Source organism: Strigops habroptila, chromosome 4, assembly GCF_004027225.2.
Source record: "Strigops habroptila isolate Jane chromosome 4, bStrHab1.2.pri, whole genome shotgun sequence".
Classification (NCBI taxonomy): domain Eukaryota; kingdom Metazoa; phylum Chordata; class Aves; order Psittaciformes; family Psittacidae; genus Strigops; species Strigops habroptila.
In genome coordinates, this window is record NC_046358.1 from 20613655 (window position 1) to 20745519 (window position 131865).

Consider the following 131865-nt stretch of genomic DNA (forward strand, 5'->3'; position numbering starts at 1 on the left):
TGGAAAAAAGGCTTCCAAAAGACACTCCACACCATGCTTAACTGGAGGTCAGCCTGTAACAGTTAATAAGTGAAAGGAAACCACCTGGAATGGTAATCACCTGCTGGGGACCAGCGGGCATCACTGGTAGGATGTTGTCTGGTCAAAGCAAGATGAGATGAAGGGACCACTGCCATGGAGATGGTGCTGATAACAGCATTTCCATTTGGTATACCAAGGGGTTTCGCAGAAGTTGCCACAACAATGGAGTGTTCCTTTGCAGGGGGAAAAAAAAAAAAGGAATTAAAACTAAATGGACAAGGAGAGATGCAGAAGTAACAGTGAGCCAAAACCCTGTGGTTTTTACATCTCCCTTAGTTTGGATGACCTTCAAGACCCAGGCTGGAGGATATGCCTAGATGGTCCATTTGACTGGTGTGACTGTAGGACTTTAGTTTCTGTAGCCAGCAGCATACACAAAGTGATGTGCTGCTGCTCATGTCTGCTTTTCATTCCACAGTCCAAAAGGATAAGTACTTATTTTCAGCCAAGTGAAGCAGAGATAGCTTCCAGTTCAAGTCCAGAGCTATCTTCAAACTACACATTTATAATGGGGATACTCACAGGCTCTCTGATGTGTCTTAGTGATGAATATGAGGGAGGATTTGTGACTACATGCATTTAGACCAGGCTTGTAAGAAGGCAGTGAAAGAAAAGGAAAGCAGAGGTCCTTTTAAGACCAGTTATGCTAAATAAACCCCTGGAATTTTGGGGTTTTATTTGGTTATTGGAAGTTACACCTGAACTCTCCCAGCTCTTCCAGCACTGCACATGATGCAGAATCACTATTGAGAAGACTGGCTCTGACGCAGAAACCGAAATCCAAACAATCTCTGTCTCCTAACTAGGAGATCAGATTGCCAATTTAACTTATGTCTGCAGGTAAGGTGGGCAAATGTAGGGAGATTTATATAAAGGAGAGGCTGGAAAGAAAGAAATTGCAAATTAAATGGTGTTTGAAGTGACAGGGAACTCTGGGGAAATAGGCAAAGCCTGAAGAGCTGCAAAAGGATAAAAAATGGTGAAGTTCTTTAGAGAGGCTGAAAAAAGTACATTTTATTTACTGGAAAAATAAGATGGGTAAAGGCTAAATCCCACAATCCCTTACTCATGCAAGGAATCCTGTTGACTTAAATACTTGTGCAAAAGTATTTCTGTGGGTAAAGGATTTGTTGGACTGCGTCCAAAGCCGGGTTAAGGTTGGTGTTTTCACAGAGACGGCAGTCTTCCGTGTGCCAGTCCAGGCAGCAAACGACAACCATGGGACACGTTTCACAGGTCGCACCGAGTAAATAAAATACCCCCCCTCCTTGCCTAAGTATGTGGCAGTTCGGGGCCGCGGGGGGCTAACAGGAAGGTGGCGCAGTGACCTGGGAGGCCGGGTCGGTGGTTACGGCTCTGCCGCGACTGAGCGCGGACCCTCTGCCGGAGGACGCCGCTGCCAGCACAAACTCGCACAAGTTGTTTTGGCGCCTGGCCTAGAACAACACGGGGCTGTTTTTTCCCTTTTGTACTCCATTCAGTTGCACTGGGACAATGTGAGATTTTTAATTTTATACGCAGGAGGAAGAAAGAATGCGACCTTTTTTCTTTATTTTTCTTGGTTTTTCTCTCTGTACTCATCCTTATGTGTGGTAGCGTTACAAAGCCAGCTCAGCAAATACTTTATTCTGGTGACAAGTTTTCGTGCAAAGGTTACAAGGGGCAGCTGTGAGTGACCAGGGCACCTGTAATAGTCACAGACAGAAGAGAAAACCCAGGATGTGCTGCTCCCACCTTTAACTTTCTGCAATTGGTTCTTTAGCTGAGGGCTGCCGCGTCCAACTAATGCAGAAAGAATTGGAGAGCAATGAGCAGAGCAGGAGAAGGGAGGTTTTAGGTGCTTAAATCCCAACAGACAAATGAGAGAAAAATCTCCCCCGTGCCCTTCTTTTGGCACCAATGACTCAGGGAGCCAAGACGTAAATCTTGCACTTGTCCAGGTGTGTCTGGATGGAGATGAGTGACTCTGGCCATGCACAACTCTTTCCACATCTTCAGTGCAGCCATCGGAGTGACATACCTGCCTGGCAGTACCAGGAAGGACTCCACTCTGCCTGCATAAGCACAGTCTGAGGAAGCTCGAGGAAGAATTGCTCATTGTCCTCATTCCCCTCCAGGACTTTGTAGAAGGTGCCGTGAACATGCACAGCCCCGGTGTCATTGAGGCTTAGCACTAGGCAGGTGCTCCCTGGATCAGGACCTAAATGGTTAATTTTCAAGTGGCTTCTTAGAGCAGATGTTCCCATGTGTATCCCCTCCTTCCCTCTTCTGACACATTTCCTACACAAACAGCAGATTGCATTGCTGCTGTCCTTTTGATCTGCGGGAGGGGGAGGAAAATCCCACACGAATGATATTAGTTCGCATTTCAGGCAGGCTGGTGACGGTGCATACGGGCATGTGCCTCCCTCCCACCTCTCCCTGCCCAGATGTCTTTTCTGGGACTTTCTTCTTCAGCCTCTGCCTACTTCTGCTTTTAAGGTTGCTTCCCTTAAAATCTGGAAGGAAAGAGGAGGCAAGGTTGGGCGAATTGTGGAAAAATTGCGACTGCAGAACACTGGTGTCTCTCTAAACACATGCAGAGGCTGGGGTACAGGCTGATCCGTCTGGTGCCATGCTGCTGGCATTCGCGTGGTGCCTTGTGTCTCTGTGCTCCTTGTGGCCACTGATGAATAAGCCACACTACCTGGGTGAGGCTTAAGATCTTACCAGAGAGGAGACTGTCTTTGAGCTTGTGCCTGAGACCATTCCCAATCCCAAACTTGCTGTCCAGGTTGGTGGGATGTTGACTTACATGCCTGCCTGGCCTCAGGGTGGTTGCAGAGGAATGGCTCTTGCAGCCTCGATGCAAGGCAACTTGGGGAGGGATGGCAGGAACATGCAGGATCAGATCAATACAGGGAGGTTAGTCCTTCCCTCTTTCTTCCAGGATAAGAACCAGGGACAGCAGATGAAATTGGCAAGATGGCAAGTTTGGGATGAATTAAAGGAGGTGATTTTGTATGGGATTGTAATTGAGGTGTGGATCTCCTTGGCGGAGCATCTTCAGTGCACCAATACTGCATGGGTTTGGAAGACTGTGAGAAAATTTAATGGTCGATAAATTCACCAAAAGCTGTTAAATTCAGTGCACTGGTTTTGGCTTAGAAAGTCACACAATATTGACAGCATGAAGAATATTCTGGGGAAGCATCACTGATTGCTCACCCTGATCTTACATCTATCCCTCTACATCACTGCTGTTTGTTGAAGAGAAGACACTAGACTAGGTGTACCTTTGGTCTGCCCCAGGATGGCCTTTTTTATATTACTATCTTGAGATAGGGCAGAAAGCTTGCTTTTGCTCTGCTGCTGCTGGCAGTTGCAGAAGTCCTCTAGACAAACGGTGGAGGTTATGGAGGTAGGTGTAGTGGCCACTGATTTTTCTAGCATCATCCTCTTAATTCCTTCCCATGACTTGACTGGCGTGAAAAAGGCAAATAGTTCTGCCTGAGCTCTTTCCTAGAAAGACTAGACATCATTGTTCAGGAAGACCCTTTGGGATGCTTAAAGCTGCTGGAGTCACCGGCCTTGCCACAGCAGACAGGTGGATGCACTGACATGGAGCAGGACACATGCATGAACTAGCCTAGCAGTGAGCTGGCTGCCACTGAGAAATCTAAACATAGCCAGTCGAGTTTGGGAAACTGGATCTTTTTCTTCATTTAATTTTGTCTCCTTTCCCTGCTTTAGCATCATCCACATTTCTAACCCCCAGCAGTAGGCTTATAGCATCAGGGTTCTCTCCTGTTGACTTTGGAGGCTTCTATAACAAACACCTGATTATTATGAAATAATGTTTCTTGAGGCAGGGGATGGGGAAGCTCAAACGTGACACTGTGACCAGCCAAAACAGCAATCCAGGGAGTGACTGGTTGAAATGCTCTAAATAACAAATTCTTTTAAACCAAAAACAATTCCAAAGAGACTCAGCATATTTGAAGATATTATTCATATAGGAGGAGAGTCAAATATCATTAAATAACTCACTAAGCCTGACTTGCTCACTGGCTTAGAGAGGACACACCAAGCTTTGCTCTCTATTTCACTTGGTTTCTTGAGCTTGTAACCAGAACCAGGCAGTTTGCAGCAGTCAGCCCACACGTTCAGTTCAGCTCCTTCTTCTGTAGTTAAAATTGCTCAAGAGTATGTAATGAAACCATCTCTGTGTGACTGCTCACCAGCATTTCCGCAGAGGCATAAAGTACTCGTAGATGCTGGGTGGGTTTGTGCGGCTGTGTGCACTGGGGAGGGTGCGCAGTGATGCGGGCTGGCACGGCAGTGCCAGCACCTCTGCTTTTGCAGCACCAGAACATCTGTCTCTGGTGCTGCTCTCAGAGTGATCTCAGCCCTTTGCACCAGTTGGGCAAAAACTATGTGCAGCAGCAACAGGCAGCAGTGGGGAAAGGAAAGAACAGGTTGTATTTCTTTCATGGCATTTCAAATGCAGCAGCTTTTCCAGTTGTGTTTGGGATATTTCTTAGATGGCAGTTTTCTGATATCCTTGGATTTCATTAATTTCTGGTGGTTAGTGTTTCCTCTTGGATCCAGGGGAGAAAAAAAACCTTCCCAGTTCTTTATTTCCATTTACATTTTCTCATTATTCCTCCACTGCAACCCATCAAGTGAGCTCTTGTTTCAAAAAGTATGGGTTAAAAAAGCTAGACTTTAGTGTACTTTAATTTTTCTGTAACTTTTCTGAAGTTGTTGAAATGATGAGAAGTTAGAGATTGAAAAGAAAAGTAGTTAGGAAAACGGGGACAAATGAATCCTCCCCGCTCCCCACCCTGGCATCTCCCCTACATCTTTCATTTTATTTTATTCAGCAATAACAATAGGAAACAGAATTATTTATCAAGTAATGAAATATCCTTTGTGAATGCTAAAAAAGGTGGGGTTTTTTAGTTTATTTCCGTTAAGTATTGGGCTTCATTGCTATGCATTCTCAGGGTATTCAAAAGGGGGGTTGTTTTTTGAGAGCACACATTTAGTTGAAAGGACACCAGAGTTGCCTGAAGCAAATTTGTTTCAAATTCAGATGAAATCAGGTGAGGGAGGGGGGAAAATGGGAAAAGTTAAAATTAAAAGCTTTGGAGAAAAGCAGGTTATGGTAGGCTCACTCCCAGCCATCAGGAATTCAGACTAAATAGGGGAGGCAAGGATTCACCTGGAAGTGTGAGAAGACCAGGGTCTCCATCAGACCATAATCTCTCTACGATATCAGTAGAAGCTGAAAACAACTTTGTGCCTTTCCCAAAGTTGCCAGCATCCCTCGTTCCCACCCCATCGTTCGCATGGTGCAAGCTCCCTATCCCAGCTGCTTTTACAGGTCCCACCAGGACCTTCACATCGGAAGACCACATGATGTCTTTCAGCATTTAAATAAATAATTTTATCAGTTTCATTGCCTTGTGTGTAATATATATTTATGAAGTGTGTGTCCATATGATTTCTACCACTGAGCTTCTAACCCTGTGGCAGCCCTAAGGCTTAGTAGACTTACATGCAGCAAGACTCAAATTCTTTAACATCAAATCATTCATTGCTCATTGTTGCCAATAATATAATCATATGCAGGGCTTAATCCTGTAAACATGCACAAGTAAAGTTACTTACATATCTTAAACTTTGGTGCATGCAGCCATTTGAATAAACTCCTCAGCCTGAAAGTGCATCTTTACGGTATTTAATGCGAAGGGTTTGAGCCAGCCTGGGGTCTTTGAGCTAAACATATAATAATTATTATAATGAGAGTATTAATGATTTGTTTGTGTGCTGTTCTTACATCTAGTGCCAAATATTATATAGAATGTGTATCTGGGAAGAATTTAGCCCTTTGTATTTTATATCTGTAATAATCCATGAGTGAGTTGCTGGATTCCATCTCATTTGTATATGCCATATTTTTTTCCAGAACATCTGTTTAAACCCACACTGGATAGCTGCCAGATTAGTGGAAAGGATGTGATATAAAGAAGACTTTTGTTTCCTCCGAGCAAGGAGAAAAAACAAGTTACAAGTTGGTGTATATTGCTGAGAAGAAGCAACTTTTTCTCTCTAGGAGCAGATGTCCTGTAGTGTTTGAAAATGAAATGTTTTTGTGTCTCGCAGGCAAAGGTTCTGCGCTTCAACAATATTGATTGTCAGTTAGTACAGGCTGTCAGTCTGCCGTGGTTAACCTACCAGTTGTTGGAGAGACAATCACGAGCAATTAAGAATCACATTTCGCAGTTTCAAATGCATCCATATTGCCACTTTATTCAAAATCCTTTTTTTCATGTTGGAAAGTACATTGGTGAGAGAGAAGTTTTCTTCTTTCCCCCTGCCAACCATATTTTCATTGCTGGCCAAATTAAGAGAGATATATATTGCTCATAAACTTGCTGCAGTTTCTTGATTAAAATCTTACATCCAGCACTCCTTTCAACATCAATCTATAATAATAAAGAGGGAGCACATTGCATTGCATGTCTTTGTGTCATGCCTTAGATGCAAAGCACCAGGGAAGCATCAGGGAAAGATTCAGCTGCAGAACGAACAGTAGTGCAATGAGAAAAGGACAGACCTTTGAGTTTTGAAACAGGGAAAAGAGTAGGAAGATTAAAACTAAGAAGAGCCAAAGGCTTAGCAGATGAAGGTACAATGGTGCTGGCTATGCAGCGGTTATGGGGTAGCAAAGTGCTGAAATCAACCCGTTATGCCAAGAAAAACAGCCCATGTGAGATGAAACACAGAGTGCTACACAATCCCCACATCAGCAGTGCCTGGAGAACTTGTGGCTCTTGTCACCCCTCTGCCAAGCATCTTTCAAGGCTTTGGTAACTGGAGGCCTTTTACAGGTAAATATCAGACACTGGGCCTGGGCACTCTCTTCCCATAACTCAATGTGTTACAAAGCCTGGTTGCCAGGCACTATGCACATTATGTTTGACAAACTATGTGCATACAGTCACCTTGGCTGGTGGTTTAGGTCCAGACATCTGGGAACCAGCTCAATCTTATAAGCCAATATGACTTAGAAGAACTTTAGGCAAAGACAAATCCTGCTTCCTTTTCCAGAACTCTTCCAAACCAAATCACTTCTTAAAAGCAACAAAAATCCATCAGTTCTTCCAAGAGACCACACCACTCACAGCCTCAAAGAGATTTCTGACCATCAGATGACTCTCTCCATGGGGTTTCCCAGCACCCCAAACTTCAGAAGCCCTTCTCATGCCTCAGCCACCCACCTCTCATGGACTCCATATGTGGTCTGGGTCCATAATGCCCAGGGGAACGGGATCAGAAGCAGCACTGGCAGGTTTCACTGGTGGGAATACGTCCCTTGCAGAACACACAAGGTTCTGCCTTACACACAGGAAAGGCAAGTAAATGTAAAGTCCTAAAGCAAAACTATATACATCATTCAGAGAGTGGCAAGACTTCTGGTAGAAAATGTCAGCACACACTTCACAATTGAGAGGCTCAGAAAAACAAGTTGTCTGTGAACCTGTCCATGCAAACGATTTCTTTCCCACCTCACACTCCCCTCCATCCCTTCATCATTACAAAAACCCCCAAATCCCGAGCAACATTCAAAACAGACCAAGCCAGCAATGGACCTGAGCTGAGTCCCACACTGCTGCCTTGTCATTGCAGCACTGAGGGCTTAATCAAGTGAAATTTTCATGATGCAGGATCTCAGCAGAAGTATTTCAGAAATGATCGCCAATTTGGGGCAGCAGTACTAACAAATAAAAGGTGCTGAAAATGGGGAATCACAAGAAAAAAGGGAAATTATGTAGCTGAATAATATTGAGAAATCATTTCCCACGCGCAAATGTACACAGGTTCTGATACCAAGGCTGGAATGAGTATAAAAGTGAAGAGTTTCACCTTTAGTAAGACTTTGTCAATTCAAAACTTAGATTAAAGGGGTTTCTGTGCAATAGCTCTCTTATTCATCTCTCCATATTCATCTCTCCTCTGTACAAAACACAAGTTTGTGGTTTCACAATCACATTTTCCCATTTTTAAAACATGTTTTCTTTTGCTTTGTGAGCAAGATACTGAAACTGCAAGAGAAACTATCTTGATAGAGGAAACAGAAATGGCTTTGTGTAGGACACGCGAACAACGGAACAAAGTAAACACCAACGAAAATAGGAAGGAGCGCTTTATTTTCTCTCTGATCTTTCATTTTTAGGGGATATGGAGAACTTCCAACATTTCAGGCAAATGGGATATTTGTAAACAACTAATGTAATGGAGAGTTTAGGTGTTAGCATGCAATGAAAAAATAGCTTATTCCTACTGACAGCGGGATACAAAGATTTCTTGTATTAAGGACTCTTCCTGAAACTAGCAAGAACGATGGACAAATATCTTTAAATGGACTGCAGATCTTTGCATCACACTCAGCAACTAAATGTTCTGTCTCTTTAATTCTTTTAGGATTAAACATTGAAGAAAACTAAACATTATTTTCCTCTCTCTCCTATGTTTGTCTTTGAATTAAGGAAAAGTTGTTTTATTGAGTGATTCAAGCTATAGAAAACATCAAATACTCTGAGCACCTTACTATGACTTGTGATCCCCAAAATCTTGATCCTGATACCAGAGATGAGAAACTTGGATCCATACATATTGAGAAAATAACTTGGATTTATGCTAATCCTGATCAAACTGTTGACATTAAGCAAAGATACTGGGGCGTAATTACATTTTACACTGATTTATGAAATATTCATGTAATAATAATGAATACATACATGCAATCATACAATATCATCATCATAAACTGTGGTCAAATACATATGATATTTGCAATGCTTATACCTTGCTCATATAAATAAATATTCATTAGAACTAAAACTAATTACTGCATGGTCGATGACAGCTGAGAATATTAAGCACTGCTACTGAATTACACCTTCAAAGGCAATTTTAAAATTACATTAATTTTCAAGTTGTGGTTCAGTTTATTTGTCCAGCTATGATAATATTTTTTCCAATGGAAAGAATAATGTTTATACTAATTGTCATGAGAATGTCTAAGCATTTTCTGTGACTAGTAATCAAATTAGGGAGCTATGAGTGTCTGTAAGTACAACAATGTTATTCTATTTTCATATTTAAAATTGGCCTTTCCCACAGCTCATTGAAGTTTATGTTCTAGCCACATGTCCCACAGATAAATAAACAGATGCTCTATATAAAGAGTTAGATCATATTTTGAATGAGTGAGGAACATATGTCATCATTAAGGGAGGCTTTGGTGCCAACGCTGGCATTAAGGTAGAGGAAAGAAAACAAGGAAGAACTTGAAATAGAGCAACATAATCCCAAGGAAGTTGTCAAAACCAGAAGAGAGGTTATTTGTGCTAGAGTTGGCAAGAAAATGTTGTTTGGCAGTTTTTGCTGAAAAACAAAAGAATAGCAAGAGAAAATTTTGATTTTTAATTAAAAAACATCCTCTGTTGTTGGTAGTTTTGGGCTGAAACCAGAAAATATGTTTTTTTACCTCAACACGCCAAGCCCCTAAGTTTTGTTTGAACAGAACTTTTTGTGAGGGATTTAAGGTGCCCAGTTTTCCAATGAAAACAATGACAAAACGAATAAAACTGAAAAATCCCAAGAATATTTCTCTCTGTTGTAAATCTGATTTTTTTTTCTCAGTAGGAAATTTTCATGCAAGTTTTTTTTTTTTTCACATGCCAGTGATGAAAGGAGAATATCCAGATATAGCTGATAATAGATCTTTACTGTCTGAATGCAACTAGATGACATTGTTTTTATTGTTACTGTTGTGTTTTGTGCTTCATAAATAGAGACTGGAAAGACAGTTCAGGCCCAAGAGATCATTGTAATCTAAATATAAGTCTAGAGGCTTTATTTATAAAATGTACAGAATCAGGGTTTTTTAATTGCATGCAGAAATATTGTTCACAGAAAAATACTGTGTTCAGAAAAAGAATTTTAGTTTCCAGGTTTGGGAAAAACTCATGATATAAGAAAAAAAAGAAAGAAGAAAAAAAAAAAGGAAAATTTATCTGCAATTTGATCATAGGAAATGAGCAGACGACTAGCATAGAAAACCTGGAAAAGACCAAAGAGGTCCTTGAAGTACCAGAAGAGGCAGGGGAGTGTGTGATGGGCAGAGGAGTGATCACTGATGCAATTAGAAGGTTTATGTAGGATATTGTTTCCAGGTGATGGTTGATTTCCTAATCACAAACTTCCTAAGATACATCTGAAGGTGCAGTGAATAATAATACACAAAGCACTGGAAGGATACAGCTGTTGTTACACTGATTTTGATCTCTAAATTACCTAGAAAAGGGTTTATTTCTGTGATGAAATCCACAAGAACAGGGGATACAAGGGTGGGAAGGGAGAGACTGTCTTGAGGAAAGGAAGATACCTGTTTCTCTGCTATCAGCGTAGCATGGTGGGATCAGGAAATTGGGGACCATGCTGGGGAGCCTCTGGCTGGTGGTGTGCAGGGGAGGAGGGATGTTCTGCGTCTGCACATCATGCACCACCTCCAGAGGAGGTTGCTGGATTCAGTGAGCTGCTTTTGGCTGCCGGTTGCATTGGCCGGTAGCAGTGTGTAAAGATTTGGCAGTACGCGGCCGGATCTGTGTGAGACTTGGCTGCCTGCACCATCTTTTTATGCACTTAATTTGAGAAATGAGTACATGACAGAAATTTCTGATGGTCTGACACAACAGAAAACATCCGGTGCTCCATAGGCTGAAAACCTCCTATAAAGCCCTAGATCCAGCTGTATTCCTATCTGAAGGAAACACCTACCTGGCACTCTGGATTTGGAAAAGAAACTTTACCAGGGAAGTTGTCGGAAGGTTTTTTTTGGAACAGGACCATTCCCACCACAAAGCTTTGGGCTATTTCTTGTCCACATTGTGCAACTGCCCTTCTGCCTAGGTCTTCAGCACTGCCTCCAAATGAGGCACCCACACCAACCAGCCCCTGCCAAGGGGTCCTGAACGTTTAGGAGTGAGGGAAAGGGGTAGCCTGGTCCAGAGTAGCCACTTAAATTGTCTTCTGCCAGTCGTTGGGACCATCACCACTTGCTCTGGGTCTCTTGGATGGGCAGGTCTTCTGAGGGTGACTGGAAGGAGAGCAGAGCTGTGGTTTGCCAAATGCAGTCGGTGGGCATTGGCAGCCGATCGGCAATCAGGTATGTTCCTACCTTGCTCCAGCTATTTCATTTATGTGACAGTTTGTGGGAAACATCTGGCACAGCAGCTGACTGACACATTTCCAGCTACAGAAAGCTGAGAAAAATCAAAGCAGCCACCAGGGATAACAAAACACGTTTTTATGCATCTTAAGCCTCACTCTCTTCTCTCAGCCACCAGACCTGAGCCAGGGGTAATTCAGCTAAAGTCAGTGAAGGACGGGCTAAAGATAGCATGAACTTTGGTTAAAATGTTCCTCTGATGATGCAGTCCATGAACCAGGCCATCCAGGTTCCCCTACTTTGCACCATCACTGATTTTATGTAGGACCTTGGACAAGTCATTTTTCTTTCCCTCATCTCAGTTCCTCTCTCTAAATGAGGGAACAAAACAGTGCTTTGGTCACACATTTCAATATCTGTCAGTGCAGTCTAGAAAAGTTAAACATAATTACAGCCATTCCGGCTCCATCGACGACTGTATGTAATTTTTGGTGATCATCCAGCAGCCAAAGGTAAAACAGGACCAGGAGCTGGAAGGTGAAATGTTTTCAGTTCAACCAGAATGTCTAAAGCATGTGTTTAAGGCAGATGATGAACCACTGCAACAGCTTACCAGTGACCATGGTGGATTCTCCACACAGAGTATTTATAGGCAGCCTAGGTAGTTTTCTGACATTAAAGATAGAGGTTCTAGAGCACTAGAAATGTGTTTTAACATTCAGCTTTCTTTCATCCAACAGCTGATGTCCTTGCTATTATAAATTGAAGATAATACTATTATGTGAGGGAAAACCAGGTCTCTTCAGGGCTCAGATGCACAATCCAATTACTACGAGTGAACAAGCTACCTCATGTCAGCTGAGATGTGGTAACTCTGCGGGTTCTTGCTCCTACAAGCAATAGCAATAGCTCTCTACAGCAACTATTTCAGATTTGCATTCTCCACCACAAGAAGTGTGGTTTCACTGCCTTTACAAAAGATGAAGTATGCACATGGTTATAGCAGTTGCCCCACTCAGTTGGGCTGACAAGCATTAGCTTGTCAAATGGCAGTAACTTGATCAAATGTCTGAGCACTAATATTGAAACTCCACTAAAAACGAGAAGACCTCTTTGGAGATGTGTTCATTCTTAGGACATTATAAATGTGGATGTGGTTTTACAAAGTTCAAACAGGTAGCCTCACATCTTCTGCCTTGGTCTACGTAAAGCTCTCCAGCTTCATAACCAGTTACTGCTGCTGCTACCCAAAGTTACTGCTTAAAATACCCTCTGCTGTTGGAATACACCAGAACACCCCTCCTCCCACATCCAACCCTCATACAGAACGATCTAAATGCAAAAGAAATGACAAAAAAAGTGGTTTTGGAAATAATTAGGTCAATTAGAATGTAACAAGGAAAGTGGTCTAGACATAGACGGCATTTAAATTAGCAACAAACTGCTCCATTTGGGTTCTTCAGTTCTATCAGCTATTTAATCATCAATTCATCTATGTGAATTCCTAGCAAATTAGAGAATTTGCTAATTTAATGTACCCTGAAGCTGGTGACTAAATTATGTATCAATGTCACTGATGCCTGCTCTGTCTAAAGCGTAAGAGAAACGGAACCAGGCTCTTCAGAGAGGGGTGTTGGTGTCATACGCTCTCCAGGGATCACACAAAATGCTTCATTTTAGAAAGGTTCGTAAGGTTAAAAAAGACACTTTGGTTCTGCATTAGCCAATCTGAATTTCGTTTAAACTTCTCTCGCTCAAACCTGAAGCCCATGTACAAAGCCGTCGATAAAACAGAGGAAACTGAAATAAATTTCATTCTCAACATGTCCTGTACTCCAGAGTGGTAGATGGCCCTTTTAAAGCCAAAGGCAATGAACAATAACCACTTCTGAAAGTGGTACAGTATAAGCAGATCTAAAAGTGGAGATGATATTGGAAACAATACAGTTCTCTTACATGATATGCTAAGAGCCTAATCCTATGGCTTGTATAGCACTTCTCCCAGGCCATACAAGATGCAGTCAGTCTCTCCTACTGGGGCTAACCCTTCCCTGGGTGAAACTGGCCCCTTCAGAAAGCCTGAGCAAGAGTTATCCATCACACGGGTCACTATTTGCAAGCAGCACATAAAAAAAATAAATGTATTCTGGCTTTATAATTGATGCCCTGCCAGAAGCCAAAGTGTCCTTCCTCCGGGGCTCAGATGTGATCCTCTCATGTTCTCCTTCAGGACTGACACAGTGAAGCTGAAATCAAGCTCTGAAGAAAACAAGTATATGGTCCGTCTCTGAAAGGGATCTTTGCAGAAAACATGGGTGGGGAGGGAATGGAATATGAGGAAGTTGGGTGGGGAACAAATCTTGAAGGAAAACAGAACTGGAATTTTTGAAAAGTCTGATTTTATGCTGCACAACCTGCATGTTTTGTCCTCTTTCCTGTTCACTTTCATTTTAGACTCAGCAATCTGAGGAAGCCCCTACTGTGTAGTTGGTAACAGATTGAAGATTCAATCTCAGGCCCTGCCTAGAGCAAAAAAGATGGTATTATTTGTCACACACAGTAGCTCTGCTTAAATATCCCCCAGAAAAGGGCATCCTCCTGTCTGATGGGACCAGGCTGACAGTCCTACAGATCCTTTCAGGTATGGTGGATGGAGCGGTACCTCTACAGGTAAGAGGCAGCATAGTTCCAGTGAGAGGTGCACTTTGACAGCACAATGTCATCTGCAGGGGTTTCCGAGAGATCTCTTGAAAACAGGCCTACAAAGAGTTCACATGCTTCTTGAGTGGTATTCAAATGCCTAGAGATATACGGATGGGTGCAGCTTTGGCAAGATTTTAAAAGCAAGATAAGGAGAAATGAATAATTAGGCATCTGACTGGAGCTGAAAATTCACATCTCTCCTCAGGATTGGTGAACTGCTTTGGCTAAAATAAGATGCAGTTTGAATCTTTGCCAGTTGCCTGTATTAAACCGAACCTTTTTTTTTTTTCCCTTAAGATCAGAGATTGCTTTGTTCAATGTTGGAGCATGTCAGAAATTCTTCTGTGATCCTTGGAAGTCTAAGTGAGGGGGGTGGAGAAGGAGTTACCATATTGCTGCCTTTGGCACCGGGTGCAACCAAGTGAATACTGCCTCCAGGTCTGGGTCTGTGTTTCAGCAGGGATTCTGATAAATTAAAGAGGCTGCACAGATGCAGGTACCCACCTCACTACCTCTCTGTGACTATTTTAGGCCATTTGGCTTGGTTAAATATAAACTCCAAAGAGAGGGTCCCTCTGCTCACCCTGGGGCTCTCTGCTTTCAGAGAGGTTTTGCCCATCAGCCCAGAACCTTGCACAGAGACCAACTTTCTTCCATAGCTACTTGCTGGCTTTAAAATGACTTGCTCCCTTCCTAGATGGGCCTGATAACAACTCAGAAGTGGCTCACCTGAGGCCCTGTGGGTTGTAAAAGGTTGCAGGCATCACCACTGCAGCCCAGACTAGAGCCAAGAGAGGGGTTACAAGAAAAACTCCCTTTGACTTCAGCCAAAAGTGAGATTATTTGGGCAATAAATGAATACAGCAAGTATACACTAATGTGGCCAGATCTGAAATGAAAATGAACACAATTTTAGCGTTCCTTTACAGTGCCTGATTGAAGAATTTGGTCACATGGCAGGAAAGAAGGTCACTAAAGAGAGCTCTTTTAACTGAATCTCATTTGTATTTTAAACTGGTCACATGCCTTTTCATTTGTGTCTTCTCTGATGTGAGCCTCCTCTTCCTTCATCTTTATTTACATTGATCTGTTTTCATATTTGGCTTTGAATTGCAAGCAGACTTTTCTCTGTTAGCCAGTTTGAAGGGGCAGCAGAGGCATCCCCACTTAACTCCCATTTGCCTTGTGCCCAAGAGAAGTAACTTTTCTTAATAAAAGAGCATTATGGCAATCACATCGGCATGACGCATTTTATGCTGACTGGTCAAGATCAATTCTAGAAACAAACAGTAGCACACGAGTGTTTCTACTCTTCCAGTTGTCTCTGCAATCAGGGACACATCAAATACATTCCACGTCACGTCATGGACCAGAACAAAAGGTTTGTATCTAAAACGGTGGGACTCAGCTAACATTATCAGAAGTGTTGCGTAGTGATGTTACTATAGCATAACACAGATTTCTATCAGAGAAACATATATCATGCTCAAAAGGATAGCAGCGTTTGTAAGAATATGCAGTACATAACAAAGAGAATTTCATCATACAGAGCAAGGAGATGTGTTGGCGGCTACAAAGCAATAGATTTAATTCATACCTGAGAATAATTTGATCTTCAGTTTTCCTCCACACTACTTACGACATCCAAACAGCTTGCACAAGCTATTGACGGGCAGAAATTGTCAGGGAGTTATGGCTTTTTAAGATCTGACTTTCTCAGCAGTTGCAAATACAAGAGCAGAATGCTGATTAGCAATAAGATGACATACACATAAAAAAAGGACCCCAAGAATATAATAATTCAAGGCTACTTAAAATGAAATGTGGTTTTGTAAACATTACGCAAATAATGATTTGGGGAATCTAAGCCCACAGCCAAAAGCCAGGCTAAATGCATTTCCAGGGAATGTGCAGTTAGTACCTCGGCCATGATAAGATCACAATGAGCATTTTCGACTATTGCTAACTATAAACAGAAATTTGAGCTGTGTGGGTCAATGTGGTGACTCAGCAATCAAAGTTACTTCATCCTGCTGCAGTCAGAGGACTGCAGTTTGGTTTCCAGCACCACGTTTAGGGTTTTCAGGGGAAAGAGGAGATGAGTCAGGGAATTAGAGCAACCTTGCATTACTTAACTAGTGCTTGTGCCTTGATCAATGGCACTGGGAAGGCTCTGCTGTAGGGAACCCCTGCAACAGTGTCGCAGTGTCCTCGCTGTTACAGAGCGCTGTGGAGGCTGCCAGTGCTGTCAGATGGAGGGGGGGGAATAGGGGAGAGAAGGAAAAAAAAATTACAGTCAGCAAATAATATGAGAATTTACTGTAGCATCATGTGGCAGATAATATTTACCTTATTGTGGATGAACTGATGCATACTGTGTCCTAGCTGTGATGCAGGTAAACCCAAAACTTTATATCCCATGGCTCAAAACCACTGCTGTTTTCAATCACTGGTAAACTGGAATGCACACAAAACCCACGACGTTCTTAGAGCAGGAGTGTCCCCTCACCAGTGTGCTGCAACATCAGGCAGGTAATTAACAAATGCCTGGATAAAATGAGAAAGGTTTTGTTTATCAATCAATATACTATTAATTAGCTCACATGTCAATTTTAATTGGAGTTATCTGTATTAATAGTGGTAATCGGTATAAATTCTATGGCATACCTGCAGGGATCTGTGCTTGCTCCTCGGCTTAACTTTTGGCAAGTATTCTAACCTAGAAAATATCTTCACAATTTCAGAGTACTATTTTTTTTTTGAGTGATAACTAGCTGTGTAACTGATGGCTATTTATTAATAGAACCTATACATGGAAAACCATCATCTAACAACTACATCTGAAATAAAAACAGAGTAACGGTGTTATGTTAGAAACTGTCTAGCTAAAGCTGTCATAAAAAAGCTCCAATGACATATAAAGGGGGTAACATTACTTGCAAATTATAATAATAGCTTTCCACATCTGTTCTCATGAAGAGGAAAAGCTGTGTGGCTGCTGGTATTTTATTTAAGGTTTGAATCCATCCATATTGCTTTACATTTTGTAAAAAAAATCTATGACTCTCTTCATTATACCTTTTCTTACTTTGTTAAAGGCAATGCTGTAGCTCAGGTTACTCTGGGGTTGTCATCATCCCAGGATCAGCTTGAGTCTCTTCTGGAACTGAATTGTCCCGGGTGTGCTTTCAATTTAAAAATGACTCTATGAGGACAATTATTAGGGCAATCACAGCTGCTTCTGTGCTATTGAACATGCTTGTTATTTTATCATTCATAGGATTGCCAGAGCTCCCTGGTACTGTGTGGTGTCCTGGCACCTCACAAGAGGCAACATCCGCCCCAAGGAACCTATAATCAAAAAACAGAGGAGGGGCTGGGGGAAGGGAATTAATCAATGATTGACTTTCTTTGCGTTAACTAAAGGAGTGCCTGAGGTATGGAGATTCAATGACTTGGCTAGGTTATTCAGAGAGTCTATAAAAGAATTGGGAATTGAAAGTAGCCCTCTTCCATCTAAATTCAGATATGTTGAGTCATCAGTCAATAACAAGACTGATTTCCATGGCAGTAGCGTTTGGAGGCTTTAATCAGGTTTCATGTCCTATTATACTGGGTACTGTGTAAATATAGAATAACAGATACTCTCTGCAGGCATGTCCTTAAACAGATCCCCACTGATTTCAGTGGAACATTACACGTCCAGAAGGATTCCCTGGGGTAGATCTGATTTTCTAAATAGGGATGAGATGCAGTAGCAGGAAGTAAAACCTGCAGGATTTATGGGGAACAGATTATAGGTAATGGGATCACAGGAGTACCTGTGTAAGGTATGCAGTATAGCAACTCTGTTGATCGCTTGTTTTATTTTGGAAGAGGATAAATGAACAAAGGAAATCATAAAATTTTTCAGTGGGAGTCTGGTACCTATATGCTTTGAAGTATCTGAGTACTGGTGTTTTACTGAATTGCAAAGTTTTCCTGCCCAAGAATAAATAAAAACCACTTAAAACAACTTCAGCAAAGCTCTTTTCCATTTTTCCACATAAATAGTCTTTAGCAAAGAGTTACCTCTTTGCTAACTTAAAAGGTGGGACAGTGAAAGGTAATTGGAAAATAAAGATGCTATAATGGGAAGAACCGTGAGCACATTTGGAGGACATCCGCTGAGATGTTATCAGTGGCAAAAAAGCCCTGCCCGTTCAGTGACATCATTTTCTACAACTGCCAGCCTGTCCTGGCAGGCTCAGGGGCTGCAGTGGGAACGCTGTGTGAGAGCCAGGCTGGATGCGGCAGAAAAATACAGTGGGACTGATTCCCCCCAGCTGGCAACAAGTATCCAGCTGAGGAGCAGCCACTTCTCCAGCCAAATTCAGATGATGACGCTGAGGACAGCGAGGACTGCAAGGCAGGTCAACAGGTTGATTTCTTTTACAGTTGCCTTCATTATTTTAATACTTAGCATGTACGTTAGACAAGCACCAAGAAGCTCCTGCAGAGACACTGCGTGGCACTGGACATGGACATGCCATTAGGTAGGTCCTGTCCCACACAGACCCATAGGGATGGTCATACCAGCTCTTGGTGAACCCAGCTTAATGTGTAAGCCATTCTGTTTAAGGCTGGGATGGCAGGCAATGCTTAATGACTCGAGGTCCAAGAAAACCGATGTTATGTGCTGAATATAGTGAGGTGCAGAATAGGGAGGGCAACTAAATAGGCATTTGATGTATCAGCACACATCTAGGGTTTTTTAGCCTGAATTTTGCAGTGTTTGTGGAAGTGCCTGATTTGTATTCCTAATACCTTCTAAAACTTCTTCTCCTAATATCTTCTTAACTTCTGGATACCATCAGCTCATGTGGCAGCAGTGTTTTCAATGCCTGAATCTACATTAGCATGTTTGAATCAGGAGTGTGCTTTTGAAGCCAATCTCCTTATCATACCAATTTACTGTGCTTTGGTTTGTATCATGGACCAGTCTGGGAGTACATAAACTGGTCTCCCTTCTAGTGAACCTAAAGCAGTGAAATCCTCCAGACGAGTTCACATGACCACTGGCCATGCAGTTATGGGACCCCACTACAACCTAGCCCAAATCACCCCCACTTCACTGAAACAACTTTGGTGCGGAGGTGGGGTCTTGAACACCAACTGAATTATCCCAGAAAACTGGTCCTCCAGGGGCACTATCGCTCACAAAGCCCGAGGGCATCTCAGCTTGTTGCCCACAGGAAACTTCAGGCTGGCGGGAGAGGAAGAGGGTTTGGGCTTGGAGAGGAGCCCTGCCCCTCAAAGCAGGACGGACATAACTTGCTCGGGCCACAGGATGCAGCCACAAATCTATCTGTAGGCACAGCTAACAAAACCAGCGTAGATGTAGCCAAAGGCTAGTAAAAGCACCTGACAGTTTTGTGCAATAAGGAGTCAGGCAGAAAAAGAGACCTCAGTGACTTCACTGAGTGCAAGTGGTAGCATGAGCTCAAGACTGATTAGACATTGAAGAATCACAAGAGAGAGACGCTCAAACAGCTACACTCCCCCCCTCATATATTATATATATATAAATTATTACCAGGGCTCTCCTTTCATACGACTGTTTCTTATATTATAAATAAAGCAGAAACTCCTCTCTCTTGTTGCTTCATGAGCCGTTGCTTTTTGGTTGGTGTCTGATCGGCATGACTGCAGAAATGAGGACACAGCAGGGCTCTGAAGTAAAGAGAACACCAAAGATACAAATTTATCTTTCCTCTCTTCTCCTGCTTTTATTCATGGTAGTGTCATCTCTTTTACCTATGAGGTGTGAATACAGATGAAGGCATCACTAAGTGCAATTTTATGGCTGCAATAGCCAGAGGGTTAGACCAGAATGGTGCTGAAGCAGTCACTTCTGCCCTTAAAAGTTCCCGAACTGTACAATTTTGAGGAGGTGATTCAAAGTTTCCTCAAACAGATCATTGGAATGTCAGTATTTTCAAGTATCTTCTCAGAACTAAGAACTCATGACATGTTACTTTATAAGCAAGGGGGAAAAGTAGCAGTTTGAAGCAGACTTCAGCGCCTTCAGATCAAAGACTGTGTCTTCTGATGTGCCTCTACAGCGCCTAACAATGCCTGGTCCAGACTGGGACTTGTGGTTATTACTGTAACAACAAAAGCAGCTGCGGTGGTGTATGGGACAGAACTGATATATTTGCTATTTTTGTACGTTCTATATCTAACTAGCGCATTTTCTATGCAAACCAATTTGGTTCCTGTCTATATACCAAATTCCCCATAGCATGTTTGCTGCCCCTTGTCATGGCTATCATTATTCCTGGTGAGGAGGACTGTACTGTTCCCACTTTAGTGTTTGTCAACAATATTCGAGACCAAGCTAGAGCAGCTTTTTGGCAGACTGTAAAATGTGCCTTCTTCCTCCCACCCCAGGTGGAGAAAGCACAAGCATGCTGCCATCCCAGGGCTGTCCAGCTTTAGCACCCTGGAGATCAGGAACAGAAGCTGGAAACCAAACCTAGGCCTCCTGTCTGACCTCTCCCAGGGCTTTTAGCCAGCTATTGGGAAGAGCTCCCAGAAATGCCCCAGCAAACAGACATCTTTCAGTTTGCTGCTTGTCATGTTACCAGATCAGTTAACACCTAGTCTTGTAGTACATTCATCGGAGAAGTACAAGTGAAATCATATATTTATTTATTCACAAGATGAATTTCTAAAAAGCAAAACTACAATGTTTCAGTATGATTGCATTTATTATTTTTTTCCAGATAGACTGCTATTGTTTTGCTATTGAGAAGTACACCTTCAAACACTGAGTATGTTCAATTTTAGAAGCATGGCTATGCTTATTATATTTGCTGCTGTGAAATGCACTTTTAATTTGTATTTTTATTGAGCTAGATTTTTGACTGAGGCCAAACCTGAGCTGTTTCTTTAAAAGCTGTTAATGCCTAGACTGAGATACTAGCTCTGTAATTCTAACAGGATGTCGTATAGTCTCTTCCTTTGAGTACAGCCCACCTTTTAAAAAGCGAGGAACAAACCCACTGTTGGGCCATGAAGGTGCTGTCATTACTTGCAGTCATGGATCAGAACTTGTTCTACTGGGGGTTAACTCAATAATTCCACTTCATCTTACTACACTAAAACTTCTTCCTACGCTTGACTGGCTAAAACCCATTTATATCCAAAGCTGAATAATTTCAATGTTTTAAAGTAACTTTTTAAAGTTACATTGAATTATATGTTATTTATATATGTGTTAAAAATGCTTGAGAATAGGAGTGCCTGCTCTTCTGGTGTCGTATCAATACACTGTCTGGCAATCAATGATTCTTTACCATTAACCACTACATTCAGTATTTTCAGGTAATATAATATGAAGGAACAGTTGATGCACTTTATCCTGAAGCACTTAATAAACTAGAGTCAACAGATGTGAAATTTGAGTAAGCGTTCAGGGAAATCTAGGGACTTCCCTAAAAATTAGGGTTTACAGACTATAATCCCATTGATGATAACTGAGTGATAAAACCCACATTGTTTGCATTTATAACAATTCTTGAGTAATTTCATTGTTCTCAAAGGAAAAAAAAAAAAAGAAGCTGCTTTTGTTCATTGTTGATACAAAGTCACTTTTGTTGTTGCAGACCAGGCACTTCCTACTTCACCTGAGTATTTTTATCCACAGTACTTTGCTGTGCTTGAGAGATAAGCCCTTACTCCAGACTGTGAATCGCACTTCCCCCTCAAATTCAGAGAATGTCGGATCCAGATAGGGATCCAAACCTTCTAGTTTGGGCCTGTCTTTCATCATGGTAAATCAGCAGTCAGAAATCTAAACAATCTGTTCATGTTGAAATTTTGGTTTTTTTTTTTTTTTTTAATTATACTTCCTTTCTAGCAAACAACAGAGGTTTATTTTCTTCTCTTCAGGACAGAAAACTGTTTACTCTATGACCTTATTTTTTCAACTGCTGCTTCATTTGTGGGGGGAAGTCCTAATGACCTTGCTCACCATGCAGCCTGGGAGCTTATCAATCAGGACAGGGTTTGGCAGGAAAGCAAGAAAACTCTCCTGCAATCAGATCTATTACCAGAGATCCCCCTGCCTGGACAGAAGTGTCTTACAGCCACTGAACACGCTCTTTATTGCTAGGTGTAACTGCAGTCTGAAGACTCTAAATTAGTTCATAAACGAATTTTCTTCTTGTTTTTGTTAAGTTCCATACACATCCTCTGAACTGCCTGCAGGCTGTGCACACTGGTGATTAATTTAAAATATATCTTTAATGCCTACCTACATTTTAGTCTATACTAAATATTCTGTACATAATGCATGGTAGGTCGAAATGTGATCACAAACCCAGATTTTTCCTTTCCATTACCTTTGTATCTTACAGGGTTCTCCCAGCCAGTTCATTCTGCTCCGATATCAACAGAAATCTTTCCACTGACTGCTGCAGATGAAGATCTAACCCTAAACTAGATAACTGGGCCTGTACCACAGGGTCTGCTTATTCCATTAAGTTGCCCAAATGGTACATTTTTAAAACTGTGCTGAAATATGCTCTAGTAAACCTTAAGGAGAACCATAAAAAGTACCACCCTGGTGTATCCCAGCTCTGCCAGGAGGAACTGGTCTGTTCCATGTCGGGAAAGGAGGTCTTGCTCTTTATTCCTCTGCCATGAAGAAAAGTGAAGCCCTTCCTCCTCTGTCTCCTGGCTCCTCTAGCTCACTGGTGTACCCAAAATCCAATGATCCATTTGATGCTCAGGAACCCTCTTGACATATACAATTAGACAGATCAAGTTGACAAAAATAGAAAAAGAAAGTGGATTTCACTGAATATGTACAATCATTCAAATTATGTGGTAGAAAAGCCTCTTATTAGATCAAATAGGTTTGCTACCAGTGCAAAGGCAGAGCCATATTCCCCAGCTTTACTGCTGTAAATGCATTTTATGTACCTTTGTGCTGTTAACAGTGCAAAGCTGCGGGAAGATGTGCTGTTTTCTAAATTCCAGCTAGCTTCTGATTGCAGAAATGCAATCATCAGTGATTGTATGTTTCTGAAGAAATCCAATTAATTCTTACAGCCCAGTTAGCGTTTATGGCACTGTCAATTAGAAATAAACAAAATCCCTTAATGACCAAAGACGGCAAATTTTGATACTGGAACTGCGGAGAAATAATGTATCTGGCAACATCGTTTTTCAGAGCAGAACAGCTCCTTAAATATAAGATTTTAAGATTTTAAGTATAAAATATTGCCATGCCGTAAGCAACAGTTCAAATAATGTGATGTTTTGACACATTCCTGTTGCAAGAGCAGGATGGCCTCAACCACTGCAAGGCAGTGGGAAAAGCAGCACCCAGACTCACCACCCGGGCCCCTCTGCCACCAAGAGTCCCTGGGGAATTGCTTAACCTTTCCACACCTCACAGCCCGCCTGCTGTGGAAAGGGATATTGAAATACCCTCCAAGGTACCGTGATGCCAAATTATTTAAACAATTGGTATTTCGCGGGTGCAAGGGAAAGCTCTGAGCACAGGGTAAGGGGACTGGCACCCGCGCTTTCGGGGAAGCTTGCTGGTGGCAGCCCAAGCACCCCCATGGGCCCAAGGGGCCTGGTCCTTCCCAGGGGCTGAAAGGCCAGGGCCTGCCCTGGCCTCTCCCCTGCGGAGAGGTCGGGCCCCTGCTTTTTGGGGTAAATTGTCCACGCTCCGGGCACCAGGCTCCTCACGCCGGCGGTTACCGTAAGGCCGGGTTAGGAGAGGCCGCCTCACTGCGCGGGGCACGGCGTCCCAAACGGCCGGGTCAAGGGCCGCGCCAGGCCCCGGGGGGTGACCCCGCCGCCGGGCCGCCCGGGGCCAGGCCGCGCGGGGGACCCGGAAACGCCGCCCTCAGGGCCTGGGGCCGGCCTGGTGGGTGGGCGGAGGGGGGCGGCGGGAGGGCCCAGCCGCCGGGCGCTGCCCCGTCGCGCTGAGGGGAGCTCCGACGGCGGCGAGGCGGGGCCGGTCGACGAGGCCCCGGCGGCGGATACCCCCCTCCCCGGGGAGCGGCACGGAGCGGGACGGCCCCTCGGCACGGCGGGAAGCGGCGTGGCGGCGGTAGGACCCGGCAGCCGCTCCCCGGAGGATGTGAGCGAGCGCCGCGGAGACGCGTGTGGGACGAGGCCGGCTGCGGGAGCTCGGCCCGGTGGCGCGGGGGGAGGCGGCGGCGGGGCTGCTGAGCGAGGCGAGGGCGGCCTCCCCCTCCCGGCCGGAGGCAGGGCGGCGACGGGGACGAGGCGGAGCGGCGGGGAAGGCAAGCCGGCAGCCGGAGCGGGCGTGTGAGCCCCATGGGCCGAGCGCCTGCGAGAGGGGGAGGAGGAGCCGCCCCGCCGCCCGCCGCCCGGGGATGGTGAGGAGGCGGCGGCTGCCGGGAGCCCAGTGAGGCCTTCGCTCGGCACCCGCCGGAGAGCCCGCCTCGCCAGCCTCCCCTTTCCCCCTGCTTGCTCGCTGGCTCGCTCCCCCCTTCCCTCCCCTTCCCCTGCCTCCCTCCCCGGCTCCCTTCCCCTGCCGCTGCCACCCTCCCATCACCTCCTCCCAGGCTCCAGCCATGTAAGTGACCCGCTCCCCCGGCTGGGAAGGGCTGGGGAAAGGAAGCGGAGGGGCCGGGGCCTGCTCCGCTCGGCCGCGCTGTGCCCGCCGCATTGTGCGGGACCGGGCGGGGAAGGGAAGGGGGCGGCCGCCCTCCGCCTTTCCCGGGCGGCGGTTGCGGGTTCGCCTAGGCCGCGGCGGCGGGTGGGGGGCTGCCCTGCCGCTCCACCCGGGTACGGCCGGGCTGCGGCGCCCCGGGGCTGGTGGAGGGGTGAGAGGGGTCGGGCTGCGGGCGGCCCCGGCCGGCGTCCTGCCGGCGGGCCCGGAGCGGGCAGGAAGCTGTTGGCTCCCCAGGATGCGGTGGATGAGAGGGCGGGGGGCTCTGGCGGCGGCCCTCGGGCCTGCCCCGGCCCCCTCGGAACCGCGGCCCTCCAGTGCCGGCGGGGGCTGGGGCTGCCCGGGACCTGCCCGAGCATCCCCCGGGAAAACGGGAGTGGCGGGGGGGTGGGAGGCATTTCTAAAATTGTGGCAAATACAGTAGCCAAGTGCCCCCCCCCCCCATTCCTACCCCTTCACCCGCCCCCATTTTCTCCCCTTGTCTTCTGTAGGCGCGTTATTCAGCCCAGCTCCGCTTTGCGGACCACTAAGTGTTTGCCGACGGGGGTGTGATTATCTCCGTGGGCATTTGGCGTGTGTAGTTGGCTGTGGGCGTTTGTGGACTTGATTTTGGTTTTTTTTGCAGTCGCGTTTTGCAGAGCTGTAGGGAGCTGTGTGCAGATGCCCCCCCGCCCCTCCAGGTGAAATCCCGCAGTTGCCGAAATGTTCTTTGAGAGTTGTAGGACTTTTGCTTCTGTTCCTCTGTAAAACGCATAATTATAATCAAGTATACGAACGTGCTGGGACTTCTTACATATTTTACTGACAGTACGCTACTGATGCTAATGCAGCTTGCACCTTATCAGTATCCCCCTGCCCCTCCTCCCGTCCCCCTGGGGGGAGTATTTTAACTGTTTTTCCTTTGTTTTCATACCACCTCTAACATATAAGAAGCAAATCTCTGATTTGCTCTTGTTTGTTTTATTTATACCACAGGAGGGATGTACATTTCAAAATACAGTTATAAAGGGGAGTTACTAACACTTAATTCGGAAGAATATTTGTTTACAGGTAAATAACTTTGACATACTGCAGGACTAGTAATTACTTTTATGTAGTAGTTAATTTCCTGATGACAGCCACAACATTTGTCTGAGTTAACAGATTTAAAGACACTGTGAAAGTACCTTTGATTTTTTAAATAGGAGGGTTTGTATTGTGTGCAAGGTTTATAGAACTGTTCTTTGGTGTGCAGCAGTGGTAAATCAAATTTAAGAATTGATCCAGTGTCAAGTAACTTGTAGCTCCAGCATTTACTAGCTGGCTTATAAAATGTCCTGTAAGTGATTACATTAAGAATTAAATAGGTTTGGGACTGACTTGATTTGTTTGGGGACAGAACAAAACTTCTCTTATAAAAACTTTAAAATGGAATTTGATTAAATGCATCTCAAATTGGTACAGATGTTCTTAGCCGCATGGTTCTTAAATTATGTAAGTGTAAACTATAAAAGGACTTGTTCTTGTTTGGGAACATAAAGAGGATTTTGTCTGGGCTCTGTCTTTGACAGAGAGGATGTAAGAAGTCTCTTTTCTGCCATCATTCAGTTTTGAAATAGGAAGCTTAGTTTGTCCTCCCAAACTGTAACTGTGGTTGCAGCTTGGACAGCTGCATCTGGTAACTCTGGTCCCTCACCTGAACAGTATTAACCTCCTGACTATTGATCAGCAAAGACATGAGAGCACAATCAAATTACAGTTTTAAAAACCCTAATTAGGCTACAGGTTGACAGAGAAGTGGATCTGGCGCTTCAGAGATTTTTGTTCTCCACTTGCCATTTTCTCTATAGCTTAGTATCAGAGAAGCCTTTCTGAATCTTGTGATAAGCCGCACTTGCTGCTGTGAAATACCAGTTTAGACATGGTGTCATTCGTCATAAAATATCTAGTAGCAAATACTAGTGGCCACACCTAACTTGTGGCCCACAGTGCATTTTTGTAAAGCAAACTAAGGTGCTGGAACAGCCTGGTCCTCCTAAGCTTTCTTGAAAGCTGTCTGCCCAGATTTGGTAATTGGGTCATGGTGCAAAGCTACCGAGGGCTTAGAGGGCCTTGAACATGTTGGAACCACTGCTGCTCCTGCAAAACACCCTTTGTAGCATGGAAGATGTACTTCACTGGTCGAAGCCTGGTGGGGACACCTATCTGTACTCTCCACTTGAAATGTTGGCTGGAGCCCAACGTTGTTTATCTGAGATGTTCAGGTGCAGTTGGCTGTCAGCTGTGAGTTTACGCTGGGATCTGGGATCAGCTGTGGGAAGAGAGCTTGGGTTGCTCATGATATCCCATGTAATGGGCCTGGGTGCACCCCCCATTCTTCAGTTCCTGTGTTTCTCATGACAGTGTCATAGGCCAAGGTAGGCACACATGGGCAGCTGGATCCTTTCTTGCCTGGTCTTCCTGCTGTGTGTTGTAAGAACGTGTAAGGACGTGTTGCACATTAGGGCTTAGGGTGTCCTGGGAGCATCAGGACTGTGCCACACCAGGGCAGTGGGCATCGGTAACTGATGATGTGGTGGGCCAAGTATTAATCCAGGAACATGTTTTGCTGTAACCTGCTTTCTGATCTGGGATAACTAGTACAGCCTGGACACAGTCTAACATGCCAGGTGAGGAAGTGGCAGGACTGAGGTTGGTGGGTCTCATCCTCCTTCAGTCTCTTGTTTCCTCTCCCTCACGAAGATGAGGTGATTACCACAGAGGTTCCAGAATCCTGTAAGGTTAGGTTTCAGCTTCAACATTATGGAAGAATCCTTTTCTTCCTGCTCTGCTTCAGGGTGTGAGTAGAAATGAATATAAATTTCATCTTGGAAAGAGGGCAACAAGGACAGATTCATCTCTTGATTTTTGTAGAGACGAAAGAAGGCGAGCATAATAAATGGAAGAGAACGAGAGAAGGAGCGTTAGTGCAACTCTCCCAAATATGGAAAAGATGATTCTGCTCCACCTTCTGTTGGGTGGTTGGTTTGACTGACTCCTTAAAGCAGGTTTTGCTGCTGCAGTGTGTAGGGAAGTGAGCTGTTATTTATGAAGAAGTTAATAACCTCTAAGGAATTAATATATGCATAAAACCAGCGGCACCGTGATAGGATGCTGATGTCATGCCATTTGTGATTTACTGCACTTCAGCTGTGTGAGGATACTTTGGTATTGAAAAAGGTATTACAGAAATGCATATTGAAAAATAAGCAAACAGAAGGCTAAGAGAAAGAAAGAGTTGCTTAGCTTTTGACAGTATTCAGTCCTATGCAGACACAGGCTGAAGCAGCCAGGTCATGCTTACCTCAGATGCCCTCTGTTCACTGGGAACCATTCCTAGATGGCCATAAATGAGGACTGTAATCATTCCTCCTTTTTTTTTTTTTTTCCCTTCTTCCCCTCTAAGGATTTTATGGAAAGGGAACTTTCTCTGGTTTACGCATCTTCGGTAGTACATTGACCTGGAGTTAACTTGCTCTTCTATTCCGAGAAATTACTCTTACTCGTTGCCACTGTCTTGAATAGAGTCTTTTACTAAAACATATATTAGGCACAGCTTGAATGTGTGCTTTAAAATATACCAGATACAACGGGTTTACTGCTATTGGAGCTGTGTCTGTGAACATCTTGTTAGACAATGAGAAGGGATCCCCTGTTCTTCACAGTGTGAGTTAAAAACAGCTGAAGTTCACCCTTATAAAATAAGTGCTCTGGCATAGCTGATTGAAGGACTGAGGTGGAGCCCATGCTGCAGGTTAGTGTTAGGGGATGTTTAGTGTTTTCCTGTTTCTTTGTGCTGTGGTACCCAATCTTCTGTGCATGGTTCCTTTATAATACCCCCTTCACCACCCGTCTTCCCTTGAAGGAGGTGGGCAGATAAAGACATACCCCTGATAGCAGGGCTGCAGTAGCAAGCAGGGAGTGTTTCTTGGGTAGAAGTTTTAGGCAAAAGGCAGTCCAAACTTTCTTGACACCACAGAGAGCAGAAAAAGTAGTTCCTCTTGATTTTGGATTTCTTTGTTGATCTGCTTTTTTGGGCTGTATTGTCATTCAAATTCAGATTATGAGATGACAGATTAGCCTATAGAGCAGGAGAATGCCAAGTGGTAACCTTGGCAAGCGTTAACCCAGAAACACCTGGAGTAAGTTAGCTGCAGATTACAGAATTTTCTGCCTTTGTGCTTTTTTCTGGTTTTAATAGTAGGATTGTCCTTTCTACAGACTAGTTTGGCTTGTAGCTTCCTTTTTTACTTGTGGTTATTGGGGATACTGATTTTTTTTTTTCTTCAATGCACCTGAATCGCTGAATTCAAGATGCATTTTGTTATGGCACGAGGTTAGAAGTGTTAACTTTCACACTTAGGTGTTGCATTTCCAGACCTTAAACTGTGATAATCTTAGGGGTTTTGTTCAACGCTTTGCAAATTGCTCGATGCTTAAACCAAGCCTCCAAACAAGGTCTAGTCTCCTTTCGACATTAACAAGTAAGTCTAGCTCACATGACTATTGTGCATGCGATTTTGAAGGGAGAATGAAAGCCTTGCATGTTCATCAGGTTCTATCCTAATTGCTGTGGAGCTAAAGGAGTTTGTTCCAAGTAACTCTGGTAGCTGTGGGTTATTGAGCTTTATTCTGCAGCCTATGGTGTTCTCGTATTTATTTACAAAATTAAGGAATCCTTACATGTCTCTTGTTCCAGTGTCGGTTTTCATGCGTTTTCCCTCCCCAGGCAAGCATCTTATCTGTTTCTTGGAGCTGATAATTATAACCAGTGAGATACATCAGATTAGTAACATAAAAAAAAAAACCCAAACCCACATCCCGAACACCTGGTTTCTGGGGAAAAAACCAGAAAATAAAGTGTTAATGGAAAATCTTGAGGAATACTGATAAAAAATGAAATTTTATAGGCAAAGTATGAGGGGAGTGACCTCCTTTCTCCGAGTCCATTTCTGCTGGCAGTGATGGAACTTGTTCAGATTTGACTTCCTTGCTTTGAAGGCTGCCCGTTTCGGAGCACTGGTGATATATGGTACAGAGCCCTCTGTCCCTGCTGTGGTTTCACTTCTAGGTTGGATTCATTTTGACCACCTGTTTCTTCCATCCAGGGTTGTGTCTTAGTGAGTTATGGGAAATCAGTTGATTTTTAATCTAGTATCTGATGGATGGCAATCACCTGCAAGCTCAGAGATAATCGATGCCTGCATGCCAGATGCATGCAGAGTCTATATATATTTGTTAGGTGGGAACGTGATGTCTTTCTGGTTGGAGAGAGACTCCAGTAAAAGTCGGGTCTTTGGTGGTGGGTTACAAATGCTGCTGGATTCTGTTTTATTAAACTTCTTGGTTATTGCTGGGAACTTGTCACCAATTACATTTTTTGATCACCCAAGTAATACCAAATTGGATTGCGGTATGGACACTTTAGAGAGCATGGAAGTCATTAAAGGGAAACAAACAGGAGATTTGTACTACAAGAAGAAAAATAATCAGATTCAATTTAGAAAAATAATAAAAGCTAATGCATTTGGGAAGAGATTACTTTCAATGAGGGAGAGGAGTGCAAATAATGTTTCCGTGGTAGTCAGCCATGAGCTAGACACGTTTTCAATAAGATACGGCAATTTTGAGCTATTTAGGTAGAAACTGCTTCTCTCAAAGCAGAGGGCTAAAGATCCTAAGTTGCATTTAGGTGTCTTTCATTGCAAGAAGACAGCAGCAAGCTGCAGGCATATTCAGGGATGAGCAATAGGAGAGGCAGGAGTTATAAATATCAAAGGTAGAGAAGACACTTTTTGGGGAATTTTGGAGATCTGAGGGGTATTAATAGGATGACGCTGAAGGTAGGAAAATCTGTAGCAGTGTCTTGGGAATATTTACTGTCAGAGTTTTATCCCCAACATGCACTGTGTGCTAGTTGATAGACTGCTACACATCAGGCTGTAGAGAAACCTTCTAGAAGAGGTTCTGGAAGTTGTTTTACCAGGAAATACTTAAGACTGGACTTTCTGAAATCTCAGAATTTTTATTGTTGTGGAGAGTGAGGTACTGTTAGAGAGGTGGATGTCTACTGAGCAAGGTCTTGCGTCCACCTCTGGTCCAGACAGTGTCTGGTGATGATGTAAGTCTGCCCACGATCAACCTGCTCAGTGAAGAAGCAGGACTTCAGCAAGCATGTATTGTGGCACCTCCACCTGCCAAGATACAAAATACAAAAATCTTTGAGAAGAGCTACAGCCCTTGTTTAGGATTTGTAATAATAATAATATGACTCCGCCACACCTTCCCAAACCAACAACCCAGCAAGGAAAGCTACTCCCTGTTGTATCCCTTACTGTACATATGTGACATGCTTAAAAATGATGGCAAACTCTTCTTTTGATCCTTTTTAGAAATAGCTGAGGAGGAGAAAAACAGAAAAGAAACCTCCGTCCCTTTTGTGGAGCCTTCTGCAGGAGTTCAGGAATTTCAACAGAGTGAACTTTTGGCATAAACTGGTTTTTCAAGAGACATTCCTGCCATTATGAATGAAGTAGCAATAGTGAAGGAAGGGTGGCTTCACAAACGAGGTAAGTGTCTCTTCCCTTCAGGACAGTAGATTGACTTTCTCTCACGTGGTCATCTGTCTTTTAGCAGCATATCTTGAAATAGTGTGTTGTTTTCCTTTTCACCCTAATGGTAAATGGCATATAAGGAGAGTGCGTGACTTGGTCTCAGATTTGAGAAAATGCACATAATAAGGGGTTTTCTTTGGGTGTTTACATGTTTGCGTGTTCACCGAAAACTGCGTCAACTGCTTTGAAAATGGTGATAAAGTTAGCAGCTGAAGGAGATGCTACTTAGAGTGTTAAAGGTTAAACTGCAGCAAATTATTTTGGTCTATATGTAGGTCTGTAGCTTTTCTTTCCGTGTTAGAACGTAGAATAGTCTTGAGGTGAATCTTCATTTGAACAGTGAAAAATATGCCTGTATTTTGCAAGCAATGCTGTGCTCTTGCAGACACTTGCTACAGAATGCGCTATTTTGTTTGTATTTGAACTGTTCTTGGTACCAGTGTCCTAGATGGGAAGAATAGCCATGAGGTGGTGCACGCTGTGCATTTCCGTTGTACCACTGATGACACTTGATTTTTATAAAAAGTCTTTATTCTTGGCTGGGTGGCAAAACTGAAGTAACATAGTCACAAGGTACCATTATGCTTTTTGCATTCTTAAATGTTTTATTCCCCAAACGGTGGGTTTGTTCTATTTCTGGGGGTAGAGTGGTGCTTGTTTCCGAGTACTACAGCATTGCTTCTATAAGCTACTTGACTTACCTGTTTCTTTGTATTCTGTGATTGTTACTTGGAAAGAGAGAGCAGTGTTAGGTACTTTCCATAATATCGTCATATTTTTGGATCAAGAACAGAATCTGTGTGTTCCAGCAGTAGGGAAGCTTGCATGGTTTTGCAGACTCAGGATTTTTCTAGAGGGTTTGCAGCAACTTGCCTGAAGGTGCAAAGGTGTATCATTTTTTGGAAGAAAATGGAAATACATTATCATCACTTTGGTAAAGGCTGATGGTTCCTCTGCAACAATAATAAATTTCTAAGAATTTAGAAAAGTTGACAATCTGTGTTTTAAAAAGGTGAAAACATTTCTAACAGCTGGATACACAGCTTAGTTTAGCAAACTGTCAAATCATCTGATGCTTGATGTAAAAATGTTTTGGTAAAGTTGTTTCTGTGGAGTGTTTGGGATTTTTTTGTGTGTATGTGGTTTTTTTGTTTGTTTTGTTGTTGTTGTTCTGGTTTATTTCAGTTAGAAATGCCTTTTCATTCATTATTTAAATAACTCATTTGATAATTCTGTTGTACCCAGTCTACCTTGTTCTGATAACGTATTTGAGAATTATGCTGTGTTTGGGTAAAACAGGAGAAAGAAACACAGAATTATGCTTCCTATTCCCATTAATGAATCTAGAAACTCTTCAAATGAGAGATACGTTTGAAAGATGTTTTTAGTTTTAAGTGATGTTTTAGGTTGAGGTTTTTTTTAACTGCCTGTTGTTACAATTCTTTCTGCACTTACCTGTAACTTTAAAAATAATTATTTTGTTATTTTGAGGAGCACTGTACAAAAATTTGGGGAAGAAACATCTCTTTTTAAAAGTATGAAAATGGAATTGTATTGTTAGGATGATTCAGGGGCAAACGTGTCTGAAACTTTAGAACAGTCGTGTTGTATTTCAAACTTGTCTGTATTTCCACTTGAGAATTGAATTTTCTTTCTTTCTAAGATTACGATAAAGCTACTTTCAAGTAAGAAGACCTCTGGAGGAGGTCTTAGTAAAAGATGCCCTGGTTTCCTGATCTGATTTTTCGTTTTTATTTTTTAAATAACCTCAGAGAAATAGATTATTACTTGTGATCGTTTGCTGATAATATTATGATGAGGTTATCTGCTGAACACATTTCATTTCAAAATGATACTCTGTATATTCTGCGTGTATGAAATGGCAAATTTGTGCCCAAGCGCCCAAGCTGTTAAATGTATCTTGTTGGTTTTTGGATGCTGGGTTTCCCAATCTTTTTAACCTGCTTCCCAGTGCCTTTTTGCTTTCCCAGTATGTGCGGTGATACCTGTTTCATTCCACTTCATTGACTATGCAACTAGTAATTTGGCATTGTACATGCAAAGAGTGTTTTAGAAAGCAGTGCTGTCTCTCCTCTTCTTGCCAGTGTGTGATCTCCGTTACTCTCTTGGTTTTTGTAGCTGTTTTGGGATCAGTTGACAAATTCAGGTTTTTTTGGCTGGGGGTGGATGTGGGGGGAAACTGATCCACTCGTGTGTGTGTTTTGTAAAGAATTTTTTGGGGTTTGGTTTTTTTGGTGTTTTTTTTTTGATCACCTTCATTTCTTGCCAGACCCTATCAGTTTGCCAGCTCTGCAAGATCAAGTGCTTCAACCACAGGATGTTTCCAAAACTGGTGTCTGATACTGAGCTGCTGAAGTTAAGGCATAAAGAGTAATTACTGCAGGGAGGGACTGCTGAAGGAGGATTTTAGACATAGGAAATGTATATTGCTTGTCTTTTGGATCATTTATAAAACTGAAGGTTGTACTCATGTGTTCTTTAAAGATCCTAGGGCTTTCCACATGCAAATATAAGTAGCAACTGGCCAAAATCCAGATTGGGCAACGATCTTCTCTGTAGCTAACGTTCCCCCATAGCTTTGGTTGGATATGGTGTCTCTCAGTTCACGTCATGAGCAGTTGAACAGAATGGCTGTGTGCAGTTAAACAGTTGCTACATCTCACCCCAGCAGTGGCTTAATTTTGGTGGTTTTAATGATTTGTGTATGTATAAATCAGGCTGCAAAGTGCTCTGGAGCCCTTCTGATGGCAGGTGTATATAAGCATAAAGCCGTCATTAGCAGGAGCAGGTGTTTTGGCCTGGCAGGGAACTAGCAGGGCTTTCTAGAATTGTGGGGTTGTTTTCTTCTGTCAGCATGCTTTACATTTCTGTTTTTGTTTCCAAGATTAAAAATACGAATGGAGAAATGAAATTAAACATTGCTGCCTGGACGAGAGCTCTTGGCAGTTCTGTAAGTCAGTCACTTAAAGGAAGCTCGACTTCCAGTAGCGCAGATGTTTGTGCAGGGGCCAGAGTCATCTCCGTGACATGTCTAACCTCAATCAGGCAGAAATAGAAGAATTAATGAATGAACTTCTTTTTTTCCCTTTTTTCCCCATTGGCAGTACTTGGTGCTGTTACTCTAATCACAGTGAGGCGATAGACTCTTGTGTGAAGACAGAAACAGTAGTTACAATACTATCCACTCTTTGCATAACTGCATGGCTGAAGAGGTCAACACACATGTAGAAAATGTGAAGAGACTCAGACTTGGTGTACTGCGTGTAGTCCCTGGTTGTGTTACATTGAAGGTTTGTTTAGTGGGAAAGGATGGGGGAAATGGGGTCGATGCAGAGGTGCTATAATTGTGATTGAATATGAAGGGAGAAGGAGAAGATGATCTGCCCAAATTGCTGCTTGTTGAGTACTGAGATTGTAGGTTTTCTGTCATGAGTATCCTTAGATTTGGTTGTGTGTGGTGGAACTTTTTGGATAAAAGAGGTCTGCCTGAGTGTATTTTATTTGCTTTACTGATCGATTTTAAAGATCTCAGTGGATTTCTTGCATCTTTCTTCTCTCGTCCCTGTTTATAAAGGTCCTTCTATTGTCTTCAGCCTTCATCCTGTTTTTTCTTTTTTTTTTTCCCAGTCTTTCTGCAAGGCTAACAAAGAGAGGGATTGTGCGTTTTGATACTCTGTCATCTCTGTCTTCCCTAGTATGTCCGGTTTTCTTATTAGGGCATCAACTCATATGCAAAAAGGAGTCTTTTGGAGGCAGGGAAGCGGGGGGGTGGGAAATGTACACTGACATTTAAAAAAGGAAATAGAAATCTCAATTTCTTACTCTGAGAACTCTGAAGCAATTATAAAGCAGCAGGAGAGACCCGTGTATTCATCCATTAATATTTAGCAGCAAATGTGGAGTTACTTTTTGCTTTTGTTTTTAAATGGTGTATAAACACTGCACAGTAATTTTAACCCTGCAAACCAGTGTCAATTTGTGTACTTCAGGTCACTATTTGACTGGTTGGGAGTTGGGCTTCCAAGCTGATTGAAATTAGTAGAGGTCGTTAAATGAGAAATTAGACAAAAGATACTCCAGTTAATGAAATACTACTTTTGTTGTTGTTGAAGAATTATTTCTGTATTGAAATGGAGTGATACAGACATCCTAATAAATAACCACTAGTCCATTGTGATTTGTTTTCCTATAGCTTCATTGCATAAAATTAATGCAGGATCCATATGTAAAATAGAAGCCAGGAATTAAATGCTGATTGTTGCTCTTTTAACTCACTCTAGCAGAATAGCACAGTGAACTTCAGCTCAGTTATTTTGAGGTTCATGCTTTCAGTATTCTGTTAGTATGAATCAAAACGGGATCTTATGAGGTATGACCAGTAGTAAACTCTTTTAAGCCAGTGGGTGTCTTGTGCTGCTGTGTTTCTTCACCTCTCTTTCTTCTCTCTTTTCCATTCTCACCATGTTCCCTACCTCTTTTTGTGCATGTGTTTTATTTTGGGGTGCTTTTTATTTTTTCTTTGGCTTCTGTCTGTCCCTGGGATGTAGTAGTGCACTTTCTTGACGACCTGTGTAGCCAGAACCTTCAAGGTTCAGTTTAGTCTGGATTTCATGGTATTGCAGGGGAGTTGATACAGAGGTTCCCAAGACACTCTGAAGATGCCAGCTATAGGGGGCATGGCTGTTCTAGAGGTAAAACTGGGCGGAAGAAGACAGGGTAAGAAGCAAGACGGGCTGAACGAAGAATGGAGTGGGAAAGTTTGTAACAGGGGGAAAGACGCTGTTGCTACTTCCAGAGCTGAAGCGTTGGGTATATAGGGAAATCTGTTGCTACTCTTATTGGAAACAAAAGATAAGCTGTGTCAGTTTGTGGTTTTTCTTGTGTCTCTTTTTCAACACAAGGGGCAATAGTTTTGCAATGCTAGCTCTTGGTTGCTTTCATTTTGCTTGCCCTGTTCTGGGAAAAGGAGATTGGGGAGGAACCAGGAAATAGTCGACCAATAAATCTGACCTTGGTGGTAGGCAAGATGCTAGAGACATTAAGAAAGGATGAGATCACAAAACATCTGGAGAAATATGAGCTGATAATGGCTAGTCAGCTTGACTTTTGGAGGGTAAATCTCATCTGATGCAATTATGTGTGGAGAGATCATAGGAAGCAGGCTGGATCCAGTGTACTGTAAAAAGTCGGCTTTGGATGACAGAGAAGTCAGATGCTGAGAATTACCTGCTACAGTGTAACTATACTGTACTGCATCTTTGAAAGAGCTAGCGTAGCCTAGAGATTGCTCATCTTCCTTCCACTGAGCAGACTACTTAAGTCTTTGACCATCTTTGTTCCTTTCCAGTGTCCTTTTAGAAAAGTCTTTATTCCAGAACATTTCTTTGTGTAGGAAAACCCATTCCTTAAGCCACAGCTTCACAGTTTTTGAAGGGTGAAGTCCAAATATTCTCTTTTTTTTCTTTTTTCTTATTTTTTTCAGTAAAAATGGCTCTCTAAAAATCTTTGTTCCAATATTTTCCCCACCTTTTTTGCAAAATACTTTCAGTTCTTTAGAGAAGTCAGACTGTGTTAGATGTTTTTCTCTGTGTTTGTAAACTGACTGTCTGGAACTTAAATGGAGTGACACCACGCACACTCTCGCTTTGAATGGCAAAGAGGAAGAGCTCAGATGTTGATGCCCACATTATTTATGTCAGTCCTGGAAGTTTACTTTCATATTCTGTTTTATTGTACATCAGAAGGGAAACAAACAAGGTCTCAATTTTATCTCTTAAAGTGGGGTAGAGTCATAAATTACTGTTACTTGTCGTTAAAAGAGATTTGAGAATGAGGGATTTAGGACGTTGCAAGCTCTGTTAAAGTGAGCCTTTGAATGCGTGATGCAGTGGATCATGCAAAAACTGCCTGCATTGGCTTTCATCCTCTTTTTCATAGTTCCTTCATTTTCGAGAAAGAAAAGGTAGGCCTCTGCAAAAAGTTGTCCACATGTGGGTTTTCTGTTGTTTCTCAGTAGGCATACTGAAAAGTCACCAGGTTTGGATTTAGGAAGAAAGAAGGACTAAATGAGTATGCTGGTTTGAGGTAAAGAGAGAGCAAGAGAGTAAAGCTGGCTCACTGCTCTTGCAGCAGTGGTTTTAGGCAGGGTGTTGTGCCATGCATTTTAAATCTGGCGCCTTGTCCTCACTTGAAAATGTCTTCCCCTGCAGCCCCTGTGTGGATGCCAGCAGCTTCCTTCCCTTCCAGCATTCCCTGCTTCTGCTCCCCCTGCTTAAGCACCATCAGCTGCACCCCTTGCCTGTGCCTGCAGCTTCACCTGCCTGAACTTGCTCTGTGTTAGCACTCCTAGCCCTAGACTTTATCATCTGAAAAAACCGGTGAGGACTTTGATGCTCTTAGAGCAGTACATGGTGACATGTAGTGTATCTCCTTTTATTCACTTTTTCTGTTTATGTTACTAATAATTCTCTTAAAAATTACAGTGGTGATTGGTCTCAGTCGCATTCAGGAACAAATCTTATTATGTATTGGAAAGAGGGATTTGCTTAACATTGAATGCTTAGTTTGAATGTGTTTTGAAAGACACAGTATTGTAAAAAAACAACTGTTAGCCTTGTGTTTTTCCCTCTTTTACATATTGAAGTAACTGATCTGCTAAGAAAAAAAAATTGAGTCAAATCTTATTTAAAAAGCCATCTCTCATGGGGGGAAGACAGAGGAGGGATTATTATTTTCAGATGTATTATGTTGTAGGTACAATGTGCCTCTTATAGGGGGAACAAAAACCAGGAAACTGTGAGGAAAGAGGAAGAAAAAGAATGGAGAAAGAATAGCACCATATTAGGTGTGAAGTAGTGTGCTGCTGTGAGAAATATTTACTGCAACTGAAAGGGGGAAATAATGAAGACCAACACTGGGTGCAGTTAGAACACATGTTGTGGAACTCTGGGATTATCCTCTCACCTCTTCAAGTTGAGCCAAAAATGTGAAAAAGATAGCTGATCAAACAGTATTGTGAAATTTGTCAATTTATTTGAAAGTGCATGGTCATATTTGAGGACAGTCGAGGTAAACAATCATCACAGACGACGGGCAAGTCAGTTACTGTTTTACTGAGTCTCCTGGGTGAGCTGGGAGAATGTGTTTTGAAGTGCAGTCCAAAGCCCAGGTCATTGGTGAACTGCGTGTAGAAATACACTGTGGAATCAGTGGTTCCGTGCATGACTACAGTGGTATTTCATGCCAATATTGAGACTGAGTGCAGCACCTGAATAATTTACAGGGCTGTCAAATCAGTCTCTTCTGCTTATCCTTTATTAATATGCTCTTAATGAAGACCACAGAACATATGTGTCAGAGAAGTGGGTTTTCTGATGGTTGTGGACCACAGCCTTTGTAGGAGATAACCTGTTTTGGGAGAAAGCTCTAGTCTTAGAATAGTTTGAGTTGGAAGGGATCTTTAAAAATAGTCTAGTCAACCCCCTTGCCCTGAGCAGGGACATCTTTCGCTAGACCAGGTTGCTCAAATCCCCGTCCAACCTAGCCTTGAATCCTTCTAGGGATGAGGCATCCACAACTTCTCCGGGCTACCTCTTCCACTGTTTCACCACCCTCATAGTAAAGAATTTCTTCTTTATATATGCGTAATGTAAATCCATTCTCTTACAGTTTAAAACCGTTACCTGTTGTTTTGTCACTATAGGCTCTGTTAAAAGGCCTCTCAGTCTTTGTTATAAGCCCCTGTTATATTTGCAAAGGCCACAATAAAGTCTCCCTGGAGCCTTCCCTTCTCCAGGCTGAACAGCCCCAGCTCTGTCAGCCTGTATTCCTAGGAAAGGTCTTCAAGACAAGTGTTACTATGCTGATATGAGAGTTGTACTCAAGAGGTTGACACTGGTGTTACTTGAGTGGACTTCAGGTGCTGATGGAGGTCAGGGCTGCTTACAGCAATCACTGCTAATTCTCAGATTTTAAGTGCAGCCTTTATGTTTGTGGTGGCTTTATAAATCAGTTTCCACCTGTAGAAGTCACGAGATTTTGAAAGTTTTGTCCCTTTTTCTTTGTGAAGCAGAGGAGCTTGCTAGTCCTGATGACATAGAGAAAAACTGGAAAACATCACCTTGCATGCCTTCTTCACGGTTTAGACTAAGGAGAAGAAAAAGGGCCATTTAATTACTTCTAATGAAAAATCTCAAAAATTAGAGGATTTAAAAAAATTGTCTGAAGTCTTAGCCTTAGCAAGATACCCTGCTATGTCTGCAATTGTGTCAAAGGATCTGCGGATCAAGGAGTGTGTCCTGATTACACTTCAGAAAGCAAGTGACAGGAAAGAATAACTTGCATTTTCTGCAAGAGGCTTGATGGGTCTAATGGCTAAAAGAAACATACAAATGAAACTATAATTGAACTGCTGCTTTATCCAGCAAACTCCAGTTAAACTAAATCTCAAGATTTAAGAGAAAAAATACTTAATTTTTTTGCCATGTGTTTCCATAGAGACTTTGTACATGCCATGTTACAGGTGCCAATGTAATGCCACCTTCTTCAGAATGATGTAGTTATGCTGGTGTGGGAAATACTTGTGCTTAAATAGGGTTTATGCCCTGAAATACAAAGGTACGCACTATTTTGTATATTCTTGCCATTATGCCTAAGTTGGTGGTTCACAGTTGGAGTGTCAGTAACAAGTTACACCCTTAAACACACCTGTTAAGCAGTTCAAAACCCACTGTCAGGCCTCTTCGTAGCTGCAAAGTACAAATACCACCATTTATTTGCTGGTTGCTTTTCAGGGCTTCTAGGCATGGATTGCCTGGACTGGTGTTTTTTTGTGTGTCATACATATCCCTGACCTTGTCTGTGGTCTGTAAAAAACCTTCTATAAATAGCAGTTGGTTAACTAAATGAAAGTGTTTTCTCTGTAATGCAGATTTTTTTGAGTTTTGTTGTCTGACTTTTTAACTTTTCATCATGGAGTCTCCTTTCTCTCCTGTCTTCTTTAAGTAGAAATGAAATTTGGGAACACCAAGAGAAAAGGTGGCATTTATTTCTTAATTCAAGACTTGACTTAAATGTGTAGTTATGTAGGTTTAGCTATATTATATGTTTATTATTCCACTGTAAGTTTATGCATGGAGCAGACTAGAATCCAGTTGTGATAATCTATGGTGATAATGCTGGTTGTGGGGCTTGGAAGTAGTTTTATAGGTGGAAATTGATTTCTTGACGTAGGGTATGAATCCTTTGCCACTATAAATTCAGTAATCGAGTCATTCTGATGTAAGTGTTCTTTGTGCTGCTCTGGCAGTGTCTTGAGAAGACCATTCTTTAGATTGGGAGGTTAAAAGCCACTAATCATGGCTTTTTCTTCAGTAATTATTTAAAAAAAGAAATCTTGCCTTTTTACATGGTTTGTAATAGAAAAATGGTTTTGCTGCTTTAATACTGCCTTTGGTGATGTGTTTCAGGCAGTGAAGGACTAGGATAGTATTTGACTTTTTCAACTTGGGATTTTCTTTGCATCAGAGATCATTGTAGTTCTAGGTCTACTTTTCTGGCAAAGGCACAAACTTTAGAAGGTATATAAGTGCTGCATCTCCTAGTGTGGAAGTCGACGTTGCCATGTTAATTGGATTATAGGAAAAGTATTTATTCTAAATAAGAATTAGAGCAAATTACTTTTTCATATGCAGAAAATCACTGCAAACTTGCCAGCAACAGCCTTCAGCTGACTTGCAGAGATACTGCCTATTGAACACTTGTGACAGCTTGTTTCTGTCGTTTTTGCTGAAGTTTAGCCTGTAAAGTCAAGATATCTTGATCTGAGAAATGGGGAGATAGTTAAATTACATCATCATGGAAGAATACCAGCATACTTAGCTTTAAAGCCATTCAAGACTACATTGGCACCCCTTTGTTATACAGTGTAGCTGAAAACGAACTGCAGCAATAATGAACCAATCCATCTAAATCACAGCAGCTGAACAACTGACTGTTCTATCTCAAAATGCAAATGCCTTGTGCAGAATGGATTTAATTGTAAATGTTTGCTTAGTAGGGAATATGAGCCTTTTAGTTTGCGACAATAATCATGAATACAAAGACCCACAGAATTTTAGGGTTTACATAGCTTGTCCCTGTTCTCATAACAATATTTCAAAGTCAGTTTTTAAAATGTACCATTTGGCTTTTTTCTAGCCAGTGAATAGAACTCTAAATGCCCAATCTCTAAGCGGTGTTTCGAAAACTGAAAGATAAATTTAGCTCTATGTATTTAGATCAGGCAGGATTTTCTGTTGTATTTCTTTCAAATCTATGTTAGGGCTTTTATATAGCTTTGGATAATAAAAGGAAAAAGTGCTGACTTTCGGAGCTTGGATTTGGTTTTGTAGTGCAGAAATGCCAAGTGTAACTTAGAATATTTTCTCTGAGGTTCTAGTAAGGTGCCTCTCAAACGATTAAAAGGTTACTGGTAGGACTTTCTTTTCTAGTCAAACAAACATTCCCCTTCCCTACACCCCCCATATTAAAATCTTCTTTCTTTGTTAAATTCTTGAAACATGGCTGCTGAATGCAAATCATGAGGATGAATCTCTGTCACTGATTTGAATGAATTAAAATAAAATAGCATTGCTATTTTGGGGGGAAAGGGAAAAGCTTACTGAGCTTCACTAATAAAGAGAGAAAGAAGAAATACCTCAGCCTCCAGGCTGTTCCTAGCTATCTTTCTGTGTAAAGACAGACAGATAAAACTTTGAAAAAACACACACACACAGAAAAAGCGTGCATGTTTATGCTTCTGTTGGCATTTTGTGTGTACTTTAATAGCCTTCACATGTGGATTAGTGCTGAAAAAAAGGCAGCTAAGTCCCCTGAAGAATAGGCCTTTGTGACACTGGAGAAGTTTACTGCGCCAAAGTTATGGTAAGAATTTGTAAATTTTGGCTGCTGAAGTGCTTCCTTCCCCTGCTATGTTTTTAATGTTAGAAACTTGTAAGTGTGCAATAGAGGGTGTTTTTTGGTTTGTTTGCTGGAGTGTTTTTTGTTTTTTGGTTTTTTCTAAATGACAATGCAAACATTCATTTCTCAAACTAAACCGCCCGTTCACATGACGCTGCTGGTTGTATATGAACACCCTGTTGATCTTGTGCTGCAGAAGTTTTTCTTGGACTTCCTGACTCATACAGAAATGCTCTGCTGCTCTTATTGGGGGTGTGCTGGGGATTTAGGCTGTATCTGCTCAGATTTAGTTTGCCAAATTGATGTCCCTGAAAGAAATGTTTTTACTTGGAACAGGGCCCTCAACGCTGGGATGTTTTTCTGTGTCTCTTTTTCTATCTGTGTTTAAAATATTTCATTCTGCTATCATGGGAGTGGGTTTTGGTTTGCCTGTATTCCTCAGATAAAGCTGAATCTGTTGGAGAGATGTTTAGTATTTCTTAGCTGCAGAATTGTCTTCCTCTTACGTATGATGTTGTTTCTTCACACATATCTCATGTTGAATGTTTTAGTTTGTGGGTAGGCAAATTAGCTTGGGATGAGAGAGCCCTGCAGAGCACAGAGGGCCTAGAGGATGCTGGTGGCTGCACTGCCAGGTGAGCCTTCCCAGCAGGCCGGGACGTGGCAACAAGCTGTACAACACATTTGACTTCATGGGGGTTTTCTGGAGTAACCAAGGCCAGAATTTGAGTCCAAGGCTAGACTGTCATGGTGACAAAATATTTAGAAAACATTTTCTTGCTTGAAACAAAAGCTTGGATTGTGCAACACAAAGTGCTGTCCCAGTGTAATAAATGATGTTGTGTATTTTTAAAGGATTTTGTGTGTTCCCTGACCATCAGCTCTTGCCAGATTTCGCATGTTCAGGTAAAATGAGGAATTTTTCCTCTGGACTGTTGCCTTTACAACCAAAGAGGGTTAATTTTCCCCCTTCACACACTGGGGTTACAACAATAGAGCAGCCAAATCTGGCCTCAAATTTTGAACAAAGTGGAAAGTCCCGTTGAAGACAGATGCAATGGAGCAGCTTCTTCTCTTCAGCCATGGTGGCTCAGCTGCATTAAGAGCAGTTGCTTAAAACTTACGCTTTGTCATTGGCATAGACTGATCTGATCCTGAGTGAGCTCTAGTCACTTGGTGATTGCTTTTATTGGGTTAGAATGTGCTGTTCTTGCTGCAGTAGGAATCTTTTGTATTGTAGGTGTTTCATCCTTCCATAATAACTGCTATAACATTTTTTTTAAATGCCTGATGTTTTGAGATGTCCCAGCATTACTGATATTTACCCTCTGACTTGAAAGGAAGCCATAGGTCTAAAGTGGCTGTAGCAGACCATTCTTTGAGCATAATATAAAATGATTTCAAGGTGAGTAAACCTGTGGCAGCTGAGTGAAGACTACTAGCCAGCCTTGTACAGTTCAGTTCAACATAACTGCACCATTTGGAGTTAATGCAGTTTTTTTTCCCCCACTCCAGTCTGTGTTTCCTGGGTAATATCAGTTGCAATTTTGGAGAAAAGCATGATTTTACATGTATACCTCCTTCTCTGCTTGGAGCAGGAGGTGGCCAGATTTCTGTCTGAATAGTGACTTGTCTTGGCTCTACAACAACTATAACCAGATCATCTGCAGAGACTGTATTTTTTGATCTTCAAAGAAGTTGATGTTTTCAAAGTTGCTGTAGTTGCTGGAGTATATTGTTATTCATGAAAATGGAAAACAAAAGCAAAGCATGGAGGAGGGGGAATATACTTTTCTAAGGTTTGCATCATTTTGCATCTTTGTATGCTTGGCATGTAACCATGTCCCATTCAGAGTGCTGCTCTGAACAGGGCAGAGCTCCTTCTTTGCTGCTGCTTTGTTGTTTCTCTAGTTGCATTGAGCTGCAAAACCAGCTGCTTTTGCTTTTCATACCTATTTTTACCATCTCTAATTTGCTATTAAGATGTTAACTTCTGCCTCCAGTTAGCCTAGCATGTTTCTATACCGCGACTACAACGTGGGGGCAAGCAGGCACTTCTGTGCTTTCTCTTGTGCTACCCTTTCACACTTGGGAAACGGTCCCTGTAAACAGCTGCAGTACTGCTTTATTATCCTCTTTAAAAGCTCTCGCTCCTTGTGTTGCTTATGAAAGGCCTTGATGAACTTGTAGTGCATGTGTACAGAGACCGCTGTTCACTGCGGTGCCCAGTATTGGTCCCCCTTTTTTTGTGTGTCTGTCTGTCTGGCTTTCTGTTATCCCTTTCCTGTGACAGTAAACTCTGCAGAACAGGGACCGTCTCACTGTTTTATTTGTACAGCAGGTGGCTCAGCTCCAGATGTGTATCTGAAGCTGCAGTGTACTGCAGTAATACAAATCATTATATTATAGAAAGCTGTATCTAATAAGGGAAAGAAAGAAAAAAGGTCAGATTTACTGTGATAAGTTTTTCACTTTTTTAAGGGTTGTTTTTTGGTGGGGTTTTTTGTGTTGTGGTTTTTTTTGGGTGGGTTTTTTTTTTTTCGTGATGGGTTTTTGTGTGTGTGTGTGTGTGTGTGTGTGTGTGTGTGTTAATCCTCTGACAGGTTACTGGCAGGAATGTGCAAAAATTGGGATATATGAAGTTTTCTTTCCATTTTCAGGAATTCTCCTCCCAATGGCCGGAGGAAAGCTTTCTTCTCAGCAGCTGCTCCAGGCTACTAGGAATGGGCTATTTCACAGCAGCTCTTGGTGTCTTGGAGAGGTTTGCTTACTCCTCCAACTAGACTGAGTGTACTTATGGCAAAACCTCATGTTTCTGGAGACTTTTCTCTTTTCAGGCACCATTTTAGAAGTGGAATGACACACAACAGGATGTGTGGTTGTAGATACATGTTCACGCTTCAGAGGCCGTGCATAGCTTTTTGACCATGTACAATCCTATGCTTTTTCTCTCATCTTTCATGTGGTGAAATAAAACATGGAGGAACACAGAATTCATTTTTCCTTTTTATGCATAGTACACACACGGAATGTTTATTGATATTCATCTTTCTGCTGACTCTCAGAATCCTCAAACCAGTTACTGGAGGCAAGGAGATTAAAATGAGGGCACATGGCCAAGCAGACTTGAGGTTTTGTTCCTCAAATTTGATTTGAAAGTTGCAGTTTGATAAAGTTGCATTCATTCTATTTTTTGCCGTTGGATTTTTATAGTTCTCCTGAATTACCTACATGTACTGTTAGTGTCAGGGTTTGTTTTGTAGAGTTTTGAATGGCCCTCCTTTGAGCAAACGATTAGACCACATCGTCTCTAATGGCTCCTTTCAGCATAAAGTATTCTGTGATTCTTGACCAGTTTGATATTGGGAGTCTCATGTAAAGCCCAGCCTGATTCTGAAGGAGAATAACCACCCCATTTGTAGGCGTGTTATTGTAGGTGTTCGGTTTTAGTTTTGATATTGCTTGTGATGGCTGTCAAACAGAAAATGAATACCAGTTCTTGTGTTGCCAACAGGCCTTTTCACTTTTCAGTGTTCGCTGATCTGTTCAAATACAGAATTTTGTATTTTTCAAGGGAAAGGTTCAAGACATAGAATAATATATCTTGCTAATTTACTACTTGTTGTTAGTGTTCCGGGTCTGTGCTTTGGAGCCAAAAGTTGCTTTTTTGCTTTAATTACTAGAATGTCTGGTTTACTGGGACTGCTGTATAGCTGTGATGCTGATGGGAGTTTTGCTTTCTTTTGGTTCGTTGGTTGGTTGGATGTTGTTGCTGTGAAGCTCACTGTCAGAAAGTAGAAATGTTTCTAACCTCGTCCCAGCCTTTCACTCTTTTGTAGTCTTGGTGTAAAAGAAGGGGAAGAAATCGGGGTAACAGGATGCATGGTGGGGCTAGCTCTGTTCTTTCCTGTCCTCTCTTAAGCAAGGCTTCAGTTACATCACTAATAATGGAAGTTAAATTAGGTGCTTTGATGGTCACCTGCAGCAGTAGCTCGTTGGCTGCAGTTCCCTGAGACTCTGATCATGGCAGAGGAGGTGGGCTTTAGGTTCACATTGTGTTGCTGGTGGCTGATGTTTACAGCATCAGCTTATAAAAGTAGAGGCCTAGGCCATAAGGTCCAGCTATCATCAGTGATGGACAGCATAGCCTACAAACAGCTGAGGTGACCTGGAAGCTGAGTGTGGGCTGAGCTGATGCCCTCTGCTAGCACCAACTTGCAAATTTCTTCCTTTGTCCCAATCAGTATAGTGACTGTGTCCTCCATCAAGGCCTGTTCGTGATGGTTTAATAGCGGGCTGTCATCCTTTGGCCATTGAGCAGTCACCTTTTGGAGTCAGACTCAATAAACCAGATGATCTGTAGGGTAATGGATCTCTGCTGTTTGTTGCAGGGTAATAGTCACCTCAAACAGTTGACATTAAATGCTGCTTTATGAATGCCCTTAAGTTGTAGGAGCTTATTTCACAACTGGTGCTCTGGATGGCTGCAACTGGAGTCCCAAAGGAGAGAGTAAATTTTGGACCTAATGTGCTATTTCACTTAGAAAAGAGAGCCTTTGAGGGCAGGGTTGAAGTTTGGCTCAGCCAGAAGTGGGAAACCTTGAGCAGCCTCCAGCCTCTGGAATTTGTTTTATCTGAGACAAGATTGTTGTGTGAAGTCTGGAGCCAAGGTCTCCAGAAGAAACTACATCAGACCTGTGTTTGAAATGGGATAGGTATAGTTCACAGAGTCACAGAATGGTTGGGGTTGGAAGTGACCCCTGGAGATCATCTAGTACACCCCCCCTGCTACAGCAGTTCCAAAGGTTGGGATTTTTTTTATTTCTTATTGCTTTATAACCTAAAATCTGTAGAACGGGGAGGTTCTTGAAGGATGCATGTCCAATACCAGCTTCCTATTAAAACTTTCACTAATTATTTTAAAATTGTACTTATGACCTGACATGGATTTTTTTTTTTTTTTTTTTAATTTTTATTTTTGTACTTCAAAAACTTGATATGTCTTCCTTCCTTTTCCGACAATACCAGGATAGTGCTGACTATTTTGGAAATTGTTTTCTTTGTTCAGATTTGGACTTCTGAATGCAAACAATGCTTGAATCTGATACTCGCTTCCATTTTGGCTGGGCTGGAAATGCTTTTAATAAAAGGCGTAGGCATTCCCCATTTCTTATTGCCCAGGGCATCAAATTGAAGGCAGAGCATCTAGGAGCTGAAGAAGTGGCTGGTGTATTAGAGTACCATCCTGGAACTGAGAATTGAAGCCAGTCCTCCCTTGCTCTGCCACAAACTTCCTCCTATGTGATCACCTCGGATAAGGTTATTTTTTATCTCTCTGTGCCCCAGTTCCCTATCTGTAAAATGGTGATAACAGCACTTCCCTACTTCACAGGGATGTTGTGAGGACAAATGCAGCTCAGGCTGTGGGGCTTTTGGAAACTTTGGTAACTGGGAGCACAGATGGAAGAAGGGAAATGTTCTGCATAAAAGCTTTCTGTTCTTCAAGCCCAGTGGTAGGTTACAGTGCTTATGTGAGCGTGGCTTCCACTGAAGTCATGGCTTGACTGGTGCTGCGTCTTTTCTCTGAATGTTTCCTTGCTCACTACTGTGTGCATACCAGCAAAGCACTTAATGTCCTTGCTAAATACTATTGTTTGCATCCTTGGCTGCAGGCTCTGAGAGCCCAAGAGCCTGGGTGAGACTTGCTGCTTGTGTGTTTGCCAGCGTGGGCTGCTCACAGTGACTGAATGGAGTATGTGCTTCTGGCAGCAGCCACCCAGTGCATTTCACAGCTCACTCAGACACTGGAAGGAGTTAAAAATATGTATGAATGGATTTTTACTTACGAAATTCAAACTACTACTCTGAGCAAGCCGTGGACTGCAGTCTGACCAGAAGCAAGCAATTGTCCTTGACATAAATGGTTAAATTTCATAGAAACCACATCCTTTGTGTTACTACTGACAACATAACATTCCTTAATGTTTGATTTCAAGTGGTGCTTTATTACCCAGCTGTACATGCAAACATACTTTCTTCAGAAGAATTTCTGTCCAAAGACACCACAGAAAAGCGCAAATCTCTTTCCGTTCTAATGTGGACTTCATAGTGCTTGTTTATATATAGTATAAGCAGGTAAGAGACAGGAAACCTATCTACTTAACATTTACATTGTCACATGTCCAAAGGGAAGGCTGTGGTGAGTTGAATATTTGTTCAGTCAAATCTCGCTCATGCAAATTGAAGTGTGTTTTGGGGAAACTTTTGAGCCAGGAGATAGGAGTGTACTTCGCTTATTGCTTGCTCCTTGAAACATGTGGCTCATGTCATCTTCCTTCTTCACCTGCTTTGATAAATTCTATATTTAGTTGACTCTGCCCATCCACTTGAACAAGACAAAAATAACTTCAGTGTAATCCATCCTCTCTGTCCTTTCCTCTCCACCCCTTCCCTCCCCTTTCCTGCTGCTGGGTTTAGGGCATTCAGTTGTTTGGGAAGTGGTGGATTTTTTTGTTTGTTTTGCTTTGTTTCCTTACAAGTGGGGTTGGGGGCAGGAGAAAACATTTATACCCTGCAATAAAATTGTTGTGAAGAGTATGCAAACTGGCAGAAACACTTCCTCGTCTCTTATAACATTTGCTGAGAGGTCAGAGTGTGTGCAGAGTGCGTGGAGGGAGGTGGAGCAGAGGGGTTGGGAAATGACTTGCATGTGGCATACATCTGTCTGACAAAAAGCCAGCCGTGCCAGGGGATAAATGGGCAAACAAATAGTGTTTCAGTTCTGAACTCGAAGGTTGAACCTAAAGTTTGCACAGGAGCAACTCTTCAGATAAGTTTCCGATGGACCTTGACTCCTGTTGTGCAAACATGTAGAAGCTAGCACAGAGGAGACTGTTCTCTAAATCCCTGCTCGGGAGAGGATCTGTGTTATAGGCTGTGCTTTATATGGCTTTTCCTGTGTCCAACAGAGGGCATCTATCTGTCTGTCTGTCTCTATCTAATCTATCTATGTCTATCATAGAATCATAGAATGGTTTGGGTCAGAAGGGACCTGAAAGATCATCTAATTCGAACACCCTTGCCACTAGCAGGGACACCTTCCACTAAACCAGGTTGCTCAAAGTTCCATCCAACCTGGTCTTGATACACTGTCACACAAATCAACACTGACCAAAACCCCCAGAAGTATTTAAGTGCCTAACCCCTTGACTTTAGCATGAATTAAAGACAAAATTAGTTCAGCACTTAATGCTAATCTAGCTGTGGATGCTGACTGGTTTTTATCTGCAAATTGGACACAGAATGTCCACTGAACTTACCAAAATGTTTGCTGCCTGTGTTATCTGAAATATTACTGTCTTCCACTATTGAGTTGATAGGGATTTGAGGGAAACTATTGTTTTGGTGAAACTGCTTTGAAATACAGCTTGCCAAGTTCTTGTATCTTGAGCTGAGTGTTGGGTATGTTGTTGTTCCTGACAGACACATTGCCTGGAGATGTAGAGGGAGTGTTTGTTCCCGCAAAAAAAAAAATCCACTTTTTGTAACTTCAGCCATTTTTAGGTTGTGTTAAAGGTGGTGATGAGCAGAAAGATTGGGAAAAAAACCCTTTATCGATTCCTAACAGAATTCAAGTTGGTTTTTATTATTTTGTTCATTCAATGTCTGCTTTTCAAAAGAAAGATTCCTCCCCGCCCCCCTTTATTTTTGCATTCATGGAATTACTGCAGGACAGCATGGAGAAAGAATTGGTTTTGAAAACTGGTCAGTAAACTGGTTTGAAAACTGGTCAGTTTAAAGAGTAAAATCCTCCTTCCTTCTTCCTCTTGCCTGTGTGCCATGAAAGCCCAAGCACCCGTGGCAGTGTCAATGGCAGTGCTGCCCCATTTTGACTCACAGCACCCTAGGTGACACAAGGGTGAAGGACATCTAATCGGATCATGTAGGGACTTCTGTGACATGAAGTGTGTTGGGCAGTACAATGGAACCACTAACCAAACCTGGCTTTCACTTAGGAGCCTAAATCCCAGTTTAAACCCTCAGGCCATGAATTTGCAACAGGACTAACTACTGGAGCCTCCCTTGCCACCTCACCTTTGTGGGGTGGCATCTGGTTGCCTTGGCCCCTGTGCTCCATGCTGCTGTTAAAGGAAAGGACACTAGTTTTTAGGAATGCTAATTCCTTACTTTACAAGCACAAATACATGCTCTGGGTGATTGAAAAGGGGTGGGCCCTAAATTGAGAGTGCGCTTCTTATGGTTCCAGGCATAGTCTGGGTTGCATGATGGCACTGGGCAGGCCAGCCCGCCTCGCAGGCATCTGCTTCTCTGCCTATTAAGTCAAGTCAATATTCCCAAAACTGTAATTTTCACTGTAATGATGGATTATGCTTGTCACAGTTTACAGCATTTTGTCTTGTGTGTTTAATAAAAGAAAACAGATTCTAATGCTTATTATTTCTGAAGTCCAATACGTCTGAACTAAAGCTCAGAGTATGCAAGACAAACTATGCTTTAATTTTACAATTGTCTGATGGGACTTTGCGATTTATTTGTTGTTACTTCCTTAATGATGTTGCAGTCAGAGGCACTGTTTTGCTAAATGTTGTGTAAAAAGTAAATTGTAGCACAGCAGATGTTGGTATTTGGATGGATGTCGGTGCAATGGGGGGACAGCAACAGTCATCTCTGTCAGCTGTCTTCAGGCTCGGCAGGCCTGCTGCGTGGTTACTTTGGTGTGTAAAAACAGCTCGTTTTGCAACTGGGAAGTTTGGCATTACATTTGGCACTGAGCCATGTAACTGGGTTAACACAAGTGTTTATCCAGCGATTTTCTCAAAATTGGTAACTTGGAGAAAATGTTTATTAAACTTCAGTACAAAGGAAGGGGGAAATACAACTGGATCCCTTCTTTTTGAAAGGCATTGATGTTTGTAATGCTAAACCCCAGGGGATTTTTTCATTCCTTTTATTTCCCCCACTCTGTCTGTGTTTTGCTGTTTCATCATCAACGTTTTTGCAGCTTACTGTTTACAGTTTCCTTTTTTAAGGATTAAAACAGGGAAGCATACCTGATGAAATGGAAAGTATATAGAGTGCCATAACTACCTTTCTCTCCATCCTATGTGCTGTCACAAAGTAGGATCAAAGAATTGAGGACTGCAAATGAAGCTATTTAATTACCTCCACCCCCTGTTCAGTAGAAATTCCAACTGCAGCATGGAACAGGAGCCCTGATCCGCAGAGCAGTTGATTTTTGTATGATAAATTCCTGTAAATTTTATCTTTGCGTTAAGTACAAGAATCCTTGCAGGCCATCACGAATTTGTCATAGAACTCCTGTCAATATTGGACATATATCTTTATGGAAAAAGTAATTTAGGCTGCATTTTCAGTAAGGAGGGGCAGGAGAAAGCAGTAGTTTTACAAAGCAACAGCAGCAATTTCAATTGAATTTTATACCTGAAATTTGGAACCTGTTGATTTAAGGTTCATTGAGAAACTTTATCATAATGGAGACATTATTGGATTAATTTTGGATTAATTTTTCTAATTATTTTAATCTTGTATTGCTCCTATGATTAAATAACTATCTTCATTGCTTAAAAAGGCTCCCATTCCTCTTGGAAAAGGGAAGATGATTAAAATAAGAAATTTGGATTCTCTGATGAGGGAAAGAAAAGTATGTAGAAAAACGTATTCTCAAACCAGTGATAGTGACCTGGTAGCAGACTCGTGCTTAGTTAATTTTGTAGTCGAACTGCAATTTTATCACCAAGTACAATATCAGGACAGTAATTTTCATGTGGGTCCTTTCTCTTTCTGCCTCTCTCAGCAGAGGGTGTTGCTGGTACCTCCTGATTTCTGTACCCAAGTGTGGGTTCATTTAGAAAACAGTAATTTGCAAGAAGGTCTGCCCACTACAAAGATTCATTTAGTGTACTGTGGATAAATGAAAATTGCAGACTGCTTTTTGGAAATGTTTTTGTCTCTTACCTTGGTACTGAAACTGATGTTAAAATGGTTTTCACCCACTAGGGAGGGGGAGGAGGAAATAAATGCATGAAAGCATTAATTTGGGAATAAACTAAGGTTTATAGCTTTCACTGACCAGAGGGTGGGCTGAGTCTTTGTGACCAGCCTGAGTTTTGGAAGATTTCCCTGTGAGCTTTGGCTCTGCCTGTGAAGGAGCAAGGTCAGTGCAGAGATGCTGTGTGCTCATGGCCAGGCTCTGTGTTGGCTGTGTTTAATGTACGTATGTGCGTGTGTATCTACAGGATGTAGCTTTGCTATTTAAAGTTGCTAGGATTGGCCATGTTTCAAGAACAAGGTCCTGAATGGGGGGCAATATTCGCCCCATGGGCTGGGCACAACTTGCCCTTCCAGCTGCTCATGTTTCTGCTGGGATAGGACCTGGACCATGACTGGTGATGGCCACAGCTGGTGTGGCCTGGGGTGGGAGTCAGACTCCCACTTCTCCCTGCCCTACCTGTGCTTTCAGCCGCCCAGCGCCTTCCCCTCTGCCCAGCAGAGACCCAGCACCAGGGTCACCCCTTTGTCAACACTGTCCTCTCTGATGCAGCAGACTCCAGCCAAAAGTGTGGTGGGTTCATCTTGGTTCATGTCTGCCACACTCTTCCCCCTGCGCGAGGTGCCTCTATGCTCCCCCCTTTCTCCTGCTGCTCCCCTCCTGCCTTGCTGGCAGCAGCAGCAGGGTTTTCAGGGTGGCCTTGCTCGGCTTGACCCCTGGGGCAGCAGAGGAGCCCCTAGCAGCTGCTGCCTGAGCTGATAGTATCACATCAGGGACCAGTGCAAGAAAATGCTGTAACTAAAGTACGCGCTAAGCATTGAACGACAAAGCAGGGTGTGCATGCAGGGTTTTCTGTACGTGTGCGTGTACCTTCCTTTGCAGAAGTCCCTGAGGCATGAACATGGCCCCAGATGACCTTCCTCAGGAACGTTACCCCAAGTGACCTGTAGGTCGGTTTCTCTCTCTCTCTCTCACTCATATCAACAAAGCAAAACAAAAAAACCTTGTATATATGAGTTAGAAGCTTTATTTACGGCTTTCTGGTGTTCTTATGCTTAAAGTGTGGGAATATAACTCTCGTGGACAGCTGCTGTAGTTGTTGCAAGTTCTCCTACAAACCTGAAGCATAGCTGTAACCTGGCTAGGCAAGTGATGTGTTTTGGTTTTTGTTTTGTTTCTGTTCTTTGAGGACATGCAATTCAAGAGTGGGAAGATGAACTACAGAGAGTGGACTGTGCTCAGTTATAGGACGGGACTTTCAGGATTCAGGTGGTAGAGGGGATGTGCATGGTGAGGAGCAGTCACGTGGTGTGCTGTGCTTGGAAGATCAGGTGCAGAGGAAAGCTGGGGCCCTGACCTCTAAAAATGCAGTGAGGCAAGTGCGAGGTTTGCACACAGGAACTGGTGTGAGTTTAGGACTGGCTGGAGGTGGGGAGTGGTCTTTGTTTTTCCCCTGGGAATGGGATCAGTTGTAAAAGAGGAGATTGGAATTTTTGCCATGTCTTCCCAAAACAACAGTACAGGTCACTGCAGGCTAGAAAGCGTTATTCAAACTCCTGTCTTCCTGTGCCCATCTGTTTTGTGCTTTTGTGTGGTATATACCTTTCATTTTTGATGCCTTTACAAAGAAAAAAATATAGCTTTAACATTCCGAGATTGTTGCAATGTGAAAATTAATTCATGGTAACAGTGTCAAAGTAGGTCAGTCTTTATTCAGGTGGCTCTTTATTTCACTCCTGCTTGTGAAAGAAACAGCTTTTTCATGTGACTGACTGGAATGCGTTTCTCCTGGAGCTTTGAGCTGTTAGGGAGAGGTATAGCTTACTATAATAGATGACTTTGGCATTCAAAAAATAATAGTCACTATTACATGTATGTGTTTTTAGTAGTGCATACATATGTTCCAATATTACAGGGCTAAATTGTGGTACCACTGAAATCCAGCTTGGTTATACTGAGACTGAAGATTTTTGCTGGTTCTAAAGTGACAGAGGTGTGTCCAGCTGAGTCTGTGTCCCTGTTGAGGCAGCATCATGGATTGTGCTTGGCTTTACAGTGATGACACACATCAGTCCAAGGCACAAAAATCCCTGGCAAGGTTTCTTACACCTGCGTTGCTTGGCTGAGCTTAGCACCAGAGCTGCGGTGGTTGTGTGCTCTCACGTTAGCCAGTAGTGAAGTTGCTTTAATAAATTCTCAGTATGCAATTAAATTACTTTTCAAAATTCCTCTGAACTGAGGCAGGCACTCCTGTTATCTGGAGGCGACTTTCCTTGCTGAGTTTGGGGTAGTGACTCAGTGAAAGTTATCTGTGGAATACTAAATTTGGAGGCGTAACCAGGAGGTTGCCATGATAACAAATATTAGAACTTGCTTTCTGGGAAGTGCTTGTAATTTTTCCATTGATTGCCATTAAATGGCTCAAGATAAATGAAACTTACTAGAAGTAATATGGTTTCCATGTACTTCTCCAGGGGCTTGCAGACTTGTTAGTGATGAAATGAAGAAGGGAAATCCAAATTAGCCCCAGCCATATAAATAGCACACCCTTTTTTATGTTGCTTCTTATTTTTACCATTGAAATATTTGCTTAACTTGGCTTTTATGCATCTTTCTATGAAATATTTACCCAGTAACTGTTTGTATAAACATGTTTAAAATTACGCATTGATTTTTTTTTTTTTTTCTTGGCACTGTTAAGAAATTTCCTGATGCACAGCATGACCACACAATTACTGGTAGAGATTTTATTGTAAGTGGCCTAAAACAACTCTGTATTTATGTTGAAAATTAGGACTCAGACCCAGAAGCTGAAGGATAACAATACAATGTGTTAATTTCTTACCCTCCATAAATTGTTCTGCAGCTTAGTTTTTACAAATAGAGCTGCTTTTTTTTTTCCCTGTTTCAAACTGTTTCTAAAGTTGGTCCATATCATCTGTTTTGGAGAAGCTGCTGTTTCCATAAATCTCCCCTGATGTCCCTTAGCCTTTTTTTTTCACCATTTCTTTACAATTCCCTGAGGTTTTGATTCGCTTTGTGAATGACACAATGATCTAGTAATGGGAGCCTAGAACAGCGAGCCAGGGACTCGCTGTGGATGTTTTCTGCACGGCTGCCTCCTGCTTTTTTCCTCCCTTGCTCTTGCTTTCCTGTGTGCATCCACCCCCCAAGTTACCAGCTCACCTCTCAGCTTCACCAGCTTTGGGATTTTAATGGGGAGCCTCTGCTGAGTACTTTCCAGATTTAATGTTCGCAAAGCAAATAAATGCATCATAAAAATCACTCTTGCCTGAGTCTTTGGCTCTCCTAATCTTTTTTTAATGGGGCAGAGTGGGGGAAGGAACTAAAATCAATTTTTAATCAATTAATGATGCTTTTCCTGAATATCTTCTATGTGTCGGCGGCCCTAGAAATACAAACTAAAACTGTGCTTTCAGGCTTATTTTGTTTAATCTCTGGAAGAGCTGTGGTTTGTGTGCATTTCATTGCTTTGTCCCCTCTTACACTATCTGTCAGTCTCTAGACAGGATTTACTGAAGAACAAAACTGGGTATGTGATATTCAAATAAGGCATGTGTCCAGATAAACACAAGAGTCACAACTAAGGATGCTTATGCTAAGAGGTAAAATAATTATATCAGCTTTTAGATAATGTCTAGAAAAGCCCTTCGTTCTTCTAATACACCAGGGTGTGGTGTGTTTGGTGTTTTTGGTTTGGATTGTTGTTTTGTGTTTTTGTCTCTTTGTATTTTTAGTAGAGATCATAAAATCTTTTGAGGATTAAGTCAAACCCTTTATATAAATACATGCAATGTATTTAAGAGCTGGATTTGCAGAACTACTGATTGTATTAACATCAGATTGAGCTCGAGGAATAGTTATGGGTACCTCCCTCCTCTAAGGGAAGATATTTAAGAAGTTTCAGAGGCTTACTAGCTTCAGTGCCTTGTTAGCTGCTTGTCCTATTTTCCAAAGGTAAAAATTACTTAGGGAGAAATAATTGTTCAAGCGTGCTTAATTCAGTTCAGTGAATCTGACACCTCTGTCATTTTTATTTATTTATAAAAATGGGGGAGAGTTGGGCACCTATCAAAAGCAAAAGATATGCGATGGAAATTTCTGTTACAGGAACTTTTTATTTTGTTAAAATGCTGTAGCTGCTTCCGAGAATCCTACAGAAAAGATTTCCCTAATTGTGTTGGACACCTCATGGTAGTTTTAAGTCCTTTTGCTCCCACCTTGAGGTAGTGGAGATGCAATTCACTCTGAAATTGTTTTCAGTGTAGCTGAAGAAATCACTTCATACTTTCCTGTAATTTATGTAGCTATCCTTAAAACTGCTGTTTTTTTAATGAAACTTCATTTACATCTTCTCCCACTGGAGACAGCTGTAGGTTAGTACTAGCCTGACTAAGCTGTGCCAAAGGTAGGAGTAAGGAGTTTTTTACATGCTGATTAATTCTCTTTTGCTCCTTTGGGAATATCTGGTATTGCTTAAATTGATTGCTGTAAGCAATATGGCAACATTTTTGACCTTCTAAGCTGAAATTCAGCAGAAAAAAAAAAGGGGGAAAATGGAAAAGGAAAAACCTCTGAGTTTTACATAACCATACAGTTGAAGTACAGTGATAAGAAGTACAGGGGTGTCATCTTCTGTAGTGGTGGTGTTCGCTGGTGTTCTCAAACCCTTTGACAGAGATGGAATTGGGGAATGTGGTATTTGTCCGTCTCCTGCATGGAGGACATATTGGGTGAGAATCTGTTTTTCTTTCTCTGTAATCTGACTTCTCATCTCTCCCATGGCTTAGCTTTGCAAATCAGAGCACCCATTCCTTGCCTTTCTTAGGTGTTCCCCATCTGCACTGTTGTGTAACTGAAGACAGAGGTAGCTTCCAATACAACTATTTTTCTACACAGCGCACCCATAGAGCTAAGCCAAGGCTGTTTGTTGCTTTCTGAAGTTAATTTACAGATGTGGGGTGCCAGGTGACCAGGAGTAGTCCTCGTGGGGCTCTCTTTGTTGCTCGAAGGCCAGGCTGCTCAGCCATCCCCCTTCACTCCCCTCTTCCCTCCCTCCCATATTCCCCCAAGATATGATAATGAAGCAGGTGCCCTGTATGGCAGCTTTCTGTGAGCGTGAGAAACGACAGTAGGTTTAGAAAGCCGGAGCTGAGCCGGAGGAGGAGGAGGCATTTCTTCTTAACCTGTTGGCAGTCACGTCAGTCACAGCCATGTGGGCTGCCGGCACACTGCACGACCTTCCAGCTGCCCGACTGAAAATAAAGCGGGGAGCGGATTTGCGGTGCCCCGAATTATCCCGCTGCAGCCATGGGACCCCACGTTAGAGGAGCCAGGCTGCGAGCTGCGGAGCCCTGGCCTGGCGCAGGCGGGCGGCGGGCTGACCTCCTGCCCTGCCGGGGAGCGCGCCAGCGGCAGCCCTGGCCGCCTCATTGACATTCAGGGCACAGGCGGTGCCTCCGCAGCTGTACGCTGGAGGTGGCGGCTGAGGAGGCATCCAGAGAGGGGCCCAAAAAAATCATCAAAGAAACGGCCCCCCTTCGCTGCGCCTCTCAATAGGCAGACAAACCAGAGATCCTCTCAGTGAGCGTGTTGGGAAAGACATTAGCATAACCTCCTTTCCCCCCCCCCCTTCTTTCTTTTTCTTTTCCTTTCCCCAAAACCTGGCACTGTGCTTAAATATCTTGTTTTGACAGTTTGTTGAGGGAAGGGAAGAGCGGTGCACCAGCCTGGTGGGTGTCTGTGCAGCTATTTTGAAAAACAACATATTTGAACTGAGTTTTCAGTTGGGTCACCCTAGACTTAATTTTTTGGTGTCAAGTCATTAAGATCCAGAATTAGCTCACTGTGTTTGGAAAGGGCTTGCTTCCGAGTGCTTTAGTAATGCAAAGGCAAGTTTTCAAGCCCTGCTTTCTGTTTCCAAATCTGTTTTGATTTCAGCAGGTTTTGAAGCGAGCGGACGCTTACCCTATTTACTCAAGCAGCACAAACTAGCTGTAAATCTGTCCCGCTCTTCAGCGCACATGAGATGGCAGCTCCTGAAAGCTTCACGTCTTTAAGGAAGCTGGCATCTGGCTTGCCAAAACCTTATTAGGCCAACAGGATGCAGACCACTTCTCATAGCCATTGAAGTCTCAGAAATGAGTCACTCTGCCTTTAACTGGTGGCGCATTAGCGCTGCGATTGGCATAACTTTCGTGTTTCCCTCAGACGGTTCAGGGCAGTACAATCAAGGAATGTCGTACATCTTTGGAGTGTGTGGGAACATAGGGAAAGCTTGCATAACTCAAAAGCTCTAATATTTTGAGTGTTATCCTTAATTGTAATTAATGGTGCTACTTGGATGCTCAGAGCAGAAAGTTTAATGCGTTATTTATCCATAGATTTGTGGTAGTCCCTTGAGTACATTTCATATAGCTGAGACCTTGTTTTCTGTTGGTTCTCCTGGGCTTGTTCTGGTTACTTTGGGGCATAAGGAAGTTAATAGTTGGTCCAGCGCTTTTGGAAATATCAAGGGTATCACTGGGTGCTGAGTTAGTTAACCTAATGACTTTTTATTTTCAAACCATTGGTATGTATGAGATGATTAAAAAAAAAAAAAAAAAGAGGCTTCTTAAATATAGTCTGTTCTGAATTAAAGGGTGTGGTGTTGGCTTTGAATGAGCTTGATGCAGCAACAAGCATGCAGCAGTTGGTAAATAAAGATGGATTTTCTTTTGTTCTGCTGGTGCTTGCTGCTCATTATTCTCCACTTACCCCGTGAGCTTCCCAGGGAGTGGCAGCTGTTTCTGATGTTAGACACTCTATCAGTGGTAGACAGCTCCAGATTCGGTGAGATACTGTTGTGGGGAGGAGAGGAAAATAACCTAACCCTGCATTATTGTAAATCCTCAGTAGAATTAACTTTTCATGAACCAGAAGAGTTTTGTGTTTAACTTTTTCTGAAATATTCAGGCGTAAGCATGCTTTGCTGTATGTGTTACTGTGAAAAAGCTTTTCTGGCATGAGATGGATTTACATTCTAAGTGTGTGTTAAGTGTTTTAATGTGCAGTGTGTGGGGGCAGACACAAGGCAATAAAGGGAAATTGGTCTATAACAATCTTCATGTATATTTCCAGATATATACAGTTTGGGAATCTTTGCAATTTGGAAATTGCTTGGAGTAAACAGAATGGTACATAAAGATTTTAAATAATAAAGCTAGCAAGCTACAGAGGAGTCTATTTGGTTCCAGGATTTTATATGTAGGATTTATAACCCATGCTTTTGCTTTCCTGTCTCTGCAGTGTTAGCATTCTGTTACCGAAAACAAAGAAGGCTCTGCCAGGGCATTACACAAGCAATGAATCACAGAGGAAAAAATGTTTTGCTTTGTAAATTGTTCATTTTTCCATGGTGGATCATTATTATTATTTTTTTGAGTGTTGTCTGATAGCATTTGCTACACATGCTTGCATTTACTGTATTCGGTACAACTCTTCTAGTGTGACTATGTAACTACGAGTATTGGTGACTTCAAGTAACTTCTTGTGATTCTTAAAAACAAAACCATGACAGGAACAAAAAACACAAGGCAAAAATTGAAACAGCTCAGTTCACTCTTCAGACATGGCAGCTTAGTGCATATATCAGAGGAAGGAAAAGGTGTTAATGTTTTTCAGTCAGCTTTGTCTAAGCGGTTCCACAGAACTATTTTTTCTGTGTTGACCAACTCCTTTTCTGCCTAAAATACTCAGACTTGCTGTCATGATCAATGTGGTCCTTCTCACAGGTTGTAGGAAATTTATAGTGTTTTGGCTAATCATAAAAATGTAAACTTGTTTCTGAAGAATACATACTTTGTACATTTTCTTGATGACTGCGTTGGTCAATTTGTGTTTCAGAACTTCTGTACAGGAACAATAGTTTGCTCAGGCGTTACTGTAAAATTGTACTTACGGATGATCTGATCGAGAAGTCGCACACCAGGCAGTGTGTTAACCATTGTGCTACAAGATGCAGAAGTACAACCTCAGTGTGTTATATAATAAAATTTATACCTTGGATACTTCAGTGTGCCTCATGCTGTCCTTGGCAAGAGCAATAATCAATCGTATGTGTGCTTGCCATATTACAGGTTTCATTAAGCTCCAGACATGTGGAAAAAGAAGTTTAAAATCATGTTACTTATTTGCAAATTAAAAGGTGGATCAGGAACCAGAACCAGCTACAGCAATAGCTAAGGGAAGATCCAAGTAGAATGGTCCTTGCAAAATGCCTGGCAGTAATGAAATCCTTGATTTTTTCATAGAGAAAGAGTGCAGGAAGAGTGAGTGTGGAGGAGGATGCTATGTATGTATGTGTGGAATATACCATTTTAAAGACTCTGTGATTAATCCTGTGAGATGATGTGGTTTTAACAGAAAAACAGATTGGTGGAATAAAGCTGTAAGAGAGTATAAGAGCCAAACATAAGCATCTAATCTAAGAGGAAGAGTCTCTTGTGACAGTACAGTGTAATCTTGTGCAAAATTATGCATACTTACTGAAAATAACCAGATAATAATTTCAGAATCTGCAAAAAAATGTATGTCTTTGTAAATACTGAGGAGGAAGATGTGTAGTGTAGATTAGGGAGTAAGGGAAATGGAAACTGTCTTGCCCCTCTTATTTTTCATCACATCCAATCTGGATTTAGTCCTAAATGCAGGTATGATAAGGGGCATGTGATGGTTCCTAGGTCTTCCTGGGTCTGCTTTAAGCAAGAGAAAAGAGTACTGACAAGTCAGGTACGTAACTGTCCCAAAATCATGACAGTCCAGGCAGCTGCCTCCCTGACCTGCTTATCTGGAAGACCTCTCGTCAGGAGCTAGGCTGAGCATGCCATGTATCTTCTTGTCCCTGTAGTCGTATCAGTGGTGTAATAGTAATGAGAGTGGAGTAATCTCACTGATATGGGCTCAGTTGGACTGATAATTTAAGTGTGAAAGGCTTCATAATCTCCTCCTGATCCCAGAAAGTTTTCAGCTTTTAATTAAGGTCAGAATTAAAAAGATGATGAAAACAAAACCTTTTACACTTACTGCCTAGCTTATAAATGTTAAACCATGACAGCTATAGGTGAGAAGTTCTGAAATTCCTGAAGCAATGATGACATTCGTGTAAACCCCTTATAGGTTAGTATAACACAGCTGTAACAGATGTCTCTAAAAGAAAGACTGAGGTTTGTGCTCATTCCTTTTCCACTCTTCCTTGCCCTGCACCCTGTTTCATCAGTGCAAATGGATGTTTTCTGCAGACATGGCAGCTGGAAGGGTGGCTCTGTGTGACTCTCTCCACCGATTCAGTAACTCTGTTTGTTGCTTTAGATGAGAAAATTAAAAGCCTAACAAGGGCTAAGCAGGTGAAAGCAGCAGCTAGGGGTGCATGTGCCCCTGGCCGTGCGGCGTTGGTGTTAGGATTGCTTGTGGTTCTGTGTATAGAAGAAGAAATGGCACAGCTGCTGCCCAAAGCAGGTTGAAACTGCACCGCAGAAGGAGAGGGAGGTCTGTGGGGAGAGGAAGGAGGCAAAGCAGCTGCAGGGGAGTTGCTGGGGCAGGGTGCACATTGCCTGGAGAGAAATTACCGGCAGAGGAGAGCCAAGCGGCAGGAAAAAAAGGTGTGAGCACAGCCTGGGAGAACAGGAGAGCAGCAGAAGGTTGCTGGAGCCAATAAATCTGGAGAACCTTTTCTTCTTGCTGTTCCCGCTGGTTGTTTGGAGAGCTCACTAGCACATGAAACCGTGGGCACTGGGTACCAGCCACTGCAGGGGCAGCATCACAGGATGTGCAAGTCTGCTCCTGCTGCAGCAGACCAGAAGGAAGCTTTTCTCCTAGTCTGCTCCCTCATCCTCTGTCTGGTGTTGAACAGACAAGTGAGAAACGATATGGAGGGAGGAGGGTATAGCAGCTGCCCAGCTGTGGGTGCTTTGTAGTGACCGCTGCTTTATTTAACAGTTTTAAATCAGTTGTTGGGTGAGCAGTGTTGGAAATGGGTGGCTGGTACCCCGGTTTGAGTAGCACCTCAAGTGAGGCTTTTGCAATTCAGCCAAATAGGAACCATTACTGCAGGACCTTGTAGGATCTAGAAGGCCAGCTTGACACCATGTAAAGCTGTTAGAGGTTCTGGAGAGACTGCTGGGGAAAATGACAACATGGACAGTGAGCAAAGGGGGAAACTGAAGCATGTTGACAAAGTCCCTCAGAAGAGCCACAGGTAGAACCCCTGTCTTCCTTCCCTAAAGCTCAGCTGAGTAACTCAGTAAATAATTGAGGGTTTGATCAACTCTGTTGTTTTTATTCTATTGCTGGACATTTGAATGTGGCTGTATCACAGTCATGTGACTGTCACCTGTGCAGGTTACTCAGATGAATAGTAGCATGGTGTGAGCAAGGGATGTTTTTTTTCTGACAAAGAAAGGTGGAATATCTTTCACAATGGATGCTTGTTTTCTTCACTGTGGTGGCTATATATCATCCAGTGTTTTCCCTTTCATATTGTGATATATCATCTCGTGTTTCATGCTTGAGATGTCATGAGAGGAGTGAGTGATGTTATGTAACATAAGCAGAGAATTATCTTCTTGTGGTCTAAAAGTGACTGTTGGTTTGATAAAGCAGTTGACTAATTAGTAAATTACCCATTGTTGTTTAAAATACTTGCGCTGCAAAATGTAAATGAAAAAAATTTCTCCACTTGTCAGTATGAAAAATGACAATAGCAAAAATAATACATAGGACATCTGCTCTGATTTTTTTAAAATTTAAAATGCATTTAAGGCAGATGTTGCAGAATTTGAATGGAAATCGGAGTCGATGGAAGAACAAAACATAGCTGTTTACCTTTTATGAAGTCCCATTTTCATGGTTAACATCTGACTCAGTGCCTGTATTTTTCCACTGTTTGTATCAGAATGAACTGAGTGTTCTTAAAACTGCTGCTACGTCAGGATGAGATATAGTTTCAATATTAAAAAACCCCCAAGTATTGGCGAGTCAGTATTTTGGCGTGTTTTCTGATGTTCTCTCCCTTTGCCCATCCTTTCTTTCCAGGAGAATACATAAAAACATGGAGGCCGCGGTACTTTCTTCTAAAGAACGATGGCACGTTCATTGGCTACAAGGAGCGACCGCAGGATGTTGACCAGCGGGAATCACCTTTAAATAACTTCTCAGTAGCTCGTAAGTGTTTTTACCTGCTCTCTCTTGTCCAGTTTGGGGAATGATGTCGTCTTTTAGTCATAGCACTGGTAAGCTGCATCAGTAACATCAGAATCTGCCCAGACTGATGTACCTAAACACTCAATGTGTTTATTTGAGATGATAACCCATCCCTGTGTTTCTCACGAATGACTATGATGTGGAGGTCTTTCTACTTACTTACTGTTTCTGGTTATAGAATAAAATGGGTTTATTTGTTAGTATTTTGTATGTCTGTTATTCAGCAAGTTGCTTTAAAGTGAAAATTCACCCAGGTGCGTGTCTTGGTACTTGGCAGGTAGGCACAGCCAAAGTGTTTCAGCTTCTGTTCTGCAACCAGATCTGGATTCTAGTGGCATTGGCATAGGTCAAAGTTATTTGATTGTTAGCATAAGAGAATGCAGAGCAAGTACTGTTTTTAATGAAACGCACTCCGTTTTTCTGAATTTTGAACACAAACCAGTATTTCTTCTATTAGAGCCAACAAAATGGTTTGGAAATAATAACATCTCCTAACCTCTGCACTCTGTCCCATGCAAACATTTCCGACTTTGCTCAGGTGCTGCAGCACAGGATGTGATAGAACACTCTGAAGAGAATTTCCTTTTCTTCCTCATGTTTTTAACCTTTCGCTGTATACTTCCAGCTTTTATTTTTCTCCTCTTCTTAATCTTTCCTGTCTCATGATCTGCCTGTGTCTCGTTCCGCCACTTAAAAATAGATCATTGTGGCACCTGTTATTAACAATGATCTGTTCTGTGTTCCTGGTGACTAGTGGAAGTGAACCTATGCAGAGAGAAGGGTAGGGACTATCCCTCTTCATTACAGGGTAGCTTGAAATACTTGGGGTTCATCTTTGTAGTTGAACTTAAGGCAGACAGATTTATTTTGGAATACCCTGGGTCTGGAAGAGGGCTGGGCAGCACTAGGAATTAATGCAAATGTTCATTTTTTTCCACTGGTAGCAACATATACGAGTTCTGACTGATGATGGGAATAAATAATGGACGTGCTGTTGCCTGGTTCCTCTGTGCAGAATGCCAAGAGTGCTTTGGAGTTTTTGTCTCATTTTAGAGAGAGAATTGTCATAGTGTTTTCATTTCAGTAATGACACAGTGCTTTCCTCTTTAGAATGGTATCTCCTTACAGATCAAGAACATAAAGAAAAGCAGCAGAAAGCCATTAATTCATAAATTAATTCAGTACTTGGTCTGTAGCCAGAGGCTTTTAACAAATGCACTTTTTGCAGGACACTTCCATCCTGTTGCAGCTAACTGCGTTACTTAAGATAATTATTTACTGCAGCTCTGTGCTTAGGAGTAAAAAAGAAAAGATGCATCCTTTGCCTTTTCTTTGTCCAAGTTGCCTTCAGAATGGGTTAACTTAAGTTGGTTTTCACAACAGGAATATGGTGTGCTTTTTTTGGCAGATTGAGCCCGAGTTTGTTACCATGGTGTCAGAGCATTGTCGAAAAAGACTCACACATGCTTTTAGAGTAAGGTGTAGCCCCTGTAAGCGGGATGGCAGGGAGGCTGCTGAGTGGAAGGATGTTCCTACCAGTGGATCTTGACTGGTGAACCGGTGTCAGGTTGGGAAACTGGGGGGAGCTCCTTGCTAGAAGTCATTATTGTGGTTTTGGGCTCACAGGAGCAGCTGTTGCCCCACCAGGATTTAATTTCTCATGTAGGCACTGGCATGCAGTGCTGCCAGCACCTGATGTGCAGTTTCCTTCTGGGTACCCTCCACACTTGAATCATTTGGATGTGTTTTGCACCACAAGTTTTCCCTTTGAACTTGCTTGCCTGGTACTTTCATTTAGGTTAACTTGTCGAGTTAGCATGAGTGAACTCAAGCTGCTTCTGGAGGAAGGCTCAGGGCAGAACGCAGCCTTGTGCTGCAGAGGCAGCCTGTAGAAGCCTCCTGCCAGTGAAAGGTGGGGAGAATTCAGCTTAAATGTTTTGTGAAAATGAATCCTTCCCCCCTCCCCCCAAGATCATGAGAGCCCTGGCTTTTTTGTTAATTAGTGAACTAGATTTTTTTTTTTTTCCCCTTCTCTTTTTTAATGAGATGGCAGGCTGTCTCTGTCAGTCTGTTCTTTGGAAGTGGTCCCATGTTTTTGATTAAAATCCTTACCCTGTTCTGTTGTAAAATAATGTAGGCTTTTTCATCTTTGAATGTAAAAGTGTTTTTTCCCATGACTAGGGGACTCTTCTTACTTGTAGTGTAAAATTCATATTAGGTGATTTTTTTGTCAACCCATGAGAAGTAGGAAATAGTCAATTCAGGCGAAAACAGTGAAGAAGAAAACATCTAATCATCCTCTGTCTTTTTCCGTAACAGGTATGAAAACAGTATTAGTAGTAAGTAGAGTGTGCGTTCCATGTGATTCCTAATCTCTTCTTTCTCCTGTACTAGACTTTTCCTTTCATTCAGTGAGGGTTTTGATCATACATCTTTGAAAACTTGTGTCTAGGCACTCCATGGGTAAAGAGAGGCTTGCCTTTTTTTCTAAGTACCTTTTTCTCCACATAATTTTCAATTTAAAATAGCCATATATCTGTAATTTAGTGGTATGTTTAAGGAGTTTATTTTCCCTGGAAGTTACCTATTGGTGATCTATTAAAATAAAAACCAAACAACAAAACAAAACCAAACACCCCTCCCCCCCAAACAAAACCCAACCAACCCAAACAAAACTCCCACCAAAGCAAAACTTAGGAAAGGTTGAGCCTGAGCATTTAACTGTGATTTCTGAGTCATATTTGTGTTCGTATTCTGTAGTTCACCACTCGTAAGATGGTACAAGGAATAAAAAGACCTGTACCTAAATAGTTTGCTCCAGAGACCCTGCAGATAAATAACCAATGGAGCCTGTGTTGTAAATCTGTGAGATAAGTAGCCTTCACACTGATTTTAATCTCGGATTATCATGTATGTCTGCCTATTAGGTTATAAGCCTTTAAAACCATATAGCTGAGAAGAGCAGTATATTGTGAAAAACCACATGGAGAGAGAGGCTGTGCTTGTTAGAAAGAAGGGATTATTTCTCCTGACTGTCAAAAAGGAGGGTGAACTGTGGTGGTTTTGTCATACAGCTGAAAACATAATTGCTCAACAATATGAGTGCTCCTTCTGGGACAGGACTGCGTGTCTGCAGTCAAGCGTTTATCAGAGGGCATGGGATGGACAGATCAGCGGACAGATTTTTTTGTCTGCTATTACTAGGGGCCATTTTAGTCCAGGTCTGTAGCTCGGGGCTCCCAGCTCCTTGCTTTTGCCAAGTTTGAGGGTGAATCTGTATGGCAGTGCCAGCAGAAAAGGAGCATTTCAACATAATATTCCTGTTTGCCTTTCCAAAGTTTTGTTTATTCATCATTCCTCTTGCCTGATTTACCTTCCCCCATCCTCTTCCATAAAGAAACCAAAGCAGGAATGGGAAAGATTCTTCCTTGACATTACTGTTTTAAGTGTGATGTCATTATGTAGGGAGCAGAGTTTGACACTTTCATCGAAAGTAATCTGACTTTTAGCTTAAATGCTGGGGAAGCAAATATTGTGACATTTTAGAAAGTCACTGGGATAATACTAAGTGTCTTTCAAATACAAAATGGTAATTTACATGTGAATGCCTTGGTGTCTATTCCTGTTAGGTACAATTTCTCTGTCCTACTTACTTTAAAAGACCAAATGCCAGGGAAGAATCAAGAGGTTCTTTAGAGCAGTTTAAATCATTTTTAACAGGCTGCTGTTTATAGTGCTTACTTTGTTGCAAATGTGGAATACTTACGTTGGCCTGTTTGACAGGAAAAACTGTCTTCAAAGCGGATAGTCGACTCTCAGCCCATATTTGAAATGTGAATGTTTTTATAACAGAACCCCCAAACATGCCGTGAATCAGAGTTAGCGTTATACAACATCTGTATCTGTGCTGTAGTGGTGCATTGTTGAGGTACATGATATACGGCAAGTTGGTGCTTCTCTAGCTTGCCAACTACAGTAAAGAGCACAGAGTTGTTTTTAAAAGTAAGAAAAAATTTACGGCTTCATTTTTTCATTGATAAAATCCATGTGATTATCGTACATGGGGAGAACAAAGTGGTAGCTTCAAACTTTCTGAAACCTATGTGGTGCAGCACTTTGGTAAAGCCATTTAAAAATAAAGCCGTCTGTATTTCTTGATATGTGCTGTTATGATTGAGCAGGGTAATTAGACAGCATATTGTTCACTAAACAAAACACTTCTATGTGACATACTTGAATTATAGTGGTTATTAACTGACAAATCTCTATTATTCATCTTGCTGTATGCCTTAAAGATTGCTGGATCAGCAAGCTTAACAAATATCAATGGACAGTGCTGATTTAGGGGAAAAGTGGTGATGTTTAATTGGTCCCCTTCTATGACAGAAAATGCCTTGTGTGGTTTATTATGCTGAAATTAAATGGTTAAAGTTTAGAGTTCATGGCTAGTTTAAATATCTGTACTGCTACTTAATCTGAGGCACTGAGTCTGAATCTAAAGTCTGTTTTAAAAAGGTAAGCAAAACCTCTCAGTTTGTTTCTTCATAATGTTGCACTTGTGGATAAGTATAGGAGAACAGGTCTGGATTAGCACGAGGTATAGAAATAGCCTGATTTTCTTCTTTGAGTCGTCAGCCAAATTCAGTATCTGTTAGGGCTGCATTGTGCAGGGTCATAGGTAACAACCCCAGCCTTAATCTAATCATGTTAAGCAGACAAAAATGGGAGACATAACAAAGAAATAACAACAAAACCAGAAGAGCAGCTAAGTTAAGGTGGGTGATCTCGGAGCAGGAATGAGATCTTTTGAGCTGAATTTATTTATCAGTACCGGGGTTACCGGGCTGCACCAGCTCTAGTGCATTTGCATTGGGTTTTCATTGCCATTCTGTGAAAGAGGATGGAGGTGGCTGGAAGGCTAAATACGGCCTCCAGAGCCGTACTCTGCAAGCACTGCTGCGTCGCTGTGTGGAAGTTCTTTAATCTCAGTGAATGAAGGAATGCTGTTCATCACACTAAAACCTTTTCATGACTCATTAATAAACTTTCTCTTATCTAATAGCAGTGCTTTAGTAGGATGCAGTATAACTTCAGTGTGCTATTAAAGAAAAATTAAATTTTCTTGTCATGAAAAATGCAAAGTTACTCATTGAAAAGCTTATAATTCCAGTAGCAAATGAGGCATGAAATATATTGCCAAAAATATGGTGCCCAAAACCACTGCCAGTAAATATTTTATCTTGGTGCTAATTAAGAGCTTGAATTTAAAACTGAGCTTTCTAAATTTCCACAATAATAAAATTAACCTAACGATACCGGTGTAGCCTTAGTAACATGCACTGTTATTCTGGCCAGATTCTGTGCTCAACTTGCACGTTGCTGATGGTGGAAGATGTTCATAGCTCTAGCAGTATGCAGAAATTTCTTGTCTTTATAGTGCCTTTTTACTTACTTGGAAGTTGATATAGAACCTGAAGACCAAATAATATAGCAAGCTTGTGGTTTCATTAACTGCAAGAAATGTTTAATGTAAGAAAAGAAACCCCCGTCTCTTCTTTCCCCCTGCTCACTTGGTTTCTTAATTTGACTTCACTTTAACAGGAGCTGTTTAATTAGCATTAGAATTTCTATTAATATAAATCTGAAAAATGTGAAGTTTTGGCTTCTGTTATTATTTCATTGATTTTCTTTTGTTTTTCAGATCCTCTCCTTTAGTTTAGCTAGTGTACCCTTAATCAGGTGCACTTTCAGGCCCAAATTTGAAGGATAAACACTCATAACATCCAGTGAAGCTTAAAATAGTAGGTGTTATTAAAAACCAAGGAAACAAACAAAAAAACCTGACAAAATTAATGCTCAGCTCTCGAGACAGCATTTTTATGAAGGAAGTGGTGGTTTTGCATGTAACCTTACTCCTGTAGCCTTTTTAGGTTGTGCTTATATACTGGCAATGAGGGACGCTGTTAGCTGCATGTCCATACAGCATCTGACTGCAGCAGCTGTCCTGACAACAGCATTTTGAACAGGGTCTTTTCTGGGGGTGCCTCTGCAGTTTGATGTTCCCTCTAGTGTTTGAGGACTGGAAATGCTGAGTCTTAGTTTTTATCACGTTGCTGCAAAATAGCCAAACACTCTCTCTAGCAACTCCTTGAAAGCCAAGGACAGGGGGTTATGCTGGGGAAGTCAAAGGGAGGGAATGTGCAGGCTTCGCTTTAGTTTCAGTGGATGTAACTGCTGTATTACAGCATGACTTTGTCCATGCGCTCTGCTCTGGATGACCTTCAGAGCACAGGATCTGAGTGTGATCAGCTTCTGTGTCACGCCATCACTTTTCTACTTACTTCTATGGATAGACCAAATGCAGAGCCTTTCTAAGCAGAATTTGATTTTGTTGCTGCTTAGATGACTATCTCCCAAGCTATTTATTGGTTTCATCAACACAGTAAATTGTCTCAAGCCTCCTAAAGAAGTACTTACAGAGATTTCTGTGGCTGATTAATCGCAACAGTTTGCTAGATAAGAATAAAGACAAATGATTATTTAAACCTGCTTATGTACCATGACTCTTTCTTCCTTGATTGTGGTAGAGTGCCAGCTGATGAAGACAGAACGACCTAAACCAAACACATTTATCATTAGATGCCTCCAGTGGACCACAGTAATTGAAAGAACATTTCATGTGGAGACTCCAGAGGAGCGGTATGTTTCATTCATATTTAATACATAAACTATTTGCAAAAGCAGATGCAAGTGTTCAGCATTAATAGCAAGTCCTTTCCTGAAGCTCTTATTTATCAGATGATGTACGTCTAAACTGAAAATCGACAAATAATTTTTGAGCGCCTCAGTTTTAGTGTGTTCCCGTAGAAAAGGTACCTCAAAGGGGATTTGATAGAGTAGATTTTGAGTAGTATTTGTAAATGAAGTGTTGCTAGGTTGGGTATCCAAAATGGACGGGTGCAGGTGTGTACCAGCACATAGGTAGTTATTTCTGGAAACCTAAGGCTCATTTCTCACTGGAAATGTTGTGGTATGCGAAATGCAGGGTTTCTGACCTGAAAGTTTCTGGAAGGATGAGCACAAGTGAAATAGAGATTCAGGCAAAGTTGTGCTGTATCAAAATACTGACCTTTTAAAGTCTTTAGGCACCTTGTTTTTAAAGGAAAAAAGTTAGTTGTATCACTGCTGATTTCCAATGTTTTATGCAAATTAGATAATAAAGGTGATAGTTATCTGCTGCAGGTGCAGATTTCTGTTTCGGCTGTTAGGAAGCAAAGCTGAGAGCATGCATCCTGTGCTCTCATCATTGGAGAGTTGATCTCTTACCTCCTGAGAGAACAGTTTTCCAGCACAGCTATTCTACAACTACACAGTATTTAAATATTTACTTGCTCTTCAGGAACTGAACTTAAATTATTCCAGTACCATTGCCCTAAGGGAAGAGGTATTTTAAAGCCCTTGTCCTCCCTAGATATGACACTGGCACATGTTTATTTTTAGGACCAGAAAATTCTACCTAATATTCTTTGCTTTTTTTTCTTTTGTAGCCTTTGCATGCATTGATTTAAGTAAGGTTCCTGTTTATTGCTGTTGATTCTATTACAGTGATCAGAAGAAGGTGAACTCAAATTAAAAGCAAAGAAAAAGAAACTGGTCCTTGTTTCTTTTAGTAGCTTTGTGGTCAGTGACCCTAAAGGGAGTGAATAACAGTTTCCAGTTGGGGGAAGATTGTATTTCAGTTTTGTTTTGTTCCCTCCTGGCCAATTAAGTCAGCTTTGTGACACTTCAGGGCTCGGAGTGTTAGTCACCTCTGTTCTGTATGCCTGAAACATAAAAGCAGAGGGTGAAATTCTGGTCTCCCAGAAATCAAAGATACTTACTTCAGGAAGGGAGAGATCTCAACAAGTCAATAACAAATCTTAAAAGAGATGTGAAGGTAGATATTCTTTTAGCTTTCTCTGTGCCTTGAAAAACATCCTTTGGTTTTTGAGAGAGATGGAGAGATAAAAATACAGAAGAGAAAGGTTTTTGTAATCTGAATATGACAAATGACTAGTAAATAAAGGAATGTGTGATGGTGAATGAAGTAGTCTGTGGTGGGAGGATAGGGAGAATGTTCAGAATGTTTAGCATTACCTTACTGCCCCAGATAGGGCTGCATAGTGCATGTTCAGACAAAATCCAAAATAAAAAATGCACAGAACAGGAAAGACCTAATGTGTAATTGGTGCAGTTTTTATTAGAATCTTGTGTTGGGTATTATTTCCCATGGAGTTCGCTTCCTCTGGGGAATGATCTGCCCCTTCTATCCATCAGAAAGTGAAATTCACATGCTCAGATATGATTCTTTTTTTATTTTATTTTTATTTCTAATAATTTCATGGACTCTGAAAAATTTGACATTGATAAGGATAGTGTGGCTTCATTACAGATAGTGCATAGAGTTGTTTAGCATCGGCTACTCCTGTTCTTGCCATAGTAGCAAAGTCTTTTACCTGGGCGTCCTTGAGAGAAGAGTTTAGCCAGTGTCCGGAAAATATCAACTAAAACACTATGTCCCATTCCCTACAGATACAAAAGATAGTAAAATGTGGTAAATTCATACAGTCCGCTGAACGTGTCTTCAGACCCTGTATGCTTTAAAGCCCGTCCCAAAACCCTGTGAGTCCTTACGAGTTGTTTGCTTTATGTTCAATAAATTTGCAGTGAAATGAAGTGAAGGCCCAGAACTTTCACTTCAGTAGTTTCCAAAGCTGGGAAATTTCCCAAAGGACACTGGAGTGGAAGTGGTCTCCATGGGAGTCGAAGGAGTCAGTATCAGAGCACCCATTGCTGAAACAGCTGTGAAAACTTTATCATAACCAAGACTTGTGCCGAAGATAAAATGTCGCTGCTTTTGCTGACATTCTGCTAAAATATACATGGGAATTGCTGTAATTCTGTCATCATCTTTATAACAGAGGAATAACCTAAGTATCCTGAGCTTTAATGCCTTCTCCTAGAACACCCTTTGCCATTAAAATTCAAGATATGTGTTACGAAGAGGAGGCATAGTGCCCCCAGCAGTTTGATATATGTGTTTCAGTGCACCATAGGAATGGCAAAGCTGTGTTGAATTGTTTTGTGCTGCATGGGAGCCTTTTGCTTTTTGGTTTTGGCAAGTCTGGTTTTGTTATGTAAATCTCTGTATCACCAGGTCGTATCTTGAGCTGCTCACTGAATGCCTATTAGAAATTCTGTTGTCTGAAAAACCTTATATTGTATCCAGACTGGGAGGACTTCAGTTGTCTCTTGTTTCTGGTATGATTAATAAAGATGTATGTTAAAAGTGCTCTTAAAAATGCATTTTTTACAGTGCTTGCAAATGCACATAATTCATTGTATGTTGCATTGATTCATCAGAGAGCATTAGTTGCTCTGTATTCCTTGGTGACCCTTGCCGTGGCAGATGGTAATCTGAAGTCACAAGTAATGAATGTCTTTGCTTATATTTTGCCAGGGAAGAATGGACAAAAGCCATCCAAACAGTAGCAGATAGCCTCAAGAAACAAGAGGAAGAGATGATGGATTTTAGATCTGGCTCTCCCAGTGATAATTCCGGTGCTGAAGAAATGGAAGTTTCTATGACAAAGCCAAAACACAAAGTGGTAAGTCAGCATAAGTATTTTTTACATCTTCTGGAGTGTAGGCAAGAAATAGCCATTAAGACACATTGTTCCCATAAAAGTGACATGGTTGGTTGTAGATGCAGCTTCTGGAGGAAACAATTGTCTGAGCTGAGGTACCAGGCAAAGCCTGTCTGGGTCCCCTGGAGTTCTGAGTTCAGACGTTCTTGCTGGATGGCTTTCAAGGCCAGCTCAGGTCTAGATCCGGTTTGCCTATTTTCCTGTGGTACAGAGCCTGAATTCATAGCTCCTGTGGGACAGTGTGACTGTGAAAACTCTTTGCAGACTGGTGTAAAGATATTCCTGTGGATTTACAGGATTTAGGGTGATCCAGTGGATTTAATTGCCCTGGATTAAGGGTTTAGGCTAACTCCCAGACAGCTGCTGCAGCATCTGTCCATGGTGTTCCTAGAGCTCAGGTCTTTGCATCAGGCACAGCATTATCTGAATGCACAGGGCTATCTCAGCAATGGCCTTCCATGAAAGGAATATGTGCCAGAGGAGAGCTTTACCTTGTGGAGCCCTTTTAGGTATCTGTCTTACAGAATCATAGAATGGTTAGGGTTGGAAAGAACCTTAAGATCATCTAGTTCCAACCCCCCTGCCATGGGCAGAGATGCTTCACACTAGACCATGTCACCTGAGGCTCTGTCCAGCCTGCCCTTGAACGCTGCCAGGAATGGAGCATTTATCATTTCTTTGGGCAACCTGTTCCAGTGCCTCACCACTTTAACAGTAAAGAACTTCTTTATATCTGACCCGAAGTTCCCCTGTTTAAGTTTAAACCCATTACCCGTTGTCCTGTCACTACAGTCCCTGATGAAGAGTCCCTCTGGCATCCAAGACCAAGGGATGTCTTCAACCTCCTTTCACTTCTTTCTACTTCACTGTGGTCTCCCATTTGGGTTTCCATTTTCCAAAGTGTTCCCTCCTGTAAGAAAGAGTTGCAATCCATAGGCATAGCGAATGCTGTCTGTGTCATGACTAAGTATGTGTGTCACCCTTTTGTCATGTCAGGGGTCTTAGACTGATGTGGGTGGCTACTTACATGTCACTCTGAATTGCAACTGCCATGGGCCTTCTGTGATGTTGAGTGAACAGATACAGCTCTTGCTGAGCAGCTCTTCATAGAAATGCAAGAGCCACCTTGTTGGTCAAATACATGCATTCTTCTGAGATGGTGACTGTCCCTCTGGGCACGTTAGTGAGGATAACCAAAATTATTACTGGGGTCCTGGCATAAACTAGGCAGTGATTAGCAGAAAGTCTCCTCAGTCAGCTGTTGGGAAGAATATGGAGGAAGTTTGCTGTGTAGGGCAGCTTAAAACCTTTCTCCAGTTGAGGCTGCAGTAGCCTTTAGCTGTATGTTGGCACTGGTCGTTGATATGACAATACAGAGACTATTCTTGGCCTGCAACAGATTATGATTTTCTCCAACATCTTTCCTATGAATAAGAGCAAATGGCTAATCTGTGATGTAGTAATTAGAATGGTAGTTCTTTTGTCTGTGAGTTCTGGTGCTGCTCAATGAAGCACAAGAAAGCTGGTCACCTAGAGAGATGGGGAACATCAGAAAAAAGGTATGGGTTTAATCCCTGGAATGAGAGCAATATGTGCCTTCTAGTGAATGTTTGCACTGACAAAGTGGTCAAAATGTCAGTGGAGTAGTAATAATATGTTGAGTGGTATTTACGCAGTTGAGTGTTGAGTCATGTGAAAAAGAGTGTTCTGTTAATTGAAAATTTATGGCTTTCCCTAAACAGTTTGATAGATTATCTTTGGGAGTGCACTGGTATTCATTTGTATGGAAGAATCATTGCAGCTCGTGAATTCTACCAAGCAAAAGGATTAAAAAAACCTACATATGCAACATATACAATGCATTCTCATGTGAATGAGAAATTCTAGTCTGAGAATAATATACTTATTAGCTCACATAATTCAGTTCTTGTTTATCTGTATCATTAACAGACCATGAATGAGTTTGAATACCTTAAACTACTGGGAAAAGGCACTTTTGGAAAGGTCATTTTAGTTAAAGAAAAAGCAACTGGACGGTATTATGCTATGAAAATTCTGAAGAAGGAAGTTATTGTAGCAAAGGTGAGTAGATGGGAAACTTGGGAATGTGGTTCACCATTGATACAGCCTTTGGGAAATTCATACCAAGGATTCTCTGAGTGCTTGTAAATAATTGCTCTGTTAGTGTTTGAAATGGACCCGTGGTCTGGGGAATCACTTTGCTGATTTCCTTCTGCTTGTGTTTCAGGATGAAGTAGCGCACACGCTGACAGAAAACCGTGTTTTACAGAACTCGCGGCATCCATTCTTAACAGTAAGCGTTTCTCCCTCTGCTGAGTGTATCTTGACATCATGACAGCCAAGACTTCCCTTATTTTTTGTTACTTACATAATACTTCCGAGATCTGTGTTTTCTGAGTGGCTTTGTATTTTTGTACCCTTCCATTTTTTGGAGACACATGTTAAAATGCTTTTTTAAGTCTTCTGATTCTTGCAGAGCAGGTCCTCACTACCTCTTGAAGACAGCGTTTCGGGGTGTGGTTTGACTTTATGGCTCACCCACTTAATGGCTTGCTATTTCTGAGAGAAGTAGCTGTTTTCCTTGTCCTCCAGATGTTTGGTCTTCTCTTTGTAGCAGAGATCAGGGTGACCGTGATCTTGTGACAAACAAGTTTGGGAAGATATACTTGGGGGGAAACCCTTTAATTCTGCCTGCCTTTGTTTTTTTAAGCTCTCAGAAGCAGTTCACTGTGGAATCAGAGCACTGGTAATGCCAGCCAAAGGACAGTGGTGGAGCATGCGGGATGGGACAGGAAAGACCAGGACTGTGCTCTATCTGCTTTTCTTTTGGATTGGCGTAGCTGTAAAATCAAACCATACTCTCAGTTTAAAGCTTCAATGCCAGCAGTCTCTCTGGGTTGAGTTCAGATACCTACATACCACCTCAACATTTTGTTTCTAGTATTTATTACAAGTTGGCTGTGAATTGTTTCCAACCGCTTAAGCCCTCTAAGAGACCTGTGTGTGATCCCGGTTGTTTCCTTTGTCCAGGTACACAAGGGCCTAGCTGGAGTTCAGACCTTTTAAGCGGGGCCTCTGGAAGTAAATATTGGCTGCATTGGGTATAATCAGTAAATGTTTGTTGACATGTCTAAAACCAGGTCCTCCCTTCCTCTGTGAAAATATGACTGGTTTAAAAATGCTACCCTTAGTAATGAAGAAAATGACATCACGTATGGTATTTTCTTCTTAATGCTTTCATAAACCCAAATATCCAAACCAAGAGCTGTCTTGAGAAGTCAGCCACGAGACTGGGTTTATGAGCAAAAAACTTAAGACTCTGGCAAACAAGTTGATGTTCCTCTAGCCACAGGAATACACGTGACACTACTGTGCAAAGGCACCTTGTGATGCTCCATCACACCCTTCGTCCAGACTGTTTTTGTAAATTGCTCACAAACTGATACTGACAGCATTGCTCAACCCTCTGGCAGGCTGTCAACTGGGAACAGTTACAGGCAGCAGGGCAGAGACCAGGGGGCTGATGAGTGTAAATTCATCTGTGTTTCCTATCAGAGGGCTTGTAGCCAGTGCAGTAAAACCTTGTGCTCTGGGGTTTGTTTGTGGCCTCTTGTCTCTGAGATGAAACTGTGGGAGCTTGTGGCCTGGGAAGGAAACTTCAGAGCCACTATTGGTACTTCTGTATCACTGTTAATGGGCCAGGATTTAGTTTCACAGGATTATAGGTGTTACTGACAGTTTCTGCCAGGGATTGTTTTAATGTTTGATTAAATTTATTTAATGAAATAAGTTGGCAGTGGATCGGTCCTCAGCTGCAACAGGGAAGTGTAAATATTATATAAGATCCAAGGACAAAAAAAAAATCCACTAAAATAGGAATGTCATGTCTGTGTTTCTGAAAATCTATTAAAAATGCTTTTCTAACTATCAGTGTGATCTGTCTTCTAAGTTTTGGTTTAAATCTGTTTTAGGCTTTAAAGTATTCCTTCCAGACACATGATCGCTTGTGTTTTGTCATGGAGTATGCTAATGGAGGGGAGGTAAGGGAAATCTAATAATGTTTAATACTTTAGGACTTTCCTGTACTACTACTAATTCTGCTTGATGTTATTTAGCTAAGGTGCATGTTTGCAATGCTAATTAACCCAAGTTGTCCCAGTTAGACAGAGCTGTTTGCAGCTTTAACTAATATTAAGACTCTTAATTTTCTTAACTCCATTTTCAGAGAATAAAAGTTTTGGGTGTAGGTTCATATTTTACATGACAGCAGCATATTGTAATCTGACGTGTAGTAATTCAAGAATACAAGGTTGCTTTCTGGATGCTCTTCAGACAAGTATTAACACTTTTTAATGAATATTGTGAGTATGTGTTACTTTGGAGGGAGAACTAGAAAAAGAAAACTACTGTTAGTCAAGAAGAAAAGGTTGGAATATTAACATGTCAGTGAATCATGCATTGAGCTGTAGTTTTAGTATGTAATTGTACCTCAATCAAAATGAGGTTTTATAATGTTCTGTACATACAAGAGTGTGCAGCACACAAACTGGTTATCAGTGTGCATCTGTGAATGTGAGATACAATTGTCTAATCATTTAATTTGATGCTTTTTAACACATTGGGGCACACAGTTGGGTGCTGGGTGAAGGTGGGAAGGGGTTTTCTCTTTGGTAATATCACATTCCAAGCAGGATGGCCTGCAAAGTGCAAGACGTAATTCAGAAACATTTTCAATCTAACAGTAACAAGTTACTGTTCTTGTAGTTGTTTTTCCATCTGTCAAGAGAGCGTGTCTTTTCTGAAGACCGGGCTCGGTTTTATGGAGCTGAGATTGTTTCAGCACTGGATTACCTGCATTCAGAGAAGAATGTGGTTTATAGAGATTTGAAGGTATGTAGAAAAACAATTCTGTAGGCTTTTTGAGTTTGGGCTTTTTGTTTGTTAGTCAAAAAGCAAATAAGCCTGAGCTATAAGAAAGCCTTTCCTGATTGAACTTTAACATAACAGTTATTGCAGCTGTTGGACTTGACTTTGCAGGATGCCTAAACACTTTAATGTTAGGTTGTATAATGCATTTACCAGGACCCTGGCAGCATTTCAGAGAATACAGAGGGGTACTGAGCTACTTGGGTTGCATTTACATTTGCCTGCTTATGTTCTAAGGGAAACCTTGCTGGCTCTTCTGCGTGGTGGAACATAATCCTAGGCTTTTCATGCCAGGTCTTACCAGATAGATGCAAATTCATACTGCATGTATGTTGCGCTTCCTTGCATTGTGCTGCGCAGCACTACCTTTGTAGTACCTGCTTGCAGTTAGAAAATTGGATAAACCTCAAGTTGTTTATTTGTTTGGTGAGCACAGAAGGGGAAAAACAAACCAACCCCCCAAAACCTAACCAAACAAGAAATCTCAGGGCAGGCAAACTTGGGAAAATGAGGAAAATGAAACAATAGCTTGGTTACTAGGTTTTTGTTAGTTTTTTGTTTCCTGAGAAGTATTTTCAGGCGAGGTTGAGGGGATACTGGTAGTTCATTTAGGAGCAATCTGAAGTGAAGCTTGCTGTAGAATGTTTTCAGGCTATGTCGAAGTCTTTTTGGGATTCCTGCTGGGATTTTGTCTCCCATATCACCATGACTCCTTCGAAAGTGTGTTTTACTTCATACACAGTGGAAACTTTATTCTGAAATCCAGACGGCTTTTTCAAAAAATTAGTGGTGCAGGCTAGGATAAATACCACGACCATGTGCTGAGTAAATCTATAAAGTGATTCTCATGTAAAAGGTTTCTTTGGGAGTGGTTCCTTAGCCTTGCATTTGATTTTTGTTTCATTTGCTATCCATTTACTATGCTTTAAATATTTCCCAAAATCACTTAGAGTACAAGCAGGGATGAAGTTGTGTGAGGCACAATACTTAATACATGTTTAAAAGAGGTGATGTTCTGTGGGGATAATATTGTAGAAGCATAAATACAATGTGTACATTCTATATTCTTTCTGTATATATAATCAGTTATCCAAAGACTGCAAATTAGTTACCTAACGTTCCATAAAGAACTAAGGAAAGCGATATAAATGCATATTTACATCATACGTGCTTTGGCAGCCACTATGGTTCTCACCTCAGTGAGAACGAGGTTGAAAACTGATCTGCAGAAATTCATTTCTTTCATGGAGTTGCTCAGGAGCAGTGTATGTTCTATGTAATGATGTCTTTCATTTGGATTGTCTTCTCAGTTGGAAAATCTTATGCTGGATAAAGATGGACACATAAAAATAACAGACTTTGGACTATGTAAAGAAGGCATCAAGGATGGAGCAACGATGAAGACTTTCTGTGGCACTCCAGAGTATCTTGCACCAGAGGTAGGTTTACGTTGGCTGTTGTACTAAATTATCTTCTTAAATGCCATCCATGATAGCAGTAGCGGTACAGAATAATTTCTGTACCATAATGTGTTCAGACAGTAACTACTGTTATATAAGAACACATACTGAGAATCTTTCATTCATCATGTTCTGGGACAGATATGTTTAGCATAACGATATGTGATAATTTTCAGGCAGAGTAGTATCTTCCTTCCGCTTTAGAGAATATTTCCAATTTACTGTAACAGTGCTTGCTTCTTGTGTCAGAAATCTAACTAAAAAAACCCAACCAAACCCTTTTAAATCACTTCTAATGCCACATCAACAGGACTTCACTTAAGAAGTAAAACTATTGTCCAGTTCTTTTACTCTTTGAGGACAGCATAAGGCAACATGTTTTCAGAACAGGACACACCAAGTTTTTCTGCAGCATTTAGCATGGTACGCAATGGAAGTGCGGGCTGTTTTGTGACTGTAAGAGCATGAGGTATTTCTGAGTCTTAATTTGAACTTTTCGGTTTCAGAGGAAAGAAGTCCAAGCAAGGGATCTCAGTTCCCAAACCACATGTTTTGGGGATTTTTTTTGTACAATTTTTTTTTTAAGTGTGAAACACAAATGTGTGTTTGCAACTTTCATCCTGGAAATGCTCTTCCTGGGAGCTGTGCAACACAGGTGGGGGTATAGCTGTGAGTTAGTTACGAGCAGATCAAAGGGGAAGTTATATGATAGAGGATATATGTATACGTGGTATTTTTCAGGCGGACTCTGGTTTTCTCTGCCCACGCTCTGAGCTGTCTGGAAGCAGACTCACTGCATTAGCAGGGCACAGAGCCTGAGCGAACCTCGTGTGCCTCACAGGAAGGGCTGGTTGCCTCGAAGGGGTGCTTTGCTACCCGTTGCATTAAGACTTCCATCCAGCTTGGAGCACAGGCAGAAGAGGGTCTTGGGCTGCTGGCAGACTGTTGGCACAGCCAGGATGTAGCCTTTCTCTGAGGTGGGAGACTTGGGCGCGTAAACCTTTCTTTAGTGAACTGTGCAGAAGTACAAAGTATGGAAAGCTAAAGTGGAGGAGGAGGAACATTTCTACTGAAAGCTGATGCCTTTGCTGATCTCCACTTGCATAGCGATGGCAGCGTACTCTTGGTTTTTGTTTGGTTTTGTTTGTTCTTTTCTTCTTAACTGCCAGCTGCTTTCAAGGGCTTCCAGTCTCTTTGTAATAATGAAGAATGTGGGCACCTGTCAAAGTAGCTTGCAGCAAGGAGGTGGAGCCAGTCTCATGACAGCTGCCAGCTCTCCATGGATCGCCAGAAGTCTTCAGTGAATCTAAATTGGGGTCCATGCACCACAATTTGAGATTTACTGATGCAGGGAGTAATTATCAGCACGACAGAGTGTTTATTATTCATAAACATGGCTTTTATTTTAGCTTCCTTCTTAGAAACAGTTGCTGAACTTCAGTTTTTCATTAAGGATTTTATGAGGAGACTAAAAATATTTATTGTTTTGGTTTTGTTTCTTCCTAACTTGGAATGTGGGGTTTCCCTATGCAGGCGTTTTGTTGTCCTCTCTGTTATATTATTTGCTATTATTTTTCTTTTTAATAAAAAGTTGGCGCAGCCAAAACCCTGAAGGACAAATCCTTTTGAGTAACCTAGTTCTCTCCCTTACTTGCAAATCCCATCTGTGAGTTGGAGTGTTAAACTCTGGAGGCTTTTGTCATCTGGCCGATAGCATGCAAAAAATCTGGAAATTGTGTGTGAGCGATATTCCGTGCATTTAGGGTCACACATCCTTAAAAGCAGGGTCTCGATTCTTCTTGTCTGCATATGTAACTCGACTCTGGTTTAGCAGCGTGTCTGTACAGTTGTTACTTCATTGGTTTTAGGTTCGTACTGGAATCTCGTGCATGGATGACAGTGACTGAACCATGTCAACTTTGATGTGTCAGATGCATCAATGGCTGTGATGTTTACAGCTGTTCTTCCTTCTCTTTCAAATTCCATCTCGCAGCAGTCTAGAGCTGCTTGTTAGGAAATGGTGATCCTTTAAGTGAAATGACCTTGTTACTTTACTGCTCCCCAGCTATCCTGTGTGTGATAAATCATGAATGAGTGCGATACCTGTTTTGTTACGGTATGTTTTTTCATACTAACGCTATTGCTGTGTTTTGTGCAATCACCAATATGAGTGTACGCTCATTGTGATAAAGAGATTTGAAGAAATATGCATTTTACATCCGGTTTAGGATTAACAGAGGTGAAGGCAAAAGTTGTAGTTAGTAATCTGGATTATAATTCAAAGTATTAATGCTCTTCCTGGAGTAACATTCAAAGTATTTGCTGCATTTGAAAAGCACCTGTAGCATTTATTACACACACAGCAAAGGCCTTTGTGGTTTTCATTCTCTTTCAATCTCTCCTATTGCATCTCTTGCAGCAGTTTAAAAAATAAAACCCAAAATTGGAGGCCCGTGACTGTTTTATTTTCAGAATCCCAAGCGTAGGGGAGTGTGAACAGGAAGCGCTCATTGAACGGGGTGACTCAGAGAGCCGTAACTGCATTGTCACACAATGTCTCCTGTGAGCTGCAGGGCTGCGATGCCTCGGGAAGGACGGGGCTGGCTCCTGGAATCCTGTCCGGCCGGCAGCTGTGTCAGCCGTATACATATACGGGGCAGCTGCACAGCCAGCTGTCGTTTGGTGTGAATCATACGGCAGGGGATGCTGTAAATAGACCAATGTGGGGTAATCTAATACCTGGCAGCCTTTTGATTTTAGTGCAGGCCCTTTCCCTCGTTCAGATAATTAAGGGGAATAATTAGCGAATAGAGAGAGACAGTGCAAACAATTGTTACATGGAGTGTCTTGATGCCTCTTTTTTGTGTGCAAAACACCTTTAGCAAGGTTTTTAAGAGGTTCTAATCATGCTTTTATTAAACTTGCGTCAACTTCATTTGGCTCTTTCACCCTTTTCATTTTGAGTGTAAAGTATTCTGAATCATAGCAGTGTAAAGCTCATGCAGACATCATGCAACAAGAAAACCAGATGGTGGTGCAGTCAAGATTTGTGCTCTTTACAAGAGTAAGCAGTTCAGTGCAGACCCATGAAAAGAGTAAAGATGACAACTAAAACCTGAGGTCTGGAATCTGAGACTGTTGGTGTCAGCTACAGACAACTGCACAGGAGACACGAAGTCTAGAGAAGTGCTCGTAACATCCACTCCATAACCCACAAAACACTCCCCATTCCCTTCAGCAACCTGCAGTGCAGAAGATCGGAAAGGCGCTGTGACAGGGCTTCTCCTGAGCAAGCAGGGGAGAGGTGGAGGGCACTGCTGGGGTCCTGGGTCCCTGCACCAGCTGCGGCTTTGTTAGGTTTAAGTGCCAAGGGAAAAATGAAATGGGCTGGACTTCTGCTGCTGTGAGACGTGGAGAAGTCCACCCCAGTGACAGTTCTTGGGTTTGCAGCCCTCTAAGCAGAGGCAGGAGTGTTAGAGCTAGTAAGCAAGTATCTTTGGAGGGGAGTAAAGGGAAGGAGGAGAAACATTTCCAGACAATTTGACTGCTGTTTTATGTCCTTACAGCCAGTCAAATGTTAGGAGTGGTGTTCTGGCTCTTATTGTTTAATGTAGATTCATCATTCAGTATTTGCATGAGGTCTTTCAGTATGTGCAGAGCCACCCTTTGGGGGGTGCAGGTTGATATGAAGATGATGGGGATGTTTGGTTTGTTGCTTGTGAAGTAACAGGTTGACGGTCTTCTCTCTTCTCCCTGCATTGGCTTCTTGGTGGGTTGGGGTTTTTCTAAAATGCTGGATCCCATTTGGAACAGTTTGTAACGAATAAGTGAGAATTTAACAGCTGGCTCTGTAAGGTGAGAACAGTTCTCAGGCTTTGGGGCTTTCGAAGGTTGTACTTATCATGACCATAATGTGAGGGAGGGTGGGAGGAAGAAGAGAAGGAAGCTGCCATAATGTACCCGCTGCCGCCTTTTTCCCCTTCTGCTCACCTAGTGCAGTGAACATGGATGCCAGTTCATGTCAAATGGATCTTCTGCAAATACTCCGCTGGTAGATTTGGCTGTGACATGAAAAGATGAACTTGCTGGGGTAAATTTTCCCTCTCAAGTTCTGTCTTCATGCCTGATTTGAGAATGTCTTCTAAAGCCTTTTCCTTACATTTCTGCAGGTGCTGGAAGATAATGACTATGGTCGTGCAGTGGACTGGTGGGGTTTAGGAGTTGTGATGTATGAAATGATGTGTGGCCGGCTCCCTTTCTACAATCAGGACCACGAAAAGCTCTTTGAACTCATCCTTATGGAGGAGATTAGATTTCCACGCACTTTGTCACCTGAAGCAAAATCTCTTTTGTCAGGTTTGCTGAAGAAAGATCCTAAGCAAAGGTGAGACTGTTGCTTAAAAAAATTTCTCCTAAAGGCTTCACAAAGAAGTTAATAATTGTGTTTTGGAGAGGCATGTCTGTGAAGGGGAACTATCTTCAAGACAGGTGACTTAAAAGTGACTGGTTTTGTGCTGCTGTAGGAAATGCCCATATTTTCATGATTGAAAACCCGTTGAAAATGGTACTGCACAAAGAGCTGTTGCATGCACGCGTGCTTTGGTTTTTTTCTTTATTTAAAGTTGAAGAAGGTATTTCTACAAAAATTCTAGTTTTGTTTCTAACCCATTCAAAGTAATCATCTACCAAGATGCAGCAAGTGGACCTACTCATTTCTGGTTCAACTTTTGACATGAGCTGACCCCACAAATAGTGACATGAAGCAGCTTTGATCAGAAGGCTAAATTCAGAATGTGGGGGCTGCCATTAATTCAAAACTATAGCCTGGGATAAAGCAAATTAACCCTGCCTTTGGTTATAATGAATCCAACGGCTCCTGTGGATCGTAAGCTGCTCTACATTGAATGCATTCACCTTCTGTCCTAATTGAGGCTGCTGTCTGTTTTCTGAGGTTCTGTTTAAATCTGTGCTACTGATTTAGCATCCTGCTTTGGACAGTAGGTGGTGGTATCTGAACCATGTTTGTGGTGGAGTTTGTACCATGCTTAATTTACTTATCCTATTTCCCCCTGTTCTTTTTTTGTTTGTTGTGGGTTTTTTTCCCCTGCTATGCTGTATTATTTGAAAAGTAACCCTTGATTTAAAAACAGAAAAAAACCCCAACAAAACAAAAACCCCATGCCCTTAATGGCTAAATAGAACAAGATCCAAAAAGGATGTTGACCTTCACACAAAGATAAACATCAGTTTAAAAACCTGCCATCCTGTCAACCCAGACTTTTTTAAAACAAATAATGTTGTGACACTGCCCATGATCTCCTGTCCTGAAACTTCCACTGTAGATGGGCCCCAAATAGGAAATCTTTCATGTGAGGAGCAAGCAGAGTATTCCGGTGTGCTTTCTGATGTTTGTTTAGTCTGTGTGTGTGTGTGTGTGCGTGTACATAGTAGGAAAATGTTTTTTGCTAATACATGTATACTTGTAGCAGGGATTTGTCATCACTGTAGGCTATTTCCATCACTGCTTTTGATGGAAAACCCTGTGGAGAGATCTTGTAATGCAAATCCACAATTTGTGCTACCGGAGGACTCAACTTGGCGGTGACATGGGGAACCAGGAACAGCTGTAGTCAGGAACGTGGCCAGCCTTGTACTAGGTGGCAACAGCTGCACAGCCCTCCTGAACCCGGCTCCTGCAAAGGGACCTCCAGGAGAAGGTGGTGTAATTGATTAGCAGCCCCCGCCAGGCACTGTGCTCTGCGAGCGAGTGTGGCTGCAGCCCCTGCCAAGAGGATTCTAGCCCAGGAAAGCACTGGGTTAAGTACAGTTGTGACCCTTCTGTAGCTTATTCAGGTGGGACCTTTCAATCACTAGAAACACAAGCAGCATCTGCTGTAATTTGTTCTTAAAGGAGCATCTCTGATGAACCAAAATGCAATTTGTTTACAAACAAAGAACGCCCACTTGTTTCTAATTACAAGGTTTTCCTAATGCCAATAATTACTCCACAATATGCTCACTTTATATAAATAGCCACTTCTTCACATGTATCTTCTTCAGGCTTGGAACCTGCAATGCTCTGATCTGTTGGACAGATGATTTTTCATGCTGCTGATAGAAATAACTGTAGACTAGATAAGCCTGAACACATGCCTGCAGCTTGCTAATTACACTGGTGCTTCCCAAGCTTTTTGGATCATGGACCATTCTTAAATACTGTTGTTCACCAAGCACTCTTCACCCAACTTTATAACAGAAGTTATGATTGTGCAAAACTCTTCATGGCGTTTCAGGCAGTACAAGGAACTGAGCTGGGAGCGCAAGGGATAGAAGTCCCAAGTCCTGGCCTTGTAGTTTCACATTCTTTTTACTGTGTGGTCTGTGTGCTGGGGTGGGTGCCTGGCGTACTTGGTAGTTGTCTCATAGGGAGTTCATGGAGCCATATTGAAAAAACCCCAGCCAGATAGCTACAAAAACCCATTGAATGAAAAGTTAAATAATGTGCGATAGTCTGGTTGACATTAGACCGCTGATGATGCTTTGGGGAACCACTGTGTAGTTCAACAGAAATCCCCTCCTCCACAAAGCTCGGTAGTGGACAGAAGTTGGTGTCATTGTAATGTTGTCTGTGGCAGAATTGGCAGCATTTAGTAACTGCTGATGAACTTCAGAGTGGGACAGGGGAAACAGTGAAAACCATGAGAAGAATGAAACTGGGAGATGTCCTTTCGTGTAAAATCCTCAAAAGCCCAACAACAACAAAAGGTTGATATAATGAAGCTCAGTGATGAGGATATTTTAAATTAAATATCAAGGAGCTAGGAAATTGTGACCTGCATCAGTGAATTAATTACATATTGTACCTAAGCTGGATATATAGAAGCAGTGTTAGCACTCTGCCTTCAGTAATGCCACTTCAGTCTCAAACTCACAGGCATATGGGGAAAATGTGAAGAACAGTAAATTGCATTCTGCTTTTAATCATGGCTGTTTCCTAAATTTGGTCGTATAAAATCCATTTTGTAAGAGAAAAGGAATTTTGAAGTTTCTTTTGGGATTGATAAAAGTTTATTAATATTGTAATGTGAGCCCTAATTTCCGTAAGGAAAAAATCTATTCTGTAAATATTTCCTGTTCATGTGACCTAAAATTCTCCTTTGTTGCTTTGTGCCCTGTATCAAGTGGAAGGAGGCAGTCGGCATTTTTTCACACATAAACCAGCAAATCTTTTAACTTTTCTTATTCTTTTACTTTGGCTGCAGATGCTCAGGAGTATCAGGGTCAGTCAAGCCTTTACTTGTATGAAAACCAAACTCCTTGGTTTTTTAACTTGCGAAAGGAGGTGATTTGTACAGTGTATGTCTGTTTGTGGTACTCTGCTATGGGAAGGGTAGATGGCTTGAGCAAACTGCTCAGATGAGTACAGTGCATGTGCAAATCTGTAAACAACAGAAATCTGTCACTTAAAAGTATGACAGTCTCTTCAGATTTAGCCCACAGTCAGTGTCTCTATTGTGGCTCCTAATACAGTGAAGCACAAGCTTATGAATGGGATTATTTGGCAGGGCAGAGAGAAGGTGGTGCTGCCCACTTTCCTGCACTGGGGCCTGGCTGTCCTTGCTGTAAAAGCTTTTTAACTGTAAAACTAGGAGTTTATGAGTTTCTTAAAGAGCTGGGAATGGACCTGGGAGCCGAGAACTGTTAACTTTTACATGGAGAAGTAGAGAAACAATATTGTTTTCCCATGATCCGCTAATTGCAATCTTCTGGCCTGTGACAGCAACACTTCCCGTGCTCGATGTGTGTTTATGTGCTATATTTATATTATAATATATATATAAAAATACAGAAATTTTTTAAAACATTTGCACATGATCTCTGTGGATTCGTAGCTGATTGCCCTTTGTTTGTGGAGCACAGACATCTGTCTTTAAATGATTAAAGGAAATGGAATAGACAGTTTCATAAAAATGGAAAAGTTAAATGAATAACCGGAGTTGTTTGGCAGGTATTTTCTAAGGAGATCAATTTAGACAGAAGTTTGGGCTTTGAGGATTTTCTTGGTTCTGTTGTTTCTGTTTGGGGTTTCTTTTATTTGCTTTTGGCCTCCAGGTTTTTTGTTATATTTCCTTGTATGCTGTAAATCTCAGTAGCTTTTTCTTTTTAAGTCCTATTTATACTGGTTTTGATTCTATCTGTAAACTTAAATGCACAGAATTTAACTTTATTGTACAAAAATCTTTTCAAGACTTTTATTCCTGCTGTATTTTTCTTCAGCACGTCCTTAGGAAGGCAAACCCGTTGCTCTTTCAGCTTTCAGTGGTGCTAAACTGTGATTTTTGCATTAGGTGCTGATTTAATTTTGTTCTCTTTGAGAGGATCCTTTCATAATTCTGAAAGGAAAGTGTGTATGTTGGAATAAGTCCATATCCAAAATACAAGGTTTCTATCGTTTCCCTGCTCACTTTGAATGGATTTGTTTAATAGTATAGATTTTTAAAAGGTGAGTAAAACATCTGGAGTTTTTCTTGCCATTTCCCTGAGTACGTGTTCGCCCTTCATGGAACAAAGGCTCATATTAGCTAAAATATTCTCCAAAACACTCATACGTGGCTGCAGCCAGCCAGCCTTCCTGCATGCTTCTGCAAAACACGAGTCAGGTGGTTCTTAGCTTGTAGTCACTCCTGAACTTCTGTGCAGAAGTGCAGTCTGTTGGGATTTGTGGATAAAGAGGGTCGACTCCTTCCTCTTCTTCACTGGCCATCACCATCTGCACTGGGGAAGCAACAAGGAGCCTGGTAGGGATTTGGCAAAGCCTGTAGACCTGTGGGGAACCAGCCGAGATGATTACTCACAGAGTTTGTCTCTGTTCCCGGGCTGCCCTGGATTTTGTTTCTGTTCCAGGCTGCTCTTTAGCTGCACAATGTGCTGCCAGGCAGATGGGAGAGCCGTTGTCTAATTTGGTTTGGCCTGTGGGTCTCTAGGGTCAACTTAGGCTTGGTCTTAGAGCTTACCTGGAGAAGGAAAGTGTCACCCAACACTTTGCTACTGTAAGACTGGGGACCTATTCCCTGTACCGCTGCACATTTAATGAAGGAATGTGAAGGAGCAGACCCCTTAAGTTGCTATGCAAGCATGGGCTCTGAACTGCCAAGCACCTCCGCTGCTTGGTCTCTGGTATAGCTGTGGCCTCTGTCAGCTTGTGTTTGCTGAAGATGGTGCTTGGGCATGCACCAGTGGTGCTCTGGCATGCACCAGGATCCATTCCCAGACACCAGTTTGGACAAAGTGTCACCGAATTTGACTCCTCTGCACTAAACGATTGTCCAGCATTGTCTCAGTAGGATTGTGCCTTCAAGTTACATCTCAGAGCATGCAGTGGAGTCTCAGGCTGTAAAAATACCACTTCAATGGGCTTTAGCACAGCCATCACATTATCTTTGATATTTTGAATCAAACCCCACCCTCTATTCCCAAATAACCATGTGTTAGGGCAGCAGGGTTACCACATGTGGCCTGAAGGAGATTCAGGGCCAGCTGTTGTGCAGCATGGGTGAGGTCTGACCAGGCAGCTTGGCTTCAGCTCCAAAGAACTGTCCTTGGCTCTTTTCTCTGTAGCAGTATAGCTCTAGCTTTGGTTACACAGAACTATTGTTCCAAGCTCTTAAAATAGGGGTAATATCTCAGTTTGCCAATGACACCAAGAAGTGGGGAACAGGCAGATACTAGAGGTCAGTCTGGATGGACATGGTGGCACCTCTTGTACTTAAAATCCTGAGTGTCTGCTTAACCTTGTTACCTGAAGTAAGTCTCCTGCTGATTATTCAGTATGTGTGTTGTTTTCTCAGTGCATGCCTTTGCTTGCAGATGTGGTTCAATCTTCTAGAGAACATTTTAACCTCCACAGCAAAATTTAAGTATCTGTTAGCTCAAGACTGCAACTAAACTGATTGCATCTATAAGCTGTGTGGACAGTTTTATTTTGGAATGAAGGTGCTTTATCTTGATATACCTTAAGTCAATAAAACACCCTTTGTGCTTTCGTGAAGCCAGGGAGGAGGAAAGATTTGCATACAACACGATATTATCACTGCAGTTGTCAACTGTTTAATGGAAATTTAAATCAGGTTGCATAAATCAGTTTGTCTTAAAAATCCTTGCCTCTCTTACACTTCAAAATCAAATTCAGTTTTATTGCTGGCATCGCTCTGCTCTAGAAAATTGTGAGAGGTTGTCACTTGTTAATTTAGAAAGAGAGAAGGGTGTGTGGCTCAGACCTTTTATTTGCAGGATCTGCTGTGCTCCCTAGGACAGCATCTTTCCTGAAGGGCAGGTCTTTGGAATTGTGGGGTTTTGGCTTGGGTTTGGGTTTTTTTTTCCCCTTTGTTTAAGGGAGACAGCATGTTTTCAGGTCTTTTAGTGGAACTGTGTTGAAGCCTAAAATAGGCTCTCCTGCAGCCCTTGCACACAAAACAAATATGAAGCAAAGGCTCCCAAATCTATTATATAAACTCAGAATTTCTTCGCTAGTGTTTAATAAAAACTGTATGACGAAAAATAACTGTACTCAAACATCTAATTACTTATTTTGCCCCAAACAGGTTAGGTGGCGGTCCTGATGATGCCAAGGAGATTATGCAGCACAAATTCTTTGCTGGCATTGTTTGGCAAGATGTATATGAGAAAAAGGTACCTTTACAACTGCTCTCCCAAAGTGAATTGTAGCTGTGGTTATACTGAATGTTTCAAATCTTGTAGCCCCCTGTAAGATACACAGAAGCCCTCCACGGAAGAGGTTTGCAGTTGTTTTTAGCAAGGCTAAATTGTTTCATGTTTCTTAAAATACTGTAGTCAGATTGCTTCTGAACCAAAGATTTTTTTTCCACAATGAGAGGCGTATCTCAATGAGATCCTCGTTTCTGTGACTGAAGAATTGCTTCCAATCAAAATTGCTTCCAAACTTAGACAGTATATAAGCTTTTAAAATGGCTTTTCCTGTGAATTCCTGTTGTCATTCCTTGCCATCAACTGACGTATCCCTTGTGAGCCCAGGAGCTAATTGTTCCTGAGAATCTGAAGGAAAACTTCTTGGAAGCAGTAGTGAGAGATGGGCTGTTTGTTCCCCTTTGCATTTTTCCTGTCTTCAGTGATGAAATTAGACTGAATAGGCAAGTGCAGAGCAGTGTGGGCTTTTACATAAATCCAGGGGTCATTTGTTTTCCAACCCCCCCTGCCATGGGCAGGGACACCTTCCACTAGACCAGGTTGCTCAAAGCCTCGTCCAACCTGGCTTTGAACACTGCCAGGGATGGGGCAGCCACAGCTTCTCTGGGCACCTAGTTCCAGCGTCTCAGCACCCTCACAATAAAGAACATCTTCCCAATATGTGATCTAAATCTACCCTATTTCAGTTTAAAGCTGTTCCCCCTTGCCCTGTCCCTACATGCCTTCATAAAAAGTCCCTCTCCAGCTTTCTTGTCAGCCCCCTTAGGTATGGAAAGGCTGTTACAAAGTCTTTCCAGAGCTTTCTCTTCTCCAGGCTGAACAACCCCAGCTCTCTCAGCCTGTCTCCATAGGAGAGGTGCTCCAGCCCTCTGATCATCTTCATGGCCCTCCTCTGGACTCATTCCGGCTGTTGTCCTCTCCCATTTGATTCTCATCAGCCACATTTTCCATAACGTTTATGTGAAATGCAGCTAACTAAAACGTGGGTCTGGCGATTCAAGGCTCCCATCTACTGGCGCCACATGATCTCACTCAATCCAAGCCTTTCCCGATTTCATTCCTTCCCCCTGCAGCCCCTCGTGATACAAGATCTCTAAATACAGTTTAGTTCTCCCTCCAGTTGGTGGAAGCAGGTAAGAAACTTAGCAAAACCAGAGTTTTAATTCTTTGGATTACTAATACAGTGATCTATTAGCAATGTTCATATTCTTAAGAAAACAGAGTGTAACACCCCTGGTTCCTGTATGGTAGTGGGAGAACTGTCCAGTGCCTGTATATGGCGAAGAGTGCTCTGTTTCCTTCTCTTCTTTCACTTCCTCACAGATTTGTTGACTAAAAGGAACTGAAAAATCATAAAATAAGTTTTTGTGCCTTGAAAGTGTAGATGGAATTTAGACCTGTCCTTTCAAAGCACCCTTTGAGAGAGAGCTGCGTGCAGTCATGAGGGCAGGAGGGACTTGCAAGGACTTTATTCAGTGTAACCCAAAAAGTAAATCTGAATTACTGTTCTAAACAGAAAGGTATCCCCATTTTCACCCAGCTGACAAGCTGAGTATTTGGGGGTTTGCTATTTTTTTTCAGTTTAAGGTAAAAAGTTGATAATGGCTCAAATATCTTTAAGTGAAGTTATTTGCTCTTTGATGGTAGTGCTGGTTACCTGAATGGAGGAGAAATCACACAGGCTGGAAGCAATTTATTTAGTCATAGAACTGAGAAAGCCTTCATACATTGTCCCGCAGCAGTACTGACTGAAATTGTTGTGGAAACTACCAGGAAGCTCCAAATGTTACATATTTTGGAGAAAGCAGTGTGCTGAGGCTCCTTCTGACCTTGGCATATCTGATGAGGCCAGATTCTGGGTTTGCTCCTATCCTGTTAGCATGGACGTCTGAAATAGGCATGCTGTGCAAATGAAGAGATTCCAAAAAGCCGGTGAGTAATTGCTGCCTATGTTCTGTGTGGTCCAAAGAGGATCTTGCAGCATTTACCTGAAACGCAGTCTCAAGGATAAAGGCTTAATTTTGTCAGCTGCCTAGAGATACGTGTGTGTGCTAAGCTCGGTTACCCACTGTCTCCAGCTAATGGTGAATAAGTTTATGAATGTAGGCTTGGGGTAATGGGGAGAACGCTTACTTTGTAATTAAGCTTTTTGGAAACATAACTTTGCTTTGAATTATAAGGAGTTTTGAATAACTGGGGTTGTCCCAAGAATTTAAAATATTCATTAGACTCTCCTGGAAGAGGGTTATTTGTCTCTGGTACAAAGAAAGGTGCAATTTACAGTATTTTGCCCACCCACAAGTGAAACGTACACAATGAGATTTTAATCACATGTCTCTTTTTCTGGCTTTTTTGTCTCTTAAACCAACATAAGCCTGCGGGTATCATGCTGGTCTGCAGCAGTGGGAGGCTACAGGTGGCACCTCTCCGCTAGTTGAACTGCAGAGCTATTGCAGTGACAGCTTTTCGGTAAAGCAACATCTTTGCTTGGTAAAGACAGCGTTAGAGCTTTCTACGGCTTCCCCTCTGTTTCTGGCTTAATGTTCTGAATTTGACAGCTAGGGGTAAAAAAAATTGTCTTGTGGGTGCATCATAATCTGTCTGAAATTGCTTTTAACAGATACTAAAATAAAAAGGAAAATGATACAGGCAGGCTAGCCCATTACACGTGTTCTGACATAGGATTGCTGCTCTGAGTTGTTCTGATATGTGCGGTTCAGGTGTGTGCTGCAGTGCCCAAGTCCTAAATCACTCTGTGCTGTGCACAGCAAGCCAGAGCAAGCGGGAGCACTGCGATTGCCAGAACCACCATTAGCTTAGAAGGACAGACAGAACTTCACACATGTGTGCACACACAACTAGTCAAAAACAAACCAGGCTTTGCTTCAAGGAGTAGGCGGAAAACAGCTGTAAGGAGAAAGATAATAGAGTTGAAATGTGAAATAAGGAATGCTCATCCTCAACAGGGTTTTTACATATAATATGTTTGTGTGACTTGATTGAGAATAGTGCTGTTACCATTACATTGTAAAGCATTCCCTCTTCAATAGCTTCAGGAGGACTTTCAAGTCTTAGAGTAACTAGTGATTTTGGGATATCCTCTTTCCTGTTCCATTTTAAAATCAGGGCATTAAGACAACTTCTGAGGACCTGTGGCTGTTTGACAGGAACATTTGCCAGGCTCCTTTAAGCCATTCTTGGGCACAGGGGATCATTAGTAATTGGGGGGGAAGACTATATACTATACTTGTGTTTTGTTATAATAAACACAATTTTTATGTACCTTAATTTTTAAAGATTGATTTTAAACAGCAAATGTTGCTTCATATTTGGAAATGCTACTATATGTGTAGATTACGTTTCTTAAAGTTTTTACATGGAAAATGAAGGAGCTTCATTGCATTGTTGTGTGTGAGACAGGACAATACTCTGTTAGGTGCTCTCAAAACTAGTCAGAAAGATGATCCTGGCGATAGAGAGCTCGAAGTTAGTGCTTTTCTTATTTACCAACTTGCCAAGCAAATGATTCTTCAGCTCTAAGCAGGAGGAAAGGTTGGGGTGGGGAAGAAATGTTTTGTACATTCAAGATCTGCTGGTGTTTTCCAGGTAGTGATTTCTGTCAGGGTCGTTATTATTTCTGTAGGAGCAGAAGTGCAAGTCTTGGGGTCACTGCTTACTTCCAGTTCGAGCAATTTACCACTTGCCTAGATAAACCTTTCCCTGCAGTTCCAGATTGGAAGCTGTATACTTCCTCAATCACGCTTCTAAATTGTTGCTTGGTGTGGCTCTATGCTATTAAAAGATGGCCATGCTTAACCCCAGTGGTGGGCGAACTGAAGCCCAGTGCTGAGAGCTATTTACATGTCCTCTGTGGGAGGGCGAAGAACAGTGTTTACATTCTGTTTCTAGCGCACCGTGCAGCAGGGAGGTGAGCGAGGTCTGAATCCCAGCTCCGTTGCCCTCCAAAATTGTACGTGTTCCAACCCTGTGCATCTGTATGCAGCCAGCTCCACCACCCGCTTCCCAGGCGCGCTCCTCCTCCAGCCCCAGTCAAGCAGCTCCACTCCATCTGGAGTTCCTCTTGCCAGAGCTTGCCTAGGTACACATGGATGATTTCTAGCCTGTCTGCCCAAGCGAGTGTCAAGAATAAAAACCAAACAGTGCGACTCGTGGTGTAACTGGAGGAGGATGTTCATTGCTAAGTATGCTTGTTTTTTTGTAAGCACTCCAGTTTTTCTAAGTTCAGAGTGGGTATCAAACTGCTTTTGGGGACCAGGAGTATAAAAGCTTAATGTCACTGCTGCCTTGTCCTCAATTCCCCTGGGTTGGTCAGACCTACAGCACAGTTGCAGTCAGAGCTGCATGGGCACAGTAATGCTGTAGCTGAGATTTTTTTTTGTGACCGTTACAACCTTTGTGGTGACATGCAAGTCCAGCTGATCAATTTGCTATCACTAAGCATCTTTCTTGCTCTTTACATCCTTCTTGAGCATAAATCTGTCTAGATGAAGTTGATAATTTCTGTGTAATTAGGTGGAACCAGTATATAATACTAAACATTTGTACGGATGTTATTTACTAGGTGAAGAAATGTTAGTGTTCTAGGCTTTTCTTTGTGCAACTAGAGACAAAATGCCTCAAATGCTCCATAAGCAGAAAGTGCACGTTTTTTTTTACTGTGTATGGTTCCTTCTTTATGAACTGCTGCTTTTAAAACTTATTTCAGGAATGTAGGAAAAGGCACTGTAGCTTGTAACTCTCTTTTCAAATTCTGCCTGTTTCAAACTACTGCAGGAACCTGTAAACGGACAGTATGTTTTTAATTCTTTTCACAGCTTGTACCTCCATTTAAGCCACAAGTTACATCTGAAACAGATACAAGATACTTTGATGAAGAATTTACAGCACAAATGATAACAATCACTCCTCCTGACCAAGGTAAAGTTTTCCCAAATGTTTCCCACTGCATTCTCTAGACCACCAGAAATAATATGCTGTAACGTTACCTTAATGTTATTCTTCAGACCGTGTGAAAAAGCATCAGTTTAAACTTGCTGGTTTCCCATATGTGTATCTGACCGAGAGTTGGTAAACTGATGTGAAACTTTCCACGTCTTTTCAGTTTGGGAAATGAAAATCCTGTTTTAGAAGACAGTGACATTATTTGTACTGCTGTCTTTTCCAAATCTGCACATTCCCATTGGGAAATAATTGTGTTCATGAGTTTTGCATGTGTACATCTGCACATGAACTGTGTCTACGCAAGCAGTCTATTGGGTATGGACTAATGTCCATATTCAGTCAAAGAACACTTTATTTTCATGGCAGCTGAGCATGTTTCATGCTCTGAAATAGCAATTGCTGGAAATTCAGATCACTGAGTACGGATTTAAGTAATGCAGCTCCTAGCAATTTTAAATGGACATCCAAATAACTGTTTATGTACAACAGTCAGGATCTTCTGTGATGCCCCCCATTCACTGGGGTGAGATTTAAGACTTCCTGTTTGTTTGTCCTTTCAAGTTGTGGAAGAAAAAGATAGTGCCGTTTTCTGAAATAACTTTACCATGCATTATCTTACTGTTCGTTTCCTTAAAATAGAGAAGGTAGCAATGTTGTCTCCTGTTCTCTTCATTTTCAGATGACAGCATGGATTGTGTAGATAACGAGAGAAGACCTCATTTTCCTCAGTTCTCCTATTCAGCCAGTGGAACCGCTTAATGTTTTGCAATGTTTTCCCATTCAGAAACAAAACAGACTGCATTTTGGGGACCTTACTTCAATGGACACTAGAGAACTTTCTATATTATCCGAATTACAAACTGTGTTTGTATTACGATTTAGATGAATTTGTAGGAAGCCTCACAGATTCTGTATTTAAAACAATTCTTTGATGCATTTTTTGAGAAGGAAAACAAATCCATTCTTAAAGTATTATGTCAAGGCTTTTATGCTGAATGACTATAGGTTTTTAAGAATATACACCAAAACTGTTTACTTTAGAAATGATTAAGGTATTCAACATATCAGCAACTCTGACCAGAAAATCCCCTTACTTTATTTATTTCATACAGTTCATTATCTAAATATAGAATCTGCACTCTGAACAATTAGATTTATATAGGAAGATATAAGACTTTAGTAGCTAGTGCAATAATATAAGCAACAAAGTGAACAAACTCTGGAGGGTTAAGGTTCAAACTCATTTTGGACAGCAGTGAAATGTCATCCAACTCCAGAAAACCAACTTTAGGAACAGCATTAATGGCCTCAGTGAGGTAAATCAAAAAGCAAGAGTTATTTTTGTTATAACATCTGCTACAAGACATTACATATCAAACTGAATCCAGTGGAATTGCCACGTAGTACAGCTGAGTATTCCATTCTAGACACTGCGCTTATTCCATTTGCATAGTGTTTAGGAATACTGTGTAGGATTGGCTTCTCAGAGCCTTGAAAACACTTGATTTACCAACGTAATATGAAATGCAACAACGCAAAATCACCCCCTTTCACCACTGTATAAAAATGCCACCCAGGTCTCAGTGAGAAATCATCTTAACAAGTGAGTCAGCCAGACAAAAGGACATTTTGGCACTGAAGTAATGACTTGTTGCCGCCTTTTTTTTTTTTTTTAATGAAAAGATATATGAATATATATAAACACTTAATGATTTTTTGCATCATGCCAGATCATTTCTTCTTTCTTGAGTGTGCATTAAAGGTATCAGCCAACAGTTCATGGTGCCTTCTCACTCTTGAAGATTCACTTTAACAGTGTTTCCCATGTATAAGAAAAAAACTAGGTTGAAACTTCATATGTGTTTGAATAATAATGGTGTTCAAAAAGTGACTTTTTTTTTGTTTGTTTTTCATTTTTAATCTTAGTGGAAAATTCCCCACACCCTATTTTTGTTGTATCATGTTTCTTTATAATTTTCATAAAAGCAGTCTTACTCTGTCTCTGCTGCAAATGAATTTATTCCATTGTAGGTTGCGTTCTCTTAAATTGCCTTTTCTTTTTCATTCTCTTGCCTGTATAAAAATGATGACATGTACTGCAGTTAACTAGCATTTAATTTTTTTTACCTGAAAGGGAGTATGTTATGAAACCCCTCGCTTCCCCTTTCTGTCAAAAACTGCTGTGTTTGCACAGAGAGCCCATCACCTTGACTCTTTTTTTTTTTAACAACATTCAACTCTAGTGTTTTTACTCATGATATGAAAGTTTCCCTCCAAATAATTAAATAAAAATTGCTTTAACAAGTTAGGTTCTTATTTCTTGTGGTAGGAGCCTTCTGAATCTGTAGAGATGCAAGAACTGCTCCAGTTTCTCGAATTTGATGTGCCTATCACTGAGGGATTTAGGCTTTTCTGCCCCTCCTCAGTTGTTTCATCTCTGTGCTGATCATTATGCAAAGATAATTTTGGAAAATGTTTGTTAAAAGAAATACAGCCTGTACCAGAAATAGTTTGGTCTTGAGGTGAATGAGGACAGGCCTCATTTTGCTGCCCCCCGATACCAGTGAGATTGTGTTACTGAGGCCCTTATCTTCAAAGGTATTTCTATTCCAGTCACTTGGGCCAATGTACAATATATAATACTGTGCTTCCTTTCTAGGGACTAATATTAATTGATTCTAGGAGGTAGTTATACAAGGCTGGAATGTCCTTTTTCAAACAAGAATACAGAGAAGAATAAAAGAGCGCCCAAGAACAACTGCAGTGTGCTTCAAACTAAGCACAGACATTGCAACAGTAGTAAGCCATTAAACATCCAAAACATTTTTTTTGTTCCAAGGAATACGCTGTAATTCCCAGTACAATTTACTGCACATTTATGCAAGGAGGGAAGGTGAAAGAAGGGATCTGTGTCTCTGTATGATGTTGGACAGCCTGTCCCATTCTGCAAGTCTGACTTCCTAACTGCGCTCCTTCATTTGCTTCCAAGCCTTCGTCTGAGTTTCCAGCCAGCCCAGGGACGAAGTCCAAAGAGCTCTTCTTCAGGTCTACAAGCCCTGACAAGTTCTGAACTAAGACACTTCATGCATCCAAATATAGGCAACACGAATGAGCAAAGGTTACTGTAACCTGCTCCAGGAAAATCTGGTCTTTCAAATGCAGGAACAGACATGGATCGGATTGTTCTGTTGAGACTGATTATGTCTCACAACAGTATTTGTCTGCCAGTTGTTGCTAATGGATTTTTAATTCCCATATACAAAATGGAACTTCACGAAAAAAAAGAAGCAGCTGTCAAAAAGTCTGGGAATCTTAGTATTGTTAGTATTGTTAGCAAGAGAGAGCTGTGAGGGCACACCTGAATGCAGGGTCTTCACATCTTCTGGATATTTTCCCCCATTTTGCCTGTGATTGTTCAAAAGGCTCTGCCTGTCATCTGTAATTGAATGATTACTGGTGTTACAGCTGCCTACCTGCAGACATAAAACTTGTTTAAATTTAGATTTGGCACAGAAAATGTTATCCCAGAAGTCAGTGACCTGGGTGGTGTTCATTTCAGATTGTTTTCTGTACCATATATGCAGAGGCTGCTTAAATCTTGCATGCTTCTTCAGCTCCTTTATTTGAAAACCCAGAACCTTTCTAACTATCTGTAGAGCCAAAACCTCCTCATTCTTTCTTTTGGCACTGAAAAATGTCATCTTGCTCTGGCATTTGAACGTTGCAGCAAAGATGGTGCGGCCCAAGTGTAGAACACTGGTAGTACACGTATGTTACAGCCCAGGAACTTGGTTGTAAACTTGGGTTGAGAGAAAAATTGGGAAAAAAAAAAGCCACCTTTGCAAGAGCAAGTAAGTACAAGGAGTTCTCTGTGTGCCTCTGACTGCAGTCAGAAGATGAGGTCAGCTGAGCATTGGTTGAAACAGGCATACACTGCTGCTTGTGCTGTGTGAGGTTAAGAGACAGTGGCAGAAGGCAGGTAATTCTGCAAAGTCCATTTTACATTCTGTTACTAAAACATCTAATACAATCCCATTAGGATATGGCAGACTGTTCTCCCTACCATGGATTATAGCATTCCTAACTCTGCACAAACTGTGACCTCTCACCCCCCACAATAAAATAAACGGCTCTTTCTTCATTTTTCCCTCTATGCCATCGCCCCTCAGGCAGGTGACCTCCATGTGCTCTCCAGCTGCTGTACTGCTCTCATGCAGGCCTCAAGAATCTTGGCTGCTATTTGTATTTTTTCCCAGTTTTCCTCTGAGAAACAAATTACGGTAGTTTCTGGAGGTTTGAGGGCAAAATCTTTCTGTGATTGTTTGATTTAGATGATCTTTGCTTTAAGTGAGGTGACTTTTTGTCTGCTACTTTGGATTGCTTACGTGCATTTAAATGCTTAGTACAAGAGCACTGTATTCTTCATACTCCTACATGTTTGTGGGGTTTTTTTTAGAGCACATATGCTAAGTCAGACTTTTATATCCAGAAAAAGGATTTAGGATAGTGGCGCCCAACTGGAGGTCACAACCAGTAGTGGGAATGCAAACTCCAAGGAGATGGAGCTGCAGAAGAGAAGCCCACACACGTAAAGTGCCTGTGGGAGTTGCATGGGTTTCTGCCTGAGAAGTTTGGGAAATGATAATTTAGGAGGAAGGTTTGATTTATTTTGCTGTATCTAAAAGCTTCAAAGGTGAAAATGCATTCGGAGAAATGGGTGAATGTAAAAGGATCTTGTTTCTTCGCTGTTGCAAATAAGTGTTTGTTGTCCACGTTAGCTCAATTTTTTTAATAACAGGGAGGTTAATTGCTACTAGAAGTAAAATGAGAAGAACACACAGTGCCTATAGCAAACGGGAGCTTATTATCCCCGATGCAGCTGAGTGTACAGACGTTTGGTAGCTGTCTAATGGAACATATGTTGCATTCTAATCAGGTGATGACTAGTTGCTCTGTGTCTGAAATAATTTTAAACAAAACCATTTTGTTACAGTAGTCCCTGTGTGCCACTTTTTTCCCCTTTTTTTCTTTTTCAATAATTGCAATTTTTGTAACTGCTGGTTGCCATCCTGGCTTGTGGGTATGGTGGGTTCTTTCTTGAGGACCAGATCAAGGACTCTGTATGTGAAAACACTACATCCCTCTCTGGTTTTTCTGTGAGTTTATAGCCTGGATCTCAGTTTCTCCTTCACTGAAGCACTGCTTATGTGGTTGTCTGCCTGTTACTGCTCACTACCTGTTTCTCTAAAGATGGACTTTATGAATGTCTTCCCATGTTTGGTGTAACCCCCATCTATGCTAAGATTCCATTTTTATGAATTTTTCCATACTGTTTCTTCAGTCATATACCATAACTACTTGTATTTTGCATCTTTGTCAGGTCTTTATTTCAAGAAGATAATGACAACACAGACAGCGGCTGCTGTGTCTTCTGAATTCTGGGGGTCTCTCAAATTCTGTATATTTTGAAAATAACACATAAACTTTCACCCTACAGAAGATGCTATAATTGTTTTGAGTACAAGAATGAAAGCTCTTCGCAGAAACAGGAGCCACAAAATTCCTACCCTCAATGTCGTGATCTTTAGTTATTCATAAACTCTACCATATCTATTTCCTTGCATTATTGTGTTCTTACAGTACTGATGCTGTTAGCCAGAGAACTGTTGTGTAATACTGAGAAAACTTCTATTGGAACAAAAAATAGTGATTGTGATCTACAGCAGTGCCTGGGAAATCATTGAAATTGGATTAAAATGATGATAAAATACATGCTGTAAACATTATATTGTTTGGGGAAAAAGCAAGCCCACTAATACTGTTCTTCCTTCATCTTATTGAAGTAGAGTGATTGGAACATCTTGGACTCCTTGGGGGAAGTCTTGCTGACCATGCTTGAAGCAGGGGCGCAGGGCTAAACAGTTTCCAGAAACCCTGCAAACCTCAACTCATCTCTGAGTCTACTTAATGATTTAGGTCCTGGACTTGAGAGCACGAGCTTTAGTGAAGGACATTCTTCATGGGGGGTTTCCCAGTCATCTCTGGTATGTATCTGTACTTCCAGACTGACATAGCCTGTCTACTACTTCCATACAATCTATGTGACTCAGCACCAACCTTGCTTTGAGATGCTTCCAGTAGTATAAATCCTGAGGTTTTTTTCTTCTTTTCTTTTATGTCATTGGCCCTGGTCATCCCAAGTTTACTGCACTTGCTGTTGTAAGCAAAGTATGTATCTTTGTTGAATTTGTACATGTTTTATTGCATAGGATTTTTTAAGTCATTTTCTCCAGGGTATGATGAATACATAGTACTCTAGTGTATTGTCACTTGCTGGACTGGAGGTTGTCAGCGCATTCCTCTAGAGCAGGAACACCAACGCTTGACCTTGCATTGCTTGAGACAAGAGTCCTGACAGGCTGGATACCTTAGGTTTCCTCCTGGTGTGACTAGGAGAGAAAACCCTGAGTGATACTTACTCTTTCAGGTGAAGGATGATGTCTGCTTTACATTAGGATTTGCCCTCTAAAAGGATCCTTGGCTGTTCCGGAAAGGCTGCAGTAACAGCATCACTCACTGCCAGGCACTTTCATCTCTGCTTGGTTTTGGTGGTTGCAGCTTTTCCTTTCCACAGCATCATGCCCAAAATAGATTCCTTTAATGTTCTTTTCACCTGTCTGACATAAGTCACTCAGAAGTTGCTTCTCATGCAGGCTGGAGCTGCCAGCTTCCTTAAGGTGTCTTGCACCTGGAGCTGCACATCTGTATCCTGAGGATTTGCATATGCTTCCAGTTTGCCTACTGTTGAAAATGATGGGTTGACTTGGGTGTCCTGACAGAACTGAATCCAGCAGCTTGCCACATGTCAGCCGTGCCTTAGCCGGGAGCCCCAGTGTGGTTGAGGGCAAGGCTGTAGAGGCTCCTTACCCTGAAACTGGCTTTTTAATTCAGTGAAGTGCAGCTCTGACTTTGGAGAACAACTACAACATGTTTTTCAACATACACAGGCCTGGAGATGATACAGCTTTTGAGTGACTTTAGATAGCTAATGAACTTATATATTTGATAAATTGCTCCAGTGGTTTTTAAAGGCTTAATGGATGTGCAGAAAGATCAAAACATAAGCCCTGTAATGACCCTTAATAATGAAAAACTGAGTGATACTATTCTTAAGATGGTTGCAGCATATAGTAAGCTTTCCATACGACATGTTCAGCTGCAATTCTCTCTTATTCCAGTATTATTAGAGGAAGTGAAACTAAACAGGAGGGCAGGAATACCTGCTGACAGTCCAGTCATGAGTATAAAATGAAACCGTGAAAAATAAAGCGGAGAGAACAAGGTCACTTGGTGCAACTGCAGACTGGAAAGTTGCAGAGGAAGGGAAGTATAAGCAAGCAGAACACAATGTACTTATTTACACAGGTGAGGTTGTCATAAATTTAATGTGTAACTAAGATAAAGGGATTAAACTTAGTATCTCTGTTTACTTGATTGTAAAATTTGAAATTGTGTTACCTTTCCAAAGTTTTACTTTCTGTGCTCATTTGCTCAGCTGTTAAGGAAGTGGAGATCAAAGGTGGCTGCTTGTTATTTAAAATGGATTGATTGTTTCTAATTCTAGTAAGCAGCTCACTGAGTTGGGATGAGGGTGATGCTTCCTGGGCAGCCCAGTGCTTTCTCAGGTAACTTTGAGAAACTCATCATACCTGTGCTTTGCCAGAGCAGGGAGGGACAATACAGGAAAGCACCGAGATTGATGAAGTGAGCGTGCGTGATGCAGTGTGGTCTGGGGTTCTGCTCTACAAACCAGTCACATCAACTTGCTTTTCAGATCACTGCCTGCAACTCAGTTTTTATTATCTATCAATAATAAACAAATTCAGGTGCATGTTACAAGAAGGGAAAAGTCAACAAGGATACTTCTGAAACATGAAGAAAACCCTAGATGTAAATACACCTATTTTCCTAAGGGGTTCAGCTGAATTTTCACAGCACCGAGATGCGTGTGTGCACATGTCTGAGGAGCATATGATACGGGTGCGCAGGCTGGTGGAGGCCCTGAGCACCCGAGGGCTGCTGGAGAGGAAGGCTGTAGCAACACAAAGAAGCTTCCAACTCCCCATCTGGAAAAATCCCCCACAGGAGCACAGGCAATGGCAATGCCATCTGTCTGTGTTCTGCAGAGCAGATCTCTCCTGGGAGCAGAAAAAAAGCTGGCACATGGAGGTGGGCTTTCACTTCCCTGCTGCACGGAGGTTGGATGCAGATTGCTGGGTGTTACCTGTAGAGACCAGGCTGCTCTATTCTGTCCCTTCTCCCTTTTTTTAGTCAGTTTTGTCTGAATTCCAGTTCTCTTTATTTTGCCTTATGACACTCCTCCTTTCCTTGTCTCTTCCCAGCAGACAAGAAACAATGAATTCCTTCATCCTCTTCTCCCCTGCCTTCTCTCATTCTTTTTTTAGAATGTTCTTTTGTTTAGAAACAGGCCACTTTAGCCTCTTCCTGATCTTCTGCAGTCCCTTCTAGAGGATATGTTATAAACTGACATAATATCCCTTATTATTTTCTCTTGGGCAGTCTCCTTATGCTGGATGCTCCTTGGAGACTTCAGAGAACCAATATATACTGAAGCTCCCTTTTAAGCAGTGCAGGGAAGCCTGGGTGTCTCAGACAAATGCAGTTACAATGAGCAACAGGAGGTATGGTAGTTAAAGCCCATAGGATAGATAGTCCTTCCTTCTCCCATCAGCGTACTCTGGTGAGGAATGCAGATCAGGAGGAAGTCCTGGCTATAGCCTCTAGTGCAGGTCAGAACTGTGCCTGCTGCTGGCCCGGGTGTGGTGGCTGTCCTAGAAGAGAGAAAACACTGAAGACAACTGAGTAGGTGACTTCAGGGATGGATGGATTAGCTGTACTCTATGAATGAGATGTTAGTTCAGATACTAAAGCTCCTTAATGTAGTAAAGCTGGGTGAGTTGAATTTTTTCTCCTGATCCAAACCTATAGGATGACTTCACACTGTCTATATACACCCTCAAGTTTTCTGTATTTTGGCACGAAATACTGGCCTAACCAAAGGAAAGAGCATGAGATTTAAAGTTATTTCCTATTCCTATTGATATTTTTAATACCAATCTGCTGCAGAAGCACAACTAGAAATCACTCGGGTAAGAAGAGGAGATTGATAACTGCCCAGCACCTTTCATCACACACTCTTATGTCTTTGGTAGAGTTTGAGGGGAGCCAGTTGCTTAAAACAAAATATGTTTGTTGGTTTTTTTTTTAATCTGGTCATCCCTTGCCAGATGTCTGGCATTCATTTCTGTTCCACGGCATCCCTGAATTTGCGTGGTTTTCCAGCTGATAAACGTAAGAAACCTGGGGAAAGCAAAACAGATCATTTCTCTGCCCTTTCTCTGGTTATCTTTTCATTATGAATTATTAAGTTTAACCTATCCAGAGTTCTCTATAAAAACACAGTTAAATCCCTGATAAGACTGAAAATTGCTGATGGAAGACATTTACAGAGTCTCTTCAAAACTCTTAGAGAACTCTTTAAAAGGTGGGGAACTAACACCAATCTTCAGCATCCTCAAGTTCACTGCCTCAGCCTGTACATCCCAAGACCTATTTAATCCACTTTTCTAGTTGTAAGGTTTGCAGTCCAACTCAACAAAATTGGTTAAACTCTTGGAACACAAGACTTACTTAATCATATCCTTTTCCACCCTACTCCTGCTGCACCCCTGGCACCCATCCCTCATTATCCCCTGGGTACCCACTGATCTGATTTTCAAAGAGGAACTGGGGGGAAGTCCTGCCAGGCAGCTCTCTGGAAGCTGCCCAAGAAGTTTCAACACCCTATTCCTGGATGATACCATCCCATCCTACAGTCACCCTGCTTGGCTCCAGCTAGTCTGCAGATGCAGCTTCCAAATAAAATCAAGACAATATAACCTCCATATTGCTCCCTCCCCCTTGTTTAGGCAGCTAAGTGAAAACACAAACATGGACTCCATAAATTGTTTTGTGAATGGCCTTGTGTTGAATACTCAGCCAAAGCAATGATTATCATTAAACAAGTAATGACAACAGTAGAGCATAACATATACATGCAGGATGAGATCCTCGGCTGTGTAGCTCAGTTTGCCCAATGACACTAGGCTGATTTACACCAGGTGTTGGTGCAATCAGCTAACTGCTAAAAAAACAACAACGAAGCCACACTATTCTCTTTCAAACCTTAAAGCAGTGCTATTGCAGCTTGCTAAAACTCTGAATGAAATATTTTGTAGAGTGTGCAGGAGAACAGTACATGAATATTGGAACAGGCTGCCCAGGGAAGTGGTGGAGTCCCCATCCCTGGAAGTATTGAAAGTATGTGTAGATGTGGTGCTTAGGGACATGGTTCAGCGGTGGACTTGGCAGTGCTGGGTTAACTGTTGGACTCAATGATCTTAAAGATCTTTTCCAAACTAAACAATTCTATGATAAGCAAATCTTTCAATAAACGTATAGCATTATCAAGAACATATCCACAGCTAAGCAAACCAGACTTAACCAACTGAAATGAAATACTGCTGGAGATGGGTTTAAATATAGGCTGGGTCAAAAGCATGTGAAGGGCAGTTCTTCTGCTGTAGCAAACTGACTCTCGGTAATATAAAATGCCATAGAGAATGTGTCAGGATAGTTTGCTACAACACACACACACACACCAGCCTACTGATTTTTTTGGTAATTAGTGGTAAAGACTTCTGTGCAATCTAGGTATTCCCAAAGCCTTCTGAACAGTAATGAAATTTTAGAGCACATGACATTAAAAGAAGTATCAAAATAATGATCTTAAATTTATGTCACACCTTCCAAGGAGCTCAGTTCATAGCACTTTTGCTTGTGTGGCATCTGACCAGATTGTCAAAACCCATTCTTAGAGGGTGCTGCAGGGTACTATAACTTCAGTGATTCATGCATGCAGCTGTTGGAACTGCTTGTTGGGTTGTGAAAAAGCTCACAGTGCCAAGTGCTGATCTAAGAGAACTCAGATCTCCATCAGCCGTCTTGGCTCCGAGTCGTTACTGAACAACAGATGGTAGCATGAGTTAAGCAAACTAAGAAAATATTCTAAGTTAAAAGCGTCACAAGAACTGAAATTCTCAAGAAAATAAAGAGAACAAGTGCTGAAGTTTGAACTAGTTTTCCTGTCTAAGGGATGTAGGCCACTAAACTTTAAAGGGTAGTCTCAATTCTGACAGTGTTTCTGAAGCATTCATTGTTATGAAAGCTTTCATTTAACTTGGGCAGAAGAGAATACATGTGAAATTAGTATCACAGACATCTCGGATACAGCTCAAAGCCACAACTTTTGTATATTAAGCAATACTTGCACTGTAAAACACAACCGAAGACAATACCTGGCTCTAAAGAAAAGATGAAAGAAGCCCAAAACACAGCATTTTGCAGTAGATTACAAGCACCAGCAGTGATGAAGGGACAGCATCACAAGCTTCAACCATCTCTTCAGCAAGGTCAGCACCAACACAAAGGCAAAACTTGTGTTTTGGTAAGGTGAACAGAACTGCACAAGCTCTTGCTGTATGCATCATCAGTAGCATCAGCACAGAAAGGACAAAGTCAGTACAAGATGTAAGAAGAAAGGTTACAGCAATGATCCTAAACACAAATATGTAGATATATGAAAATGCATAGAGTAAACAAAGAATGGAAGACTTGTACCAGTGAAGAGGGAAAGTTCCTCTAACTTGGTTTACAATAACTTCTAGTTTTTGGTCTCACTAAGACAGTGCACTCCAATATTGGATAGGTGAAGAACAAAAGATATTTTCAGGACTTGGAGATGCTTGTGTTCAAGAGTGCTGATATGACCTCACGTGAATGAGGCAGTTTTCGATAGCGTAAGAAAGCTCTTGCCTTCATGAGGAAATCTGACCTGTCTGAAAACACAGGTATCTTCAACCCGCTCTGTAAGTAGCAATACATGCAACTACACCCAACTGAGAGCAAGTTCTCTCATTTTCAGGGAAGTGAGGACTTCCAGAACAGCCTGAACTTAAATCACTCAGCACAAGATGAAACAAGGTATGAAGGAAGTATCTGAGCTGGTTGTCTCCTTTAACATTTCTGTGAGGAGAAAATTTGCACATTAACTATGTATTTTCAGCCCTACATTTTACTATACTTTAGTTCCTTATACTGGTCATCCAAACTGACTACAGTCTCAGGTTTCTAAGCTTGTTTTTTCTGGGTTTAAAAATATTTCAAATATCTAGTTTAGGGTAGTAAATAATCTTGCTATTATGGAAAGAGAAATCAGAACAATCAGATTACTCATTTAGTGAGGTATTACTCAGTGCCAGAAAGCGTGGGAGCATCAAGCTCCTAAAATGAAACTCGCTGGGACTGAGATATAAAAATTGATGCACTTTTATGTAAACCACTTGTTTGAAAATATATTTTTTTTTCTTTAGGCTGAGGAATCTATATTCTGCAAAAAGTGCTGCATTCTACAGCTCAGCCCAGCAAAACACTTAAGGATATGAGTAAGTTTCATCATATCAGTAGTTCTAGCAGAATAAACAGGATGTAAGAGTGGACATACTCAGACCACATATCCTTTTGCCAATTCCTCATTTCATGAGGAAATCAATGCTTAGGAGAACAGAAGAAGAATGCAGCAGGTCTAAGAGTGCTGAAGAGTTTCAAGAGTACTATTAAATTCCTCAGTGTGCTCAAAAGCACCACGCACAAATACACAGCCTTGCAATCCCAAGGAACATCATAAAATACTTGTCCTTTTAATAGACTCTGAAGGCCACAAACATGCCCCATGTGTGAACTGAAAGTCACCAGGCTTTCAACCCAGCATCATCCAGGGACTGGCTAAAGATCTGCTCTGTCCCATTTTTCAGGTCATCAGCAGAGACATCCAATAACATCAAATTCCAGTCACAGCCCCTGAGCAATGCTGCTGGTAATCAGGGTCCGGCTTGAGTTTGCCCTTTGTATCTGACAGTCCAGCAAAGCTTCTACCCATCTTACTGTTCACCTGTCCAAACCACATCTCACCAACAGAGCTTCTACAACAGCACTTTCGGGTCTGTCGTTAAAGCCTTGCTAATGTCAAGGTGAATGAGATCCATTTCTCTCCTCTTACCCCGTGCTGTTCACCTCACCAGAAAAGACAGCTTGGTCAGACATAATTTGCCTTGATAAATCTGTGTTGACTGTTCTTAATTATGGTCTTGCCCTTCATGTGCCTTGATGTAGAGCTGGACATAGCGCTTGTGCGAATTCACACTATGGTCTTCCTGTAGACTGAGGTCAGACTGACCAGCCTGTAATTCCTCAAATTGTTCTCCTCAAAGAATGGCATAACCCTCACCTTCTCTCAGTCACCACAACCATCTCCCAGTTGCTACTGCCATTCAAAGGTGATGGACAGCAGCCTTCTACTGACCTCAGCCTGCTCTCACAGCATGCTCCAGCACATTTTGAAGTCTGGCTTTACAGTCCTGCTACTGACATAGCAATCACCGGAATCTTCCACATCCTTATGAAAAGCAGCTTGTGCATGATGGGTCAATCCAGTGCAACAAACATGGACGTGGAATGTGGGTGTTTGGTTGGGGCTGTTTGGTTTTCGTTTTTTTTTTTCTTTTTTTGAGGGGTGGGGGGAGGTGGTTGTTGGTTGTTGTTAGAAATTTTTTTTTCTTCAAGAAAAGAGTGATATAAGTTGCATATTGCCTGGCACATAAATACCATTGTTTATGATGCTGATACCTTAAAATTTGAAGACAAAAATCATGTGACCAACTTGTGCTTATACATACGCTTTACATTTTGCTTTTGTCTTTACAGACAGCAAAATGGTCCATTTTGAGTCTCAGGCTCTATTTTATGAATGGTACAAAGTATTTTAGATAAACAAATTCTGTTTTGGAAATATTTGGTTTGGACTCACAGACTTATGGATGAGGGGGATAGTTAAAACACACCCCCACCCACAAAAAAAAATATAATAAAAAAGACAGTCCAGCCATAAGAGCATCAATCAAGCTGTGAGGTCTTAAGAAGAACCTAAGAACCTGGGTAGCAATCTACACAAAACTAACATAGTGATGCCACCCTGTGGCTACAAGGTGAAAATTCTACTGAAAAAGCAGGATGAACGGGTATGTTTTATCTTGAGTCTCCAATCAGATTGAAGCAGTCTTCTGCGCAAGGAGCTGCTGGCAGGTTTTGGAACTTCAGCGCAAGTTTAAGAGCATATGTATGTAGAATAGATCAAAAAGCAGTAGCTGGTGGCACTATGTGGTTTTTGACATTGCTGTGCAGGTTATCAAGTGGACATCTGCCCCCACTACCTACAACTGTGTGTGTTGGAAAAAAGAAAAACACCCGTATCTTACAGAGTAAGTAACAACCAAATGAGAAGGGGATCATGATTCCAACTATTACATCTGAGTAAAACAATGTAAGAAAATACAATTAAATAAATCCTGAAGTTTAAAATAACTCCTACAATCACAAAATGTTTAAGCAATAATAACCCCTTACAGGTTATTATTGCTTAGAGGGAAGCAATAACATCTATCACTAGGTTTTACTGGAAATCACAACCACGAGAACTAAAAACTTGTAATAAAAGTGTAAGCTGTAATCGTTTGATTCCAGCTGAGACTCTTCCTAAAGGAAAAAACCAAAACAAAAGCCCAGAATACACAACAGTGACGAACATCATTCAAACTTGTATTACAATGGTAGCAGTTCAGAACATAATCAACTGTATGAAATATGGTACTTCAGTATTTTTCAAAATAAAGTATCTATACAAGAGTTATGTATATAACTGCAATAGTCATTAAAATATATAGTGTCTCATCACTTTCACTCTACTGCAATTTTATTAATGTAAAATAGAAAGTATGTTTTATGAATAATTTTCTTCCAATTTTCTACCCACAGGCAGCACTGGTCTTTGAATTACAGAGCTTCTATTTATTTTTTAAAGAAGCATTACCATTTTCTGAAGCCTTTTGGCTACTTCTAATTGTTAACCAATTCACTTCAATACAAACAACACAATGTTCAAACCTCTTTTATCTTCCCCTGTAAGACTGAGCAATGAAGAGCCCTAAAGAGAATGGAAGAAACACCACAAGGAAAACCTCAACATTAGGGTATACATGTGGTCTTTCTTAGCCTTATCTGCCCTCATGAAAAAGCCTGCTGGAAGAAAAATGCTCTTGGAAGAGCCTCCCACCAACCCCCTCATTTCACATTTGCAAAGCCGCAATATTATGCTACAAAGTTTGGCTATACAATCTTTGTGCTGCTGTAACAGTTTTGTTCAGCCCATCTGTAGAGTGCTTCCGTTGGGTGGTTTGAGGCTTTCCTTCCTCTGCTTGGACGACCCCACATATTTCTACAATAGCTCGGGAGCTAAGCTTAGTCTGACAATCGATGGTATCTCTGTAACCATACATTTCTTGTGTCTAGTTGCATATCAGGCTTAAAAGAAATTGTTTTATCCTGACCAGATCAGTGGACTTCCTTTCAGACATAAAACTGTGCTCTTTCAGACTTATTTCACCAGCAACGAATGATAAACAGGCCTCAGAAGTTTCTTATCCATCTGCAAAACCATTACTATAGGATATTTTCACCCCTCAATATGCTGGTTCCTCAGAGGACCTCATTCTCTCTGAACAGCAGGCACACTTTGACTTTTGACACTCTGCACTGAATAGGAAGGGAAGAACATATGATAACAACAACAAAGCACAGTAAAAAACACAATTTCCTGCTCAATTAACAAACCAGACAATTTCTCTGGCTCTCCTATGCAGTCCTAGGAGTACCCAATGTACAGCTCTATGACCAGTGGCAAAGACAAGGCCTTGCAAGTAGAAGTTAACTGAACAAAGATTCACTTATGCAAAGATTCTTCCCTTCCAGTAGTTGTGGGGTTTTTTTCTGTAGGCAATATAAAGATTTAAGAACAGTCCCCAGTCCTACCTTCCGTTGTTCACTTAAGAACTGCAGGACTAGCACAGGAACCTTCCTCCATAATATTTGAGTCTTTTGGGAGACGCAAGCATGTGAGAAGCAGTTTTTCACACCTTCTGAAGCCAGAGAAACAAGTGAGCTGGTAACCACTTAAAACCATTGTCCTGGGTTCAGCTATAGCAGTCATTTTTCTCCTGCTTAGTAGCTGGTGCAGTGCTGTGTTTTTTAACTTTCAGCCTGGGAACAACGCTGATAACACTGATGTTTTTAGTTGTTGCTAAGTAATGTTTATTCCAACCAAGGACTTTCTCAGTCTCATGCTTTGCCAGGGAGGAGGGGAAGCCGGGCGGAAGCAGAGACAGGACACCTGACCCAAACTAGCCAAAGGGGTATTCCATACCACAGCACGTCATGCCCAGTATATAAACCGGGGGGAGTTACCCGGAAGGCCCAGATCACTGCTCGGGTCGGGCTGGGTATCGGTCGGCGGGTGGTGAGCAATTGTATCCTCTCCCCTTGTTATTTCACTAATCGTTATTATCATTGGTGGTAGCAGTAGTGGTTTTGTGTTATACCTTAGTTGCGGGACTGCTCTTATCTCAACCCGTGGGAGTTGCATTCTTCCCATTCTCCTCCCCATCCCTCCGGGAGCGGGGGGAGGAAGAAGTGGGGGGGGGAGTGAGCGAGCGGCTGTGTGGTTCTGAGTTACCGGCTGGGCTCAAACCACGACAGTTCTTTTTGGCGCCCAACGTGGGGCACGAAAGGTTGAGATAACGACAGATCTGACCAGAGTGTGTTTAATCATATTTGTGATAAGCATTCATTGTTACTACTCGTCACAATGGTGATTATTTGGCTCTCAGACGTGTTGCGCTTGATCTCAGAGTTTCAGCATGTTGTACCTTACTTACAGCCACTATTTGCTGTTTTAGCGTTTATCGGCTGGGGGGCCTGGGCTAAGGTTCTTGTTTCACTGTACTTCATGGTAATGACTTGTAATACAATAGACTCATTGATCATGAAACTGGTCTGGTTTGTGCTTCCAGCGTGGCCATCACCACTATACATTGGGAGGTATATAATGAAATATTTTAGCAATTGCATATCTTTTTTTTCTCCTCGGGGGGTAAACTTACGAAGGAAGCATTCTCTTTCACCCCCCGTTCCCCCACCAGCCTATTTGCAACAGCAATTGAGAGTTCTGAAGGTTTTAGATGGCCTTTGAGTACCCTTGAAACATGCCTGCTGATTGTGCTGGGGATCAGCATGTTGGCAAACATACGGAGTTTTACCCACGGCCATCCCGTCGTAGGAACATCCTATTTCGTTTAATGTCAAAAATTCAGCAGTATCAGGTTCGAATCTGGTCTAGGGTTAGACGACGATATAGGAGGACCACCAGGAGATTTTCCCTGAGGCTGGACAGTTATGAGTGGCAGGGTGTGTGGGATAGTATGGGCAAGTACCTAGGCCAGTGGGCCCCTCCAGTGCTTTGGAACTTCACCACTGAACAAGTGCAACATCCGGAAAAACTAGTAAAACACTTAAACGAGGTGTGCTGTCGTCCTGGTTATACCAGAGAGGGACAAATTTTGGCAACGTGCTGGGGCTTGGCCTATGCCTACAGAGCCCTGCTCAACACTATCCAGCACCTTCAAAGGGAAAAAAATGTCTCTGGATCTGATGGCAAAGCAACAGACAACGCAGCTATGCCAACTACAAGCACAGCAGCTACTCAGACCCTGACCACAACAGTCAACACAGCTACTCCAAGTACAGCAGCTACATCAACCCCAGTGACAAGCACAACAGCTACTCAAACCCTGACCACAACAGACAACGCAACTACTCCAACTTCAAATACAGCAGTTACACCAACCCCAGTGACAAGCACAACAGCTACTCAAACCCCGACAGCAACAGACAATGTGGCTACTCCAAGCACCGCAGCCACACCAACCCCAGTGACAAGCACAGTAGCTACTCAAACCCCGACAGCAACAGACAATATAGCTACTCCAAGCACCACAGCTACACCAACCCCAGTGACATGCACAGTAGCTATTCAAACCCCGACAGCAACAGACAATATGGCTACTCCAAGCACTGCAGCTACACCAACCCCAGTGACAAGCACAGTAGCTACTCAAACCCCGACAGCAACAGATAATGCAGCTGTTGGTGTTACTCAACTCCCAAGCACAACAGCTGCACCAACCCCAGCAATAGACATTGCAACCACTCCAATCCTAGTGGCAGACACTGCAGCCACTCCAACCACAGTGACAAACACTGCAGCTAAACCAAATGTCCAGTTTGTGACAATGTCTGTTGCCCCTGTAAGCAAAAGCAAACGAAAGGCACAAAGAGCAACCCGCGAAGCGAAGAAAGATGAAGACCCAGTGCCATTACTATATGCAACAGCACCTGAACAAGAGTTACTACTACGTGGGTCAGAGGAAGAGGAAGAAGAAGAAGAGGTCACTTCTCGACCCCGGACCTCAACCGAACTACGGAATATGCGAAAAGATTTCACCCGTCTTCCAGGGGAGCACATTGTCACCTGGTTGCTCCGGTGCTGGGACAATGGGGCCGACGGTCATGAACTAGAAGGTAGGGAAGCCAAGCAGCTGGGATCACTTGCTAAGGAAGGAGGAATTGACAAAGCAATTGCAAGAGAGAAGCGAGCCCTCAGTCTTTGGAGGCGGCTCCTGGCAGCTGTGAAGGAAAGGTTTCCCTACAAAGACGATATTACGAATCGCTCAGCCAACTGGACCACGATAGAGAAAGGCATCCAGTCCCTGAGGGAATCAGCCATTATAGAGATGATCTATCGTAGGCCGGATTCCAGGAACACATCCGTAGACCCAGATGAAGTCGAATGTACACGACCCATGTGGCGGAAACTTACACGGAGTGCGCCATCATCATATGCCCACACATTGGCATCAATGACCTGGAATGACGGAGTATCACCAACAGTGGATTGCCTGATTCGTCAACTCCGAGAGTTCGAAGACAATCTCACCCCTTCCATCATTTCAGCTGTGGAAAAACTGTCCCAGGAGTTCAAACAATTGAGAGACGATTTATCCGATCTATCCAGCTCTCCACGCGTACCAACCCATGTCTCAGCTATTAACAGAAGGCGCCCTACTGCTCGAGAAAGAAAATATAGGAGGTACACGCCACGGGCCACCCTATGGTTTTACCTGCGGGATCATGGAGAAGACATGAGAAAGTGGGATGGAAAACCTACTTCAGCTCTGGAGCAACGGGTGCGTGAACTGAAGAGGAGAACAATGGTCAAGGATGATCCTCCCAGGAAAGCTGCTGCTCCAGTCTCTGGCGAGCAGTTTCCCAGATGGAGCGAAAGAGCTGATTTTACTCCAGCTCCTGTGATAAGGAATACTAATCCCTTTCTACAAGACAGAAGTGGAGAATTTTGTGATCACTATTAGAGGGGCCCTGCCTCCAGCCAGGTGGAGGAGAGGGATAATCGGGTTTACTGGACTGTGTGGATCAGATGGCCTGGCACATCAGTCCCACAGAAGTATAAGGCTCTAGTAGATACCGGTGCACAGTGTACTCTGATGCCATCAAGGTATCAAGGGGTGAAACCCATTTCTATTTCTGGAGTGACAGGAGGATCCCAAGCGTTAACTATGCTGGAAGCTGAAATCAGCCTGACTGGGAGGAAGTGGCAAAAGCACCCCATTGTAACTGGTCCAGGGGCTCCATGCATCCTTGGCATAGACTATCTCAGGAGAGGGTATTTCAAAGACCCAAAAGGGTATAGATGGGCTTTTGGTATCGCTGCCTTGGAGACAGAGGAAATTAAGCAGCTGTCCACCTTACCCGGTCTCTCAGAGGATCCTTCTGTTGTGGGGTTGCTGAAGGTCGAAGAACAACAAGTGCCAATTGCGACCACAACAGTGCACCGGCGGCAATATCGCACCAACCGAGACTCCTTGATTCCCATCCATAAGCTGATCCGCAGACTGGAGAGCCAAGGAGTGATCAGCAGGACCCGCTCACCCTTTAATAGCCCCATATGGCCAGTGCAAAAGTCTAATGGAGAGTGGAGATTAACAGTAGACTATCGTGGCCTGAACGAAGTCACACCACCATTGAGTGCTGCCGTACCGGACATGTTAGAACTTCAGTATGAACTGGAGTCAAAGGCAGCCAAGTGGTATGCCACAATTGACATTGCCAATGCATTTTTCTCAATCCCTTTGGCAGCAGAATGCAGGCCACAGTTTGCTTTCACTTGGAGGGGCGTCCAGTACACTTGGAACCGACTGCCCCAGGGGTGGAAACACAGCCCTACCATCTGCCATGGATTGATCCAGACTGCACTGGAACAGGGGCAAGCTCCAGAACACCTGCAATACATTGATGACATTATCGTGTGGGGTGATACAGCGGAAGAAGTTTTTGAGAAAGGGAGGAAAATAATCCAAATCCTGCTGAAGGCCGGTTTTGCCATAAAACGGAATAAGGTCAAGGGACCTGCACAGGAGATTCAATTTTTGGGAATAAAATGGCAAGATGGACGCCGCCAGATCCCCACAGACGTGATCAACAAGATAACAGCAATGTCTCCACCAACTAACAAGAAAGAAACACAAGCTTTCTTAGGTGTTGTGGGGTTCTGGAGAATGCACATCCCAAATTACAGTCTGATTGTAAGCCCTCTCTACCACGTGACCCGGAAGAAGAATGATTTCAAATGGGGCCCTGAGCAACAACAAGCCTTTGAACAAATTAAACGAGAAATAGTTCATGCAGTAGCCCTTGGACCAGTCCGGGCCGGGCCAGATGTGAAAAATGTGCTCTATACCGCAGCTGGGGAGAATGGTCCTACCTGGAGCCTCTGGCAGAAAGCTCCAGGGGAGACTCGAGGTCGACCCCTTGGCTTTTGGAGTCGGGGATATAAAGGATCCGAGGCCAGCTATACTCCCACTGAAAAAGAGATACTGGCAGCCTATGAAGGGGTTCGAGCTGCCTCAGAAGTGATTGGAACTGAAGCGCAGCTCCTCCTGGCACCCCGGTTGCCTGTGCTGGGTTGGATGTTCAAAGGCAGGGTCTCCTCTACACATCATGCAACTGATGCTACATGGAGCAAGTGGGCCGCACTAATTACACAACGAGCTCGAATAGGAAATCCCAGTCGTCCAGGAATTCTAGAAGTCATCATGGACTGGCCAGAGGGCAAAGATTTTGGGATGTCACCAGAAGAGGAGGTGACGCGTGCTGAAGAGGCCCCACCATATAATGAACTGTCAGAGAGTGAAAAGCAATATGCCTTGTTTACTGATGGGTCCTGCCGTATTGTGGGAAAGCATCGGAGATGGAAGGCAGCTGTGTGGAGTCCCCTGCGACAAGTTGCAGAAACTGCTGAGGGAGAGGGTGAATCGAGTCAATTTGCAGAGGTGAAAGCCATCCAGCTGGCCTTGGACATTGCTGAACGAGAAAAATGGCCAGTACTTTATCTCTATACTGACTCATGGATGGTGGCAAATGCCCTGTGGGGGTGGTTGCAGCAATGGAAGCAGAGCAACTGGCAACGCAGAAGTAAACCCATCTGGGCTGCTGCATTGTGGCAAGATATCGCTGCTCGGGTGCAGAACCTGGTGGTGAAGGTACGCCACGTAGATGCTCATGTACCCAAGAGTCGGGCCACTGAGGAACACCAGAATAACCAGCAAGTGGATAAAGCTGCTAAGATTAAAGTGGCTCAGATGGACTTGGATTGGCAACATAAGGGTGAATTATTTTTAGCCCGGTGGGCCCATGACACCTCAGGCCATCAAGGCAGAGATGCAACATATAGATGGGCTCGTGATCGAGGGGTGGACTTAACGATGGACACTATTGCCCAGGTTATTCACGAATGTGAAACATGTGCTGCAATTAAGCAAGCCAAGCGGTTAAAGCCTCTCTGGTATGGAGGACGATGGCTGAAGTACAAATATGGGGAGGCCTGGCAGATTGACTATATCACACTCCCACCAACCCGCCAGGGCAAGCGCTATGTGCTTACCATGGTGGAAGCAACCACCGGCTGGCTGGAAACATATGCTGTGTCCCATGCCACTGCCCGGAACACTATCCTGGGCCTTGAGAAACAAGTCTTGTGGCGACACGGCACCCCAGAGAGAATTGAGTCAGACAATGGGACTCATTTCCGGAACAACCTCATAGACACTTGGGCCAAAGAGCATGGCATTGAGTGGGTATACCACATCCCCTACCATGCACCAGCCTCTGGGAAAATCGAACGGTACAATGGGCTGTTAAAAACTACACTGAGAGCAATGGGTGGTGGGACTTTCAAACACTGGGATACACATTTACCAAAAGCCACCTGGTTGGTCAACAGTAGGGGATCTGCCAACAGGGCTGGCCCAGCCCAATCAGAACTTTTACGTACTGTAGAGGGGGATAAAGTTCCTGTGGTGCACATAAAGAATTTGTTGGGGAAGACAGTCTGGGTTATTCCTGCTTCAGGTAAAGGCAAACCCACTCGTGGGGTTGCTTTTGCTCAGGGACCTGGATATACTTGGTGGGTAATGCGGGAAGATGGGGAAGTCCGATGTGTACCTCAAGGGGATTTGATTTTGGGGGAAAACAGCCAATGAACTCAATTGTACGCTGTTGCCTGCTCTATAACACTTTTATAGCCCACCAGCTAGATATCTTCAGGTCACCAGCCATTGACCCTGACTTCCCTCCGATCATCACCTCAACAAAGAATGAATTTTGAGGAAACCAGATGAGCTCAGCAGTGACCAGATGAGTTTGGCGGTATCATCAGCAGGCAACAACCCAACACCATGTACCGTCCCTCCTGCCCTGAAAGACTATTACAAGAGATGGAACCTGACATCATGGACTGGATGAGTTCAGCAATTTTACAGGGATTGGTCCATGGACTAGGGAACGATATCTTTCTCTGTGTGTGGGTGTGGGTGTATATATATGTGTATATATGGGACAGGGGTGATGGTGTGCTGAGAGATGTGGGATCTGAGCATGACGTGAATGGTATGGAATAAGGGGTGGATACTGTCCTGGGTTCAGCTATAGCAGTCATTTTTCTCCTGCTTAGTAGCTGGTGCAGTGCTGTGTTTTTTAACTTTCAGCCTGGGAACAACGCTGATAACACTGATGTTTTTAGTTGTTGCTAAGTAATGTTTATTCCAACCAAGGACTTTCTCAGTCTCATGCTTTGCCAGGGAGGAGGGGAAGCCGGGCGGAAGCAGAGACAGGACACCTGACCCAAACTAGCCAAAGGGGTATTCCATACCACAGCACGTCATGCCCAGTATATAAACCGGGGGGAGTTACCCGGAAGGCCCAGATCACTGCTCGGGTCGGGCTGGGTATCGGTCGGCGGGTGGTGAGCAATTGTATCCTCTCCCCTTGTTATTTCACTAATCGTTATTATCATTGGTGGTAGCAGTAGTGGTTTTGTGTTATACCTTAGTTGCGGGACTGCTCTTATCTCAACCCGTGGGAGTTGCATTCTTCCCATTCTCCTCCCCATCCCTCCGGGAGCGGGGGGAGGAAGAAGTGGGGGGGGGAGTGAGCGAGCGGCTGTGTGGTTCTGAGTTACCGGCTGGGCTCAAACCACGACAACCATTTCTTACAGTATGATGCACCACCCCTATGCAAGAGTTGATCACTGTTCTGTGCTCCTCCTGCCCTGCTCCTCACAGCCTCTAACCTTTCTCTTCCAGCCCTCCTGCACCAGGCATCCTAACGAACAACCATCTTTTCAAGCGGCAGGCTATAGGACAACAAATAAGAACTTTAAGCCACGAAATTCACGTAATTGAGGACAGCTTTCTATGAAATGCAGCAGTGACTAAATGAGCCAAACATCTATCAACTACTTTGAAACATACATCATTTGTAAACATCTCTCATCTCTCTGGAAGCCTAGAAGCAAAACAGTATTTTCAGTCTCTCGCCCTCAGGAGAGAATGAGAAAAAGCAGACACATACTTAAAGGCTTCAGTTTGAAAAATATGCTTTACTGAAAAACATCTTTGTTCACTGCTTAAAGCTTCAAATGAAACAAAGCCAAGTTTTAAAATTCTTTCTTGAAACTAACATTTAAAGGCAGTAACTCACAGATTCTTCCCATTCATAAAATTCAGCTTTGTGTTTTAAGATGATTACCACAAGGAACAATGTTTTTATCTGCCCTATGATACCTGACAGCTGGGAACTGCACCAGAGATCTGCCATCATCCAGACTTAATCTATTAGCTTTGAAAAGAGACAATACTGTGGAATTACTGCACACTCTCACTAATGGCTCACCTGACTTCAATGTTTTGTTTGCTTGTTTTAGAGGTGGAGAAAAGATACATTTTACAGTTGCTCAAAATCACAACTGGAGTAAAAACTAGAGAACTCTGCCATTTCAACTGGCTAGAAAGCATGCAGAACCAGGAAACAAACCAGATCCATCAGCCAGACCAGGCTAGCACACAGATGGCTGACTGATGGTTTACAGTGATGTAAACCCTCTTCCCTCAGGATGTCCTGAAGTGCACAAATGCTTTTAAAATGTCACTGTATAGTTATACAAAGTATTAAACTAGGGCTAGAAAGAATGTCATCTTACATCTCCATTGTGGCAGATACATTTAAAGCCATCCAATAGGCAGCTATGAAGAGGTACCGATATTTGGCAATAGCCATCACCCCACCCTTTGCTAAAGCATTTACTGTTCCATCTGGTTAGCCACAGTATTCCGAAATGTAAAAAAAACCCACTAAGCTTTCAACAGCATGTCAAGTAAAGATGTCACCACAAGAAAGAAGTCAAGTCTCTCAACTTGCATGGCAAGGACCTTCACCATTTCTTCAAACTGAAATTGCTAGAGTGGGGGGAATAAAGTAAAAGAAATGAAGTTACTCCACATAAAACCTACTAATCCCGTCTGAGAAGACTGGGAAGTACAAGTGGCAGACTTAACTTCTGTAATTCAGGCAAATAATTTGGGAAACAGAGCATTAGCTACAAGTACCATGTGAATGTCTTTTTTTTCCCCTTCTCAAATCTGTTCTTTTCCTACAGTCTGAAATCAGCCATTTAGGTCATTATTTTCCTGAGGTAAAGATGACTGCAGTTGTCTTATGCATGGTTGCCTTGCAAGATTACAAGTCTGGTGTTTTTATTTTTAAAAACATAGCAAAAATAGTAAAAGACAATTACTTTGAGGGGCTTTCCAGCAGTACTTAATGACAGTCACTCCTACAGCACAAACAATACTAAGCAAACTGGTCTCTGCAGTGATATGAAAGGAAAATAAGGAATGATCTAGTTTATGGAGATGTACACTGAATGCTGACCATCCTTCAGACCAGTCCATGAGCTATTTTTGAGTGGGTTTTCACGACAAGATGAAGTTTACAGTGTAGATGATGAACTTGTACAAACAAACTGCTTTCCAAGAAAGACCCTGCATAAAGTATATGGTAAAATTAGTCTTTAACACCCAACTATTAAGCTTTTTTTTGCTTCAAGCCTGGTGTACCATTTCTATCAAAGTTACCATGGAAAGAACAACTAAACCCATCCAAACTTGCAGTAATAATAAGATGTTTGTGACAGTTTGAAACATTTTAACCAAAAACCAGCAAATTTTCTATGTCGAAAAGCCTTCAGGCCTGGCTGATTTTCCTAGTTAGCTCACAAAGAAAGTGGTGTGTGTCCACAATAGATTTACACCCACCTGCAAGCACAAAAGGAGCAACTGATTTCTATTCTGATCCCACAAAAGCATGTCCTAACATGAGCAACAAGTGGAGAGACACTGGCTAAATATTCTGAGTTCTGTATCACATAAGGTGTATCACCAGGTATGAGCATAAAGCGGCCCCTTCCAGATAAGCGCATCACAATTAGGGAAAAGGAGAAAGTTGACTCAAAATAATCTAGAAAGCCTCAAAATATAAAACTTTATTTAGCTACAATATAAAGTAGTATAGTATAAAGATATAAAACATAGAAATTCCATAATTAATTCACATGCTAAAAGGATTAATAGGCCAGCGGCAAGGAGGAGACTTCATAAAATGTACAGACATCTCAGCCATAAAGGCTATTTCATCAAGATTCAGACTTGAAATATCGAACAACCATTGCAGAGAACTTGCTCTCCCACATCACCATAACTAGGAAGGAAAGAAAACCAAAAGAAAGAAAGTCAGTGTGTCTATTGTTTCTGGAACATAAAGAATACCATCCTATTCCATTATCACTGTAATAACAGGACTCCCACACAGCACACTCAGTATTTCTTGATATGACAGAACTTAACAATGATGGCAAAAAATTAAGATTACTCCTTGAGAGTGCATTCATCCATCACTGGCCAGCATACCGTATTGCTGGCGCGAAAGCAAGAGGAGTTTTTGCCTCCTAGAACATTCAAATTAGAAGCTAAACTCAACTTGCACCAAGATTGATCAGACTGCTTCACACAGGCATTTTATTTCCCATGTTTCAGACAGTTTTACTGCTGCTAAGGCAGTATGAAAAAGAGTCCTTTATGTGGATGAGCCAGATATCTGTTGGGTCTTCTTATGCTACAGACAATTTTCAGGGCATATACAATTAAAACTAGCTTAAAAATTCAAAAGGCACTTACTCAAGAGTGGAGCACAAAGAACAGATCACTGTGTTACAGCAGCTGCAGAGGCTGCTGCAGTTCTGGCAGACAAACTGGTCGCACTGCGTACATGCTTCCTTGACATCAGCAGTTCTCACACACGACGAGCAGGCTTTGGAAGCTCCCACGGGTGCTTAGAGAAGACACAATTAAGAAAAGATGTATTTTACAGCAAAACAGAGAAAGCACCTGGAAGTTCTAAGAACTGCAGAGCGTGGCATTTCCACTCAGCATTACAGCTACAGGTGGCAGCACTCTGCAGAACATACTTGCAGGCACCAGCACAGTGCTCACTGCTTATAACTGTTGGCTCCTTTACCGCTCGACGGCAAGACCGCTAAGAGACTCTCACGCGGACCATGCACGCAAGAGTTATTTCCAAACCCGTTAGTGAAGCTCAAATCTAACCGTTTCTTTTCACAAAAGGACCATAAAGAAGAACCACGGTGGGACACCCTCCCCCCCGCTCCACGGCGTGCCGGGCAGCCCGGCCCACCCAACAGCGCAGCGCCGGACGAGGCCACTCACCCTTCCCCGCGGCGACGGGGCGCCTCAGCAGTTTCCCGTCCTGGCCGATGAGCAGCTGCCCGCTCCAGCGGCGCCCCGCGCTGCCGTCCTGGGCCTCCCCGCCCGGCTCCGGCGAGCGGGTCACCGCGGCGGGGCTGGCGGGCCAGGCTCCTTCCATGTACGCCTGAGCGCCCCTGAAGAGCAGCCGCCGGGTCCTCTCTGTGGGCGGGAGAGGAAAGTTAGGGGCGGCTTCTCCTCGTCACCGCCCGCCGCCAGGCCCGAGGGGAGGCGGCTGGAGGCCTGCGGGCACAGGCCGGGCCTGGGGGCCGACGGCTCCGGCGCACCCCCCCGCTCCCTCCCGCCTCACCGAACACCTCCCGGCAGTACTCCTCGCCCCGCACGCCGCGGCTCAGCTCACGCAGCCCCACGCGTGTTTTCAGCTGGAGCGGGGCCGCCTCCCCGAAGGGGCAGGAGCGCTTCGGCATGGCGGGCCCGGCCCGGCACCGCCTCCCATGGCCGCCCCGCTCCGCCGCGTCACAGCCCAGCCCTGCCAATGGCGGCGCGGCAGCGGGAGCCGCGAGGGGGCGGGCGGGGGGCGGTGGCGACGCCTCAGGCCCGGCCCCGGGAAGGCCAGCCCTGGCCTGGTAGGTGGGAGCCGGCACCGCTCGGTTCTGTTCGCCCGGAGCAGGTCGGTTTGTCTGCAGGAAAACGCCTTTTACCGCCGTGTCCCAGGCGCCCGCCGCGGCTGGCTGCGGCGCCCGACCGGCCCTGCTGCGTCTCGGCGGGTGGAAGCCGTCTTCTCTGTGCGCCCGGTCCGTGGTGTCAAGAATGCGGCAGGACAAAGCAAAGCATGGTTTTGAAGGTCGGGTTTGTCGATAAACCCTCTCTCCCCGTTGGTGTTCCTGGACTCGCCTTCCTTTCTGCAGGTCTTGCCGGTTGCGTTTGTGTTCGGGCTCACCTAGTTCTTCCTAAACCACCGGCCAAAGTTACAGCTGTCCAAGTGCCACAGAACCAACGAAAATGTGCACTAGTGGAAGAATTCACTGTTCGTAAAACCTGCGAGGAGGCTGGAGAAGCTCCAGCTGGCCAGGGCTCCTCAGCTCCGGCCAGCAGCGGGAGCGGGTTCATCACTCAGTGCTTAGCAAGGTTTTGGGGACCGATGCCCACATTCTGCTACACCATGGGGCTAAACCCTGAGACTTTCTGTGGTCATTGTGTGACAGGGAATTACTGCAGTTTATTGGAATAATCTCCCCAGTGAACTGGTGGATTCCCAAAGGTCAAGATGCTTAAGGCTTGGCTGGACAGGGTGCGGGGACATCTACTCTAGGTCATGCTTTGCCTAGAAAGGTTGGACTAGATGACCCTTGAGGTCCTTTCCAACCTGGTGTACTATGTATACACTGTTTTCCTCAGGACAAATGACCTTTAAAACTAGTGTTGGTGTCCCTAGATCTATATTTTGTGTCATTTGAAGAACATAATCAGTCACAACAGTTGCATTTCTTCCAGAAAGGTTTCTGAATTCAAACCTTCACCTGTATAATACGCTAGGACTCTGGACAAAAATCACAAGCAAGTATAGGAGTGATTTTTCCATCAAGGAACACCAAAACCATGCTGCTTCAGCACTAGCTGCTGAACTGCTACTAGTTTGCAGGTACAATCACACTGATTTCCTACAGGTTAATGTTATTTTTAGATATATATATTTTCTGTAGAGTATATCAGCCTAGCCATGTGGTCTGTGGAGTGGAAGCTACGGCTCTAATGCACAGTAGTTGACAAACATCCCTTCTGAGCTCCAAGTCTTACTCCCGCCACACTTTTTTTAGCCGTGAAGATTTCTACTTCATCTTTTTCTGCACGTACTTTCAAATGCATGCTTAAAGATGTTCAGCAGACAGTCTTCCACTGGACATTGAAAACTCACGGTCTTTTCTTCCTCTCTAAGGAAATGTCTTTGTGAATATTCATTAGATATAAACTCTGCTGTCCCTGAAGCTCTCTGGGGAATATGCATGAATCAAAGGTAATCTCAGTCAGACAGAGCCTGGTCAGGACAGAGGGCAGTAGATCACACATTTCATTAACAATGTGTAGGATAAGTGTGGATGGAACTTGACTGACTGAGAACTGGATGAAATACAAAGAGAAAAGTTGAAAGCGCTCTTCTGCTTTTGAAGCAGGAGTGTTCTAGAACACTCATCTCAGAAAATGAAGTAGATTTGAAAGTGAGCAGCACATGCTGCAGCAGTGCAGTCACTAAAGGGTACATTTAAGTTAAACTCCTTGAGGTCTGATTACATTTACATGAGCCACCACCACACCACTGCAGGGTGGGTGTAGCTGAGTCAGCCTTAGGTGGTGACATCTCTCAATCTTAACAACATTTGTTACTGATCAGCTATTTCCTATTCATAAGCTATAAAGGCAAAATAATTCTGTCTAGTCTGTACCAACATACCTCAGCATCCTACATGGGGGAATTGGTTCATCTGCCAGTCTGTTGACTTGTTATCCAATAGAATGATTCTGAGTATTTTGTTACTTTCATAGCAGTAAGCCTTGAGGAATATCTGCTGGTGATGTGGAAGTAGAAGAAAGGCTGAGATCTGCTCTGGCAAAGCTTGCTGCCATGAATGTTCATGAAAATTAATGTTGATGATTTCCCAGGTTAGTTAATGAGATTGTGTGTTACATTACACAGCTTCTGAATGGGAAAAATTGACTCAAAAAACCCCAAACCGGTAACGGTAATTATGAAATATGATTATTTTGGTTTATCCTTGAAAATGTGTTTGTGAAAAAAAGCAGAGAATAAAAATTACAGTCTTTTTCTTGCCTCTTTGCTTCTATTTGTGCCTGTGTGGATGTTTCAAATTGCCTGGTTGATACCTTTGTCACTTACAGAACAAAGAAAAATTTCTTTTTTTTCAATAGTTTCCACTTCCAGTAAGCAGATTTAAAGAGCAAAATGGACTGTGCTCTCTATCTTTCCTAACCTATTTCTATCAGTGCTTCAGGAAAGTCAGGGTAGACACAGAAGGACTCTGGCCAATAGTTCACCTTCATCACTTCTAGCATTTTAGAGCTCAGAAATTTTCTGAGCCAAAATTTCCATCTGGATCTGAATGTTTAATAGTTGCCAGTAGGCTTGTTCTTCACAAATTTGTCCAGTCCCCTTCTCAAAACGGGTAATGTTTCATTTCTTTGACTAGCAAGGTCTGTAACTTTGCAATATTATTATTAAAAAATGCTTCATCAGGTTTGTTTTTAGTTTGCTGCCTGTTAGTTTCCTTGGGGGCTTCCTATGGCTGGTTTTATAAAAAATAACAAAGAGCAATTCCCTACTGATTCTCTGCATAACATCCATGACTATAAAGATGCCTGCTGTAGTATCCTCTTTCAACTTTTATTCAAGACAAAACCTTTTGTCATGTTGAAACACTCCTTTGCACTGTGTCTTGCCTCACATCCCCTGTGCTACATCCCCGTGCATGGCATGGGAAGCCTCAAACATGCACTGTTGCTCTTGGGAGCGACTGGGGTGCATGGGAAGGGAGGGAGGGAGCCCTGTGAGCCCTGAGAGCTCTGGGCAGCAGGGGACTGGGTGTCTGAGAGCACCTTGCACACAGGGTACAGACACCCTCACTCCTTTTCCATACCTCCCACAATCTCTAACCTCCCTCCTGAAGCTCGGTGGCCAGTGTGCTGGCTGTGGGCACACTGTGCAGCTGGACCACACCAATCTAAAGGTGTTTTCTTCTTGGTCCCTCCCCTAGTAATTCCTAACATCTGATTTGTCATTTTGATTATTACTAAAGTAAAGTATCAAACTGGTGCTTTCAGGGAACTATTCATACATGGTTCACAGCATCGCTCCCCTGAGTGCTAACCACTTAGCTCAGAACTCATCACTCTATGTATGTAACTGGGGTTATTTTCCCCCCATGTGTACTGCGTACTTACTGACAGTGCCAATTTATTGCCTGCTTGGTATGGTGAGAGCCTCGAAAACACACAGCTGTAGCTCATCCCAGTTGGCTTTCAGATTTGACTTTTAACAGTAGTGCAGCAAACACTGATACCTCACTGCTCATCTCCCTTTCTCAGAGTACTTTAATATACTAAATTGCGAGAAGCTTCCTCAGGTTTACCAATCCTCAGGACTACACCAATCCCTTCCTAAGAACTGACATCACATTCCTTTTGCACTGAGACCAATTTAATTAAATATATCACTTTCAGACCTCAACTACAATAGAATTTGCCTACAAAATGTAGAGATTTACATTTTAAGTACTCCAGTAAGTGACTACAGATGTTAAGATTTTTGTTTCTGAACCATCTGTAAGACAATTATAATAAATGTTTGCCTGTCAGCCAATGCTTCCAACTACTCCAAAATTTAATTAGAAATAAACAGGCAGACTGGAGTAAAAATCACAGACAGTGTAAATCACAGGCATGGCAAATCAAGACCGGATGCTTTCTTAAAAAGAAAAGAACTTACAAGCTTGAAAAAGAGCAAATGGAGGAAAATTCTGCCTTCCGTTTTAGGCAGGGTCAGACAAAATATCCACGATGGCTGATTTGTGAATCTAAATATTCATCAGTCTTATTTCTTCCCCTCTACGCCTCGCTCTGCAAGCAACCTTTCTCTATTTACCATAACAAGATAAAGTGTTCCATTTTAGGAACAGGTGGCAGATAAATAGCAACCTAGGTGATTATATTAGGTTTTAAACTGCTCCAAATGCCTTATAGTAGATTCTCATAAGCATCAGAAGGGCCTTAAAAATCATTTATCTTTCTCTCCAGCTTCACTTATACAAAAGCTCTCCCCTCCATGTGCTTGTAGTAAAAATTCCCCATTTATTCTATTCTTTCATTATTAGGCCATTTAGAAAGAAATCAAAACACCATGCCTAGACGTGGGACTTGGTCTCTCACACCACTTCTAGTAAGGCATTTCCTTAATGATTCCTCTCAATTGTATTGATATAAGGAGTGGATTTCGGCCAACTCACTGGTTATTTTCTAATATTTTAATTCTAAAACAGTGAAAGGAATATTCTGGAAATTCTTTTAAGTGGAATATGTATTATAGCAGCTGATGTAGTGGGCTGTGGAGCAGCATGCAGGCTGTATTAAGTCAGCTGGAGTATCAGGACTCACACACGACTGGCGTAAAGCACCGCACCCCATGCACTCAGTCCCACTGTACTCTTCTTTCTATGCTCTGCAATATGGATTCCAAGATTTAAAAAAACCCCAACTCCTTGAACAAACCTGCTTTTCCTAGAATGGCTCAGGGCTGGTTTCTTTCTTCTGTACCCTTTTCTTTTCCTATAGCACTGTAGCTTGTCAGCCTTAAGAGACAACATGTTTACAACTCAGATCAAAAGGCTACACCCAGTTCAGACATTATCTGTTTGTAATTGCATATCATTTTACTCTGACTCATTAGCAACAGAGTTCGTGCCCTCATCTTGATGAGCTGGTTCACGCATGAAAAAATATTTGATAAGCCAGTGATGTGCGGGATTAAGGGCTGGCTTTTGAAGTATGCTGCTGCTAAACCAAGGTTCTGCCATACCGGCATAGCAACCACTACTCATTCTTAAATTAGCATGGTGTGGTTGCATTTCATAGCATTTTTCTACTCTGCCAGCTATGAGATAGACCAGTTCTATTCACTGGATCAAAACACTCGACGGTCCCGCTGACACTAGAGGGCACTCTCAAGACTATGAATTGGTTTTGCTGTTGCAATGATGTTACTGTTCTGACAGCAACGTCCGGGGTTTACCAACAGGCTGCTTTCACCAGGCTTTCTTTCATGGTTGTTGTTCCTGGCCTTTCCAGTTGTGTGCCTTCATTTCTGCTGCACACAGGTTCCTTGTATTTTGCCTCTTTCCAGATTATTTTAATCTATCAACTCTCCTCCCCCGGCCCCATAGAGCTCTGGCAGTGGTAACTGCCATTCCTGACCTAATGTGGTGCCTTGGTGTTCTGGTTTTTCTCTGCAGGCAACAATGTTTTTCATTTAATACTAGGTACTTGTCCTAAGAATTCTTCAAACCTGTGTCCAAATGGTGCTATTCCATTATTCAATGTGTATTTACCTGGGAGAGGCTGCAGGTACCTCTGACCTTTCACTAGCCCCACAGTTAAAAACAACCTCTCCCTCAGACGGCGTGTGAGGGGCTGGGCAAAACCTTCCTCTCTCTACACTGCAGCTGCATCCAGCCCTGGTCTTGTTACTTTGTTGTGGAAATGAATCCTTGCTTCTAGACAGCTTCGCATCTTGTGCCTCGCATGCTTACCTTAATCCATCCCCTAAAGCATCTGTTTAGCTGGAATAACTCAGGGTACATCCATTCAGCTTGAGGGGACTATGTCAGTGCATGCTGGCAGAGGACTTGGCTCTCTGCGCTCACCATGTCTAACAAACGATTCCCCAGCAGCAGCCCACAAAGTGTATTTATTTTAAGTATCTGTGGCTGTATTGTTGATCCCGGATAAGGAAGGTATCTGTCCAGAAAACAGAAACTGCACAGAGTCAAATCATATTCCTGAACATTGCCAGAACATGCCACAGCTTCAGGGACCATCATTAGGGCTAATGTGGAGATTTTCTTAGTACAGCCTTCTCAGTTGAAATCTATTTATATGGGGAAGTCTTGAAGGCATCATTCTCTTTGCTCTCTGCTGAGCAGTTTGCATGAGTGGTGTGATATAAGCTACAAACGTAATGTTCACAGTCCGAGGCCTAACTTCCAGGGTACCAAGTAACAGAATGAGACTTTTTTGTGCTACGGGCATGTATCCCCTGCATGGAAATCATCAATACGTTTTCCATAGGGCTCAGACTTCCACCAATACCAGCTTTGGTATATTAATTATGTAGTCTGCTGCAAATTAATCTCTAGTATACAAAATGTCATCCCATTTGTAATGCCTTAACTAGCTAACATCTTTTCTTTCTTTCACTTATTTTTCATGTATATTAAAATGCATTATAACTTATTCTATATATTTATGCTCAGTATGTTCCTGCCATATTTGGTATTGCCTCTATTTCTAATACAGATTCTTTAGCACTACCTAAACTCTAGGAAGGGCTACCTATATATACAAATATATCACCACTGAAACTGGTGCAAATATAAAACTGTGACATTGGCATTGTATAACTGACTCAATAATGGAGGACGACAGTCTGACATTCCTCCTAGCTCTTCAAAATTCACAGCCCTCGGGTGTTCGGCCCAGACACTGCTTGTACTTCTGGCCAAGTTCAGCACCCAGCGCATGAACTTGCTGCTATTTCATTGCAACATCAGTTCTTCTGGTAAAGTTGGAGATGCTTCTTTGTCCAGCTCCCTATTTATTTCAGTACCCAATATAGACAAGTAGAGATCACTGAAGATCTATTCTTATTTTTTCTGCAGGATGTATATACTTGTAAAAAGTGGAACAAATCCTCAGGAAATGGGTTTGATGTTTTAGTTACCTTTTCCAGTAATCTTCTTTAGAAGCTATAGATAGAAATTTAATGCTGTTTCAGAATGGCAAGGCAAACCTTTTGTGGACTTAGTAAATGTCTTCAAACTGTACATTATCTCTCAGAGACATGATTACAGCCCCATTTGTACAGATACAAACTGCATTCCTGAATTATGATAGAATGGCCTTATGCAATTGCAGGGCAGGAAGAAGTGCTTCTAATAACCTTTCAAGTTGAGAATGGTATTGTATTATCTGAGAACTGAAAATGTAGTACTTTTAAAGGAGGCAGTGAAAAAATTATGCTGACAACCAGAGGGTTCATAGTCTCAGTAGTTTGCAAGACTTCAGCAATGTTTTCAAGGAAAGGCTCACTAAAAATATGGAGGTAAATGCAAGGTCGGATAAAATGCAAAACGGATTTAAAAATAGATGACCCCTGAGTAGATTGGATAATATCTGATTTTATGGACAAAGGAAATGCAGTAGTTATAATGTATTTAGACTTCATTAAGCATTTTATATAGAAACATTCAGGAAATAATTACTTATTAGTTAGGGATTAGTATAAATTGAACAAAGAATTGGATAAGGGGAGATGGAATGGCTGATGCAAGCAGTGCAGCACTACACGAACAAACACACAAAGCCGTTGGTGCTCAGGACCCAACATCCACACCATTGATGCAGGGTTGTTTCTGACCAGCTCTTGTCTGGTCCCATGGACTCAACTCTTGCTTCTGGATTGTAACAGGGCACTGCTGGAGAACATCTCTTGCTCAGTTTAATCCAAAAGGAACCCAGTTTCCACACTGAGTGCACTACTTCATAGTGCAAACAAAGCACGGAACAGTGACAAGAGTCATTGCAGAGCAGGATGAAGCCACCACAAGGGCAAAGCCTCAATGGCTGGAACAAGTGCAGCAGAAGAAAATTGGAGTACGAAATGCAAAGTTCAAAATTTGAACTGCATCGCCTGTTTTTGATGCTAAAGGATGCTAACTAAACTTGTAACCCTAGTACTGATACACATGTGACTGTGCACTGGGACAGTAGCTAGTTTTACCTGTAGCAAGGCAGATTCTTGAAACAAGAATGTCATATCATCTCCCCAGTTCTCCTTTTCTTCTTCACCCATATGCTAAGGACACAAACCAAGCCATCACAATGGATGCTAGTGGACATTTAACATGAATCAGTGGTACTACTCACCAACATGGGTAGTGGAAAATACATTCCCTCTGTTTCCTGGCCATTACCCTTCTGGTATAGGCCACCTGCTTTATTCAAGATGTAAATGCATCACTAGCTTATATTTGCCTTGGCATCTGCTGTAAATGCAGGTCCTTTTGAGCAGAGCTGCTCCTAAGCCAGGTGCTTCAGTCTGTGCTGAGACCCTGTGCTTCTTCCTGAGCTTCATGAGCTTTCCATTGCCCAGCCCTCAAGCTTATCAGCATTTTTGCCATTTCTTGTCAGCTACTCTGGAATTCAGAACTCAAAAGACAGGTTTCCATTCATGGCAAAGCATTGCACTATTTTAAGAATCTCAATGGAAACATAACTCTAAATACAACACGTTTGTAATGGGGAGTTTCCTCATCAGAAACAAAGAATACCACAAAACACCTTTTCATGACAGTAACTGGTAATACTCTGTATTTCCAAGTTTATCATTTTGTCAGACTCATCAAAGTTTGACACCAGCAGCCCTTGGATGGGACGA

The 131865-nt window shown here is 42.4% G+C and overlaps 3 protein-coding genes across 5 annotated transcripts in view; 1 reads left to right on the plus strand and 2 right to left on the minus strand.

The window, feature by feature from the left end:
• ZBTB42 (zinc finger and BTB domain containing 42) overlaps window positions 1-5476 on the minus strand; it is an 18329-nt gene extending 12853 nt beyond the window's left edge. Inside the window, exon 1 of the mRNA XM_030482185.1 lies at window positions 5469-5476. The gene's annotated coding sequence lies outside the window, so the exon portion shown is untranslated. The remainder of the gene's footprint in view (window positions 1-5468) is intronic.
• An 18459-nt stretch (window positions 5477-23935) lies between these two features.
• On the plus strand, window positions 23936-97421 carry AKT1 (AKT serine/threonine kinase 1). 3 transcript variants are annotated; one of them, XM_030482989.1, is made up of 14 exons: window positions 23936-24152; window positions 31121-31297; window positions 63444-63572; window positions 70199-70310; window positions 73111-73258; window positions 75248-75379; window positions 75546-75611; window positions 77290-77358; window positions 78083-78208; window positions 79555-79683; window positions 83874-84088; window positions 90306-90393; window positions 95265-95367; window positions 96071-97421. In XM_030482989.1, the coding sequence occupies exons 2-14, from the start codon at window positions 31252-31254 to the stop codon at window positions 96148-96150; spliced, it is 1443 nt and encodes a 480-aa protein (XP_030338849.1). In that variant the 5' UTR covers window positions 23936-24152; window positions 31121-31251; the 3' UTR covers window positions 96151-97421. The 3 variants fall into 3 exon arrangements, with proteins under 3 accessions (XP_030338849.1, XP_030338848.1, XP_030338850.1); XM_030482988.1 differs by lacking the exon at window positions 23936-24152 and adding an exon at window positions 24199-24614; XM_030482990.1 differs by lacking the exon at window positions 23936-24152 and adding an exon at window positions 25743-25760.
• A 23732-nt stretch (window positions 97422-121153) lies between these two features.
• SIVA1 (SIVA1 apoptosis inducing factor) lies at window positions 121154-123174 on the minus strand. Its single transcript, XM_030484012.1, has 4 exons — window positions 122995-123174; window positions 122649-122846; window positions 122100-122253; window positions 121154-121623 (listed from the first exon to the last, which is right to left on the minus strand). The coding sequence occupies exons 1-4, from the start codon at window positions 123110-123112 to the stop codon at window positions 121566-121568; spliced, it is 528 nt and encodes a 175-aa protein (XP_030339872.1). The 5' UTR covers window positions 123113-123174; the 3' UTR covers window positions 121154-121565.
• Between the last annotated feature and the right edge of the window lie 8691 nt (window positions 123175-131865).

Bases quoted from the DNA above. Each gene is read 5' to 3' on its own strand.
- SIVA1 (XM_030484012.1), bottom strand. From the start codon at position 123,112: ATGCCGAAGCGCTCCTGCCCCTTCGGGGAGGCGGCCCCGCTCCAGCTG. The intron at 122,847-122,994 runs GTGAGGCGGGAG...TCCCGCCCACAG, and splicing joins GTACTGCCGGGAGGTGTTCG to AGAGGACCCGGCGGCTGCTC. The intron at 122,254-122,648 runs GTGAGTGGCCTC...GTCTTCTCTAAG, and splicing joins CCCCGTCGCCGCGGGGAAGG to CACCCGTGGGAGCTTCCAAA.
- AKT1 (XM_030482989.1), top strand. From the start codon at position 31,252: ATGAATGAAGTAGCAATAGTGAAGGAAGGGTGGCTTCACAAACGAG. The intron at 31,298-63,443 runs GTAAGTGTCTCT...CTTTCTTTCCAG, and splicing joins AGGGTGGCTTCACAAACGAG to GAGAATACATAAAAACATGG. The intron at 79,684-83,873 runs GTAGGTTTACGT...ACATTTCTGCAG, and splicing joins CAGAGTATCTTGCACCAGAG to GTGCTGGAAGATAATGACTA.